The 112,648-nt window shown below is 34.6% G+C and overlaps 7 protein-coding genes and 1 long non-coding RNA gene across 13 annotated transcripts; 5 read left to right on the top strand and 3 right to left on the bottom strand.

Annotated features, from left to right (window-relative positions):
* Nucleotides 1-5,843: 5,843 nt before the first annotated feature.
* LOC119068070 lies at nucleotides 5,844-6,888 on the top strand. The gene is made up of 3 exons (XM_037171471.1): nucleotides 5,844-6,009; nucleotides 6,083-6,479; nucleotides 6,547-6,888. The coding sequence occupies exons 1-3, from the start codon at nucleotides 5,908-5,910 to the stop codon at nucleotides 6,666-6,668; spliced, it is 621 nt and encodes a 206-aa protein (XP_037027366.1). The 5' UTR covers nucleotides 5,844-5,907; the 3' UTR covers nucleotides 6,669-6,888.
* Nucleotides 6,889-9,251: 2,363 nt separating this feature from the next.
* On the top strand, nucleotides 9,252-11,309 carry LOC119068071 (pyruvate dehydrogenase [acetyl-transferring]-phosphatase 1, mitochondrial). The gene is made up of 4 exons (XM_037171472.1): nucleotides 9,252-9,634; nucleotides 9,701-9,839; nucleotides 9,898-10,828; nucleotides 10,894-11,309. The coding sequence occupies exons 1-4, from the start codon at nucleotides 9,518-9,520 to the stop codon at nucleotides 11,096-11,098; spliced, it is 1,392 nt and encodes a 463-aa protein (XP_037027367.1). The 5' UTR covers nucleotides 9,252-9,517; the 3' UTR covers nucleotides 11,099-11,309.
* A 3,713-nt stretch (nucleotides 11,310-15,022) lies between these two features.
* On the top strand, nucleotides 15,023-27,299 carry LOC119068072. Of its 5 annotated transcripts, XM_037171476.1 has the most exons (9): nucleotides 17,452-17,541; nucleotides 17,648-17,686; nucleotides 18,120-18,255; nucleotides 19,196-19,404; nucleotides 22,408-23,725; nucleotides 23,791-23,965; nucleotides 26,014-26,477; nucleotides 26,558-26,782; nucleotides 26,846-27,299. In XM_037171476.1, exons 3-9 carry the CDS (start codon nucleotides 18,136-18,138, stop codon nucleotides 26,975-26,977), a joined length of 2,643 nt encoding a protein of 880 aa, XP_037027371.1. In that variant the 5' UTR covers nucleotides 17,452-17,541; nucleotides 17,648-17,686; nucleotides 18,120-18,135; the 3' UTR covers nucleotides 26,978-27,299. The 5 variants fall into 5 exon arrangements, with proteins under 5 accessions (XP_037027370.1, XP_037027368.1, XP_037027371.1 ...); XM_037171475.1 differs by lacking the exons at nucleotides 17,452-17,541; nucleotides 17,648-17,686 and adding an exon at nucleotides 15,023-15,201; XM_037171473.1 differs by lacking the exon at nucleotides 17,648-17,686 and having other exon boundaries at nucleotides 17,409-17,541.
* LOC119068073 lies at nucleotides 24,169-25,234 on the bottom strand. Its single transcript, XM_037171479.1, has 3 exons — nucleotides 24,914-25,234; nucleotides 24,465-24,856; nucleotides 24,169-24,398 (listed from the first exon to the last, which is right to left on the bottom strand). The coding sequence occupies exons 1-3, from the start codon at nucleotides 25,228-25,230 to the stop codon at nucleotides 24,238-24,240; spliced, it is 870 nt and encodes a 289-aa protein (XP_037027374.1). The 5' UTR covers nucleotides 25,231-25,234; the 3' UTR covers nucleotides 24,169-24,237.
* A 2,318-nt stretch (nucleotides 27,300-29,617) lies between the features above and the next one.
* LOC119068074 lies at nucleotides 29,618-30,656 on the bottom strand. The gene is made up of 2 exons (XM_037171480.1): nucleotides 30,439-30,656; nucleotides 29,618-30,089 (listed from the first exon to the last, which is right to left on the bottom strand). The coding sequence occupies exons 1-2, from the start codon at nucleotides 30,465-30,467 to the stop codon at nucleotides 29,990-29,992; spliced, it is 129 nt and encodes a 42-aa protein (XP_037027375.1). The 5' UTR covers nucleotides 30,468-30,656; the 3' UTR covers nucleotides 29,618-29,989.
* Nucleotides 30,657-34,075: 3,419 nt separating this feature from the next.
* On the bottom strand, nucleotides 34,076-34,519 carry LOC119068076. Its single transcript, XR_005086089.1, has 2 exons — nucleotides 34,419-34,519; nucleotides 34,076-34,339 (listed from the first exon to the last, which is right to left on the bottom strand). It is a non-coding gene; the product is annotated as an uncharacterized LOC119068076 (long non-coding RNA).
* A 6,341-nt stretch (nucleotides 34,520-40,860) lies between these two features.
* LOC119068075 (probable cytosolic oligopeptidase A) lies at nucleotides 40,861-43,312 on the top strand. The gene is made up of 2 exons (XM_037171481.1): nucleotides 40,861-41,071; nucleotides 41,151-43,312. The coding sequence occupies exons 1-2, from the start codon at nucleotides 40,992-40,994 to the stop codon at nucleotides 43,255-43,257; spliced, it is 2,187 nt and encodes a 728-aa protein (XP_037027376.1). The 5' UTR covers nucleotides 40,861-40,991; the 3' UTR covers nucleotides 43,258-43,312.
* Nucleotides 43,313-54,505: 11,193 nt separating this feature from the next.
* Nucleotides 54,506-88,427, top strand: LOC119068077 (netrin-B). 2 transcript variants are annotated; one of them, XM_037171483.1, is made up of 7 exons: nucleotides 54,506-56,429; nucleotides 78,030-78,218; nucleotides 84,538-84,687; nucleotides 85,377-85,475; nucleotides 87,329-87,394; nucleotides 87,510-87,723; nucleotides 88,074-88,427. In XM_037171483.1, exons 1-7 carry the CDS (start codon nucleotides 55,298-55,300, stop codon nucleotides 88,213-88,215), a joined length of 1,992 nt encoding a protein of 663 aa, XP_037027378.1. In that variant the 5' UTR covers nucleotides 54,506-55,297; the 3' UTR covers nucleotides 88,216-88,427. The 2 variants fall into 2 exon arrangements, with proteins under 2 accessions (XP_037027378.1, XP_037027379.1); XM_037171484.1 differs by having other exon boundaries at nucleotides 54,507-56,429; nucleotides 85,377-85,479.
* Nucleotides 88,428-112,648: the final 24,221 nt, after the last annotated feature.

The following is a 112,648-nucleotide window of genomic DNA, read 5'->3' on the forward strand; positions in this document are numbered from 1 at the left end:
TGTGTATTCAAACCGTCGTCGGAATATTCGTATCACAAAGAATGTATGGCTTAGACTATATATGATTTCAGTAGCTAATTCAGTAATGCGATAATAAATGCCATAAAAATTGGCATGTTAGATAGGACATCTGAATTAAGTGCAATTTAAGTTTATAAACGCAGACCTACAAAAACTCTATACCGTAAGTTTTTGTAATGATTTGATAATTCATAGCGAAGAGACTTAAAACATTTGCTGAAAGAGATGCTTTCAAAATATTGAAACATTGTTAATAAAATTCGGCTGATTATTATGTCTTACTTCGAAACTGAGAACTTTAGCGACATTTTGTGCACGCTAAGTTGAATTGTTTTTTCGCTTTATACAAGTACAGTAAGCAGGACAGCATGTTTTTTTTTAGCGAATAAGAGAATTCCAGCTCGAGCCGGTTGAAAAATTCAAGAGGAGATGACGCTAGATGAAGACGCTAGAGGGGATGACATGAATGAGTTGGCTCATCAAAACGTTGATATCGTCGCAACCGCCGCAAACGAAATTCTAGGTGAGGTCACCTCGCGAAGACATAGTGTGTGGTTCGATGATGAATGTAAAGCTGCTGTAGAAGCCAAGAAAAACGCCCGACTCTAAGCGACCCAGCAAAGAACACGACGTAGCCTGCAAGAGTATTCCAGAAGAAAAGCTGAAGCGTACAGGCTGCTTCGAAGGAAAAAAAGAGAACATCTGAATCGTGAAATTTAATTTCTGGAATCGCTGAATCGTAACGGAAATGTGAGAGAATTCTACCGAATTATTAAAGTACATCGCAAAGGCTTTCAAACACGAACAAACAAAATTAAGGACAATGACGGACAATTACTTGGTGATACAGATGGTATAATACGGAGGTGGAAAGATTACTTCCAGAATTTGCTGAACAAACCACCAATACCACGAGCTAGGCAAAACGCGTATCAGCGTGCGGAGCCACTCATTGAAGCATTAACTTATGAGGAGGTAATTGAAGCAGTTAACAGATTGAAAACACGGAAATCACCTGTTGAGGATAACATACCGGCTGAACTGATCCAAGCAGCAGGACCGGAACTGTGGCATCGAATACACCAGATAACAGAAAAGGTGTGGGAAGGAGAAAAGCTTCCTGTTGCTTGGCAAATTGGTCTGTTAATACCGATTCATAAGAAATGAAGCAAATTGGAATGTGGACATTATAGAGGAATATGTCTGCTGAACGTATCATATAAAATCCTGGCAGAAATATTGTACCAGCGGTTGTCAATATATGCGGAGGAAATAATAGGTGACTACCAGTGCGGCTTCAGACGCGGTAGATCTACCGCGGATCAGATTTTCACTTTGAGGCAAATAATGGAAAAAGCATGGGAGTTCAACATTAATATTCACCAACTGTTCATAGACTTCAAACAAGCATACGATTCCATAGATAGACAAGCTTTGTTTGATATTATGAATGAATTTGGCATCCCAACCAAACTCATCAACTTAACCAAAGCGACGCTTACCGATACGAGATGCAAGATCCTGGTCGACAACACGCTTTCGATGCCTTTTTTATTGAAACAGGACTTAGACAAGGTGACAAGCTCTCAACTATTTTGTTTAACTTGGTGTTAGAGAAAGTTGTGAGAGCCTTGTCAATGAACTGGACTGGCACCATCTTATATACGAGTAATCAGCTAACGGCTTTCGCTGACGATGCTGACCTGATAGGAAGAAGGACACTAGCATAGCAGTCAAGGAACCTTTCATAGAAATGGAAAGAGAAGCGTGTAAAGTTGGACTCGTGTTAAACGAAGAGAAAACCAAGTATATGGCATTAGAGCGCAGTCAAGGATCTCGTGTGGGGCAAAATGTGACCATGGATACGTACAATTTTGAAGTCGTGCAGTCATTCAACTATTTAGGTTCGACATTAAACGTAACCAGTGATATAGAGGAGGAGATCAAAATGAGAATTACGCAAGGAAGCAGAAGCTTCTATCTCGGCTTCTATGCACTGAAACACCTGTTCAAAAGCTCACTTGTATCCCGTGCAACAAAACTCTGACTCTATAAAACTGTAGTTCGACCCATGTATGGTCGTGAGACGTGGTCCATGACATACAAACAAGAGCAGATGCTGAACTGCTTTGAAAGAAGAATCTTAAGATCGATATGTGGACCAGTACATGAAGCAGATGGTTGGAGAAGACGAACGAATATGGAATTGTCCGAAATTTTTGGGAAAAATTTCATCACAGCTGCAGTAAAATCAGCGAGGCTCCGATGGGCGGGGCATGTGGCTAGGATGAATGATGACCGAACTGCCAAGAAAGCCCTCGACAGGAAATTTGAAGGACGTACTAGATCATTGGGGGTCGCGGATTGGAGAAGTCTGGCCGAGGACAGGAACGATTGGAGGAAGTTAGTAGAGTCAGCCAAAACCCGCTTGGGTTGGCAAAGGCTGCTAAGTAAGTAAGTAAGCTCGAGCCGGTTATGCTAAAAGTCTTTTTTATCGAATTCGATTCCAGCACTCGCCTCCGGCTCGAGCTGGAAACCTCTCATTCGGTAAAAAAGCGTTTTAGCATGCGTTAGGAAAATAACTAGAATAATTCAGAATTAGAATTTACTTTCATATTATGGTTTTGAGCAAGGGCAAATGACAGCTGCAAATTGATTACCATTTTGTATAAAAAAAACCTTTTTACAGACTTTACAGTGCAAAAATATGTTTAATACACTGTACAGTTTCAGGACTTATCCTTGAAATGCGGTATTTTAAAATGCTACATTTCAATAATATTTTGTGCACCGACCAACAGAAATACAACATATTTTGCCATGATTTTTTGTTATAAAATGTTAGGTTTTCCCGAACGATATATCTTGCGGGAAAAATAGTACATTTCGTATACCTAGGTATTACCTAGGACTAAAAGTCTTTTTTAGCGTGTGAGAAGTTTCCAGACAGAGCCGAAGGTGAGGTCTGGAATCGAATACGCTAAAAAAGACTTTTAGTCCGTGGCACGAATAGTATTTTTCATATTGGACGGAGAAAAAGTGCGACGAAGTCGCACTTTTCGGGTCCTAGGTATGAAAACTTAATTTCTTAACGATTTATTGTGCGAGAAAGGAATTACATACATTTTTCCATGACTATATGATTGAACAAATTTAAAATGGTAAATGTGATGTTGGATTTTTTTCAAGTAAATTGATGTGTCTAGTCTATTTCAGTTGTCCTGTGCAAAAAACGTTGTTCGTACCTCGACATGAAATGGATTTTTTCAGCACACGTCCTCATTTTTCTTAAACTTAAGGAAAGCTTAGGACTGGTGCTGAAAAAATCCTCATTTCCTGTGTTGGTACGAAAAATACTATCATGTGTCTGGAATGCCACATGTAAAGGCGGATACACATTAGGCTTTATTTTCGTCGTATTGCCAACAATTTTGCACAAAAAATTACGACGATATATGGCATATTTGAGATCATTGGAAAGCTTAGACTTCAGTCTAACGTTTACAAAGTATGTCGTGTTGAAATATGTCAACTGGCAAGGTATGGAAGTTGCCAAAGTTCACCATGGGTATCAAAAAAGTGACTTTTATGAAAATGTACCAAACGAAACCACTTTAAAAATTTTGTTATTGCCATTCGAAAGGGCACATAACCCTAGTCTAGAATCGTTATTACAGTGCTGGATTGGGCGCTTCGTCGTGGAGACATAACACTTTGAAGAAGGTAAAATTACGACTTTCAGCTTCTATTGCTCTGCGACCAAGTGACCGAGAGAAAATCGGTGTACTGAAGAAATTCAATTCATTGACATTTTGGGAAAGTTGTTAGCAAATGTAACCAACGAAAAGAAATCAAAGACATATTTGAATCTCTATTTCACTTCAACGTTCTAACGCCGCTTGCATAATGGGAACGTTCGAAGGGGATTTGAAGAAGTTAGATGAAGTCTATTACATTTTATAAATTTTGTTTTGTGTGATATTAATTTAGTTTGAGTTTGAGTTTCCTGTTTCTCCTGAATCGGGCCAGTTTCCATGGTTCTGGATAAATAGATTAGGGTAATTTTTGTTAAGAATAGAACCCACTCCATGGGTGGAATTTGTTTCATATTCTGATACAAATTTAGGTTTATAAAAATGAATAAAAACCGAGAGAAACAATTTTTACATGTTTTATCTTTGAATTTGTCCCTCGATCGATTCCAGTTTCAAACACCGGTCCAGCAACTTCCGTGGGGTCAGGCAACGATATTCCAAGTTCTCAGAAACGGCAAAGCGGTTGCGCCTGCAACATGTGCCGTTGAGTAGTGCATGCCTCCTCTAAGTCGGCTATGAAAAGAACCGAGATGGAAGTGGACATGTTTATTAAAAATTCGTACCGTGATACTAAAGCATTTGAGCAAGATCAATTTATGATATTTTTGTTACAATTACAAAAATCTAATGAGAAAATATCAGTTAGTCAGTCAAGGGACCTGACCCACCCAAAAGGTGGTGCCTAGTTACTATATACTAGAGATATGCTGGATATGCTCTTCTGTAGTTATCTGCGATTCAATATGCCTGTGAAATGCATCACCATTGTGTTGAATCTATAGTAAAAATTCAGGTGTTGGTTGTTTTAACGATAAAATACGAAAACAAACAAATGGAAAAACATGAGCCTTTGCAACGCACTTCGCACATGAGTGGTACTCTAAGTATAGTACTGCAACTGATGTCATACAAATTTTCGAACGGTAAAATAACTTGTTTAGTAAGAAATAGTACTCTATTTGTCAGTTGTATCTACGATCACTCATGCTTACAGTGCGTTGGTCTTTGTTGTACTTTAAAATTGTAATTTGCAGTATTGGCGTTTAAACAATGTGTATACTTCTGACAAAAACTTAGCACACAATCTGTATATTATGCGCGTACCGATTGGCAATAGGGAGTAGTATGTGTGGCGACATCTTCATGCTATCTTTGAACATAATCAACGATACTCATCGATTTCCAGTAAATTCTTCAATTTCAATTTTTTCAGTCGAACGTGAGATGTTAAGATAATTTTGAAATCGATCTTAGATCGGGCTGAAGTTAGCCTAATGCCAAAACTTGGACTAGTACATTGTTACTTACAAGTATACATAACATGTGTGTAACATGACAAATGATATTATACGGTGTTTAAGTAGAGTGAGATGGAAAATCCAAAGTTCTGAAAGAACCTAAGCAAAATCAACTCGGGGTCTGCTCTCATAATACAAAAGAATCTGACAGCAGACCCCGAGATGGAACAATAGGTTGTCGTGTCGTCGTCTCTCTCACTTAAACACTCTATATAAAGAGTTATGCTATCGCAGTTATATAAAATTTGAGCGATTTTTTGACTACTGCGAATTTGGGTCGAAATGTTTCTCAACTTTGAGTTATTCTAGTCAGACCCAGGTGTTCCGAATAATATTTACAGACATCGGTCTGATCGCTGCTACTGTATGAGCATGACAAGAACAGTAAAAACCAACGTTCAATCTTCAAAGCCGTGAGATCTGATTTAACAAATTACTTTTCGAACCATTAATAATAATTCATCAATAACAGGTCTAACAGGTTCATCATAATTTTCGTATTGTTACAATCTTTACTAGCGAACCTTCATCTATCCGTGTAAAATTTTCCATTATTGATCTCGTCTCACTAAAAGTCGATAAAAAACTGGAAAAGATTTCTTAAAATTATTTCGTCGTACACAAGTGGATTAGTGGATATGCTACTTGAGATAGTGGACTCATATATAAACGCCCTTCACAATTCAATACCTCATTTTACGAACACACAACAGTGGTTTCGTTTAGTTTCGATTCATAGTAGAAAGGTAAATAAAAATTAATTTAGATTAGAGATGTCAACATACGCGGCACTCTTCATCCAATTGATTGGGCTTTTCGCAGTAGCTCAAATTGTGATTACTGCTCCATCTGAGGATTCGCCTGGAACGAATATTGTAAGTCCGGTCGTTTCCAAAATTGAAAGGGATCGACTTCTATAACTCTGGTTTGGTAATTTTTTTTCGACAGTCTGCCAACATTTATGACATGTCAACTAAGTTTGCCGTCGTCGGCCAAAACTTTACTATATCTCCTTCGTGCTGGGTACCGTACATTACGTTAATTGGTACACCTCTCATGACTTGGTGGGGAAATTACAACCGAGCGGAGTGGGCGGACGCCAAATCATGCCTTGAAATTTTAAAAACGTATTTTCAAAATAATTGTGCAGGCGAAGCGAGAGCTAGATCTGGGGCCTATGTTTGTGGTGCATTTCTGGGTAGTGGTGTTGTGGTTAATTATATGGCCCCAGTATTCGATGCTGCTATTTCTAATTTAAACAGTGAAAAAATACCAGATGGAAAAACGTGGGAAGTCAATATTGAAAATGAATATGCTATTGGAATTACGATTGATTACAGAGGAGGTATGCACAAAGTTACAGTATTTGAGAACAAAGCAAGTTATTTCTAAACTTTTTCTTGACTATAAAGATCATTCGAATGTGGATGGTGCCATTGCTATGTGGCGTAGTCGTTCACGTGTAAATCCTGGAGCCGGATCGACCCGGATTGGTTCATTTGAAACACCAATTGTTAAAAACGAGCATCGTTAAATAGTTAATTGTTAACCAAGGGGAGAAGCTTGGAAATTTTACCAAGAGCTCGCTTCGCTCTGGACGCAATTCGCTCAAGGTAAAATTTCCTATTTCTCCCAGACAAACCAACCCAACAAAACGCTATTTTCACAACGATTTATAGTGCAGAGTTAAAATGTTTTTTCTGTCATATATTTCAATTCAAAAATAAATAAATGTCATAAATTCTAAAATCTATTCGCGCAAAAAAAAACATCGACGGAAAAATAAGGGAGTTTTGAGATTTTTCTCTGGTTTTCGACCCCATACATGAAATAGTTATTTGCATCACTTGGATTGAAACCACGAAATTACAGTATACGTGCGAATTCGTATATCGAGAGAATAATTTTTGACGAAGTCGAGACGCAACATACATACGTATGCAAAAATAATTCGCGTGGGATACGAATTCACACACATACTGTGATTGAGTGGTTTCAATCCAGTGATGCACAAAATTTTACACTCGTCACACCATGAAATACACAAACAACCAAACCAAATACAAAGCATTTTTATCACATTGTTACACATCGCTCAAGGTTAAACTTAAATGTATAGAAGAAGTATAAGAATAAAGACGAAACCGAAAATACGCGATACAAAGACGAACGAGTCGATCACACTACTCGTTGATACGGAAAGTGAGCTCCGCCTTCGTATCAAATTTCTCTCTTTGACGAATAACATAAACAAACTCCACCATTAAGCAAAACATCGTCTGAATCCCTAGACCTGTTTGCAAGGTCTGCTGAGAGATAACTAAAAAAGTGTGGTTTCCGATAACTTTTGACGCGTCATATTCAGTGTTTCATGGTTTGGCGAGTGTAAAAATTTTTGAGTATCTGTTTTGGACGATTGTTTTTAGGCACTCTCGCGAAATTGCCTAAAAACAATCGTCCAAAACAGATACACAAATAACTAATAATTATTGCCTTGTAAATAGTGAAGTATGCACACCATTTTCGACTTTTTCCCATACAACATCAGTACATATAGTTATTTAAAATCGTGTGATTGCACTTCACACGTTTGAATTTTTTTACTGTAGCCCCTTGTTATGCAAATTACTATAGAATGCCGTGAAATTCTTTCATATACTCTTGGACCATCACACACTTTCGTATACTTTTGGTTGACCCTATGTCATTTGAGATAAAATCCATATAGCTAACAGGTTGGAATCACATTTTCTTCTAATCAACTGTATTTGCATGCAAGGTTATGAAAGAACATGTTAAGACAACTCTGTGTTGATCACGAAGGCGGTGATACACAAATTGCGTCAACGGCTACGAAGTTTATATGAAAAGGGTAACTTAACAAAAACAAATTCCGAATTTTCCTAAAAAACGTTTTCTGTACTAAGTGCGTTCAAGGTTCTGAAAGAACAGGTTAGGACAGCCAATCGTACATTACAGAAAATATGAGCGCAACGGGTGTCTGTGTAACAAAATATACAAGAGAGTATGACGCGTGAAATATTCTCTGGCATCATTGCACCCTATGTCTAAAATTTAGACGATTTAAAAGTTATGTACCGAGCCGAAGGCGTGGTGCATAATACAAATCGTCAAAATAATAATTTAGGACAGATTTGCATACACTACTTTATCTGCCGAGAACAGATATTTCGAGATAAAGAAATTTGTCCTAGAGGGATAACATCGAGATGATAGTTCTAGGCAGATAAAATTGGTTATCGATGAAATAACTAAGTTAAATATAGTGTAGAGGTAATGTCATATTTTAACAGAATCAGATTATGAGGTGGAAACGCCATCTCTTTGAAACTAAATCAAATATGAAGCTCGGATGAGGACAACTACGTATAAATCAACAAAAAACTCCTTTTCTTGCACTTTTATTTCGGGTAGCAGCTGAGACATTAAAACAAAATTGCTTCAGTTTTTATTGTTGATTGATGATCCAGTATTGATCAAATGTTGCATCCTTATACAGGACATTTGGGATCACTGAAAATACCCCCAGCTGAAATGCCTACAGATAAATCACTCAATAAAAGTCATAAAAAACCAAGACAAACAGAAAATTCAATTCTCTATCCTCCCACGGCTCACGTCAACTGAATTTTGAGACATAATTGCTGCTACAACCTCAGGTGCTGTCATCGGTCACTGGCACCCTCAGTTGCTATGTCAACAGACAACAGATTGTGGATTTGAGCACTACTTCACAGAAAAGATTCTGAAAGAACAGGTTTAGACACTTCTGAGTTGATCACGAAAGCACTTGATAAAAACTTTTTTCTTCTTCAAGTTGACATTTCAAACAATCTGTAATGAGTATGTTCAATAAAAAGCATCTATTTGTCAAAATTTGTGTGTCACTCGGTTCGTGAGTGTCTCAACCTGTTCTTTCAGAACCTTCCTTCACAGGACCGTGACAAGAACAATTTCCACAATGTACACCCTTCACAAGACAGCCGTACATTTTCTGATTGATATGGTATTACCTCCACACTATATCTACCTTGGAAATTAGCAATTCTATCAATCTAATGGAGATGTCGCCACAAAAAAAACTCAGCGCGCCAACACACACGTGGATTTATGTGTATATATGTTCAAATGTCAAGACTGTCAAATTTTGCAAAAGGGAGAGATTCAATGAAATGATTTTCTCGTGAAAAAACTAATTGCTTTTCCGTGTTTGATATTCAAAAGTGTGAAATGCGAACGTGAACTAAACAAAACTTCAGTGCATTCCATCAATATATTAGTGAAGGGTCCTCACAAATTACGGCATTATTGAATGCAAAACAATTTCTGCACCATTAGGACCCGTGTGTACACAGTCAGAAAATGTCAATTTTAAGTCAAAACATCGAACGTCTTTACAAGTTTGGTGAACAAATTAGATATTTTCATTCATGCATTGCTAATTATCGATCAGCCGTACCTAAGCTATCGCCTCAAGATGTAAGAATTTTTATTATTTCAGTAGTTTTGATATCTGATGAAAGATAATTTTTCCTTTAATTTCAGGTAAATCATATTTTACGAACGTACGAACATTCGCAGGACTTTCACGAAGGTTCAGTAAAGAGCTATGATTCGAATCAATTGCCATCGAACTATCCAATGGAAGATTCAAGAAGCGAAGCAAGCTCCTTGTTCTCATCGAGTAAATATTTTTTTTATTGATTTGTTACAGGCAGACAATTTTATTCTTCTCTTTTCAGGTCATTTGTTCGGAGTATTCGATGGTCATGCTGGACCGGCCTGTTCGCAAATTATTGCTAAGCGATTAATGCGCTACATTGGCGTCAGTTTAGTGCCACCTGATTTACTCAAACGTCAATTAGAAAGTGGTGCCGAAAGTTATTCATTCTTAAAGTGTCATAACGACAAGGTAGACTTTGTGGCAGAAATCCAAGGAATTTACGAGAAAAGTTTCTCTCTATACGCCCATCACCTATGTAACAATCCAACGAATCTACTGCCATTTCGAGAAGTTCTGGAAAATGCCTTTCTTAGATTAGACAACGATATATCAAACGAAGCCCTGCAGAGTCCAAGCCTACGGACAATGTCAGTGGCAATGTCCGGTTCGGTTGCTTGTGTGGCTCACGTAAATGGCAATAATTTGCATATTGCAAGTACTGGAGATTGTGGGGCGGTGCTGGGTTCCATTAGCGACACCGGACAATTCATGACCACTCTACTGACCGATGCTCATAATTCGGAAAATTTGGCCGAATGTCGGAGAATTTTTAGCGAACATCCGCCGAACGAAAGAGATACCGTTATTCGCGGCGATAGACTACTAGGTCAATTAGCTCCGTTGCGGGCGTTCGGAGATTTTCGATATAAGTGGCCGGTGGACTTATTGCAGAAGGTTGCTATTCCACAATATGGTGAACACGTCATAGCACCAAATTACTATACACCGCCGTATTTAACCGCATTTCCCGAAGTAACACATCACATTCTAACGCCGAACGACCGTTTCTTGGTAATAGCCAGCGACGGCTTGTGGGACGTGATATCACCGATGCAAGTGACACAATTGGTCGCGGAACATATGTCGGGAAAAGCATTTTTAAAGCCAATGGAATTGCCAAAGAGAGACATTACGTTGGGCGAAGTCTCGGAAATGTTAAACCAACGCAGGTACGTTCTCACACTTGTTCACTGTCCAGTACAGTAAAAGACAGAAAAAGTTTTCCGTATTCCAGACTGGGATTGCAGAAGAAACCGCAAGATCAGAATGCGGCAACACATTTAATTCGACATGCGCTGGGAGGATCTGAGTACGGTCTAGAGCATTCGAAAATTGCTCATTTGTTGTCGCTGCCGCAGGATGTAGTTAGGCTATTTCGTGATGATATAACCGTTACGGTCATTTTCTTTGATCACGAATATTTAACACATTCGACTTGAATGGATTTTATGATGCTCCAACAATGTCTCCGTTTAATTTTTTAGTCAGACTTAATGGTGAGATAATTTATTTGTTTTTATTTCTTCTCTTTTCTTGTTTTCGTTTAAGCACCTGATTCTTGCGTATTTTAATATTTGTGATAGTCGAAACAAATTTTTGTTTTGTTTTAATGAAATGAGCAAAATATACGCTGCAAATAACTTGTTGAAATTCTTCGCTTTTTTGTTTTTCTGCGACTATTGCTACCGAAGGACGCAGATATGGACAAAAAAAAAACGCTGTAACTGTCGTTTACTGGAGTTATCTGTTGTGGAGGCTCTTCAAGCTAGATAAGTGATACAGTCTTCGTTGGGTTCAACAGCTACGCCTTAACCATTGTTAATCACATAAATTCTGTTATGTTCAGGACTACTGAAACCTTATAGCACGTTGCAGATTAACATGACTTTCGGCCTGATCATAACAATTTTCAGACCATCATGCTACTTGTGGTTGCCCGTATAAAATAACATAAAATAACTTAAACGTAGTTAATGACCCTACTGACGCCCGTGACTCTGCACGTTTGACTTTAACAAGAAAAAACTAGTAGCATTTTCTCTTGAACTTCTCTTGTCTGTAAATTGTAGATTAATATTGATGGTGGAAGTCGGTCGCATAAGAGCAGCTTTTTTGGTTTTCTAGACTTTGACTTTTTACGCACGACCTAACTAGAAAACTATGTGGTAAGCTGAGGAAAATTAGGGCTTAGGGTTCCCATTTTTCAATTTTGAAAAAGATGACATTTCGACGTCGAAAAAGAGGACCAGCACTGCAAATGAGGTATCAACGGAAAGCTTAGACAATGTATGTTACGACTAGCATGTTAGGTTCACCTTAAAAGTCATCAGTACCAGCCCAGACCTGTCTGAAGTTCACACAGATTTTGAAAAAGAATTTTGCAAATTTTTCCAAACATATATCAATGAATCTAATCAAACTAGGCATGACTCGAAAGTACTTAAGCTCAGCTTTCTAACGAGCCCAATCTCACCCGGAACGATCATTTATAACGGCCAAAAAATACGGATAAAAACACAATTTTTCAAGCTTCGGAGATCTTCCAGCAGGTGTGGCTCGAGACTGTGTGAGGCTTGTTTTAAGGTCTACTGGCAAAGACCTTTCAAACCATGTATATATCAATCCCAGACGAAATGGGTCCGATTTTGATAGGTGGATTTTCAAAAGAATCCCTCACACGGCTTAAAGACCGTTTTTAAATCTCGTCTCATTCCGCTTATTTTGGATCGGTTTGCCTTAGGATAAAATAGGATAAATTAGTCGAATCCTAAGCGAATTATTATTACTGTCATTACTCAAGTATGTGTTGTGGGTATAACTTTTCGTTATCATTGGTTCTGGGAACATTTTTCCCAATGCAAAAAGAATAGATTATTCTAAATTACAATGACGGCATCACTTGGTTATTAAATCTAAACAAATTCATGAAACTGGTGAGAGGAGATACACGCTAGTACTGCAAGTAAAGAGAATACCAAACTTAAGTGAGCTGTACCAAATTATTTGTGTGTACTGACAAATGAAGAAAAGACGCTATAGCCACCTATTCAGAAAAATAGAAAGAAGAAAAATTATCTTCGGTTGTTCATGTCCCAAAAACATCGTTTTTGTGATTTGTGACTTCAGTTTTGAGTAATATAAGAGATAACAAAAAATAATCTTTGAAAGCATTTTCATTACAATTTCTCCGAATTTCTCACTGAGAAATTTCCCTATCGAGTCTAATCATTTATTTGCTGAGAACTAATCTTCCATGGAATGTTTATAACAAAATATACCACACTAAAGCCCAGTATTTAGGTACTTAGCATCAGTATTAAGAGCTGTTGTGACCTGTTTGTATCTATAAGGTTTCCAAACCAATCTGAATGTACCGTCTCAGTGCAACTGCCTTGACGATATATAGTTCTGGTCAAACAGGTTGAACATTTTCGTATTGTTCATGTGTATGTGTATGATTATTTTTAGAAGCACAGGCTTCCAGCGATCCCAGTCGATATATATACCGTACCGTACCGACCGTACCGTACATACAGCAAATTATAACTGAACGTGGATGGCGCTCATAGCGATTTTCTTTTATTTTTTTGGAACGGTTTGAGTGATGGATTATGAACACCACGGTAGACACGTTATGTGTGCGAATATCTAACGCATTGCGTTGAAAATAAAATTGCTTACGTAAAACGAATAAAGAAATTAGTTTGATAAAATTTGACCGAAATTTGCTGTGGCAATTGAAATTTTGCTAGCAAAATAATTTGAAAGAAATTATTTATGTATTGAATACATACTCGCATAATGTCGTTATATGTTATGTTTTATGATGTATTGCAGTGTCACATTGTTTTTCTGGTGTTCACTTCTACCCGTTTAGAGATTTTTGAATTCTTCGCACACAAAGCATTTTATGCTCCTTTCTATTTATTGCCAAGTGATTACGATTCAATTAATCCTCAATTGTCAGTAGACTTAAATGGGGTCATTTACAAATAGCGCACGTACCTAAGGTAACTTCTTCAGAAGCGCTCCAAATTTTAGGATGGTGTTAGCAATGAAAGTGCAAACCAGGTAACCATACAAACCGGAGGAAATATCGACTTCATATAAACAAACTCACCTTTCAATGAAAATCATTGAAAGGTGAGTTTGTTTATATTAAATCGCTATTTCCTCCGCTCCATACAAATTTTGACATTAGACCATACCTATAGAGTTTACTTTCATTGGGTGTTAGTGCATACGTCCAGTTCTTTCAGAATTGTAATGTACGGTAAAAGTTTCTATTGTCTGAAATTTTTGAGCGAACTTCAGGAGTGAGAGGAATCAAGGAAACTCAATTTACAGTGTGGGATGGAGTTACAGTTTTTTTTATAAACTAAATGATCTAGAACAACGCATCGGCTTTTACAAATGTGCAAATTTTGGTGCGTTGTCAGAAGAAATATTTTGCTAAAGAGTTTTTGAGTTTCACAACGCATTGCATTTCCATTTTAATCATCGTTAAGCATTCTGTAAGTTCTTTCACCCTGTTTGTGTTAATACATATAATTAAGAGAGTGTAACTTGGATATTCCAGAGAATAACTGTAGAAAGAAAGAGAGTACATAAGTGAAAGAGTCCGGACGAAAGTCATTTTTTTTGTTTGAAGAAAAGTACGAGACCGATAATTCTTCGGATGAATTCACACTCATATCACTCCGTTTTGGCTCCGATTTGCTTGACATATATGATTGAACAATAGAAAAGAAAGATGGGTAATATCCCAAAAAAGATAAATTCAACGACGCTTTTAAAAGCTCAGATGCGGCTTCGGAAAATCTTTTGTTTTAAATTTTTCTTACGGTACTTTCCTTTTTAGCGCAATTGCAGCGTAAATTTATCTTTTTTGTGATAGCTGTAACATAAGCGGAGAGAAAACGGAATGACTGTGAATTCAGCCTTCTCGCCGCATGCTATAAATTAAGAAAAAAGGCCGTTTCTCGAAATTTAAAAAAAGTGTTTTCCATGGTATACAATTATACAAAAATGAAGTAAGCGTTGGACTTCGGTAGTTAATAACTACCGAAGTCCAACGCTTACTTCATTTTTGTATAATTGTATACCATGGAAAACACTTTTTTTAAATTTATAAAATAATAAGTTGGTACGCCTGCCTTTGGCCACCGGTGGACCAATGTATCATTTCTCTGGTAGTTATGTAAAAATGCTTGGAGTCATAGCACTGTCACAGTGCGTTGTTATGGAGTCTTTCATAGTAGACTCTGAGTTTCGTTCGTACATCTAGGAGCTAGGAGGCACGTCTCTGTGTGTGAGCCCACAGCACAAACAATTTCGTATGTATGATGATGTATGCATAAAAAAGACTCACTTAGTGTTCTTGCTTGAAGCAAAGTGTGCTGTTATATGGAGTGTGTCAGTATTTTATATATCGCTTGACTTTTCATTGGTTTGGTTATGGCTATGGCATGCTACAAATGGATGTATTCAGTGGTTTGATTCGACAATTCAATGCAAAAGTTCTTCGCAATATTTAAGAAAAGTAAGTTTCTGTATTATTTACATAACTAAATACTCTTAGCAGTTATCAATATAATTTTCGGCATAATGGCTGAGGGCTTGGGTTTCACTTTGTGTATGAAACAATACTCTGTCAAGATTATTGACAGGGCATTGGTATGAAACCTTGTTTATATTACAAGTCCAAATTTATTCCTATTTTATTGTGTCTACCCAACCACAAGAATTGTGTATACAGTAATTCCGTACACATAACCTCTTTTTCCTTTGAATTACACCAAAAACCATTGAGCCATTGAACCGTTGAGCACCCCTTTTTCGTGTTTGACATTTTTATTTTTATAAATTATTTATTATTGTTCCATGGATGAAAATTGACATTTAGCATATTAACCATGTATCAGCCACGAATCCGAGATCGTTTGGACAGATTTCAATTGAGATTCTTAATTTCTTCAGAAATTTGGTATTAGGAGGTCAGGATCGCTTTTTTGCTTTAAGTTAAATCAACGCACTTCAAGCAAAAGTGCTATTTATGACAGCTGCCAAATAGAGTACTTTTTGTATGAAATTTTATCACCGCTCTTTTTACAGTGTAAAATTTTGTATGGAGCACGGTCAAGTTTCAGTACCCTATTTAGAGTATCACTTTTGCTTGAAGTGCGTTGGTTAAATGCGAATTACATAGGTATGAGCGAGACACGTAGTTTTGTTTAGCTTTTAAAACAGGAAGACACACTCAGGTAACACTCTACTCTCACACAAAATAATTCACATCCTACGATAAGGCGTAATTTTTTATGGTAGGAAGCCACCCACATATTTGCCTGTATAAAATACTTATTTACGTATCTGTTTTGGATACGACTGGATTTGATTGATGTTAGACAATTTCGCTTGTTGCAGTTCTGGCTTCACAAGCAAGGAGACGAGAAAGAGTCCTAAATTTTTCTCACTTTCGTCACTTATACATTAGGGTAGTCCAACTTTTTGTGAAAAATGGAAATTATTCCGAACTTATGGAATGAAGTACTTTAACCCCGTTGTGCAACATGTAAACCTAACTTTTTTCGATATATATAATGTTCTAGCCTTTCGTTTATAATCTGAAATACGAGATTTGAAGTTCCGAATACTTTTATTTTCATTTAAAATTGAACCACCCTACTGAAACATGTAAATGGCTTTCTCGTTCGAAAAATGAAATACCGTCACACGTTTTCAGGAGTTGTTTGCCGCTTACCGTCATAAAGGTTAATTGGAAACCGGTTGCTATCAAAAACATACCAAAAGGGTCAGTTTATATCAACTAATAATATGTCATTGGGAAAGGCAAGCTATGGAGAACCTACGCTAAAACCAAAGCACTGTCTAGCACCGAAGCTGACTTTGACATCACTCAATTAAAAGGCCAAAAACACACCTGTTGACTATTTTTTTTTGAAATTTTTGAAAAAATTGTATGAAAAAGAATAGCCAACTTTGATCGGTTCAGTCCTCTATTTGAGTGACGTCAAAGTCAGCTTCGGTGCTTGACAGTGCTTTGCTAAAACTAAATGTTGTATTTACTGGTTTCAATATCTCCAACGCACTTCAAGCATGAGTGGTACTAAATAGGGTACTGGAACTCAACAGTGTCTCATACAACTGTAAAAAGCCATTTCATACAAAATAGTACTCTATTTGGCATCTGTCGACTATGATCACTTTTGAAGTGCGTTGCTATATATATATGGTTTTGCGTTCCCATTAAGTATATGTGATGCAATTTACAACTTTTCTCTTAATAACTTGTGTAACTCGAATTACTTAAATTATTGGCTTTTTAGTCACTTTCTCGATCGAATGAACTAGAAATAGCATCCTAGGAACTTTCCAATTTTCAACTGCTAAATTCATACAACGGCAGAGTAAAATAAACCTGGCAGTAGCGGTTCAGTTTTGAAACGTCAAATAAGGGACCTAATACACGGTTTAAAAATGAACTCAAATGAACACTGACAAAAAATCAAAAATTTAATTCGCAAAACACAAAGGCTACTAGATAATTCAGGTCCCTAGTCAAATCAAGAGATCCTGCCAGGGTTTTACTTTACTCTGCCGTGGAATGACGCAAACCAAGGTTTCTCCAAATTCAAAACTTTTAGCTCACAATTTCTTGTTAACAAAATGGAACGCTACCATAAACTAACGCATAGTCGTCATGCAAAGTGATGCTTGGCATACCACAGCGTCATTTCGCTTCTATTCGCCATTTTAACAATAATTCAACATGAAAAACAATACATCAAAACAACTTAATTTTGATGAACTGACTGCTAATAAAAGTTAGTAAATAAATGTTAATAAAATCGTTTAAAAGGTGAGACAGTGTCAACGAATTGCATAAATATTCGATACAATATTTTATGCTCAAATCACAGCAAATCAATTCAACTTTCATTAATTTTCGCTTTCATCATTTCGAGTTTTGTATAGTTTGCTCCCGTTGTTTTTCAATTCAAACGGTAATTTTCATTGAAATTCCGACAACAACCTTTTGTTTCTATTTTAATCAACATTAAACACCACCTATGGGCCGTGCTACTGTGTCCAAAATTTGGAATAAATAATTTCAGTTTTCCAGTATATTATTTCTTGTGGGGCGAAGTTTACATGCTGTGTTTGTGAATGCGAAGTGATGTTTTTACAATTGGATAACCCAAAATTGTGGTATGATTTTCATAACCGTCATTTTCATCAAAATAAACAATGCAATCGACAGCCGAAAAAATTGCATCCGCTACGAGAAACAACTCAAATTATTTGTTCTAATATTTTACCATCTCCAAAGATACTGCCACTGAAGCATAACAACATACACAACATAAAAAAAACCTACACCAAGTCACTTCAATTCAATGCTGTAATTGTCTAAAAATAACCATTTTTCTATTTCAGACTGATCGTGATCATAATGAATGGTACCGAACAAAATGAGAAAAATCGGCGGATGCGACCAGAAGAAATTTTGGAAATGTTCCGTGAGGTGGTTCAGCAACATGCATCCAAATCATACAACTTTCCAATATCGAATGTGAGTGGTTCTAATCAATTAAATTGTGTTATTCGTTTCTGATTCTGTCTATCCGGATATTTTCACGCAAAGCGTCCTATTTTGTCGATGATTCCAGCTTCATACACGGATTGATTTGTTTGTTTAGTGCGACGGATGCTGTGTGTGATTTATGTAGCTCAAATACATTATTTTGTTAAATCGACGGCTGATGTAATGTGTCCAAATGTTGTCAAAAGTCGTGTTTTGTGTTTACATAAATAGTTCTGTCGACAAACTGGTGCCACTGTAGTAAAATAATAATTTCGGTGCAAGTGAATTTAGCCCGCCAAAAATGTTATATCAAATAATCAGGATTAAAGAGAACGATTGCGTGCATTTTTTGTGGCAGCTCGATGATATTGACACTTCTTGTCGGTGTCATTGTGATTATGTTGTCGGATTTTTGGTTTTGTGTTTTAAATTTAAAAGAAAAGTGCCCCAAGGGAGTCCCAGAAGCTTATGATCCGAGGAACCACAAAATCCAGAGGATTTAGTGACAGTGTTGAGTGCGCTATTACCATACGTATTGCTATGCGGTAATCGGCGTCCTAATGTTTAGTTAAATCAGCTAACAATTACCGTAGAATATTTTTGAATGTTTGGCACTCTTTTCTTGTACATTACCAGTGTTGTTGTTGTTGTCGTGTGCATTTCTACAAATCCTTACATTTCGATGTTTTAACAGTGTATACATGATCCCATGCACGAACCGCGACAGTTCGTTAAGAAAAACGATAAATGGTCTCGCAAAGGAATCATTGTTGTATAAGATATCAACGACACTGTGAATGCACTTCGTTTCGCAATATTTTGAACTAGCCATCACATAGTCGTGGGACACTTCGACGACAATTTACAAACAAAGATGAATTTCCCTGCAAGACGTTCAACTAACATAATTCCTATATCTATGTTTCAGCTGCTGGAGCAGTACATCCATAGTCGAACGGTGCCAAATTTCCCGGAAGCAGCAATACTTATCGATTCGGCCGGTCAAGTGTATTCGCGCAAAGTGGACTACTTGGAAGCCTTACTGATGGCTATGCATGACAAACAGAATGCACCGGATCGTAACGAGAAAGCGGATAATCCAGACCAAGTGGATAATCCGACGACGGAGAAGAAACGGTAAACAGAAAAGTTTTTCTTTTTCACTACTTTTTTTGACTGCATTGTAACTAGTGTGATGCGGCTTGTGAATCCATCTATACGGTGGGGACATTGCTATGTGTTATTTGAATTGCAAAAAACGAAAGAATTTTTTTTTTTTTTGATAATGAGAAGATCTTTGATGGAAAGAATTGTGCTAGTTTGTTCCGAAGGTTGGATTCTCGTTTGAATATTTAGTAGTGAAATTTAAGAAGCAAAGACAAACGAAAGAAAAGAAAATGGATCGTGCTAGTTAATATATTGTAGTGTGTTTCCGTTCTTGTGTTGTGTTCTCACCCATACCACTTTGTGGCAACATAACCAACGGATGCTCAGAGCTGTTTCACTTCTTTTTAACAACAGAAAATCGTTTGACGTAAAACAATCGGTTCTCACTGTTATATATACCAGTTAACTGTTTTTATAATGAAATCGCGATGCATTCGACATCGTCGGTTTACTGAATACGAAAAACCTTACAAATGTGTTAACGTTATCTTTGCATGCAATATATTGCATAGAAGAAGGCGTGCATTCAATGTGTTGTTACCGGGTGCATTCAAGGGTCTCACAACGTAATGACGATGAGAAACGAGACAATTTTGTTGAGACGATGTGTTCGAAATCAGTGTCAGCAGAACGAAATGTTCGCACTAAGAACTTTGTGAACGAAAAAACTGACGATAAAGTCCGTTGCCGTGATGCTAAGACACTAACCGCCTCTGTCCGTATTCGGAAAGTGTGTTTTTTTGTTGTTGAAAATATAATTCCGTTTGTCGTGGACAATCTTGATCTGAGTGCGCCGGAACGGTCGGTGGTCCTGTAAAACAGTGTTTTGTCAACCGGAACAGTCAATGAAAAACGCAATTTTTCTTCGGTCAATATTCAGTTATCGACTTAGCCTGATGTAAACCGATCGCCACATCATGGGGTTCTGTGCATGCAGCGTTCAACTGTATTTTAAATTTATGTAAGTCAATTTTACTACGTCCGCCCGGCTAACGATTTGTGTATTAAAGACGAAATCATCATCTCTCTCTCTCTCTTAGGGGCACAAAACATCAAAAATTTTATTTCGTTTCGACGATATTCTCATTTTGGCGAGCAGATGCACAATCTTTCTTTAACAACAACAAAAATAACACATAGCATTCCAATTCGCTCGCTGTTAAAATTTAAAATAGTTTGGGGCGTTGGACGGCAGCTAGACAGATTCATTGGTCCGTTTTTGATCGTAGTTTTCAGTTTTTCAGTTATTTTTTTGGAATGTGAAACGCATACAGCAATCTTGAAGTAATGAGTCTGTAAATCAGCAACCCTAGCAAAAAACATGAATCTGTCTAGAGCAACGTCTGTTGGAATTGTTTCACTAAAGCTTAATGCGTACAATCGCATTGTTTATGCTGTTGAAAAACGTAAAAAAATCCTTAGGTCGGTAAATTCACTAAGGGGCCATTCAAATAGTGCGCACGCACTTAAGGGGGGAGGGGGGTCTGAAATTGGAACTTTTTATATGGAAAATCGCGTGCGAAACGGGGGGGAGGGGGTCAAAAAATGACCGCACACTGTGTGCGCACTTTATGAATGGCTCCTAATCCGACCATAATTAACTGTTCTTTGGTCAGGGAGTTTCATTGTACAGTCAGAGGCAGAGAAATTTCTGCTTGAATTTGCTTCAGCTGTTTTTCAGCTGATCCACACATCCAAGTAAAATTGTTTATACGGTTGAAGCTGACGCGCGTGGTAGTGGTAAAACCGTATAAACAGGTTTGATTGTTTGTGGTGATCACCTGCAAAACAGCTATTGCTGAAATTTCACTGCTTCTGACTGTAGTAATTTAGTTGAATCACTACAGAGGAGTGCTGTCTGACTCTTAGGAAATTATCTGACTTTTTTTAAAGGTTTCGATTTGATTTTTTGTAGATTTTGTCATTGGAATTTTTCGTACAATTGCTAAAAGTTTCCTATGTGCAGAATGAGCACCAGCTGATGTACAAATAAAAACACTTTGTATTGTAAACAATTCAAAGACAACCTATACACAGTGCATTTCTAAGTTAATGTCATCTATGCTCACACATAACACGTATGAATGAAGTAAACACATTGTTAAGAATTTGTTTTGATTGTTTACAATAAATGTGTGTTAGTAGATCCAGCTGGTGACATTCAGCTGGTGCTCATTCTGCACATAAGAAACTTTTAACAATTGTAGTTCTTTAAGAGTAGTATAGAATGGAGTAGTCGTCTGTGTATCATTGATAGTGCTGTAATTTGTGATTATTAATAGACCGTCAGCGCCTGTCCAACAGTCCATCATATGGCCACAGCTTTAAACCCATGCCATATTGTGAGACGAAAAATGTTTGTTCTGACACTTATCATTTTGAGTGCTTGGGGGGAGGTTAACGAATTCCTTTCAATTTTCCGTATGAGTTTCTTCATGTGGCAATAATACATTCATTTGCTGACTACACTGAGATATGTACCAAACTCCACCATAAGGGATGTGTTCATAGTGCTTGAAAGCACACGTTCAAGAATAAAAATTTTTCGTCTCAGGTGTTGTAATAATATGGTGGCGAATTGGAACGGTGGCCCTACGAGAAACTGTTTTGGACTCACTAGCAATTAATTAAAAGCAACCAAAAAATGGCCTAGTTCAATGTTTAAAACTGTAAATGTTTGAGGTACCATAGAAATGGACGTGGAATTCGTGTACCTAGTACACGAATTGTACACTTACAACAACAATCGATTTGATTTTCAACTAACTTAATTGGGTGGGACAATTGTAAACCGACTGCAGCTAAGGAGAACTTAGCTTAGGATTTTTAACTTGAAAAAGCTTGTGTGTGCCAGACTTGTGTGTGCCAAAGTTCTTGGTATATTTTGAAGAAAAAAAAATGTAAAAAAATCAATTTTTCCGCCGTCAAAGACTTGATCTAACAAAATCATTTTTTCTTTTAATTTTCCTCCAGACTACCTGGCAAACGGCTGAAAAATGTAGATCATTCGTCGACTACCATTCAATTGGCGCCTCCAAAGCACATCAAGAAAAGCAGTAGTACGGTGGAAAAAATTAATTTAAATTTGTCCGATACCAGTGATGCAGATAAATTTAAAAATTACTGCCAAGCGGTCAAAAGCAAAATCCCAGTATTTTATGAACGAGTCAATTTGTTGATATCGGATAAAACCGATACCTATTTCGATGGGGCACGAGCAATCAGCAAAGATGATCCGGATTGTCAAAAGAATTACAACGTTTTCGTTGGATGCATATCATTTAAGGAAAAGCAAATGATGTCGCAAAGAGAGTTTCTGAATCGAATACAATTCGACAATTTAGACGGCGGTTCCGATCAGACGAACGCAAATGCTCCGGCAGCGCCGGAAGACTACGTTCACAATACAGATGGACTTTCCGAGCAACCTTCATGTGTCGCAGGCGGCGCAGGAAGTAATAATGACGAGGACTTGCTGGAGAGATTAAGAGAAACGAGTTTGCTGCTGAATAGTACGACTGCTCATAATGATGAATGTGATAGTGCAATGGTTGACGACGACGCGTCCCAGTTGTCCCAGCTGAATTCGACAGCTGGTGAGTCAACACTTAATAACACACTTCCATTGAATTCAACAGAACAAAGTAGTTTGATGGAATCGTCAATTGCCTTAGATAGTACGATTAATGAATCAGAAGTAGTCAATTCAACGGTTAACAATAGCCAAAGTACTGACATTCACTCACAATCGGATATATCAACTATAAATAACGATACCGTTGTGGAAACTACGGTGAACAGTACGTTAAATGGTACCGAAGCATTAGACTCCACACAGGAAACGTCAAAAGTCGACGAAACGAGCCAGACTAATGGAACTTCCAATGACGACACGCTAATGAATTCGACGTCGTTCAATATTGACGAAACAAACCAGACTAATGGAACTTCCAATGCTGACACACTTATGAATTCGACGTGCGCCGATGAAAAATCCACATCTGACTCGCAGCTAGATGCTAATGGTACAACAAGCGGTACGATCAACGAAACGCTCGAGACAATTCAAAATGATTCAGCTTGCAATAACGTCAATGGTCTAGTCGACAGTAGCAATATATTTCGGATTAAAGACGAATATTTGAAGTTGGACGAAGTATTTCGGTTGCCTTTGAGTGTGTTGCAGCAAGAGGTTAACATAAAACTGAATATATTCGGGATACCGTTCGGTAGATTACGGCGACAGGTGAAATTTGCACTACCAAAAGATTTTGACTCTCTACGTACAGGGGTAAGTTTCGCGATTTCTTTTTTCACAATGAGATTCGATAAACGAAAATCTTCATCGTTTTGCAGATTAAGCGAACGCGAGATTTTGACGAGTGTTCAACAACAACGACCAGAAAGTTTGTCAAATTAAACGATGGCACGGCGACGCCGAGTATAGAGGCTTCATCGATGCTACCCCCTACAGTCTGTGATCAATTACCGGATTCTTCAATTGTACCTGCTCCTGACACAAACACTGCCGGTATGTAGTGAAAAGCTATCTATTTCACAGCAATTTTAATGCTGATTTGGTTGCTGCGGGTTTGAAATCTACCTTTGTTCTAGTGACATAGTTTTCCTCTACAGTTTCGCACAGAAAACACCAGAACACTCACTTGAAAATTGAATTGCTAAGGGAAATTCTTGGCCCATTCCTGTAAGATAGACAAACTAGTAAGGGTTCAGTGAGTTCATTTTATTGCTTCTCTGATTACATAAGCAACCTCTAGGTCCATACAACTCTCTGAATACTTTCTATGCCTCTGTGGTAAGCGTTTCAATCCATTCTGAGAAATGAGAAACTCTGGTAGCACGTCCGAAAGATGTCGTATTATTCGAAGATTGATGGATTCCAATCAAAACCGGAATGAATTCTAATCCAGCATCAGTGTATTCGTAGACGATCCAAGCTCCCCCTTCATAATGACAATTTTACAATGATTAGTACGAACCGAACAGTTGGAATCAACAGAGTGTCATACCGCTGAATCCCGCATCAGTTTCATTTGGTTCTCTACTTTCGATGCCACAAATTTCGTGTTCATCAATTGCGACATTGCATAAGCTGTTGTTCGTAATGCTGGTGTGCACTGATTGCAACTGGGCTGCGTAAGTTTCAGATGACAATGAACCATATCCTAACACTAAAGATGACCAGCCTTCGTAGTAGAAATTTTGATAAAATGGTAACCGAATGGGATGAACATTCGGATTGAATATCAACGACTCGTGCAGTCTGTATAGCACAATGCTTGGACTATTCTCAGGTGACGGTTCGATGTACCAAAAATGTCGCACGAAGTTTGTTGGTGTGGTTAAAGGCCATTGAGCGAGGCCAACATACAATTCAATCGAACTGGCTGGGGGATTTTGGCTAAATAGGAGTAAGAAATGTGGTTCTCACTGTAATTAATACCCAATAAGCACTCACTCTTGACCGGTACACGAGATATCACTCAGAGCAAAATTTTCGCTTATGATTGTGCCTGAACACAGGATGGCTTCTCTCAGTCCGACTTCTGTATCTATCCAGGCTGTGGTGAAAATACTCCACGGATACTGTCCATTTGTGGCATTTGTTGCACTGATCAACATCGTTTCCGATTGTTGTTTAATTGAATCGTAACGCGGATCGAAATCTCTGCGGGTACGGTCAACAATCAAATCCACACGAATTGTCCGGTCGAGCCAGTCGAAGGCCTGAACTCGGAATTGCAGCAGACACAATATTACAATCAAGCAGCGCATTGTCTTGAAAACTAACTGACCCAGTGTCGATGTTGCTGGCTCTTTTTATATGAAATGGAATTTCCGATTGCGTGCGATAATGAATTTCGATGGAGACGATTAGAACGTTATCGGATCGTCAATAAAATCAGCATTAGAGCACGTAATTTCGATTTAAAGAAACGAAAGGAAGGAAAATGTTCACGTAATTCTAGCTCAAAATTATAAGTATGCTTCTAGCGGCTGCACGTATTATGCATAGGTGTGGTCTAGTAATCACATACATCTCATTAATCAGAGCCAATCGTCCAAAGATCGATAGTCTCTATGGATATATAAGTCCCTAATAAGGTCATACGGTCATACGTTGTGTGACTGCTGAGTTATACATATATTAAGCCTACCCTTGAGGCGACCCATTGGTGCTCAAGTTTTAATATGGAATAGGTTTCAAATTGTCTGACTGACACGCACGTACGTACGCATTCGATCTATGAAAAAATACTTCGAATTTTTAGGAAGAGTTTGTCCAAACGTTGGTCGTAGCTATCGATCCAACTTCCACACACTTTTTCGTCTGGTTGGTATGGACCGTAACCACCATTCACGCATTTCCTTACCCTGAATGACTGGTTTTCCACAAAATTTGTAAATATTGTCAATACGAGCCGTAGATGAGTTGGGCATCACATTGTGTGCCGATGCCAAACACTTAGACATTTGTTCGAATGCTTTTTATACGGAAACAAATTTGGGTACTGATTGAATTGCCATCCTTGAAGTATTTCTGTTTTATTTTTATAGAGACTCCACCCGAAGACAGTTCTCAACCTATTGATGGGACTGGCTTGGAAAATGGCATATCAGCAGAATGTAGTGCTGGAGAAAATGCACCGAATTGTGACGAACTATCAACTACACAAACTACTCTAGAAAATCCTTCGCAACTAGTCGATGGTGTGACTCAATCACAAGATGTTGCAGCAGAAGACTTAGGTGTTTCGGATTGCTTTCCAAATGACGATGGGCCGTCGTTACCGAAAATTCCTCGAATGAGCCCAACACCTGCACTCAGTATATTCGATTCGGGAATTGGTACGGGTACCGAAGGATCGCAATACGACGATGATGCCGATGGTACGATCACTAAGCGACGTATGACGTTAGATCTAACACCGCCGAGCGAACAAATCGAATATGAAATGTCTGCCGAAGCGGACGAACAGTCAGCAAATCGCATTCAGGAAATGACAAATTTGTCGGAGAAGGTAAATGAATGAAACAAATGGATGCATTGTCCCATTATTTGGTGCAGACAATTTCTAACGTTAAGCTATTTCGGTAACAGGTTCATAGTTGGCATCAACGGCTGAAGCCAATTTTATTACATTCCGAGAGGCGTAATGATTTTGACGTTAAAGAGACTAGTCGCAATATTGTTGCATGCTTTAAAAATGGTGATAGTTCGTTGGAAACGAAAGCTCAAAGCGATCGTCTTATTTCGTTCGAAAGTATTATGGAACGACGGGATAAGGCAGACACGGCCAGATATTTTTTCTCCATGCTGCAGATGGTAAGTTTGTTAAATTGTTAACCGATTGTCAAATTCATTTAACTTTTGGTTTTGGTTCTGTAGGCGAATAATAGGAACATTCAGCTAATAGTTAATCATAACGACAGTGCTAAGCTGTGTCCACAAAACAAAATTATGCTGAAACTGTTGAATCCCAATATACGGGAAATTGATCCGAGTATTGAGAAAAATTGAGAAGTGATGAGTAGGCAGTCGCTTGGTGGATGTCTATTTTATGTGAATTAGTGTTGACGTAAGTACAAATCGATAATTTTGTACAAAAGTGAAGAAAAACAAATCAAATGAAAACGGAGAGGAGAAAGAGAAAACTTTATAATTAAATGAAAATGTTGGTTGAGTTTACGTCTTGTGAGTATTTTATTGGAATGCAAATGTTTGGTCAACCCATAAGAGACTCTTGTACTTGTATTGAACTTAAATCGAAATTTACTTCACTTATTTCTATTCCATTGCTTCTTAATTGAAGCAAAAATATTTTGCTTTTTGAACCCAATTTTTTTTTTTCAAATATTTTTTTTGTCTTGCAAAATCTTTGACTCAATCTTACATTATTATGTAGATGACGGGATACTATTTTCAATGTATAATTTTGCAGTCTCTTTTTTTTATTATATCAATCCAGTGAACAGAAAAAAAACAACTTAGAAATGAAAACCAAAACAATGTTCAAGAGAAGAAGAACACTGATGTATACCACCCAGTTCGAATTGTTACTAATATTCCAGCGAATAAATGAACCATGGATATGTGACAATGTCAGTGTGTCGTATAATTATTTAAGCGTCAGTGATACGCAAAATAAAATCCCTTTTCCCAGATACAGGCGAGTGATTTCCTGTTAAGGAAAGAGTTAATCGAAAACCTTTTATTCAGTTAAATTATAATTTTACTGATAAAATAATTCTTTGAGGTTCTTGAGGTTCTGGATAACTTGTTGCTCCTTTTTCTTGTGTTACCATTTTGCTTCCGATTTTTTCAACTCCCTCCTTTTCTTCTTGATTTTATATACGATAGTATCTAAACTCTTTCATTTTGATCTATGCCATACACGCCCCGTCGCCCAATTGTTTTATTTTTTGCAATATTTTTGGACTATTTTTGTCAAAACATTTTCCTTTATTTTCCCAAATATTTTCAACTTTTCTTACGTTTTCCCTGATTTTCAAAGAAAAACTCGGAAAAAGGACTTGGAAAGAGCTGTGCGCGGAAAGAAAGAATTCTCGCAGAAAGAGAGAGGGATGAGTGGTTGCAACGGTTTCCCCTTATAATAATAGTTTCTGTTGATAGTATTCGAGTAAGGTAAGTGTTCTAGATGGTCAGTCATATCTCCTAAAGTTTAACAAAACGAAAACGAGTCAAAAATCCAACTGGCTTTGATTTCATTGCTTTTTTGTCTTCTCTCTTCAACTCTTTGCATGACCTACCGGCGACCTCTAATATATAAGATACATAAGTGAACAATGCACTCACATAAATCGAAACTCATTCATTCAAAAATTTGGTTATCTGCGCAAGTCTTTGTTCCAGAACACAATTAGGTAAGAACTCCGAGTAAAAATTTTCCATGGCGTTTTAGAAAACATTCAAGAAGATGGTTCAAACGCTATAAATCACTGAAAATAAATAAAATAAATGGATTGCACGGCATTACATCATGATAAAACAGCGGTTTGAATGAACCTAATTGATTAATTCGTCGAATGAAAAACCAGTTCTTCAGTTACCTGGTGTTATTCATGCGACAAAATTTGGTAATAGAGGGATTGAGATTAAAATTTAGTAGTCGCTGAGGCTACCTTTCAACAACCTTGGACGTGGACGAGAGTTCAACGTAATTGAAAGTTTTCAATGGGAAGTGCAGAAAAAAAAACGCTGGAAAAGGCACAAGTTAATGAGATCTGGATCGAGGTACATAAACTTTGAATTGCTCTCCATTCTCCGCTAGTTAGTTTTGAAATAGAAATGAAATGAACAAGTAAATGCATCGAGGTACTTTAGTCAGGGAGAATCTCTCCAAGCATTTCTCGATGCATTACAATCGAAGCTGCCATTATGAGTTATACGTTTTAATTTCGTATCATTTATTGGACTCTCTTTTCCTTATTTTCTACTTTCGTTTTCATTCTTTCTACTCTAGTGTTTTCTCCTTACTTTTACGACAGCAGAAATCGCATGATGAGACAGAGTAGTCAGTAAATATGTGCAAAAATGGTGCAATTACCTGATAACGAGCGACTTTTAGAATCAGCAGAAATTCGTATAACTCACATGATGGAGTCAGAGTAGTAGTCAATAAATGTGCGAAAATGCTTTTAGAAACAGCAGAGATTTGCATGATAAGTCCGAGTAGTCAGTGAATGTGCAAAAGTAATGCAATTTTTCGATTGAGGGCTTATTTTTGGGAATTTGATTTCTGTAAAGTTCAGGGGGAAAATTAGAGATTTTTTTGCAATTATGATGGAACTTTTTGGAATTTTCAGAATTTTTCGGATTTTCCTGGAATTTTCATAATTCATTTTCCCAAAAACAAGCCATGCTTGACAGCGTACCTGATCATTGACTGCAATCAAAATGTTTCAAGAAAAGAACGTTCATTTTTTTTTTAGATCGAATCTCTTTTATTTATGCAATTGATTACACAGAGGCAGACTTAAAAAATACAGCTAAATTGAAATTCAAATGATAATCATTAAGAAAAAGTGTATTAATTGTACGACGTTAAATTTTATACGAAATGAGGATAGTAAAAAAATGAGTTTAAACAAAGTAAAAAAAAAACATAAAATTGAGTAAAAATTTAAAACAAAAAATGTCAAAGAAAAAGGGAACAAAATGGCTACCCCTCGAAGCAGTAGCAAGTGTTAAACTGCACTAACACTGATGCATACTTTTGAAGTGATCCACGTTACGTAGCTTTGGGCCCCATACATCAACTTTAGCTTTCTGGACATTGGTGCTAACTTTAGATGTATATTGTGGCTTCTGTTCGGTCTGACACTTCTTTTGATAATTGGCAAAACCAGTACGCTTCGACTCTTGGTCCTTTTCAATTCGCGAGCAGGTAGCTGGCCCATATCGTTCTCCTTGAACCATTTTGATGGATGAGTTTTTTATATATTTTCGTGATAATAAAAAAAAGGATTTCGCTGTGTAGAGTTTTGTTTGGGCTGGTGTAGTTTTATGCGATCACGGCACGTATTGGATGAGCGTTAGCACTTGTAATTCTAAATGGTTACCGGAATTACCCGTACGAGAACCTTTTTGAGAAGAAAGATTTTTCTTTAATCTGAAAATAGAAAAGGAAATTTTCTCCCATTAGATGACTGTATCTGTACGGCTGGAAGATTTATTTTTTTTTTTTTTTTAATTCGAACGTTTGCAAAATACATGTTTCATCAACCATCATCTTAATTTTATATTCAAAAACTTTCCACATTTCAACGTTTTAATTTCCGATACAAAAACTGATTTAATTTAGCTTATAAGGTATTCCAAGGTGATGCAAACAAAGTAATTAAAATCAACCAGAAGAAAAAAAAAACTCGAATCTTAAATTTAAATCAAGTCTTTGGCACAAAATGATATCTTTTTTGGTCAGAAATACAAAATAATAAAGAAAACTTCTCAAAACTTACCTAAAATTCACATTTACAGAGAATAGCATTGACACAAAATTAACATTTATCAAACAAAAAACAGAAAGAAACAATTTCCAAAAATTATCAGAAAGTTCAGAATGTTCGGTTGAACAACAAACAAAAAAGTTTTCTCAAAAAGAAAAATTATTCTTCGACGACTTGAGCGATGATTTTAATCCAACGATTTGTAGTGAAACACTAATGTGAAATTGACAGGCTAGCTGCTTTTATATCAACGAATACATTCAACCAAGGAAGAACAAAAATTTAATTTATTCGAAAACAACCTTCATTGTGATGGTATACCTGATTTTTATAAGCTTTACAAAGACATCAGGGGCTTTCTGCGTGCGTATTATATATACGATTTCGCACAGAGATTTTGCAAATTTCTTAAATATTCATTTCTTACATCATTTAGATTACCATTTGCGTTCGCCTAGAATATAGAATATAACGTCAATTCGGTTGTTGTTGGTATTTTTTTTTATTATCATCGGCAATCAGGATGACTCGTAAATTTTTGTTGTCGGCAATTTATTTATTTCAGCGAGAAGGGCACTTCCTTCAGCTTTCGCTTGATTTGGACGAGCTGAATAAATTTCGTTATCGCTTCAGAATACTCTTACTTTCCTTAAACAAATAATAACAATCGATGTTACAATGGGAGATGCAGTCTAGAACTAGAATGGTAAGACAACATACACACTAAAGTTCACTTATAAAACTCATTAGAAAAAAGAATCCTTGAGTTCTTTTCGAGGACAGTAACCTTAGATGGTCATCAGAAACGGATATGCTGATGTAGGCGAGTATGTTAATTGACAATATACATACAATGGGTGCTCTCACCCTCCATACAACATTATATGAATGTGTTTGCAGGCAGTCGTTCGAACTTTAAAAAGGTTGATTCGATGATTATAGCTCCCAGGCACGTTCAGTGAGAAAAGTCTTACAATGGATCGTGACTAGGGAGAAATGCATCAAATGCATTTCGGTCAGAAAAGCTATTTTGTTTTCTTGCGGCCAGAAAATTTGTCATTACTGCCTCACTCAAAATCAGATTTTCTGGGCGCAAGACAACAAAGTACCGCACTGTTTTCCTGAAAATAGTCCAGAAAGACAGTAATGTATTATTTAATAATAGTTCATCGACTACGCTTTAGTAATAACCTTATTTTAGAAACGTCAGACTCATCTATTTTTCCACAAAATAAGTAAATTCATGAAATATCGTTCGCATCCCGCTAGCAATGTATCACTGCCATAAAATAAAGTTTGTCTTTTTCAAAAGCTTATTCATAGTAACAGTAATAGTAATCCGTTCAATTGAAATCTTTTTTCTCTAATTCTAAGAAACAACTTATAGATTGTTATATCCCGTATCCTCAGAAAATGTACACGAATGTACTTAACAAAACTACCAACATTCGAAATTTATATTGTATTTACTAATCTAACCATGTTTATCTGTAATCCTTTCAGACAGGGACTAACGTAAGGATTTTCCCGTGGGTGGGAATTCGACGAGAAGGCACAGAAATGACTTACTAATTCTTACTTAGAGGCGCCAAAAACAATGATTAAAAAAAGTCGAATTTTTCCTAGGGAGATTTGAAACACATTTTTCTTCCACTTCTGAGCCCTTCTTCTGGTGAAAAAGCCCGCGTTTGTTTTGTTGTCATTTAATTTGATTTCCCATTTTGCAGAATAATTTGAGATCTTACCAATGGCATGCAATTTCTTGATAATTTTGCCATTTGGCAAAACATTATATGCAGTAATCATCTGCGAAAAACGTCTTTTCACTATGACTTACGTTACAATCAAATCTGAAGTGAATATGTAATAAAGCGTCGGACTCAGCACGCTTCCTTGTGGGACTACTGCTAGGATATGAGCTAGATATCCTAGATTTCTGACAATTTGGTACAAAGAACGTTTTTGTGGAAATGATTGAACAATTTTAATAAGATAGAAAGGAAACTTTCGAAGGAACATTTTGTGTATTAGACTCTTATGCCATGCACTATCAGAGGCCTTCTCTATGTCAAATGTGAGCAATCAGGTAGAGTTTTTCTTATTTAGAGCTTGTTGGATATGATTAGCTACCCTGAACAGTTGATGATTCGTCGAATGACCAGCTCGATAACCGAGCAACAAACAAAGATGTTGTTGGTTTTAAAAAACAGCCGTAATCGATTCAAAATAATTTTTTTAAAGATTTTGCTGATGTAGTTTGGCAGGCTCATTGGTCTGTAGTTGCTAGCACCCGATGTATCCTTAAGGAATGAAGACTGATTTTGCAATTGCTAACAAGCCTAGTAATCTTCCACAGTTGGTTAGAGTATTTTTTCAACTGTGAAAGTCTGTCGTTCCACCTTTCCTTATTGAAGAATTTAAATTGAGCTTTGTTCAGTTTGTTCAGATAGTTAATTTTCTTGTCAATGCTGAGGACATGGTTTCGCTGCCACTGTCGATTTTTGTAATTTCTAAATGATATTAACTTTAATATCGTGTTGTCTACATATGTGGTCGACGGTCTTGTACACAGGAATGGTGAGGCTGTCAGCCTCTTAATTCTTAATCAAATCATCAATCAACGACTTGGAATTTAAGTGGTACGGATCTGTCGACCTCCTGATTGTTACGCTAAAATCAACTTGTCACGAACTAAACGAAACTTAAACTAAAACTAATCGAAAACTTGGAGTAAAATCAATGTACTAATTACGTTTTTGTAAAAATTTATAGTGTGGGAAAAATTGAATTCGTGGATGGGAATTCAAAAGGCGCGGGTGGTAAAATTTTACCACCCATGATGTTCCTTAGGTTAGTCCCTATGATGGAAATGATACTACTCGCTGAAAATTTTCTGATCCGAGGCGAATCCGAGGTCGATAAACACACAAGTAAAGATGCAATTGTGTCCCATTGTTAAATGAGGCATTTCATTCAAAGACTTGAGGTAATGTTTGGTCGTAAATTAACTCTACCTCACATTGTTGAGGACATTTTTTAACACTAGGTAAAGTTAACGTTACTTCACAGCTCCAAAGAAAATCGCTTATTACATGAAGTCTCATCTCCATTCGCGTCAAATTCGCTAATTTCAAACGCATTACATTCATTGTGAGACCTAATTGCTTAACCGACCGTTTGATTGTGTTTTTTGTTAGCGAAATGTTTTCTTTCCGCAATTAGTTTTTTTTTGTGATACAAAATTACTTCTTGAAGCGAAAGACGCTAAAACGGGCAAAATAATTTTTAAATTACATTTTTGCTGATAAACAACAGACAAACAATTAAAAAAAAGATCTCTCAAGAGCATCCAACTCTGTTACCCAATTCGTAGTTTCCTTTCGCTGAACCCTTAATCGGAAAAAGGGCAAAGGTAAATGTGAAACTTAAAAACAAAATCCAGTTTTATGCAATTCCAACCACTCTACTGGCTAATAAATTTTAGATTTATATATTTGTTTACTCCTCACCTCATGATACATGTGTATTCTTATTATGATTCAACATTAGACTAAATAGTCAAAAACAAAAAGACAAATGCGACAACGGGTCCACTGAAAATGTTTACTTCTTACAGCAGATCGCCTTCTCATTTAAAATTCAATTTCGGCTAATTTATGCCAAATTATACAAAATCTGGAGGAACAAAAAACACACAAATTTACGTTAGATTAATACCAAACAACGTTTTAATAAACACACTGGTGTCGTCTTTTATAGAAACCATAAGGAGTCAAAACGATAGCCGCATCATAATAGTTCATTGTATTTTAATGAGCACCGGGCGGCTTAATGTGGTAGTCGCATGGCACAGCGACTTTGGGAAACAATTCTGTTTGGTTACGGTAATGAAGTTCTAGTATACATTCTACAGCTTTTCCTCTGAATCCATTAATTCAGTCAAATGAATATGATAATGAATTAGAATGAATGAATGAATTGCAGTTAAAAACGTGCATGTGCCGGGTGGTTGTGTATCCTACACACTCGTTATCGTTACTTCGCCTTTTGATTCATTGCATGTCGATTCAGCTATTCTTAATGATAAGATGATTCATATCCCACACGTGGTTGACGATAGTTTGGGGTCACCTTTGAAAAGTCTTTTGATTTATATTCATAGAATCGAGTCCCGCTGCCCCTCATGATCGTGTCGTATTCGCTAACCGTCGAAAAAAACCAAAAACTTTCCGTAAAATTAAAATACGAAATTAAATTTAAATATTGTTTGTGTGTCGTTAATTTGGTAAAAATAACATGAAATTTTCGTTGTTCATATAAGCAAACTGGTTTACTGGAACCTCTTATTGGTCACACCACACACATTAGTATTGGATCAAAACAAAAGTTTCATCTTAAAGTCTTTGGTGTTTTTTTTAATATCTACTATCTAGATGCGAAAATGTTTTTATTTTTATTTTATTTTTTCTCGGTTTTGACCAATATTAAAGTTTTGCTGACCAATATCACGTATACACATAACTGAAATTTACACGAGATGTACGAGAGGAGTGTTGCTAGGTGAGATAAATCGAGAATAAAATCGGCTTCAGTGATGCTGAAGGAAAAACTAGATTTTTTTGCTTCTGGCAAGGAGTCACAGAAGGAAACTAATCAGTACATTCCGACCGTGTCTCAAGAAATTTATGTCATGATTTAAGGCTTTGGGTGATTTATATGGTTTTTTTTAGTTTTATTACACCTCGGTTTGTATCAGATACGAGTTCAAAAGCCTATTTTTTCGTTCTGATCTTAATTCACTAAAAAAATGTTTTCTAGGACGTCAGGATCTGGATATATACCTGCGCCACCACTGCATTTTCCATTTACTTTAAAACCGGTACAGCTAAATGTGAATGGAAAATGCATTTGTTTGAGGGTGACAAAACAATGTGGTACCGTGGTATCTTGCTCGCACTAATGTAAGTCCCATCAAATCGCGTATAGCTCCGGATCCGCACATCCCTGTCAGTCACTATTAGTGACTTAAAAATTGCTAAAACTGACTATAAGGCTTTCGAACTCACAGCTGCTACATTGAAATTTGTCCAGTTAGATGGTCCATATGAAATCTAATTTTTTGTATGCCTCCGGCAGAAGTAATTCAAAATATCTTGGAACGTATTTTTCCAGAAAAGAGAGCCGTTGTCATTGTATTTCCAGTGTTTCATCTCTAGGGCTAACCACCACACACGCATACAGGTTTTGTGTCGTTATATACGAAATTTTGACTTAGAGATGAAAATGTCTTCTCTCAATGCACTTCACCTTTAAGGCAAGTGCAAATAAGTGGATTTTCGCTCCCGTAAGGCAATTATTGTCATCTGATTGGCTCATACTCTCTCCTATAAGGCAAATGGTGTTGTTTGATTGGATTATTTACTATAAACAAAACATCTTCAAATCTACCGAGAAGCAATAGACTCCGTGAATATTCATTCAATTAAATGGAAAACTTAACAATGCCGTAAAGCGGCTAAAATAAAATATAAAGCGGAACTGAGCTAATCATCTCTTAACCTTTTCTCGCTTTATCAGCCGATGATTGGGTGGACCGGGTCACACTAACTTTTATTTTATCGTTTAGACGTACAAAAATGACGTAGAAGTTTAAAAAAAAAGTCCCCTCTGACGTATCAATCAAAACTTAAATAACTCGACAAAATTTTGTAAGCTTTTAAAATCAGCGTTGAACCTGTTATTCAAATGAAATACTAAGACTCTGTGCATCTCATCTACAATTTTAGTTCATTGATGCAAGACATGTTTATCTCCAACGAAATGGATTAACATAATACCTAATATGATCTACCACGTGTAGAGCGACAGTATCCAAGCAAAATAGTCAAAGAGGTAAATCAAAGCTGTAAAGAACATAGAACGATAATATCGTTCTGTGAGAGATGATTATAATGAAAATACTCTGAAGCTTATAAATCTTAGCTAATGTTATTGCTGAGTGGCGGCTTTTATGAGAGTGATGATAGAAAGGCGTCTGCGTCAGTTAGAAAATAAATCTGCGGTTGTATTACTATATCATGCCGTTTCATAAATGTTAGTGTGAAAATTGAACACCTTCGGATTACTTTGTATGCTGCGGGTCTAACAACAATATTAACCACGAGGCATTTGAATGTACAATCTGTGATTTATGAAGTAGAATTACAGTAAAGTCGTATGCATATGTGTATCCATCCATACGTATGCAATTGGTTGCCACTTGCCGAGAATTAATTATTAAAACGATTTTTATGGTTTAAAATTTGTATAAATTTGCATAAATTTGCATAAGCACAGTTGATTAATAGTGAGGGAGCTCTGCACCAGCCGAATTAACATACAATTCATACAAGGACTTTACAGTAGATCTTGAGGGGAAGATCGACCCAAAAATGTTATTCGGTTATGACCAGTTATACACTTAACGTTTAACACCCACTAGAAGTAGGTGTTAGTAGCCAGGGATCCTCCTTATTTTGTCAGCATACAGTCATTAGGCTTCGATAAATGTTCATAACAAGGCTAATTAGAAATTAGGGAATCATTAACAATGCTCATTAGGTGGATATTTTCTTTAAAATTTTCATCAACTGATTAACGATGGCAGCATGCTGAAGAGCCCTGACTAAGCTGAGAAATTCCATGTGACGATATGTTTTGGATTGTTGCATCATTTATTTGATAGTATATACGGTACCAATGCATTTTAAATATTTATTAGAATGATTGGGGGAGTATAGAAAAGTTGAATGTTCTTCGACCATGTATCCATTGCATGTGCGTCCAAGAATGCAATGATTTTAACTATTCCAGATTATAACTCAGACTAAGATTTTTTTTAAGTAAACATACTGTTTGTACCACGGCAGAGTAAAATAAACCAGGCAGGAGCGGTTCATTTTCGAAACGTCAAATAAGGGACCTAATACACTGTATGAAAATGAACTCAAATGAACACTGACATAAATTGGAAAATTTTATTCGCAAAAAATATAGGGCTTCTAGGTTATTCAGGTCCCTAGTCAAATCAACGCTCCTGCCTGGTTAACTTTACTCTGCCGTGCTTGTACAAAATACCGGAGCTTAAATGAAAGTTTGTTAAATATGCTCTTATAATTGCTTTAAATTTGATGAACATAAAGCACACGAAACGCGCTTCACTCTGTTTACGTACAGTTAAAAAAAGAACAGTCAAAACTGCTCTCTTTCTTACCATTGTTGTAGCGTAAAGCGTGAATATATGAAAGAGTGAATCACACAGGAGTACATACCAACCGTTTTTATAATAATGAAACTGTTATACAATGTATTAAGACATGAAACTAATGTCAGAGCTTTTTATTTTTTGTGACTTAATTTCACTGCATTGTACCTTTTACATTGTATCTTTTTCCTTATTCCGTTTTCCTTGAAATTGAAAGAAATTTCATTGTCATTTAGCACCAGAAATAGGATCACTTCGTTGGGCTGTAGCGGTGACACAATTTTTTCAGTACTTCATCCCATAGAGGTAGACTACTTTTGACATAAGAGTCCCTTTTTACTAGATGTACACGAAGCTGTCTCACACGTTTAAATATATCATTTTTCATTTTAATTTGTCAGTTTGTTCTATTGATAGGGCCTCTGCTTCATCCTTTGTGAATTGTTTTCTTGTACCTTCACTCTGTCTAAACCATGAAATGTGATAGCAGTGAAAAAGATTGTGGCGCAACAGGCCAACAGAGCTTGCTTATACATGATATGATTTGACAAAATTCTTAGAAATGTTTATAGGTCAATTAGCCATAGACCTGGCAGGACCTATTTTGAAGATAAAGTTCCGGAAAGCTATTCGCGGCACAAAGTTTTTAAATTATAAATAATAATCAGTTCACAAAAGAAGTTCGTGCAGATTGACATTTAAATGCCCATTTTTTGCGCAAGGTCGAACAGTGGATTAGAGATGAGTCGGTTATCCGACAAACAAAATTATATTAGGGCTATTGCCTTGACCTTGACCTTGCAACATACAAGCTGGTGCACAATCCCAGAGATCATGAAAACATTTACAGTGGGGGCCACTTAGTTTACCCTTAATTTCTTTATGAATCTCGTCGAAACATTTTGATTTATTATTAACCGTTCGATTGGAATGAAGGAGTGCGTTCGGAATAAGCGCAGCAGCAGCGGGAATTAAATCTATATTGAGGTCGTTTTATACAGGAACTTGAGCCTTACAGTAGCAAGATCAGCTACTACATTTCTTGCTTTCATTTTATCAGCGAAAAGGCGACATGAGTAGAACAAGGGAGCGTTCAAAAAACTACAAATTTCCAATTTCTATGTTTAAGTTGAATTCCACATTCGCTAGCTATAATCAATCTGCACAATTTACCTATTTAAGAGAAACAGCATCGATGCTGTGCGTGTTAAATGTTGATTGAAATATCTTCAAAATTCACGGCAGAGTAAAATAAACCAGGCAGAAGCGGTTGATTTGAGTGGGGATCTGAATTATCTAAGCCTTATATTTTGCGAATAAAATTAATTCGATTTATGTCCGTTCATTTTCATCTATTGTTATGTATTAGGTCCCTTATTTGACGTTTCAGAAATAAACCACTCCTGCCTGGTTTATTTTACTCTGTTTGGTTCAAAACTCTATACCATACATTATGTATCGTACTGACAAGTGTTACAGGATCAGTTAATTGACTAAATCTTTCTTCAAGTCTAAAATTCATAGATCCCTAAATAATATACAATTTGGAAAGGACTAAAATAAGAAACAAAATCGTTCTATTCTGATTCTAAACAGTTTTTTTTGCAAAGTTTTTAATATGTAACCTTCTGGGGTTACCAAAGACAAAAGATTTTTTGTCTTTGCGGCCTCTCTTTAATAAACACAACGTGTGACGTCCAGCGTTCCTATATCAGGTTGGAACTGTCCATATGGGCTAATTGGGCAAATCTGGATGGCCTTTACATTTGAAAGTCCTGTATTGCTTTCGTCATTTCTATTAGTCAAAAACACTCAAAGAGTAAAAGTGACGCAAGTCCCTGGGCACTTGTGACGCAAAATTTTTTTTGGTAAAATTTTTCTTCTACAATTTTTTTTGGCCTAATTTTTGCTTTGACAATTTTTGCGTACAATCGCAGAATACGTAATCCTACAGCGATATCAGTTGTTTTGGAAGTATGCCCAGGGACTTGCGTCACTTTTACTCTTTTACTCTTTGAGTGTTTTTGACTGATATCAGTTGTTTTGGAAGTTTGGTTTGATTTTCTGTTATGTTATTTGGTCGAAATTTATATCCTCTATATCTTCCATCTTCCATCCGAAAACGCGAAATTTCGCGAACACACTTTTTCCCAAAAAGCAATAACCGTTGCACACTCTATTAATTACAAAAGTACTCATGACCTAAAACAATGAATCCATAAAAATCTCGATGATTATCTCATTTTCCTTTAAAATGCTTTTCATTAAAAAATTTAAAAAATTTAAAAAACTCAAAAATTTTCAAAATTTAAAAATTTTGAAAGGTTTGAAAATTTTTAAAATACTAAATTTAGGAAAAAAATTTGAGGTGAGCAGAGCTTATACCAAAAGCGAACAAATTTGTTCTACCATACACATCCACACACACACACACACACACTTAGTGTTCTTATATGGAAACTTCGAGGAGCCCCAAACGAGGCCAGTTCCTCCCAATTTTTTTTCTGAAATGTCTTAGAATGATGACTAGAATCTACTCCCAAAATTTCAAGAAATTCTAAAGAAGACTTTAGAAGATAGGAAACAAGGACGGACTAACAAAGTAACGTAGGATTTTTTCATTTCGTGTAAAGTACTGTAAGAGACCAAAATGTATGGAGATAGGGCTTCTTGGAAGATTTATTGCGTGGCCAAATTTTAAGCTACAAGAACGTGTGATAGCTCGTTGAACTCGTACGGACGCCTAGTGTTTTTTAAGCTAATTTGGAGTCATTTGGATTTGAATTGTAGAACTTCAATATTTGTTGAATATATGGTTCTGCAGTCTACGACAAAAAAAAAATTTTTAAATTTTTTTCTAGTAATAGGTCTTGCGTCACGGGCGCTATGCTAAGATACGGTTTATTAATCACCATGAGACCCTCCCATTACAATACCAAAGATTCAAAGCCCGACCATAGCACTGCATTTATTATTAAGATTAACGCATAAACCAAAACTAATCTGTGTCGGTAGCAATTGTCTCTAAATATATTTCCATATCAATTTGAATATTATTTTGAAAATAATTACAAAGAATATGAAAACTGTGAAAACGTATCATCGAATGACATCTGTGGTCGTGTGAATGAATTACATTATTTTACGTATGAGTACGCATGAGTACAACCAAGTACCATGAGAAAATTAAGTACATTTGACATTTCGACTTTGACGATACGGACATAATACATAATAATACGAAAAACCGAAAATAGGAAAAATATTCAAGTTCAGTCCTCCCGTTGCAGAATAAAATATCTACAGTGAAATTATAAGAACAATGTCCATCACATTTGCGAAGAAAATTTTGTCCACACGGTCGTTACTTATCAACCAAAGGCGCTACGGATACGTTGTTCTGTAAGTTTCGATTTTTTCGCCGATATAACCATAAATTTGGCTAAACATTTTCATTTTTAACATTTTACTACCGTTGCAGGGTACCAGAAATTGGGGAGGATCTACCAAATAAAAATCCTCTGCTTCGTGGTGATGGCCTGCCAGAATTCAGCAATATTACAATTGAAAATTGTCTCGCTACAATTGGTCGACAGGCACTAGAAGTGGAAAAGACCGTACAGACTGTGGGGGAAGAGATCACCAAAGCGGATAGCAATGTCAATATTTTGAATGATGTGATAAAACCACTAGATGAAAGCGACGTCCAATTGCAAACGACATGGGGTATTGCTAAAGTGTTATACTTGGGTAACAGTTCACTGATGCCAACGAAAAGTTATTTGGCAATACACGACCGAGCCTGTAAAGCGAAATTCGCCAAATTTGTCAACGCTCCAATACTGAAATGTATATCAAATGCGCGAAATAGTAATGCTGCCGGTATAACAGATGTTGAAACTCGATTGCTCGACAAATACATACTGGAGGGCAAATTGAATGGAGCTCATTTGGACGAAAAGAAGAAGGCGATATTAACTGATACCATGATCAAATTGAGAGACGAACGATCAAAGTTTCAAGAGAAGTTGGACATTTCAACCCGGAAATTCAGTCATGCGATCGACGACTACAACATAGTAAAGGATTTCCCGACCGATCTACTCCAAGCCATATCTACTAATCCGATAAATGCGTCAAAAGGACCGTGGCAGGTGAAATTACAACAGCCAGCGTACGATAAATTTTTGGAACATTGTAATGTCAGAGAACTGCGCTGGAATGTTTGGCAAGCATACACTAGACGGGCATCATTGCACAGGGAGAAAAGTTTGTCGAACAGCGTTCATATCGAAGAGATTCGTCACTTACGGAGGCAACAAGCGGAAACGTTAGGTTACAGCAATTTTGTGGAAATGTCGATGGAAACTAAAATGGCTGGAAGCTTGAAAAATGTTCAGAATTTAATAACCGACTTATTGAGCAGTTCCCGGCCAGCTCAAGAGACTGAATTACAGAAATTAGCTGAATTTGCTGTAGCTAATGGCTGCCAGCATAGTTTTGAAATGTACGATATTCCGTACTGGAGATTCAAGCAGCTGCAGTCGATAGTTCCCTTCGACGACGACATGATCCGAGAATATTTTCCGATCAACAATGTCTTAAAAGGATTGTTCGAGCTGAGCGAAAATCTGTTCCAGATAAAAATCGTAGAACGTTCCGCTTCTGTTTGGCATGAGGATGTTAAATTCTACGATGTTTTCGATCAGAATGAAGGCACTAAACCGTTGGCCGGTTTCTATATCGACTTGTATTCCCGTGATAACGATAAAGTTCGTATGTCACCGACATCTGGATGGATGGTAGGCATACGAAACAGATGTAAAATATCGGACATTTCACCGTTGGCCGCGCTGATATTCAATTTTCAAGTTCCACTGTACGGAAAACCGTCACTGCTTTCGATTAAAGACGTTGAAACGTTGTTCCGAAATTTCGGCAAAACGTTGCAGCATTTATTAACCCAAGTTAACTACAAAGATATGGCTGGCCTATCGAACATCGAATGGGATGGCGTTGAAGTCGGTGGTCACGTGATGTCGCATATGATTCTACACGGCAATACATTGAAGAAAATATCTGGTCATTATACCACCGAACAACCATTGCCGGACAATTTAATTGAAGCTATAAAAGCAGAAAAGCGACACATGGCCGGCTTTGCGCTTAGTAGAGAATTGTATTTTGCCACCCTCGATTTGGAACTGTATTCGAAAACCCACTTCTGGATGGACGTGGTCAAGGAACTGTGGCCACAATTCTGTTTGATTCCGTTGGAGAGCAGGGACTCACATGTTTGTTCGTTCAGTGAAATTATCTCCGGTGACTATCCGGCTGCTTATTTCAGTAACATTTGGTCAAAAGTAGTAGCAGCTGATATTTACAGCAACTTTTACGAAGTTCGTGACAACGAACAGAATGTTCAGGCTGTCGGTAAACGTTTTCGTGATACATACTTGTCACTCGGTGGATCTGTTCATCCGTCAGAAGTTTTCCGCAAATTTCGCGGACGAGACCCATCGTCAAAGGCTCTGCTGAAAATGCTCGGACTCAACAATTTAGCAGGAAAACAGGAAGGACATAAATAATAGATTTGCATCGACAGTTGTGAAATTTTCATTTATTATAGTCCGTTAGAAAATATTTGCGTTTTCATTTATTGCAATTGGGAAGTGAATAAAGCATGCGGCCACACTACACTGGCACCACGGTACCGAAAATTTTTGAAATACTCTGATGACCGAAAAATTCCTCAAAATGTTTTTTAAAAATTGATGGAAATTCTTGAAAGTCCAGCAAAAACGATAAAGAACATCATAGAAAATCATTGAAAGTACCAATCCCACCAAATTGGTGGATTAAATCCGATTTACATTTTACAAATCCATACGTAATTTACAAATATCTGTCACTCGAAGGAGTAGTTTTTGAACACGGTGGCACTGAATAAAAAAAAAACTTTCGACGGATCAGCTCAGATATAGTGAAACGATTTTTCTGAGTCCTCTAAGGTCGTATCACTCCTAACAATACTCCTTTTTTTGGGTAGCATTTAAAACATATATTTATTTGCTTCGTGACTGCCGTGAAAATCCATACAAAATTCGAAAAAAAAAAACGAAATTCAATTGTATTTTACATGACTAGGGATAACGAGATCTTTCATTTTTATCCCAAGTTATGTAAAGGATTTTACATGCTGAGAGCGTCGAAAGTAGTGCTTGAAACATGAAAAAGGTATTTGAAGGAAGTGAGCCTGACATTCTGAAAACGAACTCAATAGTTATTTTCATGCTCCGGGGCCATACATTATGTTAGTTTTCATGCAATTAGACTCGCAAACTTTTATTCGTCCCCGAAGCAGGAATAGTTATTTGTGTATCTGTTTTGGACGATTGTTTTTAGGCAATTTCACGAGGCGAAAGTGATGTGATTAAATGAAGGCGCCTCAGGCGTAAAACGGAGTTTTGCTGCTCATCACAAACGTTAAAATTGGTAGAACAGAAATCGTAAATAATTCTACAGTTTCATGAAGGAAGTCTTTTTTCGGCCAAATTTTTGTACCGTATCTTTTCCGCTTCCATTTAATGTACTCTTTTCTTGTTCTGACTAACGTATAATCTTTTGTACTCTTTTTCGAGTTGTACTCTATTTGAAATTTGCGATCTGGGAACCCTAGTTTTGGACGATTGTTTTTTGGCAATTACGCGAGTTGTAGCCCGAGCGAAGTGAGTCTAATAGTCTAATAGCCTTGCGCTGTGGGTGAGTTCTAGTGTTGCATTTAGTCCGTTGCCAAATCGCAACGTTAAAAAACTTGGCAATAAATGCCCATTCAAATGATGATACTCCGCTACTGACTATTCGCTAAACATTAGACACCCATGTAGTTTTCGATTTCAGCTAGAGGTATTTTTAGTGATTCCAAACGTCCTGTGTAAGGACGCAACGGTTTGATTTACTCAAGATTTCAACAATAAAAAAGAATGAAAGTTTTTGTGGAGTTCTGGCTGGAAATTTCTGCGATTCCAAACGATTCATCGAACCGAAGTTGAGAACTGAAATCGTTAAATGATGATTTGTCGTGGTTTTCTGGCGTTTTTAGGTTTACGGATTATTCACGTTTTCAGGTTTCCGATTTTCAGATGGATCGGTTCACGTGTTTTTACCTTCGTTTTCAGATTTTCGGAATTTTCCCGTTTTCGTATATTAACACATTTACAGTGATTCCAAACGCTCTGGTTAAGAGCGTGTCATTTTGCATAAAATTTAGCAACTTCGTTGTGAATGGTTGTGAATTCAGAATCATCTCAGCTGTCTATGAAAGTAAATTTTCAGTTTTCGTGTCATTTGAAAGGAATTCATTTAGTGGACAATCTGGAGCTGTTTACCTTACCTTCCCTGTCTTTGAGTTTTGAAATTAAGTTGTGGACTGTGTGCTGCTGCCGAAGCTGAGTTATGCGTGTATACGGTGAGTCTTTTGTTTATGCCTTTTGTGATTTTCTCTGCGAGAATGTTTTGTTTTTTGGCTACGATTTGGGTCTTTCAAAGTAGCATTCCATCAATGTCCACAAGCTTTCCATCAGACGGTGGCACTTATCTATGTTGCCTTTCAAAAACTAGTTCAACTGTAAGGCTACTGCTGTCTTGTGTAAGAGGCTAGCGGAATCAACTGAAGATAGTCAGCCCACTCTGACTTTTGGACCGCCGCTAGAGTATTGAAACTCTGTTTGTTTTTTCAATGATTGGTTTTGTGTTGTAACCTGTTGTCCTGTCGTTATTTGTTAGATCTCTTTAGCTTTTTAAGTGGCCCGTTGCCAATCAGCAACGTTAAAAATATCGTAAACTTGAATGATTGCTATTTCGTTTCGGCTATTTGAACAGTTTTAGGATCTTATTTTTCAGTGAGACCAAACGCTCTGGATAAGAGCGCAACGATTTGAATCTACACCGGATCTTCATCCATTTTTACGCCTGTACCAACGACAAAAACGTGTAAAATGTATTGGATAAACGCACATTAGCGATCGGAGTAAGCTTCATCAATTGCCGAGGGGTAACCGACTCGGGAAATTGACTACACACCCTCAAAGGAATTGCCGGAGTATCCGGTAAATAATTGGAATTGATGGAACTGACCGGAATTGATCTGAATTGGCAGGAATTGATCGGAATTGATAGGAATTGACTGGAAATATGTGGAATTGAAAGTAAATAAGAGTAAATGCTGATAAGTGTGATTATCGGAAAGAAGGACCAGCGAATGCAAAACCACTTTATTTCCTTTTTGTTTTAATTTTAGCCCCCGCACAATAAATAACAGTGTACAGTGTTGATCAGTTCCATTTTAGAACAGGTCCAACGTCCTTTTATGTTCAAAATATGCACACTGAAGGATTCTTCTTCAGAGGATTCTTGTGAGTCAGATACGGAAGAGTTTGAGCCGCAACAAACAAGTGAATATTCGTCGGGGGAATGTTAGGCTGGGGCATTGCCGATGCGAAATGCTCCCGTTTCAAACCAAATTTGCAAAAAAATGCATCACCGACAATATCATCTATTCCATCAACTTTTCAAAAGCCTAATGCTCAAAACAAACTAGACATTGAAAACGTGTTTTGGTCCTATTTTTCATGACGAAATTTTCGAAACTGTCAAATGAAGTATGTTTCATTTTCATATTGCAACCGGCTTATATAGACTTTTCTCACACACAATTGTATCCTCCGCGCAAAAGTCAACAATTCGCTCCTCCGTACAAAAGCCCATCGACCATAAATTTCCATCGACCATAATATATACACGGAAGAACACAACGCACAATAATTGCGTGTAACATTTTATGGTCGATGGGCTTTTGCAACATTTTGTGTATGAAGCATGGACTTTTGCGAGGAGAATGTTACTTTTTTGTGTGTATGAAGCTTGAAGCATGGACTTTTGTGCGGAGGAACGTTTTGTGTATAAAGTCGATGGACTTTTGCGCGGAGGATCGATTAAAGAAATAAAAGGAATTAAGAGCAATTAAAAGGAATTGACAGGAAGTACCTTTAGAAATTGAAAGGGTATCGAAAGGGAATTGAAAGGGAATTGAATGGAATTGAAAGGGAATTGAATGGAATTGAACGGAATTGAAAGGAAATAGAGCGAATCCGGCAATTAGACGAGTTGGTCCGGTAATTGAGGTAATTAAACGGAATTGAAAGGAATTAGAAATTGATTTGCCACCATTTTGGCCAGCCGGTTACCCCTCGTCAATTGCCTTACAACAAAATGACCCCGAACTGAATGTGGAAACCCAATTCGAAATTGTTGCAGTTACCTGTGGAAATTGAGTTTTCACATTACCGAAGGTTTTTCTCTCAGTAATTGTTTCTCCTAAATTTAAATTTACCGTTAAAATTGGTGAAAATGGATTATTGCTGGTGGAATTGGCGAACGAATTACATAATGGATGTTGGAATAATGGAATGGCGAGCGAATAACAGAGTGAATGTTGGAATGGCGGCTGAATTGCGGAATGGCGGCTGAATTGCAGAGTGAGTACAGAGGAGATGTTGAGTTTTTCTTGTTTCTTGCTTTCGCTTTTCTGCAATGATGTCCTGCGATGCTGTGATCGTACCGTCAACGATTTTTCCGTTGCGTATGCAACCTAAAGTCCGTCGTGGATTCGCCCGTTGCATTTGCAACCTATAATCAGTCGTGGATTCGCCCGTTGCGTATGCAATCTGTAATCAGACGAAGTTGATCGAGTGCGCGTTGACCGTTTCTTTCCGTTGTCTGGTTCTTTTAGCAGTTTTTTAGTGACGAATTCATTGGAATCGGAATGCAGAAAGTTGTCCGATTTTCACTGTGTTAGTTGTAAAGGGTTTTCGCTGCCTGGAAGGTTGATGGGTTGATGATTGGATGAGTTGCGTGAGGATCGTGAGTAGGTGAACAATTTTCACTTTTGTTTTTGGAGCTCAGGCTCAATTCTTTTATGTTTTTTTTGCTGCGTTTTTATTGTAATTCCTAAGCAGCTTTCCACAATTTCCCAACTTTCCATCAGCAGATGACAATGTCTCAATGCATATTATCCTACATTTGTTCATGGAAAGCTTTGCTGTTGTCTTGTGTAAGAGGCTAGCGGAAACAACTGAAGATAGTCAGCCCACTCTGACTTCTAGCGACAGTGCGTTGCTTTTACCTTAATTTATTGCAAATTAGTTTTGAAAAAGGCAGCTGGCTTGATTGCGCCATCCATGCAGTTTTCGTTTCTCAAGTTAGTCATTCAGGGTTGAATAAACAGGGTTACACTAACACTGACTCATCCACCATTAAGATGAGCACATCATCCTGAATAAATTATATTTCTTTCGTCGAACATTTCCAAAATTCCCACATATAAACTTGAAGACCTTTTTGCATACACAAGAAAACGTAGGTAAATCAAAGTTTATGGTAAAAACAACAATTATATTGCACTGCAATCGACTCATATTTCACTGATTCCCTCGCACCTTTCTATTATACCTGCTGCATTTTCTGTTTTGTTATTTTAGTGCAAGCATCGACGTTATCACTTTCTTAAGTGTTACGTGTCACGTTACAGAATACAATGGTATCATGATCAAAGACGATTTTCCGATGTAAGGGATTAGTGAGTCGTTCTTCTCTTTTATTTTTTTAAATTTTGTCTCTTTGTTTGGAACAACTTGTTAAATTGAATGGTAAAGACGGTTTAACATTAAAAGTTTATCGCAGAAATTTTGACAAATTATTGATGAATGTGAAGTGAGTTGTAAGAGGAACAATTGCCACTTTGAAGTAATGAGCCTTTTGAAGTAGTTTCAAAAGCAGATTAGATAAATTGTAAAGAAAATTTGAAAATTTAAAAAGAGCTCTCTGTGACCTTGGGTATCAACATTTGGCGAAATATCTTAAAACAGAGTTATAGATATTTGAGGCTTGGTGGTTCCATTGCATTCATTATTAGAAACAAGAAATTTTCTACTTTCAGTGGCCTCAGTGGCGGACATTTTTCACGGTGGACGTTGATGTTCACGGTTGACTTGATGTGTAGCTGTTGGGGGAAAACCGCAAAATTGCAGTCTAAGTGTGAATTCACACGAATAGGTATACTGCGATTGAGTGATGGTATCGGGGAATCTGGCACACGGTGCAAAAAGAATGCACTTTTAAACTATGAAAAAGGTGAACTCGCACACGCAAGTTTATTACTGCAAATGCTTTTTAGCCATGTCATGGACTTAATGACTCCTTTTACAAAATTTTGGTATCGAAAATTTGTGTGTGAGTTCACCTTTTACGTAGTTGTTTTAGCACCGTGTGTTAAATTACCCCACGCCCCTGTGATGCACAACATTTTACACGCCAAACACATAATAAAAACAGCAAAGAGAGTGAGAGAATTAACTCTCCGCCCTCGTATGCATCAATTCAAAACAAATAAAAGCACATGCATGAAAAACAGTCGTTTTCACTCCTTGGACTGTGTCATGAACACCGTTTATTTGCTCTACTATAAAACTCTGCTTTTGAATAACTTTGTACAAATATGTGTCGGCTGTTTTGTATTTTTTTTATGATGGGTACGTTTCGAAGTTGTCGCAATCCTATCAAGAATCGGTGCATCGTTGAGTCATACCTCAGAACAATTTGCTTATAATAATTTTTTACGTCGACTAAAAACAACTAGTCGAGTCCCCCATATTTAATTGATTTTTCTCGTTTTATTATTTTATTTATCACACCCATCCATCTCTAAGCGACTCTTTCCGTTTATTTATCCAATCTTTTATTTTGTTATTGTTTCAGATTTAAGAATGTAAAAATTGAAGGCTTTTTCGTTTAAATTTTCATTTGACTAAACCAAACGCTTCCCATGCAAACACATCATATAAGAAGGAACACATTTTAGCCGACAATTCTGTTGTAAAGACACCTGAGGGGGTGTTTAATCTTGGTAGAACGATAACAAAATCCTTAGACTCATACTGTATGTTAATCTCGATTTAATACCAAGCTCTCAAGTTACTATAGTGAATATAATCATCAATCGATCGAATCTTGTTTAAGGATTTTGTCAATCACTTTCAATCATATATCGTTCAATCATTGAAGTTTGCTCTCAACAACAACTGAATTTCAACCTTTCACCGACGGAAAGCATATCATCAGTCCTTTGTTCCAGATATTTTCAATTGACTTATATAAAATCGTTTACTTCATTAGCCTTAACATGGAGATGACGAAATTAGTTAGAACTCAAGCTTCTCGTTCCTTATTACTGTCGTAGTTGTCGATAATCTCCGTTTTAATCCGTTTGAATGAGACAATGAGTAATACAAAGTATTAGCAATGTCTCTATGGCAGCGAAGTAGCATTGTGTCTAGCATTATGTACATTGTACACAGCAATTTTGATAGCGAATATTTGGAATCCATGTATTTGGAACAATTAAAAAACAAAATTAAACATATGAGTAACAAGTAAGGAGGGATTTTTTTGCAAACAGTCTCGACGAAATCGAACCCTTTCCACAGAAGTGATTTTTCTGTTTATTTATTCTTGATAGATCTCTAAAACTGGGTTCGAAAGTTCTTAATAGAATAGGTTATAACGTCAGTGATTTATCTTCGAAAGTTCGAAATACTGATTTCTATACAAATTTCTACGGCGCAGAAGGATATTGGTAATCGTACGTTTATTGTAAAGCTCAGGACGAGTATATATAAGGTAACGAAAATTTTGATGAGATTTGTATATACCTGTGTCACTGAAAACCGTCGTTACCCTATATTTACTCGATCTCAGTTTTCCAATGAACCCATTTCCCTATTCAACTCCTCATGCGCCGTACAAATTTGTAAAAAGAATCCAAATTATTCACTTTTGAAGATATGCTACTCCACATATTAGGTTGTGAGACCCTCCGAGCCCTGCTTAGGGTTGTAGGGACCTTCCCTTCTGAAGGAAATCGATTTTGAAGAATCCATTTTTAAAATAAGTGAAATGACAACCAATTCATTACTTCAGACCAACACATTGCAATAATTTAACCAATAGAAGTTTGGACAGGGTTAAAAAACAAATATTTCATTATAGGTATTCTGAACAAAGTTCATCGTGTCTGATGTAATAAAAAAAAATGTATTTTAATGGAATTGCTAGTTGCAGATTAATGCCTCAATTGTCTGGCCCTTACATCAAAAATCACACATTTTGTTGAATGTTTACAACACCACAAAATAGATTTTAATACAAAAATTTACGGATATTTAGTCGATTTATATGTAAACCGATCGATATACCCCCTTTATGTATATCGAACTCCCACACAAATTTTTTCTGTTATAATGTGCAAGCTAGTAGAAGTTTATAACGAGGGAAATGATATTATAATCCGATATGTGTATAATTCGATAAATTTTTGAATCGTTAATGATTTTCGTCGGTGAATTAGTAATGCCTCTATCAGACAATCTTCTTACCGCCGAAGATCGTAATGTAAGCAATAGATGGAATTAGTGAAGATTTCGACTATATCGGCTAGTATGAAAAAATGAGGATTGGACAGAAAACATAGATGAAAGCTGGAAGGCGTAGATATAAAAGAGTACATGATCAGAAGAAAATGAATTAGGGATCTCCATGCGTTTTCGATGAGCCAACGTCTAACATGTGAATTGTTGTTTAATAGTACATTATAATACCGGGGAATATTGCCAGCGTGTCGCGTATATTACACAAAACACGACTGCGGAATGAAATTGAAAACGGTTGGAATGAAATTTAAGAGTGCAACGAGTGCCTATGTAATATACAAGAGAGTATTACGTCTGAAATATTTACTGGTATACCTGATAATGTTCTATTGCGCAAACGATCAACTTATCGACATAATATGTTATTAATAATGTAGGGCTATCAACTCTAAGTAAATAATTATGACGTCACGCACATCGCACAACATGACAAAATTAATGTTTGATGTAATACTCCGAAAAACAGTGCTTAATGTCTATACACGACAATGCAATTTTATTTACACGCTTCATGATACGAAAACAGACGAAATCACGCGCCGAAAGTTATCGGAAAGTTTTTTAGTTCTCTCTGAGCAGACCTTGTATACAGGTCTAGGGATATAGATGATGTTTTACTCGCATGCGACCTGTTTTGAAATGATGTATACGAAGGCGGAGCTAACTCTCTCACTTTCTTTTGCTCTTTTTGTTTCTATTTTTCGTGTTCATCATATGGAGAGAACACACTCAATTACAGTGTGTGTGTGAATTCGTATCACACAAAAATTATTTTTGCATACGTATGTATGTTGCGTTTCGACTTCGTCTCGACGAAACAGCATACTTATGCAAAATAATTCTCTCGGCATACGAATTCACACGTATACTGTAATTTCGTGGTTTCTCTCCTTATGATGAAAATAACTATTATCTGCCTAGAACGATAATCTCACACTTATCCCTCTAAATCCTCAAAATAAACATTTTGGACAGATCTACTATAATATGATACAAGAGAATATTTCACGCGTATTACTCTCTTGTATATTTCACATACACGAGTGTATAACGCTGGCAATATTCCCCGGTATCATAATATACTTTAATTATTTCTAATATTCCGCAATGCACTACCTGGTCTCCTTGAATCGTCATCGACAATATTGAGCTCTTGTTTTTTGTGTTTGTGATAATTATGGTAGTCAATTTTACCATAATGCTGTCAGTTATTTCAAAATTTTTGACTTTGTCTTTCTCCCACTTCTATTAAGAGTGATATCACCAAAACGTGAACCAATTTTTGTGAAAATCCGGGCAAGCAATGGCTCGTTTGAATCGTCTTTCAATTAAAAAATTCCCTTTAAGTGATGTGAACTGAGATGAGATTAACCTTTCACAGACGGAAAACATTTTAAGTAACAAATTTACTACTTCTTAACATTCAAGAACTTTCTTCAAATTTATCTGTTTTAATATGAATCACTATTATTCTTTCGCATGCTGGATACACAAAGTAACATTCCGATAACAGAAGCCTTTTCGTTTATAATAATGTCGCAGCGAAAATCGTCTCCTAGAGTAGTTCAAGCAAATCTCAATCAAATCATAGTAAATCGTTACATCTTATAAAAATCTTAAATTGCAAGGGGAAGAAGACAAAGAAAATTACGTTCATAATGAGGACTATAATTCATTAGAAAATCTTAAGAGAACGTAACTAAATGATGTCCGCGATTCAGTGTTGCCAGACAGACCTGTAACTCAAAAAGTTACACTTTGGACTCTGGAAAATTAAATGTATGCTCTACCTAAATGGAGGGCATCAGATATACATACTCATGACATTTAATTAGGAGGTGAGGGATGTCCGTAAACGTATTCTTAATGAAGTTTATTTGAAAGATTGTTCTAACATAAATGTATGAAGGTTTAATATTCAGTTCAGTTCAGTTTACCACAGTAAACATGGAATTGAATTTAGAATTCAAGGAACACACAAAAATATTTCATCGGCATTCCTCACCTCCTGATTCAATGGGTAATTTGAAATGATGCTTTTTGCTATAGTTTCGTGTAAAAATGAACTACACTAATAAGCCTAGCTTGTGAGGCAACAGACACGGGAAAATTGTGTGACTGTAAATTCACACAGATTATCAAGAAATTGCTTATTGGTCGCATCTACTCGTTTTCTGCGGCATTTACTTTACTACCACACAGTACCCTTGACGTAATCTCTACCGAAAATTTAATCTTTAATCTCCGTCGATACAATCAAAAATGGTAAAAGAAAAATAAAAATTTTAAGGACTAAGTACTCGACGATCAATCTAAGATTTTACATAAAACAACCTATTGAAATGAAATGAATTTGCAAAAAAAAACCGCGAAAAATATTCCGTTCTGTTAGGGTTATCGATGAATGTTTGTTTTGTGTTCAAATTCGATTTCGTTTAATTAATGGAATAATAACTCGCATAATGGATATTATACTGAAGCGGATTTTAATTAATTTCCTTTAAACATACGTTTATTGTTAAATAACCCGTTCATTGAAACATGGTATACAATAGCCAATATTATATTGTGATTTATATAGATGACACTAAATACAAACAGGTGTTTTTCAAAACATTTGCATATCAATGGTGTTACGGAGGACACGACAATTTACATTACCTACAGATCATTGTTTGTTTTTTTTTCTAATCAGCAAAATAAAGTGTAGGATTTCTAAAATTAAAAATTAGGTTGACAAAAACCCTTTAACTGGAGTCTATTTTTAATCTATTCTATCGTGCTCTAATAAACGACATTTTTTTTCTTCTTCTTCCGATAAAAATTCCTTTCCCTCTCCCGACGCCTAACTGTTTATAGTTCAGTAAAATTCGAAAAGTAATGAAAAAATAGATCAGGTATATTTAGTGAATTTTTACATTATACAGTTTGTGCATCAAAATGCTCCAAAACATAACTATGCTACAGTCGTCGTATATATAGAAAATGTTCACCGAATTCTCTCTTGTTGTGGAAAAAAACCCTCATTCGACAAAATATAAAGAGAACGACTGCTCACTGTGTTGTTTTATGCTATGGGCATAACCATACAGAAAGAACGAACAAAAAATGTGTTTTGTAAAATGTAACAAAAGAGTAAAATCTCAGTCGAATGGCTGGTTCTGTTACAAGTAAGTCTCTCCGCACAGATGCTGTGTTCGTATATAATCATATAATATAAAAAAAAGATCGAAATTACCTCTCATTTGCCATCTCATTTCAACCATTTCAACCATCCCGAGAACACGGCACTCTTGTCGACTGAATATGAAATCTCCCTGCATCAAACGACATCCAGTCGCTTTAAAACCTTCCGAAACGGAAGATATATTTTGTATCATCGGCTTGCCATTGGATAGTTGAGTTAATTTGGATTCGGTATTTTTTTTTCGTTGTTGTTGTTGAAATGCGTAACAAAAGCAAAACACTATGCTGCTAGACTTTTTGTCGCCAAATCGATAGAATTATGTTGGGTACTGTGAATGAATATAACAACAAAAAATAAATAAATTTCTCATTAATTTGTACAATTAATTAAATGCAATTCTATTCTGTGAATGGGATATATACGATGTATAATGCAAGATTGTGATGTGTTAAAATACAATAAATTTTTATTTTTAATGTAAAAGAGGAACGAGGTGCTGTGTATGGTGTGTAAGTAAGTACACGGCGTACTTGTATATTTAATATTATACCCAATAATATATGATATTTGTTCAACGCAAGTTCTTTTTCGATATATTTCGTCCGAAATAAAATAACCAAAGCTCTAAGTGAAGAGCCGTTTGTTACTTTCAGTTGAACATAGTAAATTGTGTGATTCTCCGGTTCTTTGTTTATTTAAAATAAAAAAAAAAGAAAAAAAAAAGTTAAAATACGAAAAATATTCTCAACTTCTATTTTAACAACCAAAGTTGCAGTTACAGTGCAAACATCTATGTCATGTAAATAATAATTTAAACAAGAAAATACCAAATACACGCAGTGTTTCTTCGAGAGTTAGTTTATGTAAATTGCAACGGTTACAAAAAGGAAAAATAAAATGAAATCAAGAATTTTATTTTGGATTTTATCCCATCATGCAATTCAAATGTGTTTTGCTGGTTCATCACCCGCCGATTCATATTTGAAAATGTTTTCGGCTCAACCATTGACCGATCCATGCTACGACGAAGAGCGTTCGAGACGTTGTATTCCCGATTTTGTGAACGCTGCATTCGGTGCACAAATTGTTGCATCCAGCCAATGTGGCGTCAATGGACCAACCCGATATTGTGATCAGAGCGACATTCCATCCAACACCGAATCCGTTTGTCACGTTTGCGATGAATCGAACCATAAACGATTCGCATCCACATCGCTCACCGATTTGAATAATCCGAACAATGTGACGTGTTGGCGATCCGATTCGATTAAATCACCGACCGGTCCCAATGCACCGCCGGATAATGTGACGTTGACTTTATCGCTGGGCAAAAAGTACGAACTCACCTATGTCAGTTTACAATTTTGCCCGAAGTCGATAAAGCCAGACTCGATTGCCATTTATAAGAGCGCTGACTTCGGCAAGAGCTGGCAACCATTTCAATTTTATAGTTCACAATGTCGCAAGGTGTACGGTCGTCCGAATCGTGGAACAATAACCAAATCAAACGAACAGGAGGCAAGATGTTCTGATTCTCATCGACATTCCGGCGATACGTCGAGTCAAGGTGCTAGAATTGCTTTCAGCACATTGGAGGGTCGACCATCAGCACCCGACTTTGACTCATCGGCCGTACTACAAGATTGGGTAACTGCCACCGATATTCGGGTCATCTTCCACCGTCTACAAATGCCGCAAGACATGAACGAAGAATTCTTTCTCGAATCACATCCCGTCGAAACTACCAAATACCGTGACGATGGCATCGGTGCCAATATCATCGAAAGTATAGCCACACCAACGGCCGTCACAATGTCCACCCATGACTACGCTGTATCCGATTTTGCGGTCGGTGGTCGTTGTAAATGTAATGGGCATGCATCGAAATGCATAAAAAATGAAACCGACGGTCTACTGACATGCGAATGTCGACACAATACGGCTGGTCGTGACTGCGAAAGGTGTCGACCGTTTCACTTTGACAGGCCATGGGGTCGGGCAACGTATAGGGATGCAAACGAATGTAAAGGTGAGTAAATATTTGATGAACAGAACCGAGAACAGATAAAAAAAATTGTGTGTATGGTATAATATACGCTTTGGATATGAATGATCGATCATTTAATTACGTTCAAACAGAAATACATTTTTAAAAATATATAAAAGTATGTATGGCAAATAGGGTCATGGTGTACAATTGTAACATGAGTTGAATACGCCAGAGTACTACATATATAATGTTATGTGATGGGACGAATTGGAACAGAACGAGGAGTAAAAGCAATAACATTTTCTGGATAAAATATGTTTTTTAATTGAGGGTGTTTGATATCGAAATCAATATTTTTTTCTTCATTTTTTTTGTGTTGTTTTTATTATTTAGAGAGTGTTCTGTGGTTTTGTGAAAAAGGAAATATTCTTTAAGCCCCGAGGGATGTTTACTCAAATTTACAGATTTTTCCATAACAATTGACATGAAAATGTTTACTTTTCTTTTATTGAAATTCCATTTTATATTTCATTGTAGCATAAAAAATTCCACCACAATAAAATATAAAAAAAAAATGAAAAAAGGCATGGAAATAGAAAGCTCTTTCTTGAATCGATGTGGAACAATTCAGAAAATATTTTCACACATTTTTTACCCTTTATTTAAATATCGATATAACCGTGCAGAATACTAACAACAGGACCTTATGCATATAAAGCAACAACGTCGAATACATTTTTTACGACTTTTGCACCAATATTGCTATATTCAATTTTCCATTCCAATTTGTTTTCTGTTCCTTGCGTTTCTTTTATGATTTAAAATATTTCGAAATTTTTAATTATACAAAACATCTACTTCGTTGAACAATTATATTACTCTTCCCATCAAGTATCCCATATTAATACGAACTAAAATGTTTAATCCCTTTGAAATTAATAAATTAGAATCATTCCGCATAATATGGAAATTCCATACGGTTTCTTGCTCCATACTGTCTGCATTTTTTATTGTTTTTCGATAATATTCTGTTGGAGGGAGTGCTTTTACACTACGCGAACTTTCATTTGAACGTTTTACAGACGCATCACCATGAAAGCAATAATACGGACATTTTCGTTGTGTTTGATCCACTCGACACTCGTTTTCCGTAAATGACAGAAATGTTAAAACTAGTTTGTGGGGGTGGTCGCAAGTAAAATGTACTACGTCATCAGTCGGAGTTTGTTATTTTGACTGGTGTGATTCCATCCCTCGCCTTCATCTCGAGCTGCAACAGCCACACTCGTCAAAATAACAATGTCCAAACCAGGACGTAATCTACTACTTCATTAGTTATAGTTTTAACATAGGTTCGGTTACGTACAATATTACATTAGAATGTTAGAATCGATGATTTTTATCATCGTTGTTGTAAAGAGATGACTAGCCACTTTCAAAAGGTTTCGTAATAAAAAGGTTTCACATTTTTCGTATCACCTTCACATCCCCTTTGAGTTCTCTCTGGAGTGTTGGAATTTTCTTTAAATTAGTGTGGATAACCTCTAGAGTTCTAGAGAATGTTGAGAAGACACAGACAAAATATTTTTTATAATTGTCAAAGAAAGCTACCCTTCTGTACTCACATAAAAAAAGACTTAGTGATTATACTCGGGTATGTCCCAAATAATTTTGATGAAAATTTAACAAAATTCCACTCATACGTCTTTATAAATAAAACCCAATTCAGCCCGATCCATATTTTTTTCTGGACATGTTCCGTCTGAACGTCACCTTGTATATTTTCCACATTTCGCATTCCTCATTTTCCATTCAAACGTTAACGTATGAAAAAAAGAAAGAATAAATTCGCTGTCTAGCTTCTCTCTATAATAATGGCCAGTTATTGTTTCATATGAGTTCCATGTTTCCGTCAATTTATTTTTATTTTCATAAAATTCCATCTGTCTATCGTTAACGAAATATAAGGTTGATGTATAACGAAATCCTGATCAAGTCCAAAGAAAAAAACCTTTTGTTATTGATTGACAATTTTGCGTTCGAATAACATGCAAAATGTTTTCGAATAAATTTTCATTGAATTATAATTGAGGACGAAATCATTAAATAGGAATAAAGGAACACACAAATTCCTCCTTTTGCTTATAATTTATTTATACCGCATACCTTTTCGTATATTATTTACTACCGAAAAGGTAAATTAAATTTCTTCATCGTTTTCGAAATGAAATTCCTTTATGAGAGCAATGACGGAACAGAAAGTAAATAAAAAAGTGTTTGTCGTTCTGTTTAAAGAGAAATAGATCAAATTCAAGTCGCTTCACTCAATTGGAATAATTATGCTTAATTGTTAGAGTATGTATAACTTTACACAGAGGAGAGACCGACTCATCGTGATGTTCATTTTTCATTATTGTCGCACAATGCGATAGTGCTGTGTGACATTACACTTTGTGTATTATATGGGTACGGAATGGCGAAGAAGGGATACATTTCCTTATTTATTAGATATAGTACACAACACAATACAAAATGCGTACGATGTGTTTGCATCGGGTGAAATTATCTATATACATTTCTGGAAACATTTTCTCATCATTCCGTTCATTTAATTTGCAAGGGTGTTTCAGATGTAATAAAAACACGAAACATTCAACGGAAATATATTTTATGGACAAAAAAAAAAGTGTGTGACAGAAGACGAGATATATATTTTGCCTTCAAGTCGTAGAGATATGAATTTCAGATATCACAGCCCAAGCCCAGTGGTACCGGTTTCACAAGTTCGTCTGTACTATAATTTCAGAAAATGTTTCGACAACAATCTCCGCAAGGATATTTAGATTTTCTTAAATGAAGTAAAATACAATTCATTATCATCCGAGGGTAAAGCGACACACAACTAAATGAAAATTTGCATTTTTTTTCTCATTCGGTTGAGAAATTGTTTGCAAAAGAAAAACTATGAGAGGAAATTTTCTTTAACTTTTCATTTTGTACATTTCAATAAATGTTTTTACAAGAAATAAAAGTCCCTTCCATTGTGAAATTGCTTTTGAATTTTCTCACAGAAATTCATTGTTGTATACACCGAGAAAAAACAAAATTGAAATGGTCCGACTAATTTCACCCCATTTTTACTATACCTTCCCGTAATGACTGTCTTAACTTCGAAATTATGCGTCGTTTGAAGTAGATTTCTTCTCGGAAATTCGCTTTAAATTTGAATAACACAAAGGCATTGCATCATTTAATGTGGTATTTTGTTTTAATATTCAAGTGAATCATAACAGTTACGTAGATAATAGACGTACAAATAGATAAAATTTGCATTTACGGAACAGGAAGATGCTAATTTATTTATATTCATTGGTTGTCTTCACTTCCTTTCCATCGTTGAATGGTTTAAAAACGAAATATCTTTCGATTCCTGAAGAAACGTATTGTAGCATAAAATTCTATTTAGCGAAATGCCATTTTGGAAATTGGAAATTATTTTTATTACAAACGGCTAATACATTTCGAAGAAGTGTTACCTAGGTCATATTAAACCGAGCTTAGATGAGGAGAACATTATTATTGTGAGGCGATTATGTGCTATGATGTTCACATTGCTACTTTTACGTCCGTAAAGTTGCTGAATTAGTCTTTTTCCAGTGCAATACCTTCAGCAAACTGGCAAATATCCGCCTTAAGGCATTAATATCACCTCGGAAATGTTATAAACACTACCTTTATATCGCCCATAGCGCTAAACAGCACACAGAAAGGGTTTATAGTTAGAGCGTTAACAATCGTGTTTATAACACCCAAAAAAGGGGGCGTTAATAACACCACACGAAAGACGATTTCCTTTTTAACAAAAGTTCTCAAGACAGTTAAATTGCTCCTTTTGCACAGTTTTTATTTGATCAAACTGGGTGTTGTTTACTTAAAAATATTTACGTTGTGGGTGATGGTGATACTAACACTTTAGGTGTATTGTCTGCAGTGAGTGTTATTAACGTTTTTCGGTTTTATTACGAAGACCTTTCGGATGTTATTAACGTATTTTTGGTTTAATTTGTGCAAATACGTAAAAATCTAAAATCACCCTGGATGGTAATAAGACGAGAAGGGATATCGGAATGGGAAACTGATGCAGCGCATTGCTATTGCATATAAACATTTTAATTACACTGCGACATAATTGTTAAAAGTTATTGCAATTGTTTCACCTAAAACAGTTCGGACACTCTATGCAATGATTTTGTCTTTTAGGTCTCTTCATAGTACTCACAGTGCTATGGTATCTAGTTTACTTTAATTTAATTTGAGTAGCATGATTCATATATATTAATCAAAAATGTTGGTCGATGACGAATGACGATGGACGGATGTGAACCAGTTTGGTCCATTCGTTCCACTTATCCTCCCACATCTACGAAATGACCATATCAATCCAAAAGAGGTTCATGATAATCGGTTCAGTATTTCGCCAGCAACTGCCTTCGGAGTGAAGTCATTCCTAGGTTCGTATGTGTTCTTTCCGAGTAAACGTTGATTTTCGCTATTTTTATTTATTTGAATGGAAAGGGCAAGCGAAAAGTGAAAACTTCGAGTTTCCTAGAATTTTCTTTCAATATTGAAGCCTCCGCTCCGAGCACTTATGCCATTTAGTTCATTACCGTAAACTTTGGGCAGGTCACTCAAATCGCCATTTTATGTGTAATACATGTCGTACATTTCATTCATACAAGTTTAACACCTTGCTATTACTCTCCGTTTAATTGACAGTTCAAAAAATAGAAGAGAAACGGTGTTTTCACTGTTTGGAAGAAAGAGTCAAGTAAACGGAGAGCTGAACGACGCAGAGGTCTTTCTGGCTTATCTTCTAAAGTATGGATATGGATAAGTCATTCGAAAGAGTCTCATAGAGTTTAAGAGAAATTTATGCAATAGATAACCTTGCGTAACGTTTGAAGCACTTCATCTTCCTCAGACATACGAAAAATTTCGATAATTCGAAAACTATTTTACTGATCTTAAGGAGTACTGATCTTCCATTGTTTCTTCAATAATTTCAGTACCCCTCAGTACTACGAATGGTTGATTTGGTGAAGTAGAAACCGAGTGTTATTTAACGAGTCTTGATTTATGAACGCAAGAATTTATTATTTCCAAATGGGACATTATGAACTTTTAGATAATTTTCCGCTGTTGAAACCAGTAAAAGGTGTACACAGCAAACTGTGAATAACCAGTACATTCACTCGTTCCCTCATTATTCTTCACACAATCTAAAGTAGCTTAAAAATCGATGAGATTTTTTTTTATATATTTAATTAATGATGAAAGTGTATAATTTTTACAAATGTTGTCAACAGGCAGACAATGATTGATGATCGGTTAAGATTGTTTAACAACAAAAATCCAGTTGTAAATTGATCAAAATTTATGTTTGTCGCTTGCATTTATATAAACACGTCTTTTAGAAATAAGGAGGAAAAAAATCGCTTTGAGTACAAACATTATGAGTACGGTCACCAATAAAATAGAGATTGCAAAAATGGTTACTTGTGAAATATAACATTCAACTGTTGCGATGGATAACTTTCACTCCCTTGAAATCGTTCATCCATTGTTCGATGTATATATATACCGTACCGTACCCACCCTTCTGAACACTAATAATAATTTCATTTCAACAGAGAGTAAAGTAGATTTTGTTCTATTGATTGAATTGGTTCTCCGCGCCGTTCATAAAAATAAGCAAACAAAAAACTAAATTGCTGCTACCAAATTGGAAGCTATATTTAATCCAAGTAAAGTGTGAAAAAACCATAAACTTCAAAGCAAAAAAAAGCATCAAAATTAAATTACACCCAATAAGCTCTCTTCCGTAGCAAAAAAAAAAACGCTATCCGAACGAAACTGGTTGAGGCAAAGTACATTATGGTGCATAGTTGTATAAACCCATTTCTTCGAACAACAAAAACATATTCCAAAACCAGCCACATAAAGATGTCGATTATTTTGGAACAGAAAAGACTGAACCACAAATTTATGGCCACATATTATGACTGGCTCTGTGTTCAAAATCACTATAGACTACTATGTAGACGACTTCGTATATTTTTGCTGTTTCAAACATACCATTTAAAAGAGTACAAGTAGAGTTTATAAATAAAACATTATCTAACTTTATGTGTACCAAAGACAACAGAATTATAAATGGCTTGCAATTAGAAATTAATTCTGCTCTTTTGGAATATCTATCATGGTGTTGTCTGAAAAAGAAGCTTACAACGAGTGCGTAGAATATTGTGAACAGTCGAAATGGCTTGTGGTATTTTATTTGACATAACTTATGTATACGTATGTGAGCGTATAGGCGTAACGTTTTTGTTAGAAAAAAAAGAATTCGTCAATTAAAAAGTTTCTTACTTTGATTAATAGACAGAATTATCTGAAAATCGCAATGTGTTTTGATTCGCTGTGATAGTTGTTTTCAAAACGTAGGTGCCGTTAGAGAACACATTTTTAGATTTTGTTGACGAACGGGACGAAAATCCCCATCATAATGTACAATAACAATTGCTGGTAACCTTTTGCACAAACACTACGGTTGGGGATGGATGATTGAAAGTTTGAAAAAAATCCTCAGACGATTTCGAAGGATTTTCTCGAAATGTCAGTGGGCTTGGGCTTTCCTTATTGAACTCAGGATTTTCTGCACCTTATGAGGGTTTCCTGGACAATTTTTTCTATTGACTTTTTTCAAGTGACAACACATCTGCGTTTATTCGCCCTCCATATTTTTATGTTGTAAATAAAGTGTATGAAAAAAAACTAACGAATCAATAAAATTACGTAACGTTAAAATTTCAATTTTCGAAACGTACAAGTCTTACATTCTCTCCCGTCTGAACAGTCTAAAAGAATTCGTATCAATCTATTAATGATCAAAAGAAGTACTAGAATTGATCGTACCATCAATATGTGTGCTATACAACAATTTCGCCATTTGCCCAACCTTCCAAGACAAAAAAAAACTAAAATTATTGAAATTATTGAATCTAAAATTAGCCACTTAGCGTACTGCAGTTAACTACCCACCTATAATGTCATGTCATTTTTTAACTTCATTATTGAATGGAAAATCATCCAGTTAGCGGAATCCACTACAACTAACTATACCCACGCATAGTGCCAAGGACATTTTTCGACTTCGTTTACTGTTTTATGTCACGCTTCGAAGACATAAAAATTCAGAGCGTCAAGCAGACTAGCAACAATTTACAAGATGAATAAAGAAAAAAACCCTCCATACCCTTCACAAATATTCAATATCTCTTTTCAGATTAAAATAACACTTTCCCTCAAAACCAATAAAAAATGGTTTTTTAAGACACACAGAGATTTTATTGAGAAATCGTCAACAATTTATTTTATTATGTAAAGATAGAGTCAGAGCAGTCAAAGCCAGAGCGGATAGAATGTCGTTGAATTTTTGTTTTCTCGTCTCCTCGTCTGATTTTTTTTTTATATTTTATTTATATTGTCAACAACAGAAGCAAAAGGGATACTTTATGATGAATCGTTAGTTCTGTTTTATATCTGGTTTAAATAAAAATAAAATGAAAAACTAATTTAATGAAATGAGGTATTCGTTGGTGTGTAGTACGCCACAACTTATATTATATGTCGGGCTATTAAGAATTGCCTGTGTTTCTCCACCTTGTATGATAACGAGTGTATAACATAATTTTGTGTAGTTTTTTTTTTAATTTTGTACAACAACACGTATAATTCGTCGCAGAGATGTTAGTCTATATAATAAACTGAGAGTAATATAAATATATATAAAATTCAAAGTGCCACAACATTTTACGCACTGATCTTCACCTCAACATAAAAATAAACCTTTCATCACAAATTAATTCGGTAACAAACCACATAAGATTGAAACTACTTCATAATGAAGAATGCAGTTTGTTAAGCTATAAACAAATAGAGTAAACAAATCACATATAAGAAAATAAAAATAAAAATGAGAAACTTCTTTTTTGAAAAGGAACTTGCACCGTTTTTCGGTTTCTTCTTCTTCTTCGTTTTTTTGACTATAGGAAAATATTCTGAATTTAAATTTTATTTTTCGAAAACTCGACGGATTTTTTTTCTGTTTATTTTCGTTGTTCGTACTTCATGTATTTTATACAGATTGTACAGACAGATTATACACCGCGTAAAGTGTATAAACGTATTAGGCCTTTTTTTTAAATTAAATATTTATGTTGCTAATATCTTTTCATGTAATGATTTAACGACTTTCTTAAATTTTGTTTTCGTCAGTTGATGTGTATTTTGACTTAAGATAGATCAAACAAGAAACGAAAAGAGAGAGAAAAAAAGGTAATAATACCGTTTGTACACCTTTTTCGTTCAGATTATTTAAATCTTTTTTTCTTCGTTCATTAATTGTTCATGGTTGGGAAAATGGTGAAGGAAAAGGTGACTCGGTTATAATTATTGTTTATTTATCTGGCTTCAATTTAAAAATTAAAAATTGGACGAACCGGAGGAGTGTACTACTGTCACAATGAAAATAAGAAACTCTTTCACAACATGACCGATTTACTATTTTCAAACTTACAATGAAGATATGGCGATTTTCACTCTTATGTTTATAAGTCGACGTAAAACCTGCGATTTATAAGTTTACTTTCCATACATTTTGTAAGAAAAAGTTCCTTATAATTTTCAAGATTTACGTCACCTTATACAGTTAATGTCAACCGAATTTGTATCTAAGTTTGTGTCAGCTGTTTTACCAGTTGGTCCGGTGACTATAAAACCCGTATGAACACTTTGTTTGTATGAGTGGACCAGCTGAAGGAAACTTAGACTCTGATAAAAGAAAATTCAAGATTGTGCAGCGGATCCCGAAATTTGACTCTGGTTGGTGTTTTCTTAATATACTGAAATGTTTGATAAAAATATTGAAGTAATAGATTTTGTATGATACAATAGAAGAAACTTTGAACAAATTAAATAGCAGATTTGATGGATTTGGAATGATTCGCTTGCCGTTTCTGAACGAAAGGTCAAACGTAAAATGCAAAATTCAACAAAATTAGGTTTTTATCTTCGTCTTTCCATGCAGGCGAAAAAGCTTACAGTTCGTTTTATAGCATTGTTTAGATAACCACAGGGTGGTAGATTTGACTCAAACGTTCTATTTTGTTGACTTTTCCCGATTCCCAATAGCACTTAATGAATTTTTTATTCAGTATGTTCCATGTGCTGCTCATATAATATGTGCTCAGCATACCTTTCGAAATATTAGATATATATTATGTCTGTGCCATGCCCTTCTGTACATGCAATAGGAATGTCCTACACTTGCATTTACATATACTGAATAAATACGACCGAAAATCATTTCGTTTTAATTACAAATATTCCGTTGAATAATTTTCGCTTCAACAGGTATGCCTTTACATATCGAATTAAAAAAAAAAGAAGTGTGCGGCCCATTAACAAAATGAAAACTATCGAAGTCTTCAAATATTGAATCATTCTGGTTTTGTTTCACTAAATTGATCGTTTATTTCAAAAAACGAAGAAAAAAAACAGAAAGAAGTGTTTTCGTATACAGAAAAACAGCAACAAATAACACACCACAAACGTTTCCCAACAATTGAATTTAATTTGAGGTGTGCAACAAAATCCGTAGGAATGAACATATTTTATCATTTTCTAAAACCAATAAAGAGATGAAAATTAACTTTGAGAGTATTCCGGTGAAATAATTTGGCATTATTTTCGTTCACTTGAGGCGCAAAAGCGCAAGCTATATTCAATGAAACCAATAAAAAAAATGTTTTTTTTTTGTTGTTGTTTTGTATTTGAACAAAGTAATAGAATGTGTGTTGTAAAGGAGGACTTTATGAAATATGATACACAGTCGACTCGACACACAGAGAGCGTCAACAGAAATTTTGTTTTTCTGGTTTTAAAATCATTTTCGTTTTGAAAATAAAGTGTAAGATGTGCACCTCAAAAAAGAAGACCGTAACAAATTCTCTGCATGTTGTGTATTGTACATCATGTATATTATATATATTATATACAACGATATTATGCAGGCCGCACAAAATATTCAATAGAGAATAAACACATTTCATCACATAAAAAGATGTTTAACTATAAGAATAATTTGAGTGAAACTCTCGTGTATTTTGATGATATTAAGATAACAATTTCAAATTTAAACTATTTCTTTACTCAGAAGATTCTTTATCAATTCGGCCATAATTTATTTTTATCCGGTTGTGGTGCATATATATATGTACAGTGCATGTCCATCCAAACGTATCCCATACGTATAAATGGATGTATATGCATCTCTCGGATATCTACAATAAAGAGATACAAACAGATATGTAAAATTAATATAAAATTGAATGCGCTATAAGCACAGTTTTTGTACGAAATAACAAGTCTTTTTTATGGTTGTCTATCCTACTTAATATATGCAAGTTATTTATAAAATATAAACCTCGTTTGAGACAATTTAATATGTCACAAAGACAAAATGGATCTTACCAATGAATGTTAAAAAACATTGTACATTGTTACATACAATTACAAACAATCTGATGACATATTTTGTTTTATTAATTTTTTTTTTATTTTAAGGCTAGGTCGGAAAAGACAATTTATATTTTTAGGAGATTTTAGCATTTAGACACAATGTATATTTGCTAGACAATCAGTTTGGTAATCTATCAATACAATTTTCCATATACAGAGCAATTTGTAAAAAGAAACTTTGTTGTTGTTGTTGTTGTTGTTGTTGCTGTGTGTATGTGCAAACTTGTTTATATTCGTATACGGAAAAGCGAAATCAGATTTTAAAAAATACTTCAAAGCAAAACGATTATTTTGGATTTAGTTTCTTCGAAAATCGTTTCGGTTTTTCGTATTGTAAAAGCTAATCTTCGTAAATTTGTGTTAGGAATGACGAGAAAAAACACCAGAAAATTTCTTTAATGTTTAGTTATCAAACTCAACTCTGGCAGTATCTGATAAACGTTTTATGATAATCCTTTATGTCATGTCATTACTTTAACCTTTATCAAAATCCCTTTTTTGGTCCTTTCATACTTATCAGTAAACCTTCAGATATTTGAAATATACATTTTTGTGTCGAATCTCCCCAAAAATATATATCGAAAAGGATTTATTGAACTAGTCACTTAGATTTTACATAAATTTGCACCTTTCCTGAGCCGAAAATGTTTGTAGCAAATCAGCACAGACATAAATTTGTCGAGCTATTATATATATAGAGTCGATGTTATAGACAAAATATAATGTATGTACATACATATACCGCACCGTCAGTTATAATAGAAAATTAAATTGTAATTTTGTTCATAGCGAATCGGTTTTTTTTTGGGTGTCGATTATCGATGCTTAAATCAAAAATACAAAAATTATATAAACGAGCACGAACGCATAATATTGAATTGATCAGAGAGTAGAAGAAGAAGAAGAAGAAAAAAACGTCGTCACATGTGCCATTGCACATTATCAAAATATAATACTTTCCAGAAATTCAGATCACATATTTCCATTTCGATGTGAGAGAAGAAGCATAAGAAGGAGGAAGAAAAAAAAAATATCAAAATTCTATCAATCAATCGAATAATTTTAACTTAGTCTTGCTTGAACGAATATAATTTTTATTTTTCATATTATTCATTGCTATATATATTCCCTAATATATATATTATGTATATATGCACTACCTCGTATAGATTCAACGTCAACACACCTCTAATACCTTCAGCAATGGTTCTCTATCATAACATCTTGTGCAAGAAGCAAGAGTATAACATAAATGAAAAAAAAATCCGTCGTCGTCATATATAGATATGTAGGAAAGTGTATTTCACAAGTAAAATCACATATTATATACACCCTGATATACAAGACATATTGTATTCATTACAGGAAGATTTTTGCAGGTTCGTAATCGCAGTCACTATGACTTTTAACTTTTTGCTAGATTGTTGTTTAGTTGGTAGATACTTAATTGTATAATGAACGAGTATGACAGCGACTTGGAATAAGCATAATTGGCATAGACAACAGGAATTTAGTGGAAAAAAAAGTTCGAAATTTGCGTTGAGTCATATGTGTGTCTCTATGTGTGTGTTTATGCTGTAATATGTTCCGATTCAACATCACCAATTCAGTAATCGTTAATTGCTTTGTCATCCGGATCTTCTGTGTTCATTTAAAACTTTAGACACATGTGAGTACACAAATGAAATTGCATAAGCTTAGATCGATTGCAGACAATTCTAACATTTCAAATGAAGAAAGAAATGACATAAAAAGGGGTCGCAGAGCAAAAAACAAATTGGTGCACAAAAAAAAAAGTTTACTGGAAAGAGTGCGCGTCGCATTATCTAAGCAATGTGATTAATTTTGGAAGCACACGCAACTTAATGGTGTGACAAGTGCAGATTCTCTTCTTCCGATGATAAATATTAGCGTTGAGCGTATTAAATTGAAAAGAGGAATTTTCTGACGTTTCTAAATTAAAAACTGAATCAATTCAGAGGACAGTCATTAAACAGCTGGTTGGATAATGTATTTACTATTCAAAAAAGGAGGAGAAAGACGCTCTAAACGCAATTGTTCTGAATATAAAAATTACATGATGTTAACGTTACATGAAGTAACCACATCATTCATTCAAATTATTTTTGTAATAAGTACATGTCCCTGCTCAAATTCCCGTCACAATCCTTCTCTTTGTAAACGTCTGGTAACGTCCATCTTAAAATACAATCATTACAACAGAACTTAACGATTAGTGATTCACAGAAATGCTTCAACATTCTCTTCACTTATAGTTCACGGTTCAAATCATGTGGAACATATCATTCTAAACGTGGAATGGCATAATCTAATGTAAATTTGTCTGATTTGAGTCCACTCGTAAAAATATTTGTTGTCACAACAATATTTTGATTATCAAAAAAAAACTTCTTCGTGTCTTAAGACGAGCACACATAACGTTAATGGATTTAGATATTTGATTTGTGTCGTAACTCAGACTCAGATTAAAAAAAAAGTTTCGTTTATGATAGAACCACCAAATGATATGATTTTTTAAGACTTAATAACACTCATTTAACCAGTGATGAAAGATATTTTTAGCGCTTGATTGACTATTGATTTTTAATATCTTACGGAAATGTCTGGTGTTTATTTTGTCGCATTGGACAAGATATTTTCGGAACATCATTTTCAGTTTGTTATGGATAAAATCTTAATTTTGGAATCGAGTATGCAAACCAAAGACTGAAATTCTTGATAGACAAAAATGAGTTTCAAAAATTGTGCTCAATTTTAGGCAGAAAACAATCAGTTCGACAGTTATCCTGCACAACATACTAGTCGATCTCAATAACGCGAAACTGAGTTTGTGTTTTCGGCCCTAAGTCATAGACGCACAGAACTTTAAAATGTTAAGAGATCATTCATAGTTAACATATTAGAATCACTTACACTCGAAAGTAGTGCGCCTAGCGCTGATACGTGCGGGATTATTCTCTCGATATAATCCCATCTTGATAAATTTTTTTAGAAAAATCATTATTCTATTGCAGAGAGTTGTTACGTAGTGTGCATATTAGGACTTAGTTTTGGTTCCAGTGCTTCATTAGAACAGCATATAATAAGCCAATTTAATGATTGAAACCCCTAAGCAAATCCAGTTAATATTATTGACTTTAAATGCTGCTTATATGAACAGATTGACTAAATTGTTGTCATGATTTCAATCCAACTGTCCAAACAAAACGGGAACTTTGCATTAATTACGCGCAAAAATGCATTGTAACATTAGCATCCATGTTCTTTCACACTACAATATTGTCGCCCTGCAACAGTGTTTGCCGGAAAATTCTTTAGATTCAAATTACACGCTACATTGCAATAGAAAAACGATAATGCAATTTTAATTAAAAGTAAAAGTCTGCTAAATCCGTCTTTTCCTCTCGTTAAGTAGAAAGTATTTATGCGCTTCGTGGCCCCTTTCTTTTTTGTGGATGTGTGTTCTCTCTCTGCGTTCATCTCCCTATTAAAATTAACCTCATATATATATATATATATATATATACGCACATTTACGACATTCCTTATTTGATTAACCTTCCAATTAATTTCACTACAAAGAAAACCAGCAATAAACAATACCCATATAGAATATTGGTTATCCCTAAATAAATGTATTCCAAAAACTTAAAGTTAAATGTACCAGAAATATCCGGGCCAATTTCACATTGTATAGAATTTATTTACACAACAAATGTATATTGTATAGCAAAAACTGCCGGTAATATCTCATACACATGGTAGTTGGAGAGAAATAGGGAGCGTTTGATTTCAGCTTGCTAGTTAATCTGTTTTCCTTTAAACACACGCCTGAGGAGATTAATTATTTTTGCAGGGGATTTAATAAAGAAAAAGTTTTTCCTATATTTCGGTGTGCATCTCCTCTCTCCTATTCCGCATAAATGTATATATATGTGGTACATTATAATCTACTATACACATATATAGACAAATTTATGTATACGTATTTAGCTATATAGATATATTATACGTATAATATCCGTATATTTACCTAAAAAACATTTTTCGTCGTTTGGAACTCCATCATTTAATAATATTCCTACATGTTGGATGGAAAAGATTCACAACATTTTTCGGTTAAAAAGAAATATAAACCCATCGGTTCTCCAGTTCATAACAAACCTATTCAATTAATTGAATACCAACGAAAATATTTTGGTTAGATTTTTGCAAAATCGATATTTTTATGTGTACATATATGCACGACATGTATACATATATTTTACACATAAAAACAATTTTTTTTATTATTATGTATGTATATACAGGAGTATAGTAATCTCAAAATTTTTACAGCATCGTAACAACATTCATTCATCGTTGTATTGTTTGTTGTCTGTTGTGTTTCAGATTCTCTTCGAAATTTGTCCAAATTGTGTTTTGCATGCTTAGCTAATATTGATTTAAAATGGGAAAATGAAGTTAAATTATGAGACCAGAAAGTATATGAAATGAGGGGTGGCAAAAGACTGGTTGGTGGTATAATAAGGAATAATGATGAGATACGAGAGATATATTAATGTTATACTTTTGAAATATGTTTCACAATTTGTTTTTATTAAATAATTGAGTTGTTTGGGAGACTGCGATACCGACAGTAAATGTAAACAGAATTACGTTTATTAGTCAAATAATTTAATAAGTTAAATATAAGAAAATTAAAAGGACAAAATGTAGCGTTGAATGTGGTTTAATGATGTGTTGATTCGGTGTATATGAGCGTGTTCGTTTACGTATGTACCATTTATACGTCGTCTTATGTTCGTGTTCCGACTTTATAGGAATTTACACGAGTTAAACTCAACCTTTCGGCATGCAAATTAATTCAAATGAATTAACTGATTGGGCAATATGTTTTTTGACTACGTTCCTGAGCACATCAGCCAGTCTCTGGAAATATGATCGTTTGATATTTGCTGCGGATCGTTAGCTTAGTCAATAAAGTAGCGATACCTGTATCCCTTACTGATCACTCTAATCTCAGGTTTCACATCTTCGAGTATTATGAACTGGGAAATTGGTAAATCTCCCTGATAGAAGTAGCTCTCAATTGAAGAAGCCTACAATTCTAATCTATCTGATCACAGAGGAAATCGGCTACTTACTCTGAACATTTAGCTCACGCTTTGTACAAATTAAATGTATTTGGTGTGGCGACAGTGCGGCTTTGCTATCGTATTAAATAAAGAACTTAGAACAGTAGTAGAGTGTTACTTGTGTCAAATACAGTTTTTAGTGTGAATCGTCATTTACGCACTTTACATAATGAATTTATAATTAGCTGCTTTCTGGTGAAGTCATTTCCACGTTTCTTGCAATATTTCACTCCATCCGCTTACTTTATTTGCAAAAAGTTAAAATGGTGAGCTTCTGAGCTTACATTCACAATTTTTAATGCAAACATTGCCTCAGAAACAGATACAGTACAGATAACGTCAACCAAATCTGTCTTTTTTACCAGCTGACTCACTCATAAAATCCCACTGCAGACATAAATGTGTGCTTATACGGATTTCACCCAACAATGTTACTATGAAACTTGTGCAGATAAGCAGTGCGCTTAAGTAAGTGGACTAGTTGTTAAAACTTAACCACATGTGTCCCTATCTGTAGATCCGTCGAAAAATTTGATTAAAAAAAATTCACTTGCCCCAACGCTGGGCTGTGAACAAAGAAATTAGGCAAGCCCACTCATCTCTAAAAGATGCTTTTTTAATTGAAAATCAAAACTGAGTTCAGACTTTGATGTAAGAATTTTTGAGAAAAGAAATGTTTATCGGAAATTGATCGATGCGGCTTTGTTGTCGGACTTAAGTTTTTCCTTTGTTTAGAATTTCGTAGAGTTAAGATAATTTTTACGGAGAAAATTATTTTTATGTTAAATGGGTCTTCACTATCACAGTATTTTATATTCGTATATTGCGTCTGGTTCCAACGAACGCGACGAACAGCAATATTTCTGAGAAATAAAAATTGAATGGAAATCCAAAATTACAGAAAAATAATTCATTAGATCTATTGTAGAATGACACTGGCTCTATAAATAATGAGTTGGAAATTTTTTGTATTATAATGAAGCCAAAACATTTCAATAAAAATTATCGTTGGAAATTGATAAAGAAAATAAAAGGAAGATACTTGAAAAAGCATGCGTTAAGAATGTGTGTACAGTATTTTTAATTATTATTTATTGCAGCAGCTTGCACTAAAGGTCAATGTCGAACCACCCATCAAGACGTTAATACTCGTATTGAATTCAATTCCTGTTTCAGACAATTTTTTTTTCTTCATTTTATGAAAGAAATTTTATTTACTCAAAAAAAAAACATATTTTTTTCGGTAAAAATAATCACATTCCTCAACCATCTGATATTCGGATACTTTGTTAAATTTTGCTACTTTATAATCGAAAGATAAATTTTCATCATTCTGATTATGCTATACGTCTTAACAGTAACATATACACATACAACATGGACATTACTCTTTACTGATCGATCAATTTCACAGCAGACTCATAATTCACTTTATGTTTTCGTAGTTCTATATTTCGCTTTTCAATTTTCTAAATTACTCGCTAGGGATATTTATGCTTTTCAGCAACATGGTATAACGAAGACAAATTAAGTCGATTGAAATAAATTTGTGAAATGAAAATTAAAATATCAAAAATGATTTTCAGGCGAAAATCTCTTACATGCAACAGAATTTTAGCATAAAATTATTACACTTTTCGAATGATTATATATCGTGTCGTGTGGCTTAAACAAAATATTAAAAGAATAAAAAAAACGTCCCTCCATGGTATGTGTATGCAAATAATATATGAGAATCTATTTGCAGACGCATACATGTATGTTTGTTCAAGTCGCGAGAAGAGAATTTAAAGTCTCGGTGTAGAATGGATGCCATTATTGCGAAGTAAGTGCATGGATAATAGCTTTTTAAAATATCAACTGTAAATATGAAAATTTCTGTTGCTTTTTTGTGATCTTTTATGAAGCGGTTTCTGGGCTAATTGAATCATAGTCATAATTTGAAGATTGTCCAAAGAAAACAGTCGAAATTACATTGAATTCCATGGGTTGTTCACCTTATTATACATTTTTATGAATTAAAATTTCCAAGGATTTTTTTTACCCATTTGGAAGATATATTACTATTGCCGGTATACATGCACACACACCTAACGAAACTGTTTTTTTAGCAAGAAATTAAAATTGAAATATTTCCGAGTTAAAGAAGAAGAAAAAATAAAATTAAGGAAAATGTTAATGTTGATTGAGTTCTTTTTTGAAGAAACAAAAAAATAAATAAAAAGAAATAATAAAGAAAGCACAGGCTGAAGAGAACTCCGAAAGCGTTATTTGGATTTTTTTTTTGAATTGCTGTAAAGAAATGAATTATTTCTCTTAAATTTCATTGGATTTTTACCTATAAACAATTTTTGTTATTCGATAAACAAACCAAATTCCGAAAAAAAATTAAATTAAATTTAAATATGTTTCAGTTAACCTATAAATAATATAATTGTATAAACTTACATTGATGCCTGATTGAAATATTTATACACAAAGTGTGTAAATACTTTCATGCTTTAAAAAAAAATTGAAATTGCGTGTTGACCACCCATTGCTCATATATATTTGTATACCCACCACACCAAAGACACGCCAACAACAAAGGGCGCAATAAATTAGTTCAGAATTTGTAACAGAAACAATAATTAACAACTAATTAATTAAATCGAATAAAAAACTTGACTCAATATATTATATAAAAAGCACAGCCATTGGTATGTCTATTCTTGTGTGTGCGCGATTATCTTTCGTTGCTAACTCCATTCCTCTTTTACTCCTTTTTTCTCTCTCTTTATTAATCCGATTTTTATTACCTCACCATCATAAGCAAACAAATATTTACAGAAAATAAAAATATAAAAACTTTGTGCAAATATCGTGTATGGGTATTCGAAAGTTGATTGGGTGAGACATTCAGTTTTCCACTCGCTGTTAATGAAATTAACACCCTGGGTAAGAAATTACTCATGTTTTATTTTTGTGTGCATCCATATCCATACGGCTATATGGCATGTTAATAGTAATTGCAAATAATTTTTGCAATTTTTATCGAAATCACGTTTATTAAGGAATTGAGAAATCAAGCGTATCTTACATATGGTATGGATATGTATATATGGTGGAACGATTTTTGCACATCGAATGGGAATATGGTGTCAATACTCTCCCTCTTTTAGTCGTCTTTTTTTTATTTCTTCATTCATTTCGAAAGATTATGTAGCGTCAGTCGGCAATAGCCCTGAGGTAGGAATTTATTGGTTAATTATTTATTCAATTTAATGGTCGTCAGAGCTAGTAAATCCAAGTAACACGTACTTCACACGGTTTTAATACAAAACATTTGTTAAGTGACAATGTCGAGTGCCGTTACGACCAGATACCAGATACTGATAGTAGCATGTGGAGTTAGGATTAAAATCTGATGGATCTTTGCTTTTAGTATCAGTTTACGGTTGAGTGTGAAACTTCACAGTTCACCTGACATTCGGTTGAATTAGAATGCAGCAATATCGACTCTTTTACATGTCTTTGTGGGTGATTTTTCAATTCACGACTGTACTGGTGTCGCAAGTTTTATACCATTTTCTTCCCCCTAATTAACTCTTTCCTCAGATTGTCGTGAATTACTACCTAACCTCAAATAATTGCCACTATCCGAACTGTAATCCCGTCACGTTTTTTAAAGCTTCACATATCAGCAATTAATTTCTAACCAGCTGCTTTTCAATTAAGAAGAACCTTATAATTACAACTACAATGTAGGTATTATACGAAGATCATCTCCAAATTTACCGTGTAATACCCAGGTGCTGTATGTGCAACATATATAGTGTATAACATTGCGAATACAATAATCCTCTTATATCCTCCGAACGAAGGGCCAAAATTGCAAATCCGTGCTATTTTTTTTCGCACGAATACTGGTTTTTTAAACTGCTCTGTCTGTATAATTTACTGTATTCAATAGTCACAAGTTCGTGTCTCATTCCGACTAACGTCATACACGTTTCAAATGTTATACCAAAAAAAAAAACATTTATTTATCTTTCAACTGAAACAAGTGAATATGCTGTATGCATTCGTTTCGGATAGTAGTCTCATTTCAAGCACCAGAGAAATTTAGTTATGCTTCAATGTCAACGTACTTAAATCTTTGAATATTTTTTTTATTTCGTTAGGTAGCATGGTCTTCAGACGTAAATACATTTTTACTGATTTATAAAGAAAGAAAAAAAAATTAAGAAAAACTGCAGCCGTCTGCTACTTATCACTGAGAACTTGCATTATGTTGCAATAAGACTGGTGTTGAAATACTCATTTATGCGTACAGGTAGCCCGAAAACGATTCGCAAACTCTTTGAACTTCCAGATACTTAAGAAGTCGAACCAGACAAAATTTTTCAGCAAAGAATTGGATTTCGTGGTTTTATTAACATGTCCATTGAATGGTAGAGGCCGGTAACAATCCATGGTAGATCAATAAGACAAGTGATTCCAATTTCAGTATAAATGTAAGCTATATATTAGGCAGATCCTGCTGTACACTGTGAAGGAGAAGTGAAGGAAATAGTTTTGCTATCTGGTCCAACACTGAATTGGCTGGGAAAATTAAACCTGTGATTGACTCTGTGATTTTTTTGCTCTCAGTTAAATTGGATTTTGAATTTTGATCTTTGTTGTATATTTGTAATTACTTTCTCGTATGACGTCACCTAAATTGTGCAATATAGAGATAAAGCAACACACTTCAAGCAAAAGCGGTACTATAAATAGAGTACTGAAACTTGACAGTGCTCCATACAAAATTTTACACTGTAAAAAGAGTGGGGATAAAATGTCATACAAAAAGTACCCTATTTGGCAGCTGCCATAAATAGCACTTATGCTTGAAGTGCGTTGGATAAAGCCATACGCTAAATAAATAAATAAATATAAAGTCAAGCGATTCCCGTAAGGGATTTTTGTATTAAATTTTTGGTCATTTCACAAATAAACTGAATGTAACGAGAGTTTTCGATCCATGCTGGCCCTGATTAGATTTTTGTAGATTCTATACCCAAAATGCTTACATGACCGCAGATTTCATATTTTCATACTTTAAATTTTCGATGTTAAATTTCATTTTGTTTATCTAAAACTCAAATAGATAGCAGTCAGCGCTACTGTAGGATGTTATAGACACGCTGCAATATTTCTCGACAACTATCTTCAATCAAGTCAATACGTCCCAGAATTGCTAACATATGCCAAATTGTTTGAATACCTTGACACGAGCCGGAGGCGAATTCTGGAATCGAATACACTCTCAACGGTCAACATGCAAAGTGGTACCACTTTGATCGACGACAACTAAAAAATTATAATATTGCAGTGTTTCTATAACATCCCACAGTCACGCTGATTTCTGCCTATTGACTCGTTTTTCAACCAAAAAAAAACTGAATGAAGTGAAGAGTGTGATGTGCAAGTCTAACACAAAACTAATAAATTATGAGCAAAATAAAACATTTGGAAAACGACAAAACCGCAACGACCAATTTAACCGGGAATTTGCATAAAATTTTTTCACAATTTTTTTTTCTCGTCTTTCGTTTAGCGTGTAGATGTAGACAGAATACTAATATGTGTACATCTAAATTAATAATAAATTTATCTTTTCGAATATTTTTTTTTATTGCCACTTTACATAAGTATACTAAACAGCTGAAATTATAAATAAGTCATAAATCTCAAGCGAATATAATTAAAGAGCAGAAAAAAGATCACTGATTTTAATATGCCCATTTAAAAGCACATAAACAAACACTTCAATAATTAATTAATTACAATTTGTTTTCCCTTTCTCTCTCCTCAACAGTTTGCAATTGCAACGGACATGCGAGACGATGTCGCTTCAATATGGAACTGTTCAAATTATCCGGACGAATATCGGGTGGTGTGTGCTTAAAATGTCGACATGCAACAACTGGCCGTCATTGCCATTACTGTAAAGAAGGATATTATCGTGATCCATCAAAGTCAATCGATCACAGAAAGGTTTGTAAACGTAAGTAATCATCACCAGCCATCACAACAATTTTTTCTTGTCTTGTCTTGGTGTATTTTACCAATTTTTTTCTTCATTTTTTTCGAAATAATATAATTGCATGGAACAGCGCAGTGAGTGTTATCTGCTTTGTGAATAAATTTTCACGAAATTCCTCACGTCTCACATGACAATTATATTTTCATCATAAATTTATTTGTTTGTTTGTTGATTTGTCATGGTTTTTTATTCGTTTCTGGTGCGAAAGTGAGATCCATTTGGAAAATTGCTCTACTTAATTAACTGTTCCTTTATGTTGGAACGTATCACTCACTCAAAGTTTATTTTCTGTTATTTTAGTTGTTGTTGTTGCTGTTGGGTTGAGTATAATATTCATTTTGCCAAAAATTTGCAAACTAATATATTTAAGACCGGATAAACGTGAACACCATATGATCGCATATGTGAAGTGAATATGTGGGGTGATTAATCTTAAACTTAAAACTTGACTTGTCAACAGATTGTAGTAAAATATTTATTAAAATATTAACGACTGCATGAGTCTATGTGGTTTTTCGTTATACCAATTTACAAAATGGTAACATGTGTCGACATATCAAACTTCAGATTTTATATATTCTTATGTAAAAATAAATGAATACGAAAAGGAACAGAAAAAAACCCGACGAAATTAATTTGGAGCTCAGAGACACAACAATTTTCATACCTTGTTGAATAACCAATTTGAGGTGTGTGGATGTGTATGTGTGTATTTTCAAGTGGCCGTAATTACTGAGGATGCACATGAGTGGAAGCGTTTTTCAACTAGATTTTTGCACAGTCTATGTAATATATAGAAGATTGACTGATGAACTGAGTATATTGTGCACGTTCAAAATTAGGGTTTGCATTTAAATTTATTTATCAACAGAAAGGTAATGTATAAATGGGTGAGGTGTGACGCAATTTCATAAGTCTGATTTCACTGATTTCTACCAATGAACGACCTATCTTTGGTGGGTGTAGCATGACTTCATGCTTCAAAACAAAAAAAAAGTAATTGCTTTTTACACCTAGCAGCCATGCTTAGCTGAAATTGTAAGCCTACAATTGAACGATTTTTACAGTCATGAACACCTAAAAGTGGGGCAGTGTTATCAATCTCTTATTTGTTTAGTCCACGGGGTGGACTGGACACTCTGTGAATAGCACATTTGAAAAATGAAGAATAGCGTGAATGGTGTCAGGCCCGTGGTTTAGTCCAAGTTGTTCCACAGGTCCATACACAGTCCACAAATCCATACACATGTGAACAAATACCCTGATGGATTAATAAAAATAAGAGATTGACCATTAGTTGTCCATGACTGTATTGTATTTTTGAAGCTCTCTTTTCACAAAAATCCTCAGAAAATTTAATTTTTCAAAAAAAAATGTTGGTTTTTGGACGAGCACTTAGACAGTTTATGCAAATTTAGGCAAACTGCTCTGAACTTTTGTGCACCTTTCTCAGAGCTAGTCACTACGACAAACAAATCTGTTTTCATTGACTGCTAAGACATTTGTTGTCATCATTTTTCAAAAAGTATTTTCCTAGAAAGATGTCATTAAAATTGCGTAGTGACTATTCGCAGGCGCCTGCCAATAGCATTTTTCCTTTCACAAAGACTGTTCGCGAAATGACGTGCCAATAGCATCACTTTGAGGTACATTCATAAAAAAGGAACTGTTGTCTTCACATGATTCTTGCTTCTCCGCTATTATCGTCTTACGTCTATGGTTTTATGTCTATAACGAGTCTGTCTAACTTATTATGTATATATTTCAGTCACAGCTTACTCCCTTCCGATAAATTCTCCTTTTTTAGCCAAGAACTTTTTATTTTTTAATGAAAAAAATGGAATAATAATTTGAAAATCTGTATCTGAATTCATGATTATTTATGTCTGTTGCTCGTTTAGACACATTACTCAAACGGCCTGTAATTGTGGATGAATTTAAACTGTGGAATCTGGAAAATCGTAGTTCAAACATTTTTATATTCATAAATTCCATACATTTCTCTTCAAAATTAAGTTACTTACTTTTGGCTGGGGGCGACTTTCCGTCAAGGGAATTATACAATTTCGGCCGCTATTTTGTAACTCTGGAGACTTGAAGACTTGAATTGTATAGACGAAAAAGAAAGTTTTTAATAAACAAAACTTGGAACTTTTAATACCTGATTTTAAGATAGCGAACGGACAATATAAATAAGCAAAGACAACTGGGGAGGAGTACGATTGAATCAGAAATTTTGTTAGTCAAAAGTCTTCGTACGTCCACAGAATATTCACTTGTTCAATTAATTTGAAAGGAAAAAAAACAGAATTGAAGGGGAGCCTGCACAAATCCGATACCCCGTCGCGCCCTTTTTCGTTGAATAAATTTTATATAAAAAAATGAAAAATGATGCCGTCACTTTAACTGAATTCATTTTCGTGTTACACATTTTTAAAAGCCTATTTTTGTCGGATAAAATTGGGGTTGATTGTGTCTAATCATTTTCACTCTTTAATTCTAACAGTAAGTGACGATAACGACACGCATTTTTTTTTTCTTTTTAAATCAAATCGCAAGGTGACAATTCACTTAGAATTTCAATAATTCGAAAGATTTCAAAATTTTCTATTGGTGGGATTGGATAAATTAAAATGAAAATATTAACACCGCAAGTCAATGATATTCCTTGATCTGGAAAAATTGAATTTTGTAATGTCTGCATTTTTCGATGGATTTTTTTTTCTTCATTTTAATAAAATTTGAATTTATGTTATTTGGCAGCAGTATACTACCAGCTTAAACGACTTTGCGCCATATAAAATATTTGGAACGAAGATGTAATTTTTCCGATTAGACGGTATATGGTACCGATTTGCTATGTGCAATATACCACACTGTGTATACAATAAATATTTTCTGGATCGGACTCCGAAATTTAAATTCCACGATTTTTTTCACTCTGCGGTTAATTTTCTTTTCCTCTAACTAAATTCGAAAAAATATTATTTATGTTCTCGTGTACTATACTCGCGCGTTGCAGAGTATTTTGCCGCGGTCGCTTTCGAATCATGAACGAGAAGCACATAAATGTCTTAATACTTTCGATGCTAGAAACATTCGTTGTATTAAACAAATAAATAGAATTAAGTGAGATTTGAGATGCACAATAAATAAGCAAATGATCGGGAAATTGTGTTTTGATGTTATTCTGTCTTCATCTCGATTTGGTCATCTGTTATAAAGATTATAAAATGGAACGGAAAAAAAGACGAGAGAAAAAAAAATCTGTTGAATTCTCAATGAAATATTTATGTTAGCGGCTTAATACAGTGTGGTCTTTTTTCGGGAGGGACTGAAACGTACCAAAGCTGTTTGTTTTTTGTGTGTATTTTATATCGCTTCAACGAATATAATGCCCGAACGTATAAAAATGGTCCGTGTGTGCATTATAAATTCGCAGGATATAATATCCGTTCCTTCTTACACCAATAAACTCAAAGTGGAAAAAAGACACGACTGATATTGATCGGTATAAGAACACACCCGAGTCATCACTTGTTATTTTTATTTCTACTTAAATATAGCACCGTTTATGCTTTTGCCTTGTGTGTTATTCATCCGAAATGATATTTTTATATTTTTATTATTTGAAGTCTTTTATGTTCCATACTTGGAAAAATAATTTAATTTGAAGCTTTCATTCTTCATTATAAAGATTGAGATGTAACATTCGTTCTCTTTCAACAACAATGTGCGATAGTGTGGATTTTTTTTATCTGGCAAAATCGGAATTGAACACGTTTTCCTTTGTAATCGTTTTTAATTCGACTAAATACTATGTTCAAGTAACGTTATATATGTATGAAAATACACAACAACAAGCAATCGCTGTGTATTATGTCCGTGGAACACCGATTTTGGTTTCTTTTTTTTTTACGAAATGAGTGCGATATGTTTAAACTTATTTATGTTAAGTCCGCTCCATTTAGTTGATCGTCGTATATAATATAAATTCAATATGAATAAGAACACGTTATGGCTTCGAAAGTAATTCATTTCAATGACAGTCTGTATGGAACAATTTTTAGATGGATATTACATACAATAATTTCGAACAACTCACACCAGATTTCATCCTCCTCAGTAGATTTCAATGCACACACAACATTTTCTGAACATAATTTGCTTTCGCAATAAACGTTACCAATTATTATCATGCCAAACGTGACGGTCGAACGGACTCTTCTGGATAATAACTTAAATAATCGGAAGAGAGGCTGCATTTTACAACCGTTCCAGGTAGAAAAATTAAACAAATAATTGGGAGAAAAATAGTCAGCAATAGAGGGCGGACAAATTCGTATCGCCTGCCATTTTTACTCAGGATATTTTAATGACAACAAATAGTTCCGTTGAATACTCAATATGTTAACAATATTCCTAAGAAAATGGTTTATGACTATATACCCACACTTCACATCCCCTTTTTGTTGTTCTCCATTTATCCACAAAAATTATATTTGGACAAATTACTGCGTTACGTTTCCTTATCAACGATATTCACACTCTCATGTTTTTATTTTCAAAAAAAAAAAAATTCAAATAGCTCATGGATTCAAAAGGTATATGTGTAGCAGCTTCAATAAAAATGTTTCGCTTTTCAAAAAAGGGTATACACGCCACACAATGTATCTGCCTCATCAAACATTCATTGAATTAGAAATGGGAAACCGAATAAAGAAAAATGACAAAATATTTTTTGTCATTTTGGGTTTATATGACATATACATAATCCTTTAAATAAAACATTTTCTGGCCGGCGGTCAGTTAGCCGTTCAGTAACATACACAAAATTTATGAGGATCGATTAAAAAAGTATAAAATAAATGCAAATTCGTTGGACGTTTTTTTTTTTATTAACCAATATATTCATTTTCAACCATACCGAATGTGTTTAATACATACATACATACATACACTCCTAAATTATCTGGATTATACTGGAGAACGAGCGGCATAATTCCATTAGAAAATTTCATCTATTTAATCCGTTTCTTGTGAATCAGAATGAAAATCGAGTAGGTGCAATGTAACGTAGCCCCGCATAAAGGAATGCATCATCGTTGTTATGGTATTATTATTCAAGACTTACCCAATTACTGCTATAAAATCAAAACAATTTCTACTTCACTGATTGCTTATTTCATCCCATTTTACTAAACCACGTTCCGTCTAGAGCTTTCTACTGTGCTCTCGAATTCTTTTTCTTTTCTTTTTTTTAAATTTATTCATTCAAATCAATGTGTATGCAAGAGAGATATATATATAGAGTAGAGACTCATTCAACTTACGTTTTTAGAATAATTATGTATCTTACGTCTGCCATAATGAATCGCCAGCAGTCCTGATTAGGTCACGTAGACCTATTACCAATATATATCGACAGAGAAACCCAACAAAACCAATTGAGAAATTAATGAAAATAATTACATATGAAATGAAAACATATTTTATGCTCTAGAAAACTTTCCTTAAAATTTTATAAAAGTAAAATTTGAATAATTGAAGCGTTCTGTATAAATATTTCCATCGTTACAGGCTTTTTTTTAAACTTATACTTGTGTGGTTGCAAAATTGGTAAATTAAATTCCATTCTTTTATCTCCCGTCGTCGTCTCATTCTTTTCTTATTTTATTATTCTCAAATAGTTCTCCTCTTATAACCATTTTCCTCAATCGAAGCAGAAAATTTAAATAATAAATTTTTTATGTTTTACCCCTTGTTGTACGTCTCCTACTTCTTTTTCCTATCTTCACTCCACACACAGTAGAGGCACGAAAAAAAAAACGGAAAAAAAATTAGGTGATATGAATTCTCACGCTAACATATCATTCAGATTCAATCCTCTACCTACGGTACGTCATTCCATAATATTAGATTTGTGAACGTGACCAGACTGAACGATTGAATATTTTTCCTTTATCTAGAAATTTTTGGTGTTAATAAAACTTGTCGACGAGAAAAGATAGACTTTCAGTTATGTGGTTTTACAACTTGAAAATTTATGTTCATTGAATAACTTACGATGAATGAATGCACAAAAAATTATGTTTTGTTGAGTTTTACAGTGTGAATGAGTCAATTAGGCATTTTTGAAAATTGAATTATCACCAGAAAGTATATTTAAGGGACAATACAGAAATGATTCTGCTGAATACGAATGCAATTTTATATTGCGAAAAGTTATGAAAGAGTCAGCAAAGAAAAAAGAAAAGTTTAACATTTTGTCATCTTACAGCGTGTGACTGTCATCCCATTGGTTCATCTGGCAAAACATGTAATCACACGTCTGGACAGTGTCCATGCAAGGATGGCGTCACTGGCTTAACATGTAATAGATGTGCACGAGGATACCAACAAAGTCGATCCCATATTGCACCTTGTATAAGTAAGTAATTCATGGGTTTAGTTTCACACATTTTACTGTTAGGACGGAATATATCACGTATAACAGAGTATTTATATGCCAACATAAAAAGAACGAATATGCCGTAGCAGAGCAGCAAAATCCTATCCAATTTATGTTGAAAGGGAATGGTTGTTGGGGTTAGGAAAATTAATAGAAAAGATTTTTTATGGCGAGTTAAAAATGTCGACTTAATGCAAGCAATCAATTCAGTACACTTTTTGCCAGTTTGTATACCATAAAAGGTTGTGGATGTAGTCGTAGTTCCTCCATAATCTGTCGATAATATTTAAAGACTTTTAAATTACTTTTATCTGTTTGTCGTTTTATTTTTTCGTCGTCTTCCGTATCAGGTTAACCATAACAAAGTTTCCTGCAAATGACTAAGGAAAAGTCGGAACAAAGTCGAATTAATTTTGTTAAAGAAAACAAAAAGGCAAATCTCTCATTTTAACTACAAGCAATTAGGTACAGAGTAGGTAGTCTAACAGGTTGGTTGGGGTTGTTCCAAGCGTTTTTTTTTGTCTGTGACAAATTTAATCTGTTGATAACCAATGCCAATCTTTCAATAGTATCGATTACCATTTTGAGCAAAAAGTTTTCCCATTCCAATTCGTTACGTATAATTAAAAGCAAAATTGAATTTATGTCCGATTGTTTCTTTACAACAGAAATACCGCGTTTGATTAGTGCGATTCAACAGCAGAACACAGCTCCGGAACCAGAAGACTACGATCCAGATACCAGTTATCGTTCGGATCGGGGGAGGGGTAAGTAAGTGTTACTTTTTGTTTGTTATATTTATTTTTATGATTTACATTTTAAAGTCACTGTGTGTCAATAATATAGATGGTTGTGGCAATTATTTTGTTTTATAATTTTCAGTCTATTTATCGTTGTAATGCTTCAATGTACATTTTTAGTAAAAAATGGGGATGGATAAAGATACACATAATACATGAATTACATTTAATGTATCCATTTTACCGGAGGCTTATTTCATACTTATTCAGTAAATTCACCCACGCAACACATTGTTTGAAAAACAAAAATAAAATTCTGATTTTATGCAATTCATTCAAATCGAACGGAAATTGTGTTGAAAATATCTCAGAAAATATCGGAACAGATACGAGTTGAAAGTCAAATTCGTTGAGTTCAATTTAATGTTGTATTTGGAATCTCCAAAGTTTGTTATCCTTTGCGGGACAGAGGTCAAGGCACACTACATCGTCTGAGCGAAATTTTAATTTAAGCACAAGTTAGGAATAAGATTTTATGCAACTCAGCATAATAACGTGTGAAATTCGCAAGCTTTGGATGCCTCTGTTGCATAAATTGTTGTATGAATCTCGGTCCATAGTACGTTATTAGGCTTACAATGTGAGCATTCCCATTTTTACAAACGTCATTTTTACGCACTAGTGTGTAAATATATAATGGAAATCCATTTACTCAATACTTCGAACGTAGTACTTCATAAAATAGCTTTCAGTATTGTTAGTTCAACTTCTACTCTGAGGCGAAAGAATTTCTATTTTTGAGTATTTAAAATCGAATTAGATTCTTTCAGTGATTCGTTCACAGAAGTGTATCATTCCCAAACTCAACAAATTAAATTCCGTACGTACCATCTCTTGAAAATCTGGAAAACTAGTTGAGGACTAGTTGAGCAAATGAAACGTAATTGTTGTTGTATCTTTGCCATCTGTTGTCGACAACGACCACAAAAGTAATCGATGAGTAATGACCAGAATTCTCTTCTGTACTACAATGTATGTTCAACCAATGAAATTAAAGATTTTCCTGATGTAACAGATTTAATGATTCCACATCACAATAAGCTTTCCGTATTTAAACAAAACGTTAACGAGATAAAAGACAGAAAAAATACAAATCCCATCAAAAGGGGTACCTCTGATGCAGATATAGAGAAGTCGGATAATATGCACAGTTTTGCAAACAGCTGGTATCCGTTATATAAATTGTATTCATTATTGGATACTCCTCACATGTCTGCTATGTAAATGAGACGTTTGTATGCGATGCAAAATACAACACAGTTCTCGTGCATTTATTTCGTTGGCTGAAAATCCTTGCTTTCGGCATATCCTTATCGGTAACTATGTCTTCGGAAAAAGACCTCACAAAATTCTTAAAGAAATTTTAGCGAATGAAACTTGAATTACATTTTTTTATGGAAAGTTAATGTAAATATAAGTGTTAGATGACAGAGATGCTGTAAGATTTTATTTAGAAAAAATATAGGAGAAATTGTAAAAGATGGAATTACTTTCTAAGAGAAATGTTCCAAAAATTATAGATCTATTATCACTGATAATAAAATGCAACGTTTCGTATCATAATGTCTCATCATTAACATAACATAAATATTCTTTAAAGAACTCCACTTTACACACGACTCATATTCCAAATATGAGCGCACAAAACTAAATATAATCATCGTCCGTATTCGTTATAACCTAACGGCGACCATAGCCAAAAGTCAATGTCGATTTCCCATTATATTCGTAAATTTTGAGATAAATATTAAAAGTGGATTCACAAATCCGGTGTACGATAAGGTTAAATTCTAAAATTTACCCCCTATTCCATGTTACAGAGTGCGGAAAGTGCAAGGCAGAAACAAAGCGACTAAATCTGAACAAATTTTGCAAGAGAGATTACGGTAATTTAAACATATTAAACGAAGAGAATTTAATTTCCCTCTTCATATTCAAATAGCAAAATTCACATCTTTCGTAATCGTAAAATGATTTTTTTAAACAATAAATTCGATTCAGCAATCATGGCAAAAATAATCGATCGCAATACGCCAAGCGAAACAAGCAATCCCACGAAAGATCAACAACTAACAAAATTCATCATAAGCGTCCAGGCAGTATTCAAGAAACCGTCCGGCGGGATTCTAGGCACGGCATTGCGTCGGACCCCTATTACACTAGTAATACCAACGAAAGATTTGGAATGTCGATGTCCAAAGTTAAAAACAAATAAGTGAGTAACGCCTTTTTGTTTCATTAATTTTTCTCTTCTTCCAATTTTGATATTAAAAACATTTTTTTTCGTGTGTTTATAATATACTCATGTGTTCGGTCGTCTCGAACATTGACGTCTATTATATAAATTGAAACGAGAAGGAAAAAAAGAAAAGAAAATTGCTTTCGATACCATCATTTATCATGTTATGTTTGGAAAAGCAATTTTTAATGGATAGGACATTCAACCCAAATAAACAATTCATCATTGGAAAGCATTATATTCTTTTCATAAATAAAATGCTCCCGCACCCGCATTCACTCCATTTCTCTTCTCCTAACATCTCATTTCTATTCTTTACCATTCAGATCATACTTAATATTGGGGAAAAATGCAGAAAGTCCACCGGCTGCGCTTGGCATTGGACCCCGTTCAATAGTTATTGAATGGAAAGACGATTGGTACAGTCGAATGAAACGATTCCAGCGAAACATTCATTCTTGTGTTTAAGGTAAAATATTTAATGTTTTCTTCTGAAATGAATTCGAAAAATTAAAATATTTAAATTAAAAGTAAAAAAAAACTATTTTCAAAAAAAAAAGAAATTATTGATTTTTAAATGAGCTTTGATAATGTCACATATTATATTGAACTTATTATGTGTATGCTGTTGGCTCAAACGATTTAAATAAAAAAGAAAGATGAGGAAAGTAAAAAAAAAAACTCAAGAAAAACCAAGATAAAAAATGAAATATTACAATTGACGTTGTGAATAACACACACACAAAATTTTTATCATTAAAAATAAAATAATCCAGCAAGTTGTTACATGACACAAATGGTTGTTACATTCGGTTATAGTTTTTAACAGATTTATGGACAATTTTTTTTTTCTCTCTCTTCATTTCAATGAAAACATACGATTCGACAACGTCAGACATCGATTTCTTTATTAGGCGCAGCTGGTATCGTATCACATGAGTTAGTTAACCAAAATTCTGGATTCATTGTCTAATTCCGGTCAAATTTTTTTCCAGAATCCAAAATTCGATAAGACTCGAATCTGTTTAGCAAATTCTATGATTTATATAATAGCATGTATCGTTGGAGCAATCAGGTAATGTGATTAAAGGAGTGGATGAAAATAAATTCTAATGCTTCGTTTTAAGATTATCAATATCTTGAAAGGCGCTGATAAAACACTGCTAGACCCTTATCATTCTACATTTTAAGTTACAAAGTACAAAGAAGCTGCAAAAAAAGCTGCAAAAGTCTAGCAAGAAAGCTGCAGCTAATTTCCAACCTTGGTACAACCGATTCCTAAATATCAAATTCCCTAAGACATATCTTACTTCATTCAGTATGAACAGCGTTCCATGTGATAATATACCTTCACGGAATCAGCGTCTTCACCTTCATCTTAAAACGGTTAAAAAACTAATAATATATTCATCATTTGATATATGGTGGAAAGAGCGAATCCCCTTTGACTTTTAAGTTTCTATTTTGCTTTTTACCTTTACAGAAAAATGGTCTTCAATAAAACTTAAGTATATGAACAATAAATACAGTAGTTAATAGTTAACTGCCATTTTTATGGTCTAACAGGTCGAATAAAGAAATCAATGTGGTGTTCAGTCGTATGAAGATTATTTTTTTTTACGTTTGTCACAACAACTATACCATAAAATTAAATGTTCCGAAAAACATCCATAATAATAAATTATTAATAAATACGAAAAATGGTACTTAAGTGGTCATAATAATATTTTCAAGCTATTGGGGCCGAATTTTAATTATAAATGCATCCCGTGATAATCTCATTATGAGCTGTGGATCGAATAAGATTCCTAAAATATTTGTCCGTTTACAGAAAAAATTATTTTAATTTTAAACGGCTCTACGACGACAGTAATTCATTTTTCTTAAGACAGTAGAGTTCCTTTGTTGTTCCACTTTTCCTGAAATCAATTCCATGAAAATTGATTGATCGAAAAATTGACATTTTTTCACCTGTGAAATCAACAGTTATCGTCGAGGCAGATTCAGAATTTAGTTTCGATTAAGTGTCCGTTGATATCTCTTGAAAATTTGTCGTTGATTTCATTCAAAATAAATTGAGAATAAAGAACCAAAAAGCATTTCGATTTGCGTGTAAATTTCATAGCATTTCTACCACAAGCATCGATAGACTGGATTGACGTAGTGGATATAGCTTGCGGTAATTTTGATTATAACTTCATACATCGTGATGCATCGTAGAGTTTCAATACCGTTATGGGGTTTTTCATCAATTAAATATAATTTGGAAAATGTATCGAAGGTAATTAAAGAGAGTAAGAACACAACTTTGTTTCGATGTTACCCGCATGTTTGAATATGTCGTCTAATAAATTTTCGTGGAAAACTATGAGATAATATTGTTCAGTGGCCTTTATCCCCATTTCCATATACCAGAAGTACAAGAAATTTAAAGAAAATTAAATCAAAAGGAAATAAATTTAGTGGGACATTGTAGTTCATCCCTTCCTCTTTGCAAATTAATTTTTGCAGAAAAGTTGAAATATTCGCAGCGACATGGCGAAATGTTGATTTTAATTGGAAGAGATGTTGTTTCGGCAAATCAAGAGATTTTAATTGAACACTAAATGCGAAAGTAAAACAAATTGAATTTGGTCTTCTACATACACGCAGTAATCAACTTCCCTTATATGATTAATCAAGTTGTTCATTTTTTGTAAAGCTGAATTTATTGATTCATCAATCACATAATTAGTTATTTTTATAAAAATATCTCTCTTTCTCTCTCCCGTAATACCACATGAGCCATGAAGTTATGCCACCATGGTATACATAAATATACACACGAGGAAAATGTTCTCGCCGATTAGAAACATTTATATTACTGGAATCTTGTCGAACATAAACCGATTAACAGCAATAAATTCCCATTTATTTATCGTCGAAGAATATAATAATATTTTGATCGCAATCAATTCGTCCTTTACTCTCAATACACGAACGGTATCAACGTAATTTAACGAATTTATATCTCACACCCGATTCCATCACTAATTTGTTGGTTTTTATATTATTTTTTTGATATATTCTGATTTGCGAAATTATTGCCCGGATAGCCACTCTTTTCGGACGCATTTACCACATCATAAATATTTGTTCAAAACTTCAATAGATGAAAACATAATTATAAAATGTAACGAGCAATAAAATACAAATATATTTACCATTTTTAGTTTTATAATATTATATCTCTCACTCTCGGACTAAAATTTTAATTAAAAATATTTTTTAATAATATTGACTAACCAATTACGCTTTGCCATAATAATATTTATTTTATTTTTGATTTAAATTTTTTTTATTATTATTATTTCTCATTTATGTAAATATAAATTATCATCGTAATTTAGGTTATTTTTTATTAGTAATTTAGGAATCGTAGCATGTACGTGTATGATGTTTACCTTATTTATTTTTCAGTTTTTTTCTTTTAATTTTTTTTTTTTTGAAATAAGATAAATTAAAGCAGCAATAATCATAGTCTTTTTTATATATTGTATGGAATTTATGATGGTGAATTTAATGTAGTTCAAATTTAAAGTGAAGAAAAACAAAATCATTTATTTATTCGTATAATATTTAACGTTTGATGAGTATTTGATTTAGTGAAAATAAAGAAATAATAAAGGTAGGTCTAACAAGCACAGGCACACACACAAACAGCATATATAAGTACATAACAATACGTCTTTTGGATTTTTCTTCGTCATATCATCCGATCAGAGCGAAATGGATTTGCCAAATCGTTTTCAGACACCTCTATGTAAGGAAGTTTTAAAATAAATTTAAAAATAATGAACAAACAAAAAATCTTTGCATTTTTACTATTGAACAGTTTTTCACTGATGAATATCATTTGAATCGATTCAGTTCCACTCAATATTGTTAGTTTAATGTGAATGATGGGAACCGGTGTATGACTGGCAAATCATATCATTAGATTGTAATCATTTAACGTAATACTTATCGATGAAAATATGGCAATAGATTTTGTTAATTCGTGAAAGATTAGTTTTGAAACGATTTTAAGAATTTAGAATTTGTTAGATGAGCACATTGAGACCATTGAGCAGGTATCTGTTGGGCTGTAAAGATTTCTGTTACAATTCTAAGTCAGGTCTAATTCAATTGAAAATGTTTAAAACTTGAATAAAAAAAATTTCGTACATTCTCTCACATAGAAATCGAATCTGACCGAATACGGATAACATCGTTTTTTCCAAAATCCCAATACCTTCACAGGAAGAGTAAACAAAATTTGTGTCCAGGTTTCATTTCATATATTTCCAAAAAAAAATATGTTTATTTAACGATTGAACCGCCTAGCTCCAGCTTTAGTAACAATTCTAAGGTACAACAGTATGTTTCAGATGACCCGCTCATACAATGCCTATAAAAACCGAAAGAAAAACCGTTTAAAAGCTGGCCAAACAGCTGAAACGAACTTCGACACAAATTTGTTTGACTGTACTCAAAGTTTACTTTTTATTCAAAAAATCGAATGTAGAAAAACTTAGAAATGCATGTTTCATGAAGTATGTGTCCTTTAGCAATGTATCGACGCATAAAAATGAGAGAGCTTTTGGTAAATCTTTTAGCGAATCTCTCGTGCATTTTAGATTTACACTTCACTGGTGTTATGACCAATTCTAATGACTCGTTTTCAACACATAACGTGTCCATTCTTCGTCGGAGATCTGATCCAACCCGGACCCGAGAAAATGTTTATTTTCTAAAACTCACGACATGAGCAGAGAGATATTTTTTCGGACGGACATTCTATTTTAATAATAACATTTTCTGCCAGTCACACCAACATCATTCACAATATAAATAATGTTTTTGAGTGAAAAACTGGTCAATATCAAAAACGTACAATATCTTTTACAAAGAAACGACTGATTTACTGTTACATTATCGTAAATCGATAGCAAATGCTGCCAATAAAATAGTTTTATTTGTTTGTCGGTTACATTTTGCAGTCGAAAATAGAAGTTGATCCATTACAACAACAACAACAACAATACCAACCTATAAAATTATAATTACTAATAAAATGCGGAAATAATAAAAAAATTAAAAAAAATTAAAAAAAAACTCAAATGCACATATTTTGAGTGATGTTTAAATGTATGTATACTCATATTCTTATTGACAAAAAAAAAACAAGAAAAACTATTATTCTTAACTGTTTTTTAAAACCATTATCAACATATGAATAAATTAAACAAAGAAACAAAAAATTATATATCGATAATAAAGGTATTAAGGCGTTTAAAATTATATTCATTGCACTTATCAAACAAATAATGGAAAATAATATTTTGTTTTATGATTTTTAACCTGCAATAAATTTTTCCGGTTTCTGTTTTCCCAACCAAATATCCATTCAGTTGTTCATCATTTTTATAAAATAGAAAAGAAGTGACTATATACACCAAAACCAGTAAAATAATATAATTTTTAGCCGATTAAACGATCAACAATAAATAATTATAATTACAAAACGAAAACAATAAATAAATTTAATTAACAAAAGGAAAGCAAAACACAAATAAATAAATCGATAAACTTACTGAATTGACAAGTAAAATTGTAACGAATTTTTAAAACAAAAATTACTTTAAATAAAAACCCATATGAATATCAATTAAACAACAAAATTATTAATCACAAACTGAAATGAAAATAAGTTAAAGAGAAGAAATAAAAAATAAAAAAATGAGAAAATAAAAGAATGAAGAAAAGCAATGTAAGTAATTTTTTTTTTAGTGCAAATCAAAATATGGATATCATTAATGTTATATTATAATAGAACATAAATTAATAATTAAAAAATAATGTCTTCTCTGGAACAGATTAATTTTGAAATAAAAAATCTATGTAAAATGTAAATTTCGTCGTTTTATTCAGTTAATTCTCGGCTCCGCGTCGGGTTGTCAATCGACATCGATAAAACCCTCATACGGTTCTTGCTTCACAAATAACTATCATATACACTGTTCAGCAGTGTCATCGAATTATCATAAAAATACATTTTGGTTTTAGTTAATGAAAATGACGTTTGTAAAAATGAGGATCTCACAGCAATGTATGAAATCTTGTTTCTAACTCGTATCTACACCGAAATTATGTGCAAAAGATGTGTTGTCAACCTCGGCTTCGTCTCAATAGATCCAACTTCTTCAGAGCTGATTACATGAATAAGAGAAGATTGAACTGGTGAATAAATTTACGTTATCGAATACGGTTGGACTGTCTGTCTATCTGAGTTCTGAATTAAACGAACATTTAATTGACGATATGGAACGTTACCGCTTCTTTCTGATACCATTACAATGGCTTATTTGGATGGTTAGTGGTTACCGTCGATAACACACGACCACTACTACAGTTCTGGTATACAAAACAAATATCGATTTTGATATCTTCAAACAAAAAAAAAAAAAGAATTCTCTGTTGTACTAAAAGAACACCGCAAGTCTTTCCCAGACATTCTGCAAAAAGGAAATTGTACGTGCACAGTTCCTCCAGGGATTTTCGATGAAACAATAAAATTTAACATTTAAGAAGAAAAGGTTAGTTATGGGGTTAGTTGAAAAGTTGTCATACAGTTACATGGAAAACCAAAGGGGATATCTACTTTTTACACTGAATTTGGCATTAACTTTCGAAAACACATTTAAATCTTTCATTTTGGTCCAATACAGCCGACTGATTCCGTTGATGTTATGTAGATGGTGAAGTGCGGGCTGTGTACGTTCTCGGAATTTGAGTACATATGCAAAATACGATTGATTTTCTGACTACACATAACTAAAAAAATTAAACATGAATTTTTACTTTACTTTGCAATAAAAAACGGAAAAATTGTTTTTCCTCAACAGAAAAATGGTGATTCAAACATGCATAATGTGCATAGCGCATATAGCAAAAAAGATTTCGGTTGGTTACTCAAAATTAACATTCGTTAAAAGCGAAAAGTTTTAGTAGTTCAAGCATACAGTCTCTCAATGGGGGTGAGTGTGTGTTGAGAGCATCACTTTCAAACTTCAATTTTGATTACGAAAAAACCAACGTTTTTCTCAGCTACACAACGAATCTAGTAATTCCGTGAGGTTACCGACTGCTTGAAATCGTGTGACAAATTTTGCTCATTTCATAAGCATTTTCTTAAGAAGTTTCCGCTGGACATTTACACTTCAGCTAGACATTATCCTCTAGACGTGTGACACTATCTCCTTGAGTCTGTAACCAATTCAGTAGATAGAAGGAGGACGCTTTTAAAATGAAGCCATGGATCTTGTATACAACCACTTCAATCTTGCATTGATTATAATGAGGGATTCTTTTGAATTTCGACTGACCGAAATCGGTGCTATTTTTTCCGGGACTTTTTTATATATGTCTAGTTAGGCCTTGGTGCCTAGGCCCCAAAACCAGTCTCAGACATTTTTGATCTTCCATACCTGGCTAGTTGTAAGTGGCCAAAAGTCGAAAAATGAGGTTTCGTAGTTCGGATTTCATTTCCGTAAGGTGGCGAGGACACGGGCGTGTATGGGTTCGTTGGAAAGCTGAGGTCAAATACTCCTGGGGCAAATATTAACTTCATAAAATTTGATGATAATCGGCCGAAAATATGACTTCCGGAAAATTTCTCAGAATCGATGGAACCTCCGTGAACTTTGATGAGAGCTGTGACCTCACTAATGCAATTATTTGATTAAATTATTACTTATTATGAATGTGGAGGACCTCAGCTTTACACCGATATCCATATTTAGTAGTTTGGTACGTGACTACGTAACAGATGAAAACTGTGTGTTTCACTCCGCCAAACTAGTAAATATGCGTATCGCTGTAAAGCTGAGGCCTTCCACATTCATAATAAGTAATAATTTAATCAAATAATTGCATTAGTGAGGTCACAGCTCTCATCAAAGTTCACGGAGGTTCCATAGATTCTGAGAAATTTTCCAGAAGTCATATTTTCGGCCGATTATCAGCAAATTTTATGGAGTACTTGACCTCAGCTTTCCAACGAACCCATACACGCCCGTGTCCTCGCCACCTTACTGAAATGAAATCCGAACTACGAAATAAGGCTTACTATCGGGTCAGGTCAACCTGAAAATTTCAGGTCAGGTCAATTTCAGGTCAGGTCAAATTTGACCTGAAACCTGATAGTGACCTGATAATATGACCTGACAGGTTTCAGGTTGACCTGAAATTGTTACGGTACAAAAATGAAAAACTTCAAAACTTTGATGATAAGTCTTTTGAGAAGATCTTTGGTAGAGAAATTTTTAATTTTTACATATCAACAAATATTCACTCGTTGAATCATTGACAAATGTGTTTTAAGGTAACTGAAAGTAGTTCGACAACGATAAAAATCATTTTACTGCAAACTTTAACGTGCGCAACAAGATATTAAAAAATCTAAAGAAGTCATTTTTAAGAAACTGATGGAGCGAGCTACTCGGCGAAGTGTTCAAAATTGCCTTCCGTTGGGAAGAGTCACAATGGACACTGCCACCAGTACAGCCCTGGCGGCCACTCAAGATGTGGATACTCATATGCCCACAGTGACCTATTTCTTTCTTTAATTGATTTATTTTCTTTAATTCGGTTGACTAAGAACAAATAACACTTGTCATAGTGCTTGCTAGTTATAGTGTTGACATCGACCACATACGTAGTTCTAGCATGATTGAAGCACTTTCGGGGAACTCTATTTTTTGCAAAACCAGCTTGACAACAAATCTAAAAGTCTTTTTATGTCTTATTGTCTTAGCCATGAGTCCTGACCCGCAATTAACTCTTCTAGCAATCTATAAGCTGATAAAAATAAACTAAGTCGTTACTTTTGGCTTTTTTTAAACGAAAGCGATGAAAACAACCAGCGTCAAGAATAAAGGTACCAGTACACATTCCCGGGCTCTTGAAAAGTCATATTACATGCGAAAATATGTAATACAACTTTATTCAAAGTAGTTTAAATTTCATCTGAAACTCAATTTCAGGTCATCAGGTCGTATCAGGTCATATCAGGTCATGACCTGAAAAATCAGGTCAGGTCAGGTCAAAGTCAATTTTCTTATCAGGTCAACCTGACCTGACCTGTCGTAAGCCTTACTACGAAGCCTCATTTTTCGACTTTTGGCCACTTACAACCAGCCAGGTATGGAAGATCAAAAATATCTGAGACTGGTTTTGGGGCCTAGGCACCAAGGCCTAACTAGGCATATATAAAAAAGTCCCGGAAAAAATAGCGCCGATTCCGGCCAGTCGAAATTCAAAAGAATCCCTCAATATCTGCAAGGCGGGATGCAAGACTCAGTGTCCTCACAATCAACAACAATTTAGATCGCGGAAATGAAAAACTGCTATATCGTATAAGGGGGAGGGCAATTTTTTTTTTCAAATTTCCAAGTTTATCCTAAGTTTTGGACCGGTCGTAAAAATGTTACAAAGAAGGAAACAAAATGAATGCAAGTCTGGAATTATAACTTCCACTGGTGCAATATGGTTTCAATACAATTCATATTGATGTTACAATTGATACTCAACTCATACATGCTTTAATATTGCTAGCTGGTGTGATCTCACTTAAAGTTGCACACAACAATGAAAGTTATTATTCCATAACCCATAATTCCATAACGGGAAGGCTTCCTAATTTGACGAGACTATAATTCCATATCCTCTCTGCCAAGAAATGAAACCTCTGACGGGCTAGACGATTTGCTCTAGTTTCTTTCAGCAGAAATTACTATTTCAACGTGTTCATCGAGTCGAAATAAAAATTACTTTTCTTGTCCATCGATGGAAAGTCACGCCAAATTTCAACCAGTGAACCAGTCTGGGATGGAGCCTCTTTAGATTTTTCGAGTATATCTATCTAATACGAAAGTGCGGACTCTACAATTACAATAATTACGTAAAATATTAGGTAGAAAATTTCAACGAAAAGCTACGAAAAAATGGTGTGGTCTAGGCAGACGTATCACACGTTGCATCTTCCTAGACGTATACATGATCCTTCAGAAAGTATGTGTGATTTTCAACGCTCCGAGAGCCCTTAGGACTTAGGAAGCGCTTAATAATACCTAGGCTTACGGAAAATAGCAATACTCACGAAGATTAACCAGACTTACGAAGAAATTGGAAGTCCGATGTTATTCGTCTCACAACCCTTATTCTCTCTTCAACAATGCAAAAGGGAAGTTTCTGTATATGCGGGCAACTCTTGAGTGTTTTTCAAGTCAGTGGCCAAACCATCAGTTTAAAAAACCCATCATGCTCGCTCGTTAGTAAGCAGGCGTGGCGCGAGTCTACTACCAAAAATATTTTAACAACATTTTTTTGAGGACGGCGGAGCATATTTACAGCAACTTTTTGACTTCTCCCCTTAACTCCAACTACCCCCAAACTAGGATATCTGGAATCTAGGAATCCATACGAGTTCAACGAGATATTGAATTTCGAAATATTGACGTTTGTATGAAAATAAGCAAAATTTCGTATTTTCAGATAACTGAAATCGCTTACGTTAGTTAGTTAGTTTGTTAGTTCCTATGGAAAAGTGGATCCAGCAACTCCTAAACGTTTCTATAGATTTTCCTGAAATTTTGGTTATAGGCTAATAATGGCCCAAAAATAAGAATGGAATTTTCAAAAGTTGGAAAAAACCCATTTGAGCCATTACAACTGGATTTGATTCTCCTCACTACGTTTAGAATTGCTCTTTTTATTTATTTATTTATTTATAGTTACTGACAGCACTCGTGGACAGGGTAAGCCCAATTATACATTGGACTTAAGAAAAAAAAAATACAAAAACTTATTGCCAGAAGTAGTTAGGAAGCAAGAATTTGCAAAAGGAGTGAAAATTGTGCACGAATCGAATTCACAGATATGGATACTGAAGTGCCGTCGTTGTGACCCTAAGACGATCCTTCAGAAAGTTTGAGTGATTGCTTTATTGGTTTATTGCGTTGTATTAATTGTCGATCAGAGAGGTATGAGTATTGAATGACTATGACGAATAGCATTACATTTATAATGTCTTTTGAGCGGAACAGTAAATATAAACCGTCAACTTTGCAATAAGAGAAATTAATTAACAGCAAACGATTTTCCATTTAGCTTGACAAATTTGCCAACCATCAAATCGTCCCAATTCTATACTAATATCTGAAACTATAACTAAAAAAAATTAATTGACTTTGTTTACATTTATGCCTCAAGAATATGTTAGCATGTGCAATTCGTAGACATGACATGAAACGAAACGATTATATTTATATACTCTATTATGCATCTATTATTATACGAACTATACCAAAGACATTTCCTTATTCTATTTCCACGAAATTTATGTCGAGCATTATGGCTTTATTCAAAATAGAACACAGTTCAGATTGGGTGGTACTTTTCTTCAAGAAATTTTCCTACTATACGCAGAGCCAGACTTTCCTCTTCTCTAATCCTGACAATGTCGAATTAAACTTTCACAATATTGAAATAATTGTGCTCCGTTTGGATGGGGAAAAAATATATTTGCAAAATTTGTCTACATGCACGACTACAATCACGTTGTCTGTCTCATTCACGTGTTGTTTTATTATTATATTTACCGACTTCTGATAAATTCTAGCAACATTCATTTCCAAACTTAACATACAAAATATTCCAACATTTTCAGCTCAAAAGTTCCGATTTATTATATTTGTTTACTGCAAAGCACACACAGTGAACAGGAGAAACAGATTAATTAAAAAGGACTCCAACAAATGAACATACAGTGCGAGTCTAGAGAGAGAGAAAAAAAAGACTGGTGGTACAGCTAACTAATAACATCCTATGGGAATGCTACTAAAATGCTTTGATATGCTGCCTTGCTTATCACATTCATATATGTATAAGAGAACAGACCTAGAGGCGACAAAATAATTGCAAGTGGCAATTAAAACAAAGTCCTATTGATGTTACAGAGGTAGTTATGTTATGTATGGAAACGCATATATGCATACATCGATGCTTCTGTTTGTCATATACATTTTATGTCTAACATATGCAATTTGTGTGCTTTAAAAGCTTCATACAGTCTAGCTCACATATACAAATACTTAAACACATTTTAATATTGCATTTAGTCAGACGATTGTATGTCTTTTAAAGTAGCAAAGATGGAAAAAAAAGTGGAAAAATGTCAAAGCCAATGATGTTATGGTATTCATATTGTACTTTGGCGATGATTCAACAACTTTACCAATGTACAGCATTTCCCTTTTGCAATACATACACTTCCATCCAAAATGCTGAATGATTATGTAAAACCATTTATGTGAACACTAACCACTTAGCGACAATAAGCTTTCTTATCAACAGTTCACCCTTTCTATTCTCCTGCGCACACACCCACCGCCACCACCTATCACTTTACCTTCGATACCGAGTGAGCTTGAACAGTAAATGTAACACAAAAGCCACAAATTTGAGCCTTTCAGACGGTAGACTCGAGTTGCTTAGATATTTGATATGGTAAATGCGAAAATATGAACGCTGTGTGTATTCATGTAGAGTTGGAGTACAAATCTGTTTAAATGAAAGACAATATACGCGAAAGCAAACATTATTTGAAGTTGAGCGAAGGACAAAAAATCGAGTTTTGATTCTGCATTTCACAATTAAGACGAAATTAATGAGAAGCACTCGGTTAAAGGAAGTTATTACGTTTATGGAATCTATTGTCTTGATGGTTAAATGGTAACGCTATTTTTTAGGGGTCGTTTTTAAGTTATATCTCTGACTGTGCATGTTAATTGGATTTGATTGTTATTGTTCTAGAGTTGAACCGAATTGATAGAATTAACCTTCCTAATCGGTCCTCGTTCATAAATGACGTGGTACACTGACAACATAGAAACTCATTTATTGCATGACTGTGATACTGCGAATACTGCGATACGACAAAATCTTCAGAAAGAGTTTTCAAATACTTTGTGAAAGAGGACGAACAATCGATGATTCTATAACAAGAGCACGATGAATCTTCAACGCTTAAGAGTGATATCGCGAAATCTTCGAACAACTTTGGGACGAGGGGTCACGGATACTATTGACTTATAGCTCATACGATTCGTTGAACTGTTGCGAGTAAAACGTGGTACTACGTTTGGTGTCATATATTTTGTTGTCGACGCTCGAGGTCAGGAAGTAAGGGTCTGCCAAAATGGGCTTAAAATCGTTTTCTCGCGATTAGTAGAGTTAAACAATTTTGGGAAAAAACTTTTTTAGCTAGCCTTGTAGGCCTTAAAGAGACGCACATTTTCAGTATACACACCACCAAGTCCATGTTTTTACCTGTTGGTGATATCAATCATTTTAGGTGAAAAAATAGGTGATTTTCCCAAGTCCCTGACCGGCTGCAGTGACATAAGTCCGACACATGGTATGTATGGTGAGAGAACCTAGCCTCTGTAGTACCATAACATGTAAAAACATCCTTGGATAAGTTTCACTGCAAAGGGTTGGAGCGACTTTAGCGGAAGTCCACCCCAAGTCGACGAAATCTTACTCCTTTCTTTCGTTTGTTTTTCGTTTTTATGAGGCTTTTTGTGCCGATATTCATTATTTATTGCTGACAAGAGTGAGATCAACTAAAATAAAGAATTTTTCGATGTATTCACGTGGTTCTTACACTCTTGGAACCCAAATTTCGATCAATTTGGACTATTTTCTATATAAAAGTGGGATATGAAGCATTTTTGGACTTTTTTTGTGGCTATTCAATATTTATTTTCAATAAAATTGTTAACTGAAGTGAACTAACCTAAAGTGAAAAGTTACTTGATATATCCACGTTGGTTAAGTACATTACGACTTAAAATTTCGAACGTTTTATGCATATATTTCGACTATTTGTACTACGTAACCAACGTGGATATATCAAGTAACTCCTTAGTAGCTCCTTAGAATTGTTTACAAACTTAAGCACGGTGTGACTGAATTCAAAAGAAGTTTTCTTTTAGGTTACCCAAAAAATGAAACCTGTTCTGAATATTTGACTAAAATCTGACGAGTAAAAAATTAATTATTTTTCTGTTAACATTGGTTTTGTTGCAGCGACATCTTTTAGTGAAAAAATGAATCGTTCTCTACCGGCAGAATGAACGTAGAATTGATAAAAGAGAATGGATGCCGTAATCGCTCACCTGAAGAGCTAAAACTAATAATTCGGTCTTGAAATCTATCAGTAACGAGAGAGCGACAGATCAACAATTTTTGCATCGGATGAATTGGCTTCCTTATTTTCTTACTCAAAATCGTAATGCTGCTAATAATTTAGCGAATCTTGATATAGGAAGTAACAATATTCATAAAGTGCGTCCTCCTTGCTAGGATATTTTTTGGACTCTTCCTTCTATCTAATCAATTCAAATATTAATTAGAAAATATTCAATTTTGTCTTATCATGTTTTCGATCCACCAATTACTTGACATCCTCAACGAAATCAGTATATAATAAGAACATCTGACGATAGTTAGAAAGTTAAGGAAAAAGGGAAACGGAATTTTTCATCAAAAGTTTAATCCTCTTTAAATTTCTCATAAAAGAGAACGACTCGAGAAAAGAAGATCACTTGTGCCACTTCCTTCCGCTATTACGAAAGTGTTTTTTTAATAAAAACTGTTTTGGTACAGAGTAACAAAATAGTTCTTTCATTAACCTTTTGCTTTGAATGAATGAAAACATTTTTTTTTAATTTGAAGCGTACCATGAATTTGAGGTGAGTAACATTCTGACCCGATTAAATAGAAGGAAAAAAAACATTCGGAAACGGCTGTATGGCTGCGAGTATGTAGCATCTTATTATATTTACAATAATGTTAGATTCTAAATTCCGCATAAAGATAAAAATTGAGTTTTTATGCAAATTTATCGGTTCTATTTATAACAATCTAATTTTTCAATTATCCGTTTGACTGAACACTACACACGTTTTTTTCTCTTCTCCTTTATACGTCGTTGCAATAATACGTATATAATGTACCATTCACGCAACATTTTGTAATAGACTTCGGTTTGAAAACTCAAGTGAAGAAGTAAAAAGTGAAAAAAAAAATAAAACGAAGAACAAATTGAATATTTAAATAAAAAATTTATGATCCGAAAGAAATGCGTTCTGACTTAAAGATAAAAGAGGCTTTAAGTTTAAGATTTGAAAGTAAATCCAAGCGAAACGGGTGGTGTACCGAGAGGAAAAGCGTTGCAAAAAAAAACGCCATGATAAAAAATGAAAACGAGTAATATAAAAATAAAGAGATTTCGCCCATATAAATAATAATTTATTTAAAAGTTTTATGCTTACAACGGATATAAGTGAAAAATTGAAGTTTTCCAGAATTTAATATTCAATCGATCAAGAGGGAGGATGTATAAGATAACATTGTATGGGGCGCTTTACGCATATAATGGTGTATTAATGTCATTAAGAAATTACAGTTTGATTTATGGCAAATTGTCATTTCGTGAACACATTCTCAACACAAAATATTTATTCAAATTAAAGGGAAAAAGATTATCCAATAACGGCTTTCGAATCCTCTGATGCATATAAGAATTTCAAATTATTTTTTGATTGATTAATGTGCGGTGATTTTTGACGAAAACATTTTGTCAAATTAATTTGCATGGGTGAGATTAAACAGGATTAAAAATGGCTATTTTGCTGACTAGTTAGTAAATGGGATGTTTTGCACAATAGATATGAGATTGCCCACAAATTATCTACTTTGATCATAGATAAAGAATAGCTTTTTGCCCATTCGGGAGAGAAAACTTCTCATTAAAAAGAGAAAAAAGTCTTCCCCGAATTGTCACTTTGTTTTTTATTGCGAATTGATGGTTTTGTTTCGTGGAGAAAAGCGGCTAATCACAACCTGTACATGTGAAAAACGTTTATCTCGGAGAAAAATAGGAAATTACAAATCGAGCGATTCGCGACACTCGCTTCGCTCTGACCGCAAAAGTTGGCTATTGTTAAAATTTCCTCTTTTGTAAACAAATAACTATTAGGTGTCCTACCTTCTATCCACCGAAATTTGGGGGAAGTCGGTTCTCCTTTGGAATTCTATGATTTTCGACTCAATTGATTTAATTTATGTGGAATGAAAACCAGTTTCAGCTAGCTACCCATTACAGACAATCCGTAGTCCCACTTGCGCTACATACGACAGAGCTTGTCATTTATTCCTCAAGTCGTTGTCGATAACAAATGATATCCGTCCGTTCCAGGTTAAACTTTGTTCTCCAGTTGTCGTTGTTGTCGTTGTGGCTGAGAAATGAAAATGTTTCCATATTTAATTAATTTATATGTGACCATTCCATCACTTAGCTCAAACATCCATCCATTCATATGTCTATGTGTATATCTTATATCTTATGCTTATGTTGCAAGTCCGTAAGAGCTGGACTTGATGGAAATGAGATAAAATGATGAAAGTTACCTTGTGGTCTCCTTAAACACAAAACTATTTTCAATTTATCATACTAATTTACCCCTAACACTCAAACGGAATCGTATCACAAATTCTTATGTCCTTGAATAAGCTTGTTGAGTAGAAAAAGATTTACAGCGGATGCTGTCGGAAACATTATTGTACGTGTCGATTAGGGATACATTCTTATTCAAATTCTCAGTACATATATACTATACGTGTGTATAAGTGTCTATATACATATATCAATTCAGTGCAGGTATAATCGATTTTATGTAATACTTCAAACTTGTGTAGTACCATGTAATGTGAATAATAACGAAGACGATGTTCTATTCGTACCATTTGATTGACTGAATGATTGTTTATGTATTGGCAAAAATATTTATACGATTTGCTACACATAACTGCTTACCGAAGACTTGAAGTAAATACATTAAATAAATTGGAATTAAATTGAACGTTGTTTTAGGTGAGAACGCAAAATAAAAGACGGAGGAAATAAATAAATTGAAACGAAAATAAAGTTTTTAAACTATGCTTGAGTGACCGCTAATCTAACCTATCTATATAGACTATGCTTAAAGGTTGACCTAACATTTTAGCAAAATTACAAAATTAATTTTTCATTAGTCATCTGGCCATCGAAACCTATCTTTACAATTAAATTAAACATTATCATAAGTACTCAATTTAATCTTTGATGAATTTGAGTGCAGTACACTGGATACACTTAAAAAGCATTTACCACACTCGGTCGCTCCACACTGATCAATTGTAAATATTCTTCAATATTTACTGATAAAATGTAACGAATTGTTATTGCGTACTTCATCTAGTATAAGATAATCATCTAACCGTATCGAGGAGTGAATATTTCTAAATTTCGTTGAGGATTTTCATTGATTTTTTTTTAAAGATTTGGAACAAGATGAAAAATGAAAGTAATGACATATTGACTGTAAGACACTAGTGGCTTGTAAGCCCTAGATGAGCCTTAGAAACACGTTTAAAGCCAATTACCGATAATTTACTCTTCACTACAGCCGGCAAGAGCGTTATACTTAGCGACAACCCGAACGAAGAGAGACCCGTTCACAATGTATCTATGATTACGCGGTAAAATCAGGTTGAGAGTCCTACTCGACGCCCCAAAACTAAGATACGGCCGATACATTGCCATAGCTGGCTATCAACGCGCATCGGTTTTTGAATATGACACATTCGATTCTCTACGTCTGATATACGAGGTGCCCGATGTTCCTAACATGGTACGGTCGTTTAAATTTCTTAACGAAAATGAATACTTGCTCTCAGACGAGACCGGAAGTTGTGCATTTATCAACCGAACGTCTAACGTACAACTCACCTTTTCCCTTCCAACATATCATACACATGGTCGCATCGAAATTATGACTCTATGTTAAAACGCAGAAGTCATGTTACCTCTTTTGATATAACCAATTTCCTTTGGTTGGTTCAATAGTCATTTGACAGTCTCGGGAAAGAATTTGTAAATTTCATTTCGAGAGCATTGTTAGTGGCAAGAGTAAATGATTTTTTTTCCTAGGTTAATAAATAATTTTTCAAAACAAATACCATCGAAGTTTCAGCTGAGGTGAGAAAATGACTATTTTCTCGCCTGTTCTGTGAGTAACCCAGGTTAAGAAATAGGAAATTTAACTAAGAAACTGTTCCTCCGTCGTTGAACAAATAATTATTATATTTTACATGCTACATGCGTCGAAAACCGTACTTTTCATGTTTTAACCACTTCTTTCGACGCCCTCAGCATGTAAAATCCATTACATAACTCGGGATAAAAATGAAAAGTCTCGTTTCCGTGTGTTTATTGACCCCGGCTTCGCCTCGGATCAACAAAATTCACACGAAACCTCTACTTTTCAACTTTTTATGCCTTGTTATATAAACGACTATCGCTTGACAAAGGACAATTTCAGTTATTTATGCCGTTGATGATAACATAGCTGTCTGTGAAAGGTTAATTTCCCTTTGAATATATCGGCTACAGACAATCTCGAATGGTTTTTTGTGTGTGTTTTCTATTAAACTCCATTCAGCACTTTGACGTACTGACACTAATATCCCAATTGTCTGATCAATCTCAATTCCAAAGCATTACCAATTATTACAGCCAACAACAGTTTCCAATGTAATCTAATCGAGGCTGTTTAATTAATTAACATTTTATTGGAGATGAAATAAACGTTCCGGTCGATCATTGAAGTGTATCATGAATGTTGTAGAGTAAATTGCGTCTACAACAAATTCAGACAAAAGACTAATGACGATGAAAACATATATTATTTTGCGCATTAAGTTGATTTTACTACCGTCCGTCCTTTCGGAAAAATTAGTATCAATAATCATAAAATTTATTGTACCATGACTGAGTGTACCGTGACAGGGCTATTAAGTAGTATTTATATTGCCGTTAAAAGAGATATCAAGATAATAATCTCTAATTCACATCCTACTTGAAGAGCAAAATGATTGTGTTCGTTTCGTTTCTCATTTTTTTTATTATCATCCTGATGTTGATTTCTTTTCTTTGGTCTACCCACTTAACTCTTTTCACGTTTCTACATGATGATGGCCATCTAATGATCTCGGATTAACATAATTTCCTTTTTATTTTCCTGACAAACGTTTTCAGATTTGATATTAGACCCAAGACGGTTGTTAGTCGACGTACGAATTCTACTTTTGTTGCTCGTTTTTAATGGTTTCATATGAAAGAAACTGAATTTGGATTTTTCTTACGAAAATGGGTCAATTGGACTGCACATATTCGTAATAATTGCATTTTAGGATTGCTCATGTTAAACGTATCGTATCGTTGGTGGTTGTGCAAATGAGAACAATAAAAGTGTTTCTATGAATAAAAGAAGGTTAAGAATATGGCTACAAGACAATTTTGCGATTTTGCTCTTCGTGATTTCAGGATTTCTATGCTAACGTTTTTGTTAACCTGCGTTGACTTGTAAACTCGTGTTTTGTTTCATATCACAAATACTTAAAAGGGCATCAAGGTTTTACATATCAAATTTTCCGTAGCACTGCACGAAGCACTATAACAGATTTTTTTAAACGGAAAATGGGACCCATTTTCATATGAAATTTCGGCTCAGAAACACTATACCAACCTTACAACCTTCATTTATGTGATTAATTCTGATTACTACATCGGGGACACTACTCTTGAAAATTCAGTGCCACAGAATCAGTGTTATAAGCTATATGGATAAATTAATATGTTAAACGCTAATTTCGTTGGAAGTATTTGTGAGATGAGAAGAAACACGAGTTTACTTTGTTGATAACATATGACTTAGCCGGTCCGCTAAAACATCACACTTCTCAGTTTAAATTGGGATATTATATTCGACCGATAGAAAAATCCAATACTACCGATAAAAAATAATAAACTACCGAGATAAAAGTAGTACCGATAAAAAATAATAAAATACCGATGGAAATGAGGTACAAGGCCATTTTGGATTTTTGTAAAAACAATATAAATCGGTGAAAATAATTCTTGCAAAGTTATTGATCAGTGGGAAGTGATTGGTTATGTGTGTGTGGTGTTTCAAGGATCCCAAATATGGATATCTATATATAAATATATATAGTATATTGAGCTATATAACGGTGTAGATAGTTATTTGGGCCGTCCATAAAGGACGTCCGCGTTTTCTACTGGATTTTCGATACCCCCTCCCCCCTTGTCACACTAATGTCCGTTTTCGAATACACCCCCCCCCCGGAGGACGTTCACTTTTAGTTAAAAACGAATTTTCTTAATTCGAAAAATATGAAGTAAAACTTCACTTCGATTATCCCTTGTTCAACCTAACAAGTATTTGTTTAAATTAACAAAATTGTAATTATGCAGAAATCTGCGTTATTGACGCCTGGAAATATTTGCTGGAATGATGGATAATTATTTTGATTATCGATAGTTACCATACCATACCATACACTTCAATACTGGACAAAAGAAGGTATTCCCTAGTTCGAACCATCAAACCTCCCACTTAGAAGCACGATTTTCGTAACTTTAACATAAATGTGTCACGCATACACTCCAAATTAAATCGCAATTTCGTTTCAACTGGTTTGATTTTCTTTAAGTTATATTCGGAGAAGAGACGTACTGCAGCCGTGCATCGGAGTCGCAGTGATGATGGAGAAACTGTCGGTTTCTCACACAAAGTTGCTCCTCCGTCACATCAAATAACACCTTTGCTAAACTCATTTAATTGCACCGATGCGCCGATGCACTGAATTTTTTTTAAGTAATGAAACTATACAGAAACTTTTTGAAGATTTTTGAAGATTTTGTTGAGTTGAGTTAAATTAGTTAAAGTACATCAGACTCGGTTAGACCGAGATACTTAGTGAGGGGCAGACAGTTTATTAGTTTTCTGAAGATTTTTTGAATATTTTCTGATGAAAGGATTTTCTAGTTTTCAAAAATTATCAAAGAGCTTCTCAGGACTTTTTTGGTTGACATAGGATTTTGTAGTTTTATCCCACAACTCAAAACGTAGAAACAAAAATAATTCTGTAATCCGGTCCACCAAGTCGGGATTTTTTGTCGAACTATCTGAGGGATTCTTTTAAAAAACTGCCTACCGAAATTGGACGAATTTTCCAATCGTAATGGGTGTGTGGGGTGTAATTAGAAAGGTAATCGCGGAAAATCGGGTCTTACTGACATATGAGCAGTTGAAAAAATGGTAAAAATTCCATTACTTCGGCAAACTTCCAGTAGTTCCTTTGAACCCGAAACACAATCTCGTACTTAGACTTTCGGACAGGAGATGTTACTGAGAAATTTTGAAGAGTTTTACCAAAATATTGATAGATCGAAATGTGAATAGCTCGATAATTATCAAATTATACCAGCAATTATCGATAACCAAATTCTATTATCTACTATTTAATCTACCATCGGTTAGATAGAGTAGTGACTATATTTAATTAAATTTTAATTATCGAAACTAAACATTTCATTTCACAATCGATTAATTCGAGAGTGTCTCCCAGCATATGACAAAATTAGCATATTTAACTACAGATTTGATTATTATTAATAACATTGTTATCAGCAGTAATCATTCAATCTAACGGATATTTTCATTCCGAACATTAGCGATGGAACTGTGTAATTTCGACGAAGAAAAAAAATCCATTCTACACTCAAAAACTATTCCAATCAAATCGTCGGTCTTGGATACCTATACGAATCTGTACATATTTACTGTTCGTATTGTATAAGCACCATATCTACATAACGCATACTTCCTAACCTATTCATTTTAAACATTTCAACAACAACAAAAAAAATAAACAAGAACGGAGACGAGGTATAACTTTATACCTTACATTTGATTATTCTGAATATGTTGAAGTGTGAACAAATAACTTCACGGATTCTCAGCTAAACGCGGTAATGTGAAAATAAAACAAACTGAATTAACTTTGATGATGATATAATTTTGAAATTAAATGCATGCACACGCGTCGCTTCCTTTTATTTGTCTACGCATCAGAGAACCAACAAAAATCATTTTAGAAGTCACACTATTAATGTTATTAATTTATTCCATTGAACGACCAACTGAACAAAAACTAATGAATAGCGAAATGTGATCCATCATACTCTCTTTATAGACGTTTTTTTTATATTCAAAAAAAAGTTTTTTTTTGTGTGTGCTTTGTATATTATGTATATATACCAACCATTGAACTGAACCGATAATGAAATCAGAAACTCAATTAGTAATCCAATGATCTAATATGTATTGAACGGACATTTTTCGAAAAAATATGACTAGAGAAAACCTCGCTAAGAGCATAATGTTGAACAAATTTTTGGGAAATACTCAAAGGATAATACGAAAATGGGAAAGGATAGGAAAAACATGTTACAGACAAAAATTATTTCCAATTACTTATTTATATGATGTGGTCGCAGTCGCAGTCGTGGTGATCTATTTGAACCATCTGAGTATTTCTAATCCCAAACAACCTATGACGCCTGTGTAGTACTCTTCTAATTATAGTAGACCGTTGAAACTAATGAACTAAAAGTTGAGTATATGATACGGCAAGCGGTTTGAAAAATGTTATCAGATTGGTTTTGAAAGTATTAGAAGTTCTTTTAATGAATGCATCATTTACTATAAACCGGCACTAATGAGTACACACGCTTTGTTCGTCCCATCTATATATTAAGAGAAATATACCCTTTGCGAATTTGTAGCCGGAAAAATATTCGTTTTCTGATGTTTCTTCTAAACCGAATTTTTTTAGTTTGAAAAATAAAAACCATGTTAATTTTAAAGGAAAAATTAATCCCACTTGGAAAAATCAGAAACCTTTGCAGATTGTGTATATTTATGTAATCAAGGTTTTACTTTTTCAAAAAAAGGTTTGTGGTTCTGAGAAATCATCAAAAAATGAATATGTTTCCGCCTAAATGAAACTCGATTGCCATTTCTTCTTTACAAGTTTCAGAGGCACCTTAAAAATCAGTGCATTTTTGTGTAAAGATCATATTGTCATTATTCGAGTAAATACGTTAGTACGTTAGTCACGTCGACGTAGTATGAATCGGTTCATGTGTAAGAAGGTATGAAAATGCGAAGCTTTAAGCTGTGAAGTGATTCCTAGAAGTTGGTATTTACCTTATTAAATGGAATCTTTCGATTGTTACCGGAAAATCAATTTCGATCTGTTTTTAATGGTTGAAATGTATTTAATGGATTGATTTCTATTCCACGTCTAATTTCTTTAATATTTTTTTCTTGAATTTAAAACTGTCGAGTTAATTGTTTGACCTGACAAGTGAATATAGAGATGTTCAAGTGTAAGTAGGACAAAAGAGGATGATAAACAAAATAAGTGGAACAAATAATTGTTCAACTCGGTCATAGTTGAGATTATTAAAAACAGACGTTACAGAACTGTACGAATCCGTACACAAAATAATTATTTTTCAACATAGATTAAAATCATTACGACACATAGCTGGTAGCTGGACTCCCGGCGGCTAATTTATGTCTTTCGAAAAGTAGCTTGGTGTATAAAGAATAAGCACAATGAGACTATAAAAGATTATTTCGCAACAAGTGACGAAAAGTGGGACTTTCCGGTGTCTTTATTCCGAAAAACGTTGTGTACAACTCGATGATAAATATTTTTTTTTGGCACACAATGTGTATTGTCACACTAGGCCCACGGCCTCGAGTGACAATCTTCACATCTAGTGCCTAAAAAAGCATTTATCACTCGGTTGTATAAATAACTTTTAACACCAACAACGTATTCTACTGAAGAAATTCAAATAAACGGACATGCTATCAATACTGCTAAATGACAGCACCAAATTATTGACTGGTCAAGAAATAATGTGTACAGATATTTCTAAGTGTGGGAGACATTCAAATTCAAAATATATTCGATAATATTAATCGGAAAAACATTATCGATAATTGGCTCACCATTTGGTGTGAATTCATCGTTCACTGCGGTACAACCATGAAAAGTATTTTTCCAACATCAATAATGGAGGCTTCCACTCGTTTTATAATTCGGTTAGGCTAAATTCGAAATTTGATGATGATTTGATTAAAAGGAAAATTTGTTTGTTTATTTAAGATTAATAATTGATTGAGCCCTCTGTATTTGTAACCAAAAAAAAACAGTTAACCGGTTTACCATTTCCTGGGAATTTTCATCCTGGGACCTTCAAAAATTGAATGGTTTTTCCATTTTTCCTTTCCAATAATACCTAGAGTGGAATTATTCTTTTAGTTGCATTTAAGCATTCCCGAGTAAAAATAAAAGGATTTGAGACCGTGAGACGTCGCTTTTCGAACCTTTGAGACTTTCATTTTTACTCGGGTTACATCTGATTTGAACTCGCTGTGAACATTTTCATCATAAATTTTATATATTACGATAATCAACTCAAGGTCAGCCTTAGGCTAAGAACAAAGAACAACGAACCTCAGGTTAAACAAAGGAAAATGCAGCATAATTGTTGGTCTGAGCAACGAAAAATTGCTCGTTTGTTCTTAGCCTTAAGCTTGCAACTCCGAAATCGCTGTTCTTTAGAAAATCTACAGATTTCGAAGTGTAGAAGATCGTGTAACTACATCTTTAAGTAACCAAATGAAACAACGACGTCCGTCAAAAATTCACGAAAACAGAACAATTTTACACGTTACACAGCTCACGCTATCGATTTCCAATATTTCTGTTGAACTGTGTAGATAGGGAATTCTTTATCATCCTGAAAAATGCGAATAAAGAAACAGTA

This window comes from Bradysia coprophila (genome assembly GCF_014529535.1).
Source record: "Bradysia coprophila strain Holo2 chromosome X unlocalized genomic scaffold, BU_Bcop_v1 contig_173, whole genome shotgun sequence".
In the NCBI taxonomy this organism is placed as follows: domain Eukaryota; kingdom Metazoa; phylum Arthropoda; class Insecta; order Diptera; family Sciaridae; genus Bradysia; species Bradysia coprophila.

Excerpts from the sequence above, each read along its gene's own strand:
- LOC119068070 (XM_037171471.1), top strand. The coding sequence starts at position 5,908 with ATGTCAACATACGCGGCACTCTTCATCCAATTGATTGGGCTTTTCGCA. Across the intron at positions 6,010-6,082 it reads ATTCGCCTGGAACGAATATT|TCTGCCAACATTTATGACAT; the intron begins GTAAGTCCGGTC and ends TTTTTTCGACAG. Across the intron at positions 6,480-6,546 it reads TACGATTGATTACAGAGGAG|ATCATTCGAATGTGGATGGT; the intron begins GTATGCACAAAG and ends TTGACTATAAAG.
- LOC119068071 (XM_037171472.1), top strand. The coding sequence starts at position 9,518 with ATGTCAATTTTAAGTCAAAACATCGAACGTCTTTACAAGTTTGGTGAA. Across the intron at positions 9,635-9,700 it reads CTAAGCTATCGCCTCAAGAT|GTAAATCATATTTTACGAAC; the intron begins GTAAGAATTTTT and ends CTTTAATTTCAG. Across the intron at positions 10,829-10,893 it reads GAAATGTTAAACCAACGCAG|ACTGGGATTGCAGAAGAAAC; the intron begins GTACGTTCTCAC and ends TCCGTATTCCAG.
- LOC119068072 (XM_037171473.1), top strand. The coding sequence starts at position 17,519 with ATGTTAATAAAATCGTTTAAAAG. Across the intron at positions 23,966-26,013 it reads TCCTGACACAAACACTGCCG|AGACTCCACCCGAAGACAGT; the intron begins GTATGTAGTGAA and ends TTATTTTTATAG. Across the intron at positions 26,478-26,557 it reads TGACAAATTTGTCGGAGAAG|GTTCATAGTTGGCATCAACG; the intron begins GTAAATGAATGA and ends TTTCGGTAACAG.
- LOC119068073 (XM_037171479.1), bottom strand. The coding sequence starts at position 25,230 with ATGCGCTGCTTGATTGTAATATTGTGTCTGCTGCAATTCCGAGTTCAG. Across the intron at positions 24,857-24,913 it reads ATCTCGTGTACCGGTCAAGA|CCAAAATCCCCCAGCCAGTT; the intron begins GTGAGTGCTTAT and ends ACTCCTATTTAG. Across the intron at positions 24,399-24,464 it reads AACTGATGCGGGATTCAGCG|GGGGAGCTTGGATCGTCTAC; the intron begins GTATGACACTCT and ends GTCATTATGAAG.
- LOC119068074 (XM_037171480.1), bottom strand. The coding sequence starts at position 30,467 with ATGCTATTCTCTGTAAATGTGAATTTTAG. Across the intron at positions 30,090-30,438 it reads TCTGTAAATGTGAATTTTAG|ATTAAAGAAAAATCTTTCTT; the intron begins GTAAGTTTTGAG and ends TTCTATTTTCAG.
- LOC119068075 (XM_037171481.1), top strand. The coding sequence starts at position 40,992 with ATGTCCATCACATTTGCGAAGAAAATTTTGTCCACACGGTCGTTACTT. Across the intron at positions 41,072-41,150 it reads CGCTACGGATACGTTGTTCT|GGTACCAGAAATTGGGGAGG; the intron begins GTAAGTTTCGAT and ends CTACCGTTGCAG.
- LOC119068077 (XM_037171483.1), top strand. The coding sequence starts at position 55,298 with ATGAAATCAAGAATTTTATTTTGGATTTTATCCCATCATGCAATTCAA. Across the intron at positions 84,688-85,376 it reads CCATATTGCACCTTGTATAA|AAATACCGCGTTTGATTAGT; the intron begins GTAAGTAATTCA and ends TCTTTACAACAG. Across the intron at positions 87,724-88,073 it reads CCAAAGTTAAAAACAAATAA|ATCATACTTAATATTGGGGA; the intron begins GTGAGTAACGCC and ends TTTACCATTCAG.